Here is a 126,088-nt window from a genome sequence, read left to right as displayed (position 1 = left end):
GGTTCTGGTGGGGGAAGGTGTAATATCTTGGTCAGGTGGACGCGTGTTTCTGGTGGGGGGAAGGTGTAATATCTTGGTCAGGTGGACGCGTAGTTCTGGTGGGGGGAAGGTGTAATATCTTGGTCGGCTGGACGCGTGGTTCTGGTGGGGGAAGGTATAATATCTTGGTCGGCTGGACGGGTGGTTCTGGTGGGGGAAGTGTAATATCTTGGTCAGGTGGACGCGTGGTTCTGGTGGGGGGAGGTGTAATATCTTGGTCAGGTGGACGCGTGTTTCTGGTGGGGGGAAGGTGTAATATCTTGGTCAGGTGGACGCGTGGTTCTGGTGGGGGGAAGGTATAATATCTTGGTCGGCTGGACGCGTGGTTCTGGTGGGGGAAGGTATAATATCTTGGTCGGCTGGACGGGTGGTTCTGGTGGGGGAAAGTGTAATATCTTGGTCAGGTGGACGCGTGGTTCTGGTGGGGGGAGGTGTAATATCTTGGTCGGGTGGACGCGTGGTTCTGGTGAGGGAAGGTGTAATATCTTGGTCGGCTGGACGGGTGGTTCTGGTGGGGAAGGTGTAATATATTGGTCGACTGAATGGTGGTTCTGTTTTAAAGACCGACTGCCTTTATATTAAAAAAAACAAAACAAAAAAACAAAACAAAAAAAAACCTGCAGCTGTATTAATGCATTGATATTTTGTTCTTGTGTCGGGTTCATACGTACGGCAGGAGGGTCGAAACTCGCTGTAATTCTACCTTGGTGCCATTAGTTAGAGACCTTAAATACTCCTGATGTGTACAGGAGGCCAAACTGGCATAATTAATGTGAAAAGGATTTAGTCCCAGTTTTTTGACGTGGGGATCTTGTAGACAGTATCTTTATTTCATTTTAAAGGGTTCTAACCATAAGGTCGGTCGAGTGCTCGCTTGACTTGCTTGCGTCGCAGAATCGAACCTTGTCTTTACTACTTGTGGTGGGCGCGATTTGGCTCAGTCGGTCGAGTGCTCGCTTGACGTGCTTGCGTCGCAGAATCGAACCTTGTCTTTACTACTTGTGGTGGGCGCGATTTGGCTCAGTCGGTCGAGTGCTCGCTTGACGTGCTTGCGTCGCAGAATCGAACCTTGTCTTTACTACTTGTGGTGGGCGCGATTTGGCTCAGTCGGTCGAGTGCTCGCTTGACGTGCTTGCGTCGCAGAATCGAACCTTGTCTTTACTACTTGTGGTGGGCGCGATTTGGCTCAGTCGGTCGAGTGCTCGCTTGACGTGCTTGCGTCGCAGAATCGAACCTTGTCTTTATACTTTGTGGTGGGCGCGATTTGGCTCAGTCGGTGGAGTGCTCGCTTGACTTGCTTGCGTCGCAGAATCGAACCTTGTCTTTACTACTTGTGGTGGGCGCGATTTGGCTCAGTCGGTCGAGTGCTCGCTTGACGTGCTTGCGTCGCAGAATCGAACCTTGTCTTTACTACTTGTGGTGGGCGCGATTTGGCTCAGTCGGTCGAGTGCTCGCTTGACGTGCTTACATCGGTCTCGGTGGCGTCGCGATTAAGCCATCGGACACAAGGCTGGTAGGTACAGGGTTCGCAGCCCGGTACCGGCTCCCACCCAGAGCGAGTTTTAACGACTCAATGGGTAGGTGTAAGACCACTTCACCCTCTTCTTCCTCACTAACCACTAACAACTAATAACTAACCCACTGTCGGATAGCTGAGATGTATGCTCATGACAGCGTGTTTGAACCTTAATTGGATATAAAAAGTAAAGTAAAGTTTGTTTTATTTAACGACGCCGCTAGAGCACATTGATTTTTTATCTTATCATCGGCTATTGGACGTCAAACATATGGTCATTCTGACACTGTTTTTTAATTGGATATAAGCACGAAAATAAGTTTAAATGAATGAAATGAAAATGAGGTGCTTGTGTCGCAGAATCGAACCACCTCGGTGGATCCATTCAACTGATTGAGGTTTTTCTCTCGTTCCAACTAGTGCACCACAACTGGTCAAAGGCCGTGTTTTCCTGTGTGTGGGAAAGTGCATATAAAAAGATCCCTTGATGCATTAGGAAAAATGTAACGGGTTTCCTCTGATAACTACGAGTTGGAATTACCAAATGTTTGACATCCAGTAGTCGATGATTAATTAATTAATGTGCTCTAGTGGTGTCGTCAAACAAAACAAACTTTATAATTCCATTATATAAAACGTCATTGCTAAAATAACTTGAATTCATTTACATGTACATTTTCACGCAAACCATACCCCCCCCCCCCCCCCCACACACGCACACTTGAAACGCGCACACCAAGGTCGTACCGCATAAATTAAATAGGGCCCGTAGGAAGGATATTTCAAGTGGGGGTTAGATCTCTAGTGAGGGCACACTCCCTAGTTGGTTGGGGAGGGGGGTACAAGCGAGATTATTATATTTATTTGTATAGACTAGAACGAAACAAAGCATGCATTTTCGTCATCAAGTGGGGAACACAGCCCCGTCCTCGGTCCCTACGAGCATGGGTGGGTGGGTGGGGGGGGGGGGGCAATTAAAAGAACTGACCTTTGTACCAAAACCAGCATTGCCATTGTGTTGGTAGCGGTATACAGTTAGCTCCCTTGTGTACCCGGGCTTGTTGGTTTTGCCTCGATGGTGCAGTAAAAAGAAAGAAAGAAATGTTTTATTTAACGACGCACTCAACACAGTTTATTTACGGTTATATGGCGTCAGACATATGGTTAAGGACCACACAGATTTTGAGAGGAAACCCGCTGTCGCCACTACATGGGCTACTCTTCCGATTAGCAGCAAGGGATCTTTTATTTGCGCTTCCCACAGGCAGGATAGCACAAACCATGGCCTTTGTTGAACCAGTTATGGATCACTGGTCGGTGCAAGTGGTTTACACCTACCCATTGAGCCTTGCGGAGCACTCACTCAGGGTTTGGAGTCGGTATCTGGATTAAAAATCCCATGCCTCGACTGGGATCCGAACCCAGTACCTACCAGCCTGTAGACCGATGGCCTGCCACGACGCCACCGAGGCCGGTCGATGGTGCAGTGGTTAAGTCATCGGACTGCAGGCTGATAGGTACAGGGTTCGCAGCCCGGTACCGGCTCCAATGGGTAGGTGTAAGGCCACTACACTCTCTTCTCTCTCGCTAACCACTAACAACTAACCCACTGCCCTGACAGACATCCCAGATAGCTAAGGTGTGTGCTCAGGACAATGTGCTTGAACCTTAAATGAAAATAAATTGAAATAAATGAAAATGGTTTTGCACAGACCCATGTTTGAGGACTAATTATTTGGAATATGAAGTAACTTCTTAAGCTTAGTGATAGCCAAGGGGTTATTTTTAAAAATGACAATTGCTTTGTCACCAGCAGTGTAAATAGTTTAGCTGTAATGAGGCTCAGTATTCATGTACTGAGTTTCACTTGTGACGAAAGTGGGGCGCGATCATTTTGGGTAATTTTCAAACAAGCTGGTTTTGTGGAAAAATTGAATAGCTAAACCTTTATTCAAATGAGGGTTTTTTAAAGGTTTGATGAGAAAAGTTTCCATAAATATATGTATAATATCCACCAACTCCCGCTTGGGTGTGGTTTTTACAGGTGTGAACATTGTCAAAAATGCATTCAAAATCATATAGTTTGGACACATTATGATGAAAGTAACACAAATATTTAACTTAAAATATTTTAAATAAGTCCTCTTTATAATTATGACCCTTTTTGTAGTTTTCTTGAGACTAACAGTATCTTTCTTTATTTTTAAACCATAGGTTAGCATTTAGGATGCCATGAGCTGGTATGCATAAATCTCAGCTGAAGATTCACAAATAACTGTGGTCTGCTACCATTATTAAAGATAATGTTGGCGGCCATCTTGATTTTAAAGCAAACTAGACCATTCAGGCGGGGCACAGCCCCATGCAATGGTTATGTGGGCATTGACGTACTCTACAAATTTTATTATTTAACGGAAGAACATGTTTTTGACAAAGGAAAAGGTTTTCAGTAAGTATAAGTCACAACAACGAAACAATTGTTTTCGTAAATTCAGCACACACAAAAAAGTACCTTTAAATGAACGGATATCATTATTGTTTTCCAAATTAGGCAAAGTGACGCTTTTACTGTGTAACAGAGGATGCGCTTCCAACGGCACCAAATATAGCTTGGGTAGATTTAATTCCGAGTTGACCCCATATTTCACTTAAATCAACCACACTGTTCATGTGTTTTAAAATGTCTTTTTAGGTAGTGCATTCATCTATTATTAGTTTAAAACAGGTAGTGTGTCCTGCAACCTATGTTCGGGCATCACCAATATCCTGTGTATCTTTTGGAAATTCGGTCACTTCCATGAAAATAACTTTATCTTTGAGCAGCTGGTATGTGTGGTTGGTGTGTAATTACCTCAGTCTATTTTGTTTCTCTTCTTTTTTTTTCTTGGGGTCGGAGTGCTATCCTGTCTGGGGAAGTATATATAAAAGATCCCATGCTGCTAATGGAAAAATGTAGCAGGTTTCCTCTAAAAGAATGTGTGCCTTTTTATGAATGATTATGATCGGTCTCGGTTTAACCTACAGGTAGCTTATCTGATAACATTACACCCATGGGGAGGGTATGGAACATTATGTGGTGTTTAACATAACCCTCCCAATTTGCGGTTAGGTAAGTTCTTCCTTTTTTTAAACTTACTGCCATAATACATTTTACTAAATGAAGAGTTTCATCGCAAAACGCGATAAACGCCATTATACACACCCAATCCTAAAAACGTTTTATTCCAAACCACCATAAACACTACGCCAGTTTCTCTGCAATCTGCGATATATCCTCAAACAATCGTATCGCGTTTTGCTGAAAACTGAATTTGAACTTGTTTGTCTACGTGTGAACAGTGTCTGAGTGGTGTTCGCACAATGGTTTTTAATATGGCGTTTATCGCATTTTGTGCTGAAACTCTTCAAATTTAGTCCATTTATATAATAGGTTAATTACACCCTATTGGGGATGGAGGGTCAAAGGAGTCTGAGGACCAAACCAATCGGCTGGTTAGAACTACAGGTACCCCCAAACAACAACTCCGTGGGTGTGTGTGGGTGTGTGTGGGTGTGGGGAGGGGGTATGTTTATATATTATTTAATAAAGAATATAAATTATATAATAATTATATCACTGAGGCACCTCCATGATTGTTGTCTGGGCACCGGTACCCCCAAACAAAAAGCCTTTGAGAAATTTTATAATTTGCATTTAGAGACTATTTCTCGATTTTGAGCAGACATAACCTTTTCATCTTTTTGGTGACTCTTGTACATACTAGTATTTGTTTTCTTTTAAATATGAACCTGATATGTGTAAGCTGTTCTCATGACGGCTGCGAATGTAATTATAATTCATGTATGCAACTTTAAAAGGTAGTCACGCGCTAAAAGATACGTGTGAACGCATAACACCCCACTCTCTCTGTCTCTCTGTCTCTCTGTTTCTCTCTCTCTCTCTCTCTCTCTCTCTCTCTCTCTCTCTCTCTCTCTCTCTCTCTATCTATCTATATATATATATATATATATATATATATATATATATATTCTTTATTGCTCTTAAAGAAAGCTGTAACAACACAACAGATATACAGACAAATAAATAATTAAAGAATTAATTAAAGAAGAAGAAGATTTACATAATAACAATATAATATTAAATGTATTTTACAATTATACGTGCACACAAGGTGTACCTGTATTTTGCTGTGTACTGTATCTCAGTTATTAGTTAACGTGTTAAAATATGTTTCACTTAATAAATATAAAACATTTATGACAATCTTAATGTATGATTTGATGGTTTCTTTATCAAGATCTAAGGGCGTATTGCAAGATATTAGTTGGATAATAAATGTCTCGTCTGAAAGATAATGCAATACTGTGCAAGGGTAAGATATCACCTATTTGGTGCGCTGATATAAATATTTACGAATGTAGTTATAAGTCGTCTATGTAATTTTAAAACGTAGTCATGAGGAAAAGCTACGTATGCATGCATAACACCTTCACCTATGGGTACGGCCCCGAGCAGATATGCAAAATGAGACTGAAGTCAATCTTGTTACATGTGTGTGGATATAAAAAAGGCGCCATTGTAGCGACCAAAATAAACACATTCTTGAAGATTATCAGACCGCGCTAAATAAATTTACTAAACTCTTCAAATACGCTTCCTGCAATTATTTTTTTCACTCGTGGCGAATTTCCTTGGTATAGATATAACATCTTTTCTGCTGTTAAGACTTTCAGCAGCATGTTCTAACGGTAATGTAATCCTGGTTTTAGAGATGGGTTGCGTAGATACCATACTGTTTTTACCATTACGCAAAGTAAGTCTGCCTGGTGAACGCCAAACTAAAGTAAATTCCGTGCTCAGTTCAAGACTGCTGCTTAAAGTTTTATAAACACAATTACACACCTGGTGGTTATTCTATCAAAGATATGTCACAGAAATAACAGACCACATTTTACATACAAGTAATTAATGAACATCATAAGACGTTTCAGGGGCAAATAATTATTAGATTTTTGTTCATTTCGCACATTTGAACCGAGGAATGATATACACCGGAACGCATCTAAATGGTGCACCTTTTCTGTCTTCGATCAACTTGTGTCGAGGTAGGTAGGCTATATATAAGTAGAATATATTATTTCGCTAGAATATGTTCTAGTTTATATATTCGTAATATTTATATATCCTTAGAATATCATTATATATCAGATTCTGTGTATTTAAACGACCAAACATAAAAGTGGCTATCTTCATCTTATATTACACTGCGTATATTAGATGGGTTAATATAGTAAGTTGACCCAAGAAATATTGAAACAAACGCCTTTTCAAGGAATTTATATTATTTTAGGTATCCAATATAACATACTAACTAAACGTTTGCCAATGGAAAAGCTGTAAAAATATCAATATTATTTTAAACCTTTCGGCACCCAATAACTTTATAATGCTCATTATAGACCCTACAAATGTATTATTATGGACCATGCAGAAACCAAATCCTCTAAGATGTCAATCTGAGGTCCAACAAGAATTACGACATCACTATCCAAAATAGGAGATACAGGAACGCTACATGGGACTTTATTATATTATTAGTTGTGTGATCGAAGCAGTGGACATTTAGTTCATGAATCCACAATGACTTTCAAATACAAAGTGTGTCATAGCCAATCAAAGTTTGATCATATTGATTTCTTGATCATCAGCCATTGAAGCATTCGACAATCATGACGTATAATTTTATCTTGTACAAGTAATAAGGAACCCTTTATATTTTTCCATTAGCAACAAGGGACTTTCCCCACAGGCAGGACAGCACGTACTGCGGTCTTTGATAATACAATCGTGCGGCACTGGTTGGGAAAGGGAAACCAACCAGAGAATGGTAACATGCTCGTTTGAAATGCGATGTGTCGCAGGATCGATCGAAATTGATGGATTTGATGTTTTCAGCGAAACCATTCAACTATTAATGTTTTCAAATCTAACCGTGTGACAGGTTTATTCTTTGTACATAATCTGTTACAGATTTGTCCAGCATTTCCCGATCTACAATGTTCTAATCGTTTCTGATATGGATACGAGTACATTCTTATAATATTTGTGATCAGTCGACGAGTTTGAAACGACACAATAATCTGTCGTTTTTGTACGATGTGAAAAGAGCTTTCAGGATCACATTAAAACAAGTGACTGATTGACGGTCTACATAATCACAACTTCCACAAAAAACTATACAGTTCCGTTCATACACTATGATTTTGTACACTTACCTAAAACTGGTGTGTTGTTTCGGTGTATTTTTAAACATGTTTTTTACGAAGACAAACTTTGGTTTATCAGTACTTTGAAATTATGTAAAGTACATATACGTTCTATATTTATAATGCTAGAAAGGAATTAAAACAAAATAATATAGACCAAAAACGAGTCACTTTTAGGAAAGGTGCCGATTTAACTTATATACGTTTATAAGCGGAACTTAGCCCAATGGTAAAGCGCTCGCCTGATGTGCGGTCGGTCCAGAATCGATTTCTGTCAGTGAGCCGATTTGGGCTATTTCTCGTTCCAGCCAGTGTACCACGACTAGTATATCAAAGGCCGTTGTATGTGCTATCCTATCTGTGGGATGGTGCACATAAAAGATCCCTTGCTACTAATGGAAACATATAGCGGGTTTCCTCTCTAAGACTGTCAAAATGACAATATGTTTGACATCCAATAGACGATGATTAATAAATCAATGTGCTTTAGTAGTGTAGTTAAACAAAACAAACTAACGTTATGTACATTTATGAATACGGGCCCTGAACATCTATCCATGTACTGATAACGTTGTTTTCGATTCTTGTCAGAGTGATGGCGAACTTTTTAAAAAGTGACCCAGAGATAGATTTTTTCTCTCTCTCCAATATCCCGGTTTATATGGTAGAGTTTGGGCACGTGAGTTTCCAGATATGCAAATAAATAACCAATGTAGCCAACAAACATGTATGTTATGGGTTTTGACATGTAAACAAGCACCAGAAAATTACGTTTCTAGCTACGTTAATAACTATTTAATATCTTTTTTCTTTGTGTATACATAAAAACAAACCCCAAACCAAACATATTCATATTAATTAATTCCATAATCTGACCTGGAGGAACATTGATAGTTAGCATTTTCCCACACAATCGATTATGGATTTTTTAAAATCAATCATCACATCTGTAGAGCCAAAACGATAATTTTCCGATTATATTCGATGACCGGAACATCACTAGCTTGTTTTGTCTTCCATAATGACTTTGAGGACATAGAGGAAATCCACGTCGCATGGGAATGCGCGTGTGCCTGGGTGGGTTTGGGGTGGAAACCCTTTTACTCCAAGCGATGTTTTGTTTTTAATATATATTTTTTGGCTGAGCGTGACCCGACCCAACCACCCCTCTTTTTAAAAGTCACATTTTAAACATTATCCCTGCATTTCTTGTGCATGTTTCCAGCTAACTGTACTGCCATTTAGTAGCATATTTGTTGTATACAAAATGTATATTGTATTGGATGAAGAGTCTGGGTAATGTAGAATAAGCCTTAGTTCTCATGGTGACGTTAATTTCTTGTTCCAGCCAGTGCACCACGACTGGTATATCAAAGGCCGTGGTATGTGCTGTCCTGTCTGTGGGATGGTGCATATAAAAGATCCCTTGTTACTAACAAGTAGCGTGTTTCCTCCCTAAGACTATATGTTAAAATTACCAAATGTTTGACATCCAATAGCCGATGATTAATAAATCAATGTGCTCTAGTGGTGTCGTTAAACAAAACAAACTTTAACTTTTCATGGTGACGTTAATCATTATTTTGGTAGCAGAGCAGTTACCTTCCGTTGTTCAAATTTCTATAGCTATTGTTAATATGCTGTGAAGAAAATTCTTGCATGAAAAGTTCATCTTTCTTCAAACAATTGACATTGGAACTAGTTGTTTCTATACACCACTGTACAAGAGTCAAATGTTATTTAGAATTAATATTTCTAGTACATCAAGTTTGACTCACGTACGATGGTTACAAATTGTTTAAAATCTCCATCTTCAACACATGTTGTTTAGGGAGTCATAAGCGTAGTGACATACTTATAGCGGTTCTTTGACTCTTTTTCTTTCCATGTAAACGAGTAATATAATTCAGTATGTATGATCTCCAGCCCACGCGGGTGTTATTGAAACCAGATATGGAAGGTCCGTGTAGACCTAGGAAAGTGCATCATCTCCCAAAAGGAGAACAAAGACAAACTGAATTACTGTTCGATTGAAGGACTTAAATCATTCCTTCAGAATAAGGAACGATGCTGCCAGATGCATTCGGTATAATCATTGTTACAAATCATAGGCAATAACGAACGTTCTCTGTTTATAACACATCTGTAAGATAATGATATCTGGACTCTAAATTTTCTAATTTAGAAAGACCCATGAGGAAAAAAGCCAAAGAGAAAAATAATACCGAATTAAAAAGAGTGATGGCAACTTCAATACGCTGACTGCATCATACTCAAGATACCAAAGGCTTCTCACAGTAAATACACCAAACCAGCAAGGCAGCCTTCAGCAAGTAGTTCAGCACATGATGATGCATTCGACGAACTTACACAGAACCAGAACGTGCTAAGGGCAAAACCTTTGATACAAACTGTTTTCGCGGTTGTTGTCATGTACAGGAAGACGCTGGACGCTAAATGCGCCTGGGTCTTAATCATAAGTAAGAAACAAGGTGCAAAGAAATGTTTTATTTAACGACGCACTCAACACATTTTATTTACGGTTATATGGCGTCAGACATATGGTTAAGGAGCACAAAGATATTGAGAGGAAACCCGCTGTCGCCACTTCATGGGCTACTCTTTTAGATTCGCAGCAAGGGATCTTTTATGTGCACCATCCCATAGACAGAATAGCACATACCACGACCTTTGATGTGGTGCATTGGCTGGAGTGAGAAATAGCTCAATGGGCCCACTGACGGGGATCGATCCCAAACCGACCGCGTATCAAGCGAGCACTTTACCACTGGGCTACGTCTCGCCCCGAAACAAGGTGCAATGACATTGGGCTCCAAAACAAACCAAAATTGGTTTGAGTAAAGTCTATGGAAATACTGGTTCAAACCAATAAAGTGGCAGAAAGGAAAGAAAGTGTATACATTTCTATCTAGGAGTTTTATCCTATTGCGATTTGGACCTGTGATTGATAGAAAATCACAACACTGGCAGGATGAACGGTTAACTATGCCATTGTGACATCCAACGTGGATGCTGAAAGGATCCAATATATAGAATTCACTAACGTGGACAGGATTTTTTTTTTTTTTCTGTTTTCTTTATTTTTTTTATTTTTTTTTTTTTTTGGGGGGGGGGGATGGGAGGTTAACCCATATTGGGGCCAACCCACACTATGTATAATTTTATAAAATCTAATATAGTCAAAACAAAACAAAACGTTTGATTGGGGGGGGGGGATGAACGTCCTCTCCCCCCCCCCCCCCCCCCCCCCCCCCCGCTACGCCACTGATAGAAATGTACCCACTTCATCGTCTAACAAAATTATCTGCATTTTTAACTGAGGATTAGAAGGCTGGTGACATTTTCCACCCTATGATTTCAGAGCTGTAAGTATTATTAATGCAGCATGGATGAACCTAGTTGTTCGAAAGGTAAAGGCTTTTCCACGATTCACTTGGATACCCGTTTCAACATGTGTGGCAGTTAGCATTTGATTTATTTTTGCCACTTCATTGATTAAATCCTGTATTTCGATTGACGTCTTGTTTCGTCAGGTGCCCAAGATTTTGAATTTGTAAGATGCCACTCTACCTTGTCTCCAACATAGGTAGTTCGGTTTCATCGTGTGGCACGTATTGTTTTGGCAGTTGGTGATAACGTTTGGCCAAGCAGTTCATATCAAAGAATTTGCCCTTTGCAACTTCACGTTCTGTTAGAAACAAGTTCATCAAATGTATCATCATCTACTGAACCGATTGCTTATGGCTGCCTTGCGGCTTCATATATTTATAGTGACAAGCTTTATTGTACCTTGTGTCTAATGCAATCAGCTTAGTGAAGTTGCCACCAAGTCTTCTTTTTAATTCGATATCATTTCTCGCTGTGGCTCTTTTCTCAAGGAACTTTCTAAATTCGAAAATTCCTATCTTGACTAAAGACCCATCTCTTTTTTTTTTGCAAGATTTTAAGCCACATAACAAAAATTATGTTTTACAATCAAATGATTCTCAAGGTAATCTTTGGCTTGACGACACATATGCAGCTTCTCATTCGACAGACGGCAGGCGACTGCAAAACCATCAAATTCGTTTTCTGATATAAATAACGATTAGCAGTACTTATGCCACAGTAGATCAGGTTGTAGCTTTATAAATTCAAGTTCATTGTATAGTCTTTGACTTGTATCAAAGATTCCAATCGATTATACTTAATGCATATTCAAGAAACATGTTGCTTTATTTTGAGGACAAGGAATGATTTAAGACACGTGGCCACAAATGCATATCGCCCACTCTCGCTTGTCTGAGGGTACAAAGCACACCGGGAAAGCGTTGTTACGCCGTCGGCATGTTGCAAGCCAAGAAGATAGAAGGGAATGTCTCATCGAGAAGGAGGGTCAGACATGCTCATCCTCGACACCTTTCGTGGGGAAATGATGCTCATTGAAAATCTGACCTCTGTTTAGACAAGACCACCTGCTGAACTTATATATTACTAAGCGGCGAAAAAACCCTAACAAGGCTTTTCTCAGTACCGATTAGTGAATCTAGAAGACCTCAGCACCGAATCTCACAGATTTGTGCTGCCAGGACCCGTGGTGTTTGGGATGCTAACCATCGACTGATCATAACTTGCTCTTCTTGGGAGTCATCATCAGGTCCTCTCCCATGGCTGGTGTAAGGCCTTTATTCCGGCGCAGGACTAATTAACGCCAAGCGTCCTCAGAATCAGATTGTTTGGAAATGCAGCCTAGATAGTGGTAAACTTCAACTAAGGCTAAATAATGTCATGAGTCCGATAGCAGACGAGTATCATGAGTGGAAGTTGAAAATATCTTCATATTCAAAGTAATAAAATAAAAAATGGCGGTCATCTTTAAAATGGCAGTTATTTTTAAATTTTGGAAGTCAGTATATTTTCAATAATGTTTAATATAGTAGTAAACTGTATTTACATGCCTATATCCTTTCAAAGTGAAAGGCACATGTTTAATATATCTGTATATCAAATGGTGTGCTATTTTAATTTAACAATCACAAAATGTATCACTTTAAGTGGTGAGACATTTATCAACGAGCATCATTTCCCCATGGGACTTCCAAAATAAAGAAGACAGACTTCGAGCCAGAACTCACTTAAAATCTCTCAAAATGTGTATAAGATTCTCCACAATGTTGTAAACTTATTTCTGTTTTTATTTAAATGTATTAAATTTGCATATGTGGTACACATGTATGATAAGATAGAAAAATCTGCCAAACTGAGAAAATTGACGTTAAAGTTAAGATCTGAATACTATGCATAATCGAAATTTTAAAGCAATAGTTTAGCCATTTCAGTGTGCTGTTTATGTTTAAAGTAATCCCATTTAAAAAGTATAACTTTTGAGTTAATATTTGTGAACAAAATTAAAATTGACTGTTTTCTTCAAACCTTTAATGACCTCTGGTAACCCGCACAAACTTTTCAAAGCTAACCTCCACTGGAATATGATGCAGCACATCATCCTATATGGAATAATCATGGTGGTCGCTTTGATTCTCTCTCTCTGGTAGAACGAAATCCTATTTTAAACCACCTTTTTGGATTACAAAAAATCCGTCCAACTGAGATAATTGATATTAAAGTTAATATTGTGTGTTGAATACTATGCAAATCAAAATAATAAAACAATAGTTTTGCAAATTCCGTGTTATTTGTGTTTATCAGTAATACAATATAACAGGTATGACTGTGAAGATACTATTTATGAAGAAAATTTATTTTTGCTTCAAATTTAATTTGTACCCATGTGACCCCACAAACTTTCCAAAGCTAACATCCACTGGCACATGATGCAGCACATCATCCTACATGAAATAATCGGGATGGGTGCTTTGACTCTCTTTGGTAGAACGATATCCTATTTGACCCCCCCCCCCTCCCTTTTTTAATTGAATAATCAATGAACTAAGAAACGTGACGTTAAAGTTGAGAGTTTGTATTGAATACTATGCAAATCTAAATTTTAAAGCAACAGTTTGGCTAATTCGGTGTGTCATTTGTGTTTATAAGTAATCCCACATAAAAGATATGACTATAAAGACAATATTTATGAAAAAAAGTAAAATTTACTGTTTTCTTCAAATTTGTACTCCTTGACCTTTAATGACCTCTGGTGACACCCACACACTTCAAAATTGACCTCCACTGGAATATGATGCAGCACATCATCATACATTCAATAACCATGGTGACTGCTTTGACTCTCTCTGGTAAAACGATATCCTACACTGTGTATTTGAAATCGGTCAAACTGAAAAAATTGATGTTAAAGTTGAGATATTTTTTATTGAATACTATGCACATTAACATTTTAAAGCAATGGTTTGGCTAATTCATTGTGGTATTTGTGTTTATAAGTAATCCCACATAAAAGGTAGGGCTATGAAGATAATTAATATTTATGAAGAAAATTAAAATTTAATTTTTTCTTCCAATTTGTACCCCCTTGACCTTTAATGACCTCTGGTGACCCCCTCCCCCACTTTTCAAAGTTTACTTCCACTGGGATATGATGCAGCACATCAATCTATATGGAATAATTATAGTGGTCGTTTTGACTCTCTCGGGTAGAACGAAATCGTTTCCTAAGCCTCTTTTTGGATTCTGCCTCTAGACTATATGGCTAGGCACGGCGGAGAAGGGGGGGTTCATTAATTCTTGATCAAAAATATTACTGGCAATCAGTCTTAAGGCAGAGATGAATTTTACTTGTAGAATGCTTTTATGACATCTAGTTTTTAAAAGTTTACGGGTAGATTACCCTCCGACCCCCCCTAAAAAGTTTGCTTTGCTCCTTCGATATCAGTCAGTCCCCTACCAATGTCTACTTGCTCCCGCCGTGCCACGGCTTTCCTCTCTCATTGTCTTTATTACTGTTACTTATAATGTCCGACATCAATATAACCATAATAAATTGTGTTCAGTGGTGCGTCATCAAATAAACATTTCTTCTCCTAATCGTCGTCAGAACTAGAGCCCAAAAGATAGAACAAATGACAAAATCTCTCTCTCTCTCTCTCTCTCTCTCTCTCTCTCTCTCTCTCTTCTCTCTCTCTCTCTCTCTCTCTCTCTCTCTCTCTCTCTCTCTCTCTTCATTGGCGTATTCAGAATTTTATATTGGGACACCCACATTGGGGGCGAGGAGGGGCTGGGGGCGGGAAGGACCACACTGTCTATGAGGCGAGGCGGGGGCTGGGGGGGGGGGGAGGTGTGTGGATGGAACGGAGGGACCACACTGTCTATCAGGCGACAGGAAAATGTAAAAGGTGTGGAAATAAAGTTACACTTTAGCTAGGTTTGATTGGGAAAACCTGACATCCATGCACCCCCCCCCATTCCCGGATACGCCCCCTGCCAGAGGCGGATCTGGGGGGGGGGGACTAGGGGCCCGGCCCCACCCCTAAATTTTGCGATAGTTATAATTTTATTATATATTAATTTTCATTTTTTTACGATCCCCCTCCAAACCTCCCCAAAGTTCCTCATGTCACTCCCCCCCCCATGAATTTTCTGGATCCGCCACTGCCTGCCTCCCCCCTCTCTCTCACCCCCTCTCTCTTTCTCCCTCTCTCTCCCCCCTTTCTCTCTCTCTCTCCCCCCCTCTCTCTCTCTCTTTCTCTCTCTCTCTCTCCTTTTGCTTTCTCATTTCTCTTTCTCTCTCATCTCTCTCGTTCGCAAATAATTGGTGTTGGCGTAAACGAAAGACTTCTGCAACTCGATGTAACAATTGCCTCCCTCGTACAGCTATTCCCGAAGGCGGAAAACAGAATAGCCCGTTTTGCATGGCGGATACCACAACATGATTGTAAGTTGAGTGTTGGATTTTACGGAATGTTTTGGTATGCAACATGCAGCAGCCTCCACCACGAAAGGTATGCATACACAATTTCGATATTGTCATTAGTTAGTATTACTAATTTGCCATAATCGGTGCTGTAGACATCGTTATTTTTAATTTTGATTTTTATTATAGGTAAAAGCACCCGCTGCTTTAAAGAATATTCACACAGAGCAAGTGTCAAAACTACAAAGCAAAAACCAGCAAGAAATCGATCTCCTGGAAGATATAAGGTAAGTATGTAGTGAATTTACCATGCGGCGATTTGGCGGTGTATTTTCGAATCTCTTTGAAGTGTAGCCGCCAACAGCTGATAACGTGTGTTTATTGTGATCGTGTCAAATACGCGATTTATTTATATCATCATGATATCACGCCCCCTTTTCCACGTGGAACCAGAAAATGCTTGTTAATGATATTAAAATATGTATGCACTATGCTACTTTACAATATATAAAGTACATAACAATAGTTTAGAATGTGATTTTTCACCCCTCACCCCATAGTGTCCTCTAGCCCTGCCCTGTTTATATGTTGTCAGGGAGAGCTTGAGATGACTCTCTTTACTAGGTCTGTTGAACAGGATAACCAACTGGTCATCAGCTTCTGTGTCAAAAATACAATTTGTTTTCTAAATCTGATGCAACAGATGTCACCTTTAGTTTGATTATTCTCTTGTTAAATAATGGCATTAAACTTACATGTTGTTAGGGGTGGGATGTAGCCCAGTGGTAAAGCGCTCGCTCGATGTGCAGTTGGTGTGGGATCAATCCCCGTCGGTGGCCCATTGGGCTGTTTCTCGTTCCAGCCAGTGCACCACGACTGGCATGTCAAAGGCCATGGTATGTACTACCCTGTATGTGGGATAGTGCATATAAAAGATCCCTTGCTGCTAATCGAAAAGACTAGCCCATGAAGTGGCAACAGTGGGTTTCCTCTCAATATCTGTATGGTCCTTAACTATTTGTCTGATGCCACATAACCGTAAATAAAATGTGTTGAATGCGTCGTTAAATAAAACATTTCCTTCCTTCCTTACATGTTGTTAACCCGTACCAATGCTACATACACATATCTGTATATATATATAAATTTGGGGAAACCCCCTCCCCATCTACGACTCTGTGCCTTTGGCACTCGCGTTTGATGAGTTCCGTTTACATGAAATTTCAACCCCCCCCCCCCCCCCCCCCCCACTAATCATGCTGGCTACGGGCCTGAAATTATATACAATATTCATAAGTTAGACCAAACATCAAATCAGGATCGTATCGGATTGCATAGGTCTACCACCCTGGAAAAGTTGCTGATATTTATGTCATGTACGTTATAAAAATGCATACCATATCGATATATATAGGACTTCTCCCTATGCTTGTAAATGTGTATCAAAGTACTGATGGTATCGCTAACGATCTTGACCAATGTTCTCAGGTACAAAATACAAAATAGTAACCAAACACTATTGTACATACAGATATATGTTTACTTCAAACTGATCTTCATGTAAAGAAGAAGATGTCATCTTCTAAATTCTTCAAAACAAACAACACAAATAGCATGTCAACTTTGACTTCTGCGTTTACATGTCAATTCAAACTTTGAGCCTTGTGTACTCGGTTTCTGATGTCATGCTAATAAGTTGTAGGTTTTCGCGTGTGACGGCTCATATATATTTTAAAACTTCATAAATATCAGATATTATTTCAAGTGAAGTTGTATGTATCTGATATAAATGATAGTGAAAATAAAATAAAATAAAATAATAAATAAAATAAGATAAATAAATAAGTAAATAAATAAATACATAAATAATTTGTGGATAGACATGTAACATTGATTAGTAGTTGTACGACTGTCTTTTTTTAATGAAATGATAAGGGGAAAATAGAGCTGTGATAAAGGTCTATGTGAGTTAGGGGTTTTGTTGGGGGTTTTTAGGGGGAAGGGGAGGCATATTTTATTAAATTTTAAATACTGATACATGTGGAGAATTAAACATCACTGGAAATCTGCATGAATATTTAACTATAATTCTAATTGTTAAAAGTAGCAAACACATTCCACTAAAGTTAATTTTATTGTCTTTTAATTTTGCGTTGTAAAAATACCCTTGACAGGCGGCTCCAAAAACTTTGTCTAAGTTAATGTTTCACTGCTTTTGGTCTTAAACCATTCCGATGTAAATTTTAGTAGACTGTTTTTTGCAGCCATTTTAACATCTTATACAAAATATGTACATTAGTCACTAGAGATTCACAGCTCCTACGAAGCTACTCACGATGCTCATGACAACTGTTGATCATGCCCCCCAATTTGTATATAGCCTCGATACAGTCCAGTTCGGCAAGGGACGGTATTCTTCGTGCACATATGTGCAATGGGAATGTGAAAGAAGTCTATACATGTACCTTAGCAGTAGTCCGGGGTGTTTTGGCTACCTATTTCTCACTGGGGATAATCTAAAACTGGTAGTCTGCCAGACTACTCAACATTTTTTGCACATCCAGTTACTAAAAGAACAACCTAAAATGATGTTTAAATAAATACATAAATTCTTTTTTCTTTTTTCTTTCTTTAATTTTTTTTTAATTAACATTATAGGGCTACCATTGTTTACTGAGGGCTACCAGATTTTATAACCTGGTAGCCCAGTGGGCTACCGCTAAAAAACGTTATACGGTCATGACCTGTCTGTAATGTTGCCAAAATTCATGGAGACAACTTTGTGAAGAAATGTCACACTAAAATTGATGTTTTTTTTCAAACACAATAAATTGATCTATTATGACTAGGTACTATATAAACATAAAATCACAAATTTAAATGAAATATTTTTATTTTAAATACATTTCTGTAGGCCCAATGAAAATAAGATGTTTATGTTTTGTAGTGGTGTGGATGGGGTGTGGCTTTTTTATGTTTTCAAAGCAAAATATTTTGCAGTGCAGATAAACACACATACAAAGATAAAGTGGGAGATAATTTTTTAAATATAACTGATGGGTTTTTATACACACAACAATGATGGATTGTATTATGGTATGACATTGTCCGTCCGTCTGTAAACTTTTTCTTGTTTCAGGACCATGTCTTGTATTACAGAGCATACAGGACCATCAAACCTCACATGTAGGAACAACATGGGATGGCGGTTTGTTGCATACTATTACTAGGTCACTGTGACCTACTTTTCACAGTCTACTGCACATAACAGTAAATCCTTTTCCGGACCATATCTTGCATACAGATGCATGCAAGACCATCAAACCTCACATTTAGGAATAACTTGGGATGGCGGTTTGTCGCATACTATAACTAGGTCACTGTGACCTACTTCTCATGGTTCACTGCACATAACAGTAAATCCTTTTCCAAATCATCTCTTGCATTCAGATGCATACAGGATCATCAAACCATATGTAGGAACAACTTGGGATGGTGGTTGGTCTAAAACAAACTGTTCATCCATCCCATTGCAAAAATTTCACATAATTATAATTGAATCATACCCGTAACATATTCATTAATATAGATATAGTTTTTCATCAAACTCCTGATGGGCATATCATGTACCTCACCAGTACTCTTGTTGTTTTATGCTAGAAAATGGCACTTGATTACCATCCAAAATTTTTAATTGGCACCCACTCCCCAGATCATTAAATATGTTTCCGATCGATCTGAAACCTACACATTTAAGGCTGCTGTTATTGTCTTTTGCTAGTGAGGTACATAAAATGTGTTAAATTCTCAAAAGGTGAAACATTGTTTTTATATATAACAAATGTGGCTAGAGAAAGGCCAGATTAAAACTATTATTTTACCTGTGTGTGAATTTGATAACTGTAAAGTAAATTTGTAATATCACCCATCAAAATGAAACATGTCAGACGTCTGTATAATGAGTGGTAGAGTTACACATTCTGTAGTAAATGCAGGTTTTCTTTCCTGGTAAAAGTTCTCTCTGTCCTGGTAATTTATGGGCCTCTAGGTGTAACAGCCATGTTACTTAGTGAATAATGTAAGTGCTGTGTTTCTTTGTTAACTATAACGATTTAACACAAAATCCCAATATACTTTATATTATAGTGGTACTCTAAACTCACATATATATACATGTAAATTTTCCTGTTTAATATAACAGTGGACAGTGATGAAGATGCCTTAAGTAATATTAATTTTTCCAGTTGATATTAATACTGAGCAATTGTGTGAGCTATCATGGTGATACTATAACTGTATTATGGTGCTGGTGACCACTAGAAATAATGGTGAACTATTCAGATAGTTTATTGATCAAAGCACAGGATGAGCCTCTGATTACTCGGATGACATTGTCTATAATTTGTGGCATTACAGCTGCTAGCTTTGTGCCCTTCTCCGTGTGGGTTAGTTATCTTTATGAGGGCTTGTGTCATGGAAAGGACACGTTATTCAGGGCAAGGTTACTAACTAGTTTGATTGATACTTTTTAGGACTGTGATGCATCAGTGTTTAGTGTAGGCGCCTTGAGTCTCCCAAGTAAGCAGCATTGTATTTAACACTAATTTATTATCTTAAAAGTGACACAGATAGTAGTCTCCACTTAAAGGTATGGGCCCAATTTAACAAAACATCATAAGCCTAGTTTTGCACGTAAACGTAAATCTACGACTAAACCACAATTTTTATTACTATTATAGTGCAACAATTATAGTTACAAGTACACGTATGTAATTTTCTTATGTCCTTAAAATGCTCCATCTTCCGTACTGATGTAAATTTCTTTGTGAAATGTAAATGTATGTTTGGTATAACTGCTAGTAAACTTACGATCTTTTGTGAAATAGGTCCCTGCCAAATAAGGGAAAACATTGTTGGTAACAACTTGTTATAGCCCCTCATATTCTCTTTCTTTTAAGGGGCGGGATATAGTTCAGTGGTAAATCGCTCGCTTGATGCACAGTCAGTTTGTGATCGTTCCCAGTCAGTGGCCCATTGGGCTATTTCTCATTCTAGCCAGTACACCATGACTGTCAAAGGCCGTGGTATATGCTATCCTGTCTGTGGGATGGTGCATATAAAAGATCCCTTGCTGCTAATGGAAAAATGTAGCGAGTTTTCTATCTAAGACTATATGTCAAAATTACCAAATGTTTGACATCCAATAGCCAATAATTAATAAATCAATGTGCTCTAGTGGTGTTGTTAAACAAAACAAACTCTTTCTTTTATATCTGGTACTGTTATTAAATAAATTACTATACTATGGAACCGTCTATATTAAATAGTACCGGTACTATACTTTCATTCCACGCAATTTGCTCAAGCTAAGAGCAAATATTCTCTACTTCATAGCTTGCTATTTATTGATTTGTCAGTTTGAGAAACTATGAGTGCATTAACTGTTTAATCAATACAAAACATTAAGTGTTCAATATATCATATGACTATTCATATGAAAAGATGGACATAATGTAGACAATCAAGAGTTTCATTCCCAATATGTAGGTATAGGCTGCCTCTGCTGAAACATTAGGTACTAATTGTAGTGAAAGTCTTTAATGTTTCCCTGTTTGGGAATTTATATAGATTTTAAAATAGAAATTCTTTCATATTAAATTAATTCTTTTACCACTTAAATGCTTCTGTTCTATTTATGTTTTAAATTTTTATTTATCTATTGTTATTTTGCCACCAAGGGTTTGCCTAAATTGTCAAAAAGTTGACTTAAATTCGAATATATAATATAATACACAAGCCCATTTTAACAGCTTCCAATGCTTCTGATCGCTTCTCCCTTGTTGGTCTGCACTGCTGACTGCCATATTTGTACTTGGTCGAAACTCCACTTTGTAGGAATCTTTCAGAACCAATGTCAGCTGCCACACACGCACACGGCTAAAATTGTGATCAAACCTGACATCTGTTACACTTTTCACTGTGGGCGCTGACATGTTTGTTATGACATGACTTGAAGCACTTCCATATAAGAACAGTTTGTGTGTGACATCAAACAAACAGATGATGTCAAGTTATGTGTGTAACATCAGGGTATTCCCAAACTACTGTTTTGTTCACACATTGTTATAACAACACTGGTTACAACAGGTTGTACAAAAAGGCTTACAGCACAGGTTATAGTTATAACCAATGTCAGCTGCCACACACGCACACGGCTAAAATTGTGATCAAACCTGACATCTGTTACACTTTTCACTGTGGGCGCTGACATGTTTGTTATGACATGACTTGAAGCACTTCCTTATAAGAACAGTTTGTGTGTGACATCAAACAAACAGATGATGTCAAGTTATGTGTGTAACATCAGGGTATTCCCAAACTACTGTTTTGTTCACACATTGTTATAACAACACTGGTTACAACAGGTTGTACAAAAAGGCTTACAGCACAGGTTATAGTTATTACAGTGTAAAAATGGAATATTGTAACAATATAAAAATTGTAAATGTGCATGCATGTGGGGAAATCCCAGTCAGGGGCATCAGAGTTGGGAAATCCCAGTCAGGGGCATCAGAGTTGGGAAATCCCAATCAGGGTCATCAGAGTTGGGAAATCCCAATCAGGGTCATCAGAGCTGGGAAATCCCAATCAGGGTCATCAGAGCTGGGAAATCCCAATCAGGGTCATCAGAGTTGGGAAATCCCAATCAGGGTCATCAGAGCTGGGAAATCCCAATCAGGGTCATCAGAGTTGGGAAATCCCAATCAGGGTCATCAGAGTTGGGAAATCCCAATCAGGGTCATCAGAGCTGGGAAATCCCAATCAGGGTCATCAGAGCTGGGAAATCCCAGTCAGGGTCATCAGAGTTGGGAAATCCCAATCAGGGTCATCAGAGCTAGGAAATCCCAATCAGGATCATCAGAGCTGGAAAATCCCAATCAGGGTCATCAGAGTTGGGATTGTTTACACATTGTTCCTTGCTATCGGTACACTTGACAGTGGTATTAGAACAGGTGATTGTTTACACATTGTTAACTTGCTATCGGTACACTTGACAGTGGTATTAGAACAGGTGATTGTTTACACATTGTTAACTTGCTATCGGTACACTTGACAGTGGTATTAGAACAGGTGATTGTTTACACATTGTTAACTTGCTATTGGTACACTTGACAGTGGTATTAGAACAGGTGATTGTTTACACATTGTTACCTTGCTATTGGTACACTTGACAGTGTTATTAGAACAGGTGATTGTTTACACATTGTTACCTTGCTATCGGTACACTTGACAGTGGTATTAGTATTACTTGACAGTGGTATTAGAACAGATGATTGTTTACACATTGTTAACTTGCTATTGGTACACTTGACAGTGGTATTAGAACAGGTGATTGTTTACACATTGTTAACTTGCTATTGGTACACTTGACAGTGGTATTAGAACAGGTGATTGTTTACACATTGTTACCTTGCTATCGGTACACTTGACAGTGGTATTAGAACAGGTGATTGTTTACACATTGTTAACTTGCTATCGGTACACTTGACAGTGGTATTAGAACAGGTGATTGTTTACACATTGTTAACTTGCTATCGGTACACTTGACAGTGGTATTAGAACAGGTGATTGTTTACACATTGTTAACTTGCTATCGGTACACTTGACAGTGGTATTAGAACAGGTGATTGTTTACACATTGTTACCTTGCTATCGGTACACTTGACAGTGGTATTAGAACAGGTGATTGTTTACACATTGTTACCTTGCTATCGGTACACTTGACAGTGGTATTAGAACAGGTGATTGTTTACACATTGTTAACTTGCTATTGGTACACTTGACAGTGTTATTAGAACAGGTGATTGTTTACACATTGTTAACTTGCTATCGGTACACTTGACAGTGGTATTAGAACAGGTGATTGTTTACACATTGTTAACTTGCTATCGGTACACTTGACAGTGGTATTAGAACAGGTGATTGTTTACACATTGTTACCTTGCTATCGGTACACTTGACAGTGGTATTAGAACAGGTGATTGTTTACACATTGTTAACTTGCTATCTTGACAGTGGTACACTTGACAGTGTTATTAGAACAGGTGATTGTTTACACATTGTTAACTTGCTATCGGTACACTTGACAGTGGTATTAGAACAGGTGATTGTTTACACATTGTTAACTTGCTATTGGTACACTTGACAGTGGTATTAGAACAGGTGATTGTTTACACATTGTTAACTTGCTATCGGTACACTTGACAGTGGTATTAGAACAGGTGATTGTTTACACATTGTTAACTTGCTATCGGTACACTTGACAGTGGTATTAGAACAGGTGATTGTTTACACATTGTTCGGTACACTTGACTTGCTATACACATTGTACACTTGACAGTGGTATTAGAACAGGTGATTGTTTACACATTGTTAACTTGCTATTGGTACACTTGACAGTGTTATTAGAACAGGTGATTGTTTACACATTGTTAACTTGCTATCGGTACACTTGACAGTGGTATTAGAACAGGTGATTGTTTACACATTGTTAACTTGCTATTGGTACACTTGACAGTGGTATTAGAACAGGTGATTGTTTACACATTACTTGCTATTGGTACACTTGACAGTGGTATTAGAACAGGTGATTGTTTACACATTGTTAACTTGCTATTGGTACACTTGACAGTGGTATTAGAACAGGTGATTGTTTACACATTGTTAACTTGCTATCGGTACACTTGACAGTGGTATTAGAACAGGTGATTGTTTACACATTGTTAACTTGCTATCGGTACACTTGACAGTGGTATTAGAACAGGTGATTGTTTACACATTGTTATTGGTACACTTGACTTGCTATTAGAACAGGTGATTGTACACTTGACAGTGGTATTAGAACAGGTGATTGTTTACACATTGTTACTTGCTATCGGTACACTTGACAGTGATTGTTTACACATTGTTACACTTGCTATCGGTACACTTGACAGTGGTATTAGAACAGGTGATTGTTTACACATTGTTACCTTGCTATCCATACAGTGACAGTGGTATTAGAACAGATGATTGTTTACACATTGTTACATTGCTATTGGTACACTTGACAGTGGTATTAGAACAGGTGATTGTTTACACATTGTTACTTGCTATCGGTACACTTGACAGTGGTATTAGAACAGGTGATTGTTTACACATTGTTAACTTGCTATTGGTACACTTGACAGTGGTATTAGAACAGGTGATTGTTTACACATTGTTACCTTGCTATTGGTACACTTGACAGTGGTATTAGAACAGGTGATTGTTTACACATTGTTAACTTGCTATTGGTACACTTGACAGTGGTATTAGAACAGGTGATTGTTTACACATTGTTAACTTGCTATTGGTACTACTTGACAGTGGTATTTGATTGTTTACACATTGTTAACTTGCTATTGGTACACTTGTGGTATTAGAACAGGTGATTGTTTACACATTGTTACAGGTGATTGTTTACACATTGTTAACTTGCTATCGGTACACTTGACAGTGGTATTAGAACAGGTGATTGTTTACACATTGTTAACTTGCTATCGGTACACTTGACAGTGTTATTAGAACAGGTGATTGTTTACACATTGTTAACTTGCTATCCATACATTGACAGTGGTATTAGAACAGGTGATTGTTTACACATTGTTAACTTGCTATTGGTACACTTGACAGTGGTATTAGAACAGGTGATTGTTTACACATTTTACTTGCTACATTGTTGACAGTGGTATTGCTATTGTTAACTTGCTATCGGTACACTTGACAGTGGTATTAGAACAGGTGATTGTTTACACATTGTTAACTTGCTATTGGTACACTTGACAGTGGTATTAGAACAGGTGATTGTTTACACATTGTTAACTTGCTATTGGTACACTTGACAGTGGTATTAGAACAGGTGATTGTTTACACATTGTTAACTTGCTATTGGTACACTTGACAGTGGTATTAGAACAGGTGATTGTTTACACATTGTTAACTTGCTATTGGTACACTTGACAGTGGTATTAGAACAGGTGATTGTTTACACATTGTTAACTTGCTATTGGTACACTTGACAGTGGTATTAGAACAGGTGATTGTTTACACATTGTTAACTTGCTATCGGTACACTTGACAGTGGTATTAGAACAGGTGATTGTTTACACATTGTTAACTTGCTATCGGTACACTTGACAGTGGTATTAGAACAGGTGATTGTTTACACATTGTTAACTTGCTATCGGTACACTTGACAGTGGTATTAGAACAGGTGATTGTTTACACATTGTTAACTTGCTATTGGTACACTTGACAGTGGTATTAGAACAGGTGATTGTTTACACATTGTTACATTGCTATCGGTACACTTGACAGTGGTATTAGAACAGGTGATTGTTTACACATTGTTAACTTGCTATCGGTACACTTGACAGTGGTATTAGAACAGGTGATTGTTTACACATTGTTAACTTGCTATCGGTACACTTGACAGTGGTATTAGAACAGGTGATTGTTTACACATTGTTAACTTGCTATTGGTACACTTGACAGTGGTATTAGAACAGGTGATTGTTTACACATTGTTACCTTGCTATTGGTACACTTGACAGTGGTATTAGAACAGGTGATTGTTTACACATTGTTAACTTGCTATCGGTACACTTGACAGTGGTATTAGAACAGGTGATTGTTTACACATTGTTGGTACACTTGCTATCAGGTACACTTGACAGTGGTATTAGAACAGGTGATTGTTTACACATTGTTAACTTGCTATTGGTACACTTGACAGTGGTATTAGAACAGGTGATTGTTTACACATTGTTAACTTGCTATCGGTACACTTGACAGTGGTATTAGAACAGGTGATTGTTTACACATTGTTACCTTGCTATCGGTACACTTGACAGTGGTATTAGAACAGGTGATTGTTTACACATTGTTAACTTGCTATTGGTACACTTGACAGTGGTATTAGAACAGGTGATTGTTTACACATTGTTAACTTGCTATTGGTACACTTGACAGTGGTATTAGAACAGGTGATTGTTTACACATTGTTAACTTGCTATCGGTACACTTGACAGTGGTATTAGAACAGGTGATTGTTTACACATTGTTACCTTGCTATTGGTACACTTGACAGTGGTATTAGAACAGGTGATTGTTTACACATTGTTAACTTGCTATTGGTACACTTGACAGTGGTATTAGAACAGGTGATTGTTTACACATTGTTACCTTGCTATTGGTACACTTGACAGTGGTATTAGAACAGGTGATTGTTTACACATTGTTACCTTGCTATTGGTACACTTGACAGTGGTATTAGAACAGGTGATTGTTTACACATTGTTAACTTGCTATTGGTACACTTGACAGTGGTATTAGAACAGGTGATTGTTTACACATTGTTAACTTGCTATTGGTACACTTGACAGTGGTATTAGAACAGGTGATTGTTTACACATTGTTAACTTGCTATTGGTACACTTGACAGTGGTATTAGAACAGGTGATTGTTTACACATTGTTACCTTGCTATTGGTACACTTGACAGTGGTATTAGAACAGGTGATTGTTTACACATTGTTAACTTGCTATTGGTACACTTGACAGTGGTATTAGAACAGGTGATTGTTTACACATTGTTAACTTGCTATTGGTACACTTGACAGTGGTATTAGAACAGGTGATTGTTTACACATTGTTACCTTGCTATTGGTACACTTGACAGTGGTATTAGAACAGGTGATTGTTTACACATTGTTAACTTGCTATTGGTACACTTGACAGTGGTATTAGAACAGGTGATTGTTTACACATTGTTAACTTGCTATTGGTACACTTGACAGTGGTATTAGAACAGGTGATTGTTTACACATTGTTAACTTGCTATCGGTACACTTGACAGTGTTATTAGAACAGGTGATTGTTTACACATTGTTACCTTGCTATTGGTACACTTGACAGTGGTATTAGAACAGGTGATTGTTTACACATTGTTAACTTGCTATTGGTACACTTGACAGTGGTATTAGAACAGGTGATTGTTTACACATTGTTAACTTGCTATCGGTACACTTGACAGTGGTATTAGAACAGGTGATTGTTTACACATTGTTACCTTGCTATTGGTACACTTGACAGTGGTATTAGAACAGGTGATTGTTTACACATTGTTAACTTGCTATTGGTACACTTGACAGTGGTATTAGAACAGGTGATTGTTTACACATTGTTAACTTGCTATTGGTACACTTGACAGTGGTATTAGAACAGGTGATTGTTTACACATTGTTAACTTGCTATCGGTACACTTGACAGTGGTATTAGAACAGGTGATTGTTTACACATTGTTAACTTGCTATTGGTACACTTGACAGTGTTATTAGAACAGGTGATTGTTTACACATTGTTAACTTGCTATTGGTACACTTGACAGTGGTATTAGAACAGGTGATTGTTTACACATTGTTAACTTGCTATCGGTACACTTGACAGTGGTATTAGAACAGGTGATTGTTTACACATTGTTAACTTGCTATTGGTACACTTGACAGTGGTATTAGAACAGGTGATTGTTTACACATTGTTAACTTGCTGGAGGTACACTTGACAGTGGTTTATTAGAACAGGTGATTGTATTAGAACAGGTGATTTACACATTGTGTACACTTGACTATTAGAACAGGTGGTACACATTGACTTGCTATTATTAGAACAGTGGTGACATTGTTAACTTGCTATCGGTACACTTGACAGTGGTATTAGAACAGGTGATTGTTTACACATTGTTAACTTGCTATCGGTACACTTGACAGTGGTATTAGAACAGGTGATTGTTTACACATTGTACTACTTGCTATCGGTACACTTGACAGTGGTATTAGAACAGGTGATTGTGTTACACATTGTTAACTTTACAGTGGTATTAGAACAGGTGGTTGTTTACTTGACAGTGGTATTAGAACAGATGATTGTTTACACATTATGGATCACTGGATGGTGCAAGTGGTTTACACCTTGAGCCTTGTGGAGCACTCACTCAGGGTTTGGAGTCAGTATCTGGATTAAAAATCCCATGCCTCGACTGGGATCTGAACCCAGTACCTACCAGCCTGTAGTCCGATGACTTAACCACTACGCCACTGAGGCCAGTTGCACACAATCATGTTTGTCCACTAATAGCCAACATTTTGGTGTTCTTGACACAATATTATTATTTTTTTTGGATTAAAATTGTGGGACTACAGCGGGCCAGACAAATGTTGTTCTCTGTATGATATCTTCATTGTGTGACAGATGGCAGTTGTGGGGGAATGAGTCTCACATGTCCGCCTGGTGCAGATTTATCACACAACAGTCAATCAGACCATTGGTATCTCAGACTATTGCAACATTGGTTGTTTAATCCAATTTTATCATACGACAATATGTATATCATATGACAGAACTGCAGAGATATGTGCCTGGCTGTAAAGTAATGACAAAGAAAAGTGTTGGTGTTTTATATGCTTCTCTGCTTAGTAAGGTGTCCATGAGTACTCAAGTACTTGGGCACAGGCTGAGTCTGCCTAGACTCGAGTCTGTTCCGAGGACTTGAGTACCTGTGCAAGGAAGAGCACTCTCATTTAATTATGTTTTATTTTTACGTCAGTTTGCCATATGGTTGTCGCCGGTTACGTTAGGGCTATGAGACATGGAGGAAAAACAAAAGTCGAATGTATGGAATACAATACAATGGCATGTTTTGGCATCCATGTTCAGGGCTGGAATTAAAATGCATAATGTTATTTTACTTTATTCCTTAGTCTCATTATCATCTAGTGTAAGTGTTGGGTACTCTGGTCCAAGTTGAGTCAGACCCTTGAGTATTCGAATCCAATATTGTGGACTCGTAGAGGCTGTTAGCATGGCTGTTCCTTTACCAGGACAGTAATAAGCTAATTAAAGTGAAACCTGTCTGAACCGGATCACACTGGAAACCTGGTATTTACCTTATTTTTCTAATTGGAGTATAAATGAAAATTACATTAATTTTCCCCTCCTTCCCCCAAAACAAAAAACCCCAAATAAATAAATTAATATATATAGTTATTAACATTCAGTTCATATACATTTTTAAAACAAATTTAATAACGTTTTTTTAATTGTTTTTGGTTCATTTTACTTGGGCAAGGTTGGCCAGACTTTTTCAATGCAGGAATTTGTTGAGCCATGTTGAGACAGTATTGTTACGTGGTGGAAGTTTGTCACGTCATTCAAATTATAATACATTACATTTCTGTACTCCAAATCGTCATTAATTTTTCTGATTTATGGGACGTCACCATAATTCAGGTATTTTTTACAAATCTTTTTAATATGTGGGATATGGTGGCTACATGTATGTAGATGGTTAAATAAAGTACTTTTAGGGACAAATCAAATGTATATATTTTCAGTTACAATTCTTTTCTGAGCCATTTAATAAGTCTGTGGTCTTTGATAACATGCCTTTCAACTTAAAAGTTTTAAGTCTCTTTATATTTTTTGTTGCTGTATTGCTGGTAATCACATATAAAAATTAAGAATACATGAGGACATTTTGTTGTTAAAATTTATATGACCATGCAAACCCAGTCTTTCAGTTCTCTGTTAGTTTTGAGAGGCGTTATAGAAATTGGTAATACCATCATTGATGAACCTATTTCTGGAAATGGCTGTTTTGATATTGGATGTACACGTTGGTACGCTGCATGAAGCCAGTTACCAGATACTAACCTGACAGTGTGATGTTTTGTACCCATAGCTCCCAGGGGGTCAAGTGTGCATCACCAAGCAGATAGCTCTGTAGATAATCATATTATAGATGCGCGGCTATAGCCTTTGTATAATAGGTTTCGTTACTGGTTTGAAGCAAATTGATCGGTTCCATCTATGTGACCCATTTGAATGTATTGCTGATCCTGTCATTTGTAATCATACATGTGTGAAAGGCGTCTGCTGCAGTAATTAAGTAAATAGTGTAACATCTTTCTAACATCTTTCTAGATAGATTTTATTAGATTTCAATCATTATATTTGTTCAACAATTGCATTTCCTTTTTAATTTACTTTTAAAACAATTTGTGGTTATGTTGCTGTTCTTATTGTACACATGATCCATTTGGGTTCTCTTGTCAAGGCAGACCCTTACCAGTGTTGGAGCAGATCAGTGGCTTATAACCACTTAAGTGGTATATATTTTCCAACGTTAACTGTTTGATACACTACCGGTAATATCAGTGAACATTCTGTACTCTCCTGACATGACATCATAACAGAACACTATAGGGTGTATACCACCAAATCAATCCCATAGGTGATAACAGTAACGTATGTAGCTAAAACTCCTACCTGCAGTGTATCAATTGACATATACACCACAGATATAAAAACTACCACCCGTCACCCTTAAAGGAAATCAGAAAAAATTGGAGGTTATAATCTGCTAATTTCAGAGATAACAGGTAGCATCTATGACTACCCTAGTTTGGCACAAAATTTGAGTACTTTCTTTTTTACATGTTTCATCCGTAAACTTTAAAGTAAATCAGAAAAAATTAGGGGTTAATCTGATAATTTCAGAAATAACAGGTAGCGTCTATGACAACACTAGTTCCATACACAATTTGAGTACTTTTTTTTACAGGTGCCCCATATATGTTTGACCCAGCCAGAAGTTATTTGGTTTAGTACTACCAAAACAATTATATACACAAAACGTAATACAAGACTTTCTCTTTGCACAGATTCATGTATGTTAGAGTGATCCAATTTTCAGTGATATTTTGATTTGTTTATAATTACTAGCACCGGTAGTTTAAAAGCCTATTCATGTTGGTGTAATTTGAGCCATTTTAGCAACAATGTCTGTTGCAGGTACCCTGGTGCTTGTTAACATGAAAAGACATTATACCACAGGTTTTGGTGTAAACTTAAACTTAATTACTTCCAAACATATTATACTTTATAAATAATTTTATTTATTAATATTTTTTTAATGTTGTTAAAGAAATAAATATGAATTTGTTTTCTTTTATAAACAGGACTGAGTTCAAACAGCAGTAACATGGAGATTATTTTAGGTAGTACAAAACCAAATAACATCTGACTGGATCAAAGTTTGAGATTTCACCAAACTTTTGATAGAGCAGTTAATACCACAAGTCCTACCATTGGTAATAAATGTGACAGTGTTTGTTTTTAAAAAATTTAGTTTCATCTAAGCAATAAATGTATACAATTTTATTGTTATCTAATATCACTGTGTCAAGTAGCCTTATGTGTGAAACATGTATGGGGTACCTGCAAAACTAAGTACTATACAATTTTGTGTGAAACTAGGTTGTAAAAACATCAAGTTATATCGGAAATGAGCCATGACAGGTTCCATTTTCTTCAGTTAATACTTTGAGGGATGGTTGTAGTACTGATATTTATGGGTCATAGTTTGGTTGATATATTGCATATGGTGTTTTTAACCACAAACCATAACATTTTATTTGGTATAGTACAATGGTTTTGTTTTCACAAAAATAATTGAAATGAAATGTGGTTGTAATTCTATGGTAAAATTTTCTCATGACTGTTAAATGTTTTAAATACACACTGCTGTATTTGATAAAGAATGTATACTGATGTATTCATAACGTAGCATGGTTTAACATGGTTGAGATGGGAACCATTTCTGCCAGGCCCTTACCAAGCACTGTTTTTCATGTGGCAATCTTTCTTTGAACAAGTGTTTTCTTTCCTGTTACACTATCTCTGGTGTAGGAACCAGGAATTGTTGTGCCAGTATTTTGATTTTTATCATAAGTTGGGCTTCTGTGCTGACATTACAGGGCAGTTGGGTCTCGGGTTTCTCACAGCTCTCACAGGACTCAGTCAGTCAGTCTGTTTCTACTCACAGAATTCATTTGCAAATACACAGTTCTTGTAATCCCGTTTTATAGTTTATTCTTTATGTAAAAGAATGTAATTAAGCTGTGTCAAAATCTATGATTTTCTTAACTGAGATGCACACATCTGGTTCATGTGTTATCACATTTTAGCACTATAATTATAAGAAGCAGTTGGAGGTGTATTATTTTTGGCACAATGTATTATTTTTGGCATATAAACAAAGAACAGAAAGTATGATTCTACTAAATATCACTTTTACCACTTCCAAAACACAGGAAACCTCCTAACTGAATATCACTTTTACCACTTTCAAAATACACAACTTCTCCTAACTGAATATCACTTTTACCACTTTCAAAATACAACTTCTCCTAACTGAATATCACTTTTACCACTTCCAAAACACACGAAACCTCCTAACTGAATATCACTTTTACCACTTTCAAAATACACAACTTCTCCTAACTGAATATCACTTTTACCACTTTCAAAATACAACTTCTCCTAACTGAATATCACTTTTACCACTTTCAAAACACACAACTTCTCCTAACTGAATATCACTTTTACCACTTTCAAAATACAACTTCTCCTAACTAAATATCACTTTTACCACTTTCAAAACACAACTTCTAACTGAATATCACTTTTACCACTTTCAAAACACATGACTTCTAACTAAATATCACTTTTACCACTTTCAAAACACATGACTTCTAACTGAATATCACTTTTACCACTTTCAAAACACACAACTTCTAACTGAATATCACTTTTACCACTTTCAAAACACATTACTTCTAACTGATTATCACTTTTACCACTTTCAAAACACATGAAACCTCCTAACTGAATATCACTTTTACCACTTTCAAAACACACGAAACCTATCTTTTATACATATATGCTGATACCTATAGTATAAATGTGTATTGCATATAGATTTGTAATAAAGATTATCCAGGGTCTTCCTAAAAGAACACGAACCGATTTTTGTCTTGGACTTCTTGGCAGTATATCCCTTGAAGGACATATAGATAGAAACAAATTATACTATTTAGGACATCTTTTGCAATGCCCCGTGTGGACTCTGGCTTACAAAATAGCAATCACTCGACTACTAAGTTTTAAAAATCAGTGTGTTCATTCAAATATTGGCTTTGCAGCGGATATATACACAATTCTTCGTAAATATAATCTACTGCATCACCTCAACGATTTTTTTCTAACATCAGTATTCCCTAGTAAGCATATTTGGAATATAATTGTAAGAAAACATGTTTTAGAATTTGAGGAAACTAACTGGCAGTTACGAATTTCTTTAAACCCCGATACAACACATTTTCTAAAAATTCATGCCAATCTCGAAGTGCATAGAGCTTGGTCAGTTGCACGGTCAAATCCATCACTAAAGGAGCAAGCAAATCACTTGATAAATATATGTGCTACATGGAGGCCAAACTCAGTACACGGTATTTGTACGTTATGTACTAGTAACTATTTTGATCTTTTTATACACATCATGACTAGTTGTTCATACTTAACAACAACCAGAGATACATTCTGGACAACGCTTCTTGATATCTGTCCTATTGACCTCAGTGTAGAATGACACAACTGCCGCGATGATATTTTTATTACAAAACTCCTTTCCTGTAAACCTCCAATAAATATTGATGATGAATCATCTATGTTATATATGAAACTGTCATACACTTCATTAATAAAATAACGCAAATATATTACATTAACAATATGAAGACCAATATACTGTAGACAGTCATGACTGTTTGTTCTTGTGCAAATGTGCAGATCTTTATAGCGGTGTGTGTGTGTGTGTGTGTGAGAGAGAGAGAGAGAGAGAGAGAGAGAGAGAGAGAGAGAGAGAGAGAGAGAGAGAGAGAGAGACAGAGAGAGAGAGAGAGAGAGACAGAGAGAGAGAGAGAGAGAGAGAATGGCAGGGTGGTGAGTGAATTTATATGAGCGTGATTCTGATCAACCAATAACCTTTTTCATGTAATTCTCTCACCATGCGTTTATTCCCATGCCACTGTATATATTACCTATTATGTATTTTGTATCAAGTACTATGTATTATCCATTAATCATTGTGCATTGCCTTTTATGTATTATGTATGTATGATAATCTGTACTGTTCGAACTCTCTACAAGAGGAATAAAGAATATATATATCAGTTTTGAAATGGCTTGATAGTTTAAAAATGACTGTAGTAAAATATTATTTGAATGTACTTGCATGATGTACATCCATGTCTTCATTATGATTGCTTATAATATAGATAAAAATTATGTTAAATGTATTTCACTTTTTATTTGAACATAATAAACTCAATCAGTGATTAAAAATTTGTTGGTGCTCTTTGAAGCCAATCTAGGTTATAAAATGCCAATAATATGCCGTTTTAAATTAATGGCTTATGCTGTTTTAAAATAATGGAGTAGGCAAACTGCCAGGTAACAGCTCTGTTTATAAGCATTCTATTCGTGCGGTTTTCTTGCTACATCGTTTTGTTTTTCTGTCATTATAAGTTTATGCTATACATTTAAAAAGGTGCTTTGAGCATAGTAACACATTGCATTTAAAGAATTTTTGATGACTGATTGAAGATATAAAAATATACCTAATCATTATTATGTTGCCATTGTATAAAGGAATACAGAATATACCAATGTGTAGAGAGTGGAGTGCAGATTTGAAGCATTGCGTAATATGATGCCTGTTTAACAACATATATATCACCCCCGTTGAGATAATAACACAATTACTTATTAAGTCGATTAATCTAAATCTAAATATCACAGTGTTTGTTTTAGCAAGTTAATTTGTCACTTAATGTTATATGTCAAGTTGTCAAGATTACTAGGTCAGTTCTTGATATAATTAAGATATTAATAGTTTATTGGTTTTGTAATATTACCAACAAGTTTGTGAATTAATATTGCAGTTTTTTTTTCACAAAGCACATACATATAGTTTCATTATTTGAAATTTGAATGTTGTCTCGAACCAATCGTCCAAGTTGACTTATTTACTTCCTGATATGTGTAAGTGACATGTCCTGCTAAAGATACAAACACAAAAATAAAATTAGGATGAGAGTTTGAATGTTTGTGTTTGCAGTTAAAAGTTACTTACTTATGTTTTTACTCTCTTTCAGAGTTTTTTCAAGGCAACGATCTCTACTTGAAAAAGACTATGCGCAGGTAAGCTTTTTATTATTATTATTTTGTACATTATTATTTTCGTTCTTCTATTAATTATATCTTTTATATGCATTTTTATAAAATGTTCAAACTAAATATAACTTAGTTTGGGGGAAATCGAGGTATGAAAAAAATATATTCATCATTCATCCAATGATACTTATTGCTGTGAAGAAAATTAAGTAATTATGGCTGTTTTAAAATAATATGCGAGAACACAGAAATTGTATAATAGTATCTGAAATAGAGAATACTACATGAGTGGTCGTTGGATACCGTTTATCTTATAATGAGTTGTTTTAAAATGTATTTAATAAGTAAAAGTGAGTTGGATACATTTTTAAACGACAAGTTATTTATGATAAATGGTATCTAAAGGACATGGATTTAGTATTTTATTTCTTACATATCTTTAAAAAAAAAAATTCAAACGTCTATTCCAGCTAAAAATTATTTAAGCCCTAACACATGTAGTTAACTTTATGTGCCACAGACAAATCAGTTTCAGGTTTCTTATATGTCACAGAGTAATTGGTTTCATTTGTGCTTTGTTTTCATTGGATAATCTGGTAGTGATGACCTGGAGCAGCCAGTAGTCTGTCTTTAAATTGTTATTACACGTATATGCGTTGTTACCTTCTGTTATCAAAAATAACAAATGATGTTCTTACCAACATGTGTGTAAGAAACAAGGTTATTTACTTTTGGTGAAGAATTTTTTTAATTAAAAATCAGGTCTGTGGTTAAAATATTACCAAATGTTTTACATCCAATTAATGTACTCTACTGGTGTTGTTAAAAACAGCAAACTTTGCATGTTCTTTAGTACTAGTATTTCACTGTTAAAGTATTCCACATGACCTCAAATTATAATTATAATGTGCAATTTCCGTAAGGCCATAATAAAATAAATGCCATATTACGATCAAGTTTTTTTTAAATCAAAATTGACGGCAGTGGGTGAAATTTTAATTTTAATTTTATATTTTCAGGACATTGGATTAAATATTGTATTTTGAGCAAAACAACTTTGCCAGTAAAAAAACAAGGAGCAGGTCTTTACCCTCAGAGCATGTGGGGATAAAAATTTAGGATTTATTTTATTGTGGAATATATAATTTCCAGCTATTTAAAAATAGATTTCATCTGATCGCTGCACCAAAGGCAGTTTTTCTAGTTTCAAAGAAATCTGTTACAAAGACCATTGTATAGATTTTTGCCTGCTGGTACATCTATTGACTCTCTCTGCAAACCAAGGCAGATTGAATCCGATTCCTTATTTGTTTACATGATGGCTGATCAATATTGCTTATTGATTGTAGTAATCGTCCAGCACGGTATGCCCTCCCAAATATAGTTAATCAGTGTAGCAGCTAAAGAAAATGACCTTACAACTTTACGCTGCATTTATGGACCAAAATATAAGGATCAATATCCATGTGAATTACCTATTGAGAAAAGCAGGACAAGTGGCAGGCCGGAACACTCTACCTCTTCTTGTTGAAAAATGGTAAAATACAATCAAATTGTCAACTCCTTGTTACCATCCCAAAACTGATGGAATTGTAAGTCTAGCACTCCCTTGATGGTGAGACTGCTACCAGTAGTTCAGAAACAGACTGGAATATATATACACAGAAAGGAAGTCTTGGTGCTTTCCAGAGATTAGACAGTGTAGTATAAATGCTATTCAGTTTTCAACACAATTGAAAATTACCCATGTTAATAATTCACGAAATATACCTCAAATCAAATGCCATGTACAGACATTGTGCTTCATTGCAGATAAATTTATGTTTATAACCAGAATATCAAACATAATGTTAACAAGCAAGTACAAGTACTTGGCTGTGAATCATTGTACTTAAGAAAATATTAATGTATATTATATTTTCAATAGCTTTTGCTGAAATTGCAGATCTGTCTATGGTACTTGTTTTGTACATGTACAAAGACAAGTGGTCTATGACACTAGGAAACTAACAGTGTAATTGTACTTTAGTTTTGATCTTTTCAGTGTTCATTTAACCCACAAATTAACAAAGTTTGTCTAACAAATTTGTCGTCAACAATAGTGATAGCAGTGACATGATGACATGATTTATCTTGTGCAAAAATGGCCCAGGATCAAATGACACATGTATTCATTTGTTTTTTAATCATCGGCTATTGGATGTCAAACATGTGGTAATTTTGACATATAGTCTTGGAGAGGAAACCTGCTACATTTTTCCATCGGTAGCAAGGGATCTTTTATATGCACCATCCCACAGACAGGGTAGCACATACCACGGCCTTTGATATACCAGTCATGGTGCTCTGGCTGGAACGAGAAATAGCCCAATGGGCCTACTGATTGGGTTCGATCCCAAACCCACCACACATGAAGCAAACACTTTACTATTGTGCTACATCCTGCCACAAACGACACACGTATAAATGACAGGTGAAAAAGACACAGAAAAAATAATACAAACCAAAAATAAACAAAAACGGCACATTAATTAACAAAATATAATTCTAGTATTTTATTAATCACATTGTTCATTATTAAACATCTTCATTATTAACTGCCAGTTTTCCAATCATTTGGCATTACAGTAATATTTAATGCACTATAAAACCGTTCAGGTTAATGTCCAATAATTAGCACATATTGACACACACGTTGAAGCACTAATTAAGTTCATGGTTAACACATGCAATTTCTTCCAGCACTATGAAGGAACTCTTTATAAGGAGTAGTAGAAATAGGTACGAGGGAACAGTTTAAAACAAATTAACCGGAATAATAGAACATAAAATACCACAAATAATAATATAATATATATTTATGATTAAAATAAAATAAACATACAATTATGCCTTCCTATTTTTTTCTTCTAAATTTTCCATTTTCCATTTATTATCAGTCTGAACCATATTTGTCCATGTTTTGTTTTATATGTGCTGTGTTTACCAGTCTTTGGTTTCCGTGTGCCATTTTTATAGAGTATGATCATAATTATGAAAATGTTCTTTTGTACCTGGAACCAAAGTCTTGTTATTCATTTCAGACTGTTGTCATTGTAGTTCTAAACATAGATTACACTACCTAGAACATTGGTTGGGTTGTTTTTGAACAGTGATGATTTCTTAAAAACAAAAGAGCAAAGACCCAGTTCGGTTGATGAGGTTAATACTTAAATTATGTTAGTGTAGTTATGTGATGGCCAGGTCAGGTCAGGTAAACTTTTTACATGCTTATATGCCGCTAGAGCTTCAAGCATGTCTGCCTCGGGGCCGAGTCCTGGATAGCCAGGGGTCTGCTCCGGGCCAGAAATTTAACGGGACAATTTAGAAACTTACTCTAAAATTAAATAAATATAGGGACTAATTTAATAATAATTAATAAAAATTTGTTTGGTGTATTCCAAAATTAATAATTAATATAATATAAAAATCATAATCTTTTAAATTTCTACACCATTATTATTTAACTTTTTGAGCGGGCTATTCCGAAAAGAAAATACAGAGCATTTAATAATTAAAATTTAACATTACAAATTAAGCCCTGTCTGGGGAGAATGGGAGGATTGGAGGTTTGGTAAGGGCCACAGGAAAGTATTTATTAAATTTCTTTTTAAACAATTTAAAGAGGGGTACCGAGCATATCAGTAACTTGGGTGTGACCGAAGTGGAGGCAGGGAGGCAAGCGTGAAAAAAGGGGAGAAGGGGCAAACCCCCAGACAAACCTATCTCTCCCTATGGCCTAAACCGCCTACGCCTAAGCGTCTAAACCCTATCCTCCGGTGGTGTACCCCGTCGCCCCACCGGACACACCCCCCCCCCCCATCCGTCCAACTGTCATGCCCTCCAGTATCAGCACCCCTCATGTAGATTTCCAGTGGTGGTATCCCTAGGAGAGGAACACAAGTTACTTAACCAGCACTGGTGGCAGTAATTAGGAAACTCTAGTTATAAAATGATAGTTGAGTCTGGCAAGTTGTGGCTGTGAAACGTATTCTGCAGAATCGAAGAACCGAGGCGCCTCTCTGTAGACCAAAAGAACATAAAGGTTACATCATTCAACAGACACTGGCACCCTTTAATTTAGAAATCCAAACGACTGAGGGAAGGAAATGGGTATGTGATGGCCGTGTAATGACTAGAAAATCTAGGCTCAAGCTGTGTACTTAAGGCAACACCTTTGGTATGTAAATCCACATTCATTGATCAGTGTTCATTGTGCTGCATACAGTAAAATGCTTAAGACTTGTGTCATCTCAGAGAATATTTGGAGTGAGACATAGCCCAGTGGTAAAGCACTCACATGATGCACAGTTGGTCTGGGATCATTGGGCTATTTCTCGTTCCACGACTGATATATCAAAGGCTGTGGTATGTGTTATCCTGTCTGGAATGGTGCATATAAAAGATCCCTTGTTACTAATGGAAAAATATACATGGTTTCCTCTCTAACAATATATGTCAGAATTACCAAATGTTTGACATCCAGTGGCTGATGATTAATAAATCAATCTGCTCTAGTGATTTCATTACACAAAACAAACTGCGGGAATATTTAAACAGACTGAGTGTGCTGCCTGTGTAAGATGTTTCTGTTAAGCATGGCCTTTTCAAAGATTAAAATTACATCGAAAATTATGTTTGTACATGTATTTTGATTGTTTGTGGTCATGCTAATGTTTGTAGTGACCCAAACTGGATTTTGCCTCCAGTTAATTGCAATACAAAAGATAAAAATAAATAAATAGTGTCTATTTCATGTTGTTGTTTTTTAATATGATTTTTATGTCAACTCATGAAATATGGTTTTCACACACCATGAGTTCACATAAAAATCATACTAAAAAACCCACCATACTAGTACGAATATTAGAAGAAGAAAAAACCTCTCAAGATTAATTAATTATTTACAAGAGCCATGATACCACAAATCTTCATGCCAGAAATAAAGAGTGCAAATGTGATTACTAATGATTATTTTTATAGATAATACTACCCAAGTGGCCATTAGATACCATTTATCTTACAATGATTTGTTTTGAAATGTATCTAACAAATGAAAGTGAGTTGGATACATTTTAAACGAGTTGTAAGATAAATTTATCTAATGGACATGAATGTAGTGTTCTATTTCTTACATCTCCTCAAAAAACTGTTTTAAAATAAATTTAAAAGCCTTTTCCAACTAAAACCTATTTACGGCCCTTGTGCTTGAGTTAACTTGCATCATAGACAGGTCGGTTTCAGGTTAACTTGTTCATCACAGAGTGATCGATTTCATTTGTGCTTTTTTTCATTGGATGGTATGGCATTGGTGACCTGGTCATCACCTAGGAGCAGCCAGTCATATGTTTTTAAATTGTTATTGCATGTATATGTGTTAACAGTATCTGTTATAAAATATAACAATGATATTAATTCTCAACAAAGGGTGTGTAAGAATTTGAAATAATTATGAGAGACAGGATATTAGCCTATAGTGTTAAAGCACTCGCCTGATGTGGGTTTGGTCTAGGATCGATCCCCATCAGTGGGCTCATTGGGCTTTTTCTCATTCCCAGTGCACCATGACTGATATATCAACAGCCATGGTATGTGCAGAATTGACAAATGTTTGACATCCAGTAAATCAGTGTGCTCTAATAGTGTCATTTAAGAAAACAGACTTTAACTTTAAAAATACTTATGTATGTATTGATTTAATTTATTTTTGCGCATATTGAAATATACAGTGGGTTCCACCTAATCGCATGCCGGGTAATTGAATATATCGCCTAATTGCAATATTTGTTGAAACACCAAACCATTTCCTGTAGTTTGAATGCAAGACGTGCCATTTAATTGAATAGATTCTCTAATCAAACTCCGTGTAATTGCAAACCAAAATAGCAGAAAAGCAATTTAAGATGTGTATAATTCAACAAAATTTAATTAAGCATGTCTTTATTTCATGTCAAAACAAGTTGTAGTTTAAAATAAATTGCGAAATAATCAACAACTGCTAATCCATTACACACCTGCGAAGTCGTCCATCTTTGTTGTGTCACGTGACACCGCTGGATATCGTATGTCTGTATTACAGACTGTAGTAGTCGATAAAACTTGAGTGGTACATGCCGGTTAATTGTTTAGTCCATTCACAAATTTTCTTGTGTGGGATAACTTTTTTTATTGTTGTTTATTTTAGCTAATAGATACATAATAAAGGGATTATTGGCAAATAAAATAATTCTCTTGAAGTTTGTTGTGAGTAGCTGTTAATGTGAGATCAATTAATGTATACCGCTGGTTGCTAAAATCATTAAAAGATTACTTGAGAAGAGGTTTATTTAGCGACAGCTGTCGACGATCAAAGAGCTGGGCTGGTAATTTTGTATTACAAGTGTACTTTAAATAAAATAAAGTGACAAAAGAAAAATAGTTGTTTCTTTGAAAATGACTACAGGTATTAATGAGCAATCAACTGATTAGGACCTAATTGTAAAACAACTCATTTTCACAAGGGCCTCTTTATGGCTTTTACTTTTAAGTATGGACACATGGAATGCACAATTATTCAGTCAGAGAAATGGCTATGAAACGCAAGAGATGTGATCTTTCACTAGGAGACAAATATGAAGCAGTTAAACTTTTGGACCAAAAGATCTCCCAGACTAAAGTTGCGAAGATATTGGGTTGTTCCCAGTCCCAAATTTGCAGAATTTCCGCCAAACGAGAGGACATCAGATCAATGTTCGAGTCAAATGCCAATCCGGCGAGAAAATGACAAAAGTCCGGAAAGGCAGCTGACGTCGAGGGTGCCCTAACAGATTGGTTTGAACATGCTCGAGTAAAAGATATCCCACTGTCTGGGCCTATCTTAGCAGAGAAAGCCAAAGATCTCGCTAAACACCTTGATAAGAAGATTTCAATCCAACCACGGGGTGGTTGTCAAGATGGAAGAAAAGAAACAACATAGTATACTAGAAGTTACATGGTGAAAAGAAAGATGCCGACATCAATGCCGCTGATAACTGGACAACAACTGTGTTACCGGGATTGCTGCAGAAATACGCACCAGATGACATCTACAATGCCAATGAAACCGGTGTGTATTACAGAGCATTACCAGATGGAACATTAACAAACAAATCTGAAACGGTCAGCGGTAGTAAGAAGCAAATGGAGAGAGTTACAGTGCTGGTGGCATGCAACATGTCAGGGAATGATAAGCGTAAATTACTTGTAATAGGAAAAAGCAAGGACCCAGGGTGTTTTAGGGGAGTGAAAGGTCTACCTGTAGTGTACAGAAACAACCCTAGTGCATGGATGACTGGAGAGAATGGATGAAAGGATTCAACAGGGATATGGCAGCTCAGCAGAGAAAGGTGTTGCTGTTAGTAGACAACTGTGCTGCCCACCCAGCTGACAGCGCCGACAGACTGGACAACATTGAATTGGTTTTCCTGCCGCCTAGAACAACATCGGTACTACAGCCATGTGATCAGGAAATAATCCCAAATTTGAAGGGCCACTACAGACGGCATGTAGTAAAGAAAATCATCGACGACATCGACCGAGACACCGATATAACAGCCAATGAACTTGTAAAAAAACCTGACGATTCTTGATGCCATACACCTACTGGCAAGATCCTGGAAAGCGGTGACAGAAACTGTTACAGGAAAGGGGGATTCACCACACCCGAAACGACAACTAGTGATGAACACGATGAGGAGTTCACAGAGTATGTGAACAAAGATGAACAGCTTGAATGCTACACTATGCCGACAGATGACGAAAATATGCAGCAAGTTTCGTCCTCCACAACAGGAAACCGCTAGTGACGACAGTGACATCGACGATGACGAGTTCGTTTTACCAGTGACAGCGGGTGAAGCAAGGAGTGCTTTATCCACACTGCGAAGATACTTTGGTGAAAGTAACTGTGATCACTTTGAGTTATTGTATAAACTTGAAGACGAGTGTGAAGATACCACTGCTATTAACCACCGGCAGACCAAAATCACAGAACACATTAACTGGATTCCGTGAAGTTAATGACTACACGAAAGTGAACATTACAGATGTGAAACCTGACATTATAATTTAGTTATATTTACTGTTTGTTCTAATTTAATATTAATGAATTGGCTAAATGCAAAAGAAAATGTTTGTTTTATTTATGTTTAACCATGTGTCTGAAGTTATTAGTGCTTTATTAAATTGAACACATTTAAAATCAGTTGTTTTCGTTATTTATTTTTTGTCGTTAACTTGAATGGGACATTATATTATATTATATTTTTTATATTTATTATTATTTTTTTATTTAAAATGTCTAGCCTATACCATAATTATGACTTTAGTGTCACAAAAATTATTCGCTGGTCTTCATTTCGTTGAAACAGAAATGTTCTCGTGTAACAGTTGTCTATTTTTGCGACCGACGTTTATATCACCAAGAAGGGAAAGTATATTTATGGTTTAGTTGGGTCTTCTATGTTTCCATCGTTTATTGTAACAAATGTATGAAGGAAAAACGAAAAACAGTCATACAGATAACATATTCTTTTATTTAGGGACAAATCAAATTACTTTTGTTCAGGTAATACTTTGTTAGGCCATTAAATATGTCACTGGTCCGTGACAATATGAGCGTAATCTTGCAAAATAGCCCGGTCAAATGTACACTATTTACACTACTCGTTCCGGGGCAACGGATACCAGTTTAGTATTAAATGGAACGAAGTGGTGTAGCCAGTGTATACATACATGACCGGGCTATTTTACGAGATTGCCGTAATGTGCAACAACAAACAAATGTAACATTTAAGCAGAGTGTAATGTGCAAAGACAAAAAGAAAAAAAAGTGGAACGTTTAAGCAGAGCGTAATCTTGCAAAATAGCCCGGCCAAATGTACACTATTTACACTACTTCGTTCCGATGCAACGGATACCAGTTTAGTATTAAACGGAACGAAGATGTGTAGCCAGTGTATACATACGTGATTGGGCTATTTTACGAGATTGCCGTAATGTGCAGTATCAACTGAGGAAACCAGTTACAGCCTTTCGTGTAAATGACTAGATCGGGTAATTGACTAATAGGTTATTTGCACGGAGAATATGCAATTACGCGGAACCCACTGTATATGAAAATAAATTTAGGAAATTTTAGTTGCTGATGGGAATTTAAAGTGTCTCTTTTAAACACTAACAAAGAGAATGCTAAAGAGTTATGAGATAGTAAGATAAAGAAGAAGGAAGAAAATGTTTTATTTAACGACGCACTCAACACATTTTATTTACGGTTATATGGCGTCGGACATATGGTTAAGGACCACACAGATAATGAGGGAGGAAACTCACTGTCGCCGCTTCATGGGCTACTCTTTTTAATTAGCAGCAAGGGATCTTTTATATGCACCATCCCACAGACAGGATAACACATTACACGGCCTTTGATATACCAGTTGTGGTGCACTGGCTGGAGCAAGAAATAGCCCAATGGGCCCACCGATGGGGATCGATCTGAAGACCGACCGCGCATCAAGCAAATGCTTTACCACTGGGAAGATACAGTAACTGGGAAAACAATGGAACTAATATAAGTACCTGGTAGCTACTTATTAAAGTTTGTGAGTCTGACGGCGATCATCTACATGTAGTAGCAGTGGTTTGTCAGGTATAGATCTATTTTGGAATTGATGTTGATGGAAATAATGTTTTTGTGACCTGAAGAAATTTTGTCATTTATATTTGGTTAATATCTTTCATGTATCTGATCAAAAACATGTGCACCCATATTTATACAGTATTGGTGGACCAAGGGGAACTTTTGCCAAAAATGTACTTGATCATAGACTTTATAAAAGAAATTTCAATAATTTAATAATATTTAATAATACTGACCCGTGAGCAGGACACTGACAGGATCTTGTGTCCCCACTATTTGGCTTCATACACAATCAATTTTACACATTTCACTGTCAGTTCCCTTCAAATCCATTTCTAATAGGTACAGTTGTTTAATTTTTAAATACAATTGGATGCATAGGTAATCAGCAAAGTAAAATAACTATTGTGACACATTGACGTCAATAGATTGGATTGGATAACATTAATGTGCCTATATCCAATTAAGATTCAAACACGTCTCTCCTGGGTGCATTCTCTGACTTCGCCAGTGACTGGGTCTGGGACAAAAAGTGGAGGGTGAATTGGAAATGGGACAGAATTTTAGAATAGCAATTAGTGAAAAAGATAATATATATATTTTTTTTTATTAAAAAGTTAACTAGCCAAAAATAAAAAGGAATTGACTGCTCATCTGAATATTTATATAATTTGACCTCAATGATTATACTGTAATAATTTACAAGGGAGGTAATTGAAGCATAACCATGTTCCATTTAATAAAAATGTCAATATCATTTCTTTGTTTCCACTGTAGCTTAAATTCAGTGAAAATAAGACTTCACAGATTATCACTTTTAAATTTTCTGTAGATGTACACATTTTATGGCTATGTCTATTTAAATCAGAACATTATCTATCATCAGTAACATGTACTGATTTGACCTTTATTCAATTTCTTATCATAAATATTTAACATCTTTAATTTAACAAATCGGCTCATAAATAAATCTACTAGATGAACATGATTTGCCAATGTTTTTTGTTTGGAGAACATTGTACCAGTCATTATATAACTGTCCATTATCAGTGGCTTTGATCTGTTTCATGGATAATATAAAGCTCTTAAAAGTAGTACTAAATCAAATAACATCTGGCTGGGTCTAAGTTCGAGGTGCTCCCAACTCTTGATAGAGCAGTTAATACCACAAGTCCTGTGATTGGAGATAAATGTGAGTGTGTTGGTTGTTAAAAAAAAGTTTCATCTTGGCAAAAAATGTGTGCAATTTTGTTTCATCTAGTACCACTGTGCCAAGTAGCTTTGAGCTTGAAACGTGTATGGGGTACCTGTGAAAAAAAAGTACTCACATTTTGTGCAGAACTAGGGTAGTCATAGATGCTACACATTATCTCTGAAATGAGCAGCTTCACCCCAATGTTTTCTGATTCACTTTAAGGATGAGGTTTGGTAGTATTTATATCCATGGTGTATATATCAATTGATACGCTGCAGGTAGGCATTTTAGCTACATATGTTACTATGGTCATCTATCGGATTTGATTTGGTGCTATACACCCTATAGGTGCACGTCTCAGGTAGCACTAAACCAAATAATTTCCAGCTGGGTCAAAGTTCGAGGTGCACCAAACACTTGATAGAGCAGTTAATACCACAAGTCCTGTGACTGGAGATAAATGTGAGTGTGTTGGTTGTAAAAAAAATTAGTTTCATCTGGGCTAAAAATGTATGTAATTTTATTTGATCTAGTGAAAATTAGCCATGAAAGGTACCATTTTCTACAGTTAATACTTTGAGGTAGGGGTTGTAGTACTGATATTTATAGGTCGTAGTTTGGTTGATATATTGCATATAGTGTTTTTAAACACAAATGTTAACATGGTCGCCTATGGGATTTTAATTGGTATAGTCCAACCCTCAGACAGTGTAGTAGTGACTGATTTCCATCCACATTACTTTGGCATTTTACAGTCTGACTGCCAGAAAGTCTTGTAGGATGTTTGGATAAAATGGGCTTCCAGTACAATCTGTTTCAATTACTTCGGAGTGCTTCAGATTACTTGGTTGTAATGGTCATTAACATGTTTTTCTGGCTCCGAAAGGCCAGTGTGATGATGATTGTTGATGGCAGCGCTGGTCCTAACTGTGGTGGGGATGGTCCCAGACCCTGAGGTCTGCCAGGCTGTGTTGGGTGTCATCTCTTTATTATTAGCCAGGCCAAACAATGACAGACTGCTGTAGGTATTGTTGGGATAGTGAGTTTTAATTAAGCAGAATACCTAGCTTGTACTTCAAGGTTTGAACATCTTGTCTTGTACTTGTAGCCTGAGATTCATGGTTGGGTGTGCAGTGTTAAAGAAGTAAAATGGTGGAAAATAAACACCTTTTATTGGAAAGATGCCTATGCATCATAACTGCATGCATATGTAACAAAGTATTCATAAAAATGGTCAAAAGCTTGATTATTTCTAATTAATGAGAAACACCATTTTAAACAAACATTTTATACATGAAATCTTTTATCGCAAACTTGATTTGATATTGCACTTACAATTATTCTGACCTGCGGTTATTTACATACTAGTACCATGCATAAAAATATGTATAAATGAAAAATGCATTTGAAAATGCAATGAAGTTTGTGAGTACAGTAATTTCAGTTATTATCAGTATTTTAGGTAATAAAATATCTGTGCGAAAGGATCCTAGAATGACAACTATTGATGAAAAGAGGACATTTCAACTTCTCTTTTGATGCAGCTTCAGGAAAATCCGGAACGATTTGTAAGTCAGATTGTTGAACAAGATGAATCTTCAGTTGATCAGTATGAATACAAGAATTTAAGAGATTTAGAGCCCATCTCACTTCTACCTCTCTCTACTTGATAACCCAAGATTTGGCTTTAAGATTGGTAAATTCTATTTGCTTGACTAATATTAGGATATGCCATGACACATCAGATTGGTAACAAAATGCATCACATTACCCGTTTATGTTAAAAATACCGGCATGTATTCTTTTTGTGTCTAGATGGTGCCAACTGGGTTGTCTGGTTACCTACCAAATATACACCTGCCAATCATGTGGAGGAAACTAAAAGAAAAGACCAATTAACTAAGAAAACAGTTTGTTAATTATTTCAGTATGTAGGTTTTTTGAAATGCATGGATAAAACATGATACATCACTGGACAGTTATTTTGATTTGTTTTGTAGCCACTTTGACAATGGTGGTTTATTTTGTATTGGAAAATAATATATACTTCAAGGCTTGAAATTCAGTTGTTGATTGGGAAGCAATCTTTGCTTCTCAAATTTTAATTGGGAGGCAAATGTTTAAAATTGAAAAGCAGTTCTAGATCACAGGTATTGCTATCATTTTACAATTATTTGATTAATTCAATACAAAATAGAGAGTCCTGTCAACGTTTTTGGCCCTACAGTTTCTCAAAATGCATATTCGTCGTTTCATCAGTTTACAAATTTTGCATGAAATAATCGTCACGGAATCTTTTTCATCGCATTCAAATTATAATCACTTTGCATATGTACTTGCCCATTTCTGTACTGTAGCTTTTTTTGCCACCGCGGCTATGATTGTTAGTAGCGTGGTCGATGATATATAGTCTATAGTCTCAAAATTTTAGTGGTTTTTGAAAGTCGTGATACTCTGAACTTCTTGCCTCATTCTATCGATAAATAAGCATAAGTTCAGCCAATAGTTTTTTTGCTAACGTTTGCTAGACCAGTTGTTATGCTACATGTTAAACTGAATGACCACTCCGAGAACCAGTCTAAATAGTTCACGACGTTTGCATCACTTGCTGTCACTGAACTCCGATTGAAAAACCGTAATCAGCCTATGTGATCCAAATGAGTTTCCAGAATGTTGTTGGTAGATAATTCTTCCATTATTGGTGTGCGCACCAATGTAAAATGTCCATGTCCATGATATTGGTACAAATGTAGTAATATTTGAAAATATTTTAAGTTCTTCAATTAAAATGTGGAAAACACGTGACAAATGCAAATCAAGAATTCTGTGATATACTGGAAACAATTTTTATAAATAAGATGGAAAGCTAAAGTTTCTTGTGAAACAGATTATTGAAAAGCATTTTTGTGCTGTTTGAGTGGCGATTGCTACCTGCCATCTGCCAAATTCAAGCCTTGTATTTAATGCTGGCTTACTGAGATGGATATTATTACAGAACATTGCGATGCATGCCTGTTTTATAATCCCACAAAACTCAGCAGACCAGTACATTAGTTCTAAGACTAACACCTGACATGATGTGTTAAGTATTACATGAGCACCGGCTTGCCAGAGGGCAGATTTACTAGGATAGAGCTGAATGGCTAAATATTATATATAATAATTGTCATATTTGTACCATTTTATTAATGAAATATACCAATATACTTGTTGATATTAAGCAATAATGTACATGTATTAGATATTGTTGAATATGCATACCAGTCCAAAAGTTTAATTGTCCAAGCAACTCTTTAACATTTGAAAATTGTGTAGTGATCTCTGAAATGTACTGAGTGAATAGCGATGCGATACTTAACAAACTGTTCCACGGAGTACAAATTCAATATTCTTAAAGGACAACAAAAGGTTTCCTTAGATGTATAGCAGCTGTTACTTTGCTTAATAAACATGGTCTTGCAACATCAGCATAATACCATATATCAATATACTCTGTTAGTTTCGCATTTTCTTACTATAAGTATTGATTGACAAAATATTTACTGTACTACTGAATACTGAAAACATTTTTATATACTATTTTGAAAGATATTTTATCTCACTTATAATTAGCTCATCTTAGCCCATCTCTCTGTCTGTCTGTGTGTCCGGCAACTTTTCACATTTTTGATTTCTTCACAAATTCCTCTAGGCAGATTTCAACCAAACCTGGTCCAGATGATCTTGTCATGGCCCTGACAAAATGTTATTTTTGGTGTCGATGTGAAATCCAAGATGACCAACCTTGCCTCTGATATTGTAAGACATCTTCGACGTATTCGCTTGTTTTTTCCAGGCAGATGTCTTCCAAACTTTGACCAAATGATCCTATCATGGCTGTTTCAAATTCCAAGATGATTGTTATGGACTGCTATGATTTCAAATCCAAAATGGCCATGCTGCCCTCTACCTGGCTAAGACATTTTTAACTTGTTCTTAAGTTCCATCATGCAGTTTTAAACAAAACAATAGAGACGGTCATCTAATGGCCCTGGCCAAGTGTTGTTATTTTTTTGCTTTTATTCAAAATCTGTCCGCACTGGCAAAATTCAACCAAACCCTAATACAAATGTTTTTCTCATGACCCTGACATTTTCCGTTTACATCTTTGTTTTATTTCCTATTTATGTCACAAGTGAAATTAATGCATATGCTGTGATAACAGTGGATCATTTATAGGTTTGGATTTCAATACAAACAGAAGCAACTCTTCATTTGTACATTTGTAATGTTAATATCAAATTAGCTATGGCTAACTTTTCAGAGGTATAGTTTAATACCAAGTGAGCACATTGACGTAGCCATAATTTTATAATTGGGGGAAACAGGAAAATATATAAAGTGGTGGGAAAACATTTGTTGTAATTGGGGTGGTGGGCTACATATTTGTTAATGATCAACAGTCAGCTACACATAATGTAAAGGATCGTTGTAAGGGGTTTGCTATATTGGCAGGCTGGACTGTGTTACTCTTCATGTATAAAGGTGTGGTTAGTGTGTGTTATGGATTCATTATGCATTTCTAGATGTAGGGGTGTGGGGATTTAACTCAGTCAGTTGAGTGCTCACCTGGGGTGCTTGCATCACAGGATCGAACCCCCTCAGTGGACCCATTCAACTGATTGGGTTTATTGTCATTCCAACCAATGCACCACAACTGGTCAAAGACCATGGTATGTGCTTTCCTGTCTGTGGGAAAGTGCATATAAACGATCCCATACTGCTAATTGAAAAATGTAGCAGGTTTCCTCTGATGACTACGTGTCAGAATTACCAAATGTTTGACATCCAATAGCCGATGATTAATCAATAGGTTCTGGTAGTGTCATTAAAGCAAACAAACTTTAACTTTTCTCAGAGCATATTAAATGTTCAGTGATTGATTATGATTGAAAATAGATCAGATTAGCTCTATCCATGTGATGATCATTTATAAAAACCCATAATCAATTGTATGGGAAGATGTTAATTGTAATTGTTGATGGATTTGATGTAAATATTGTGGGGTTGGTGTTCATTTTTTTGTATGTACATAAAGAAAACAGATATTAAATAGTTATTGAATTTAAATTTGTAGGGTCTATCTTGATGAACATGATAATAAGCACATGGTCTTTATAATTCGAATCCTTGCCATGTTCATATAGTTCTAACTGACTGTAATTGAAAGTTGATTGATTGGTGTAAACGGATTATAACTGATGCTTGATGATGACATTCCATCCAATTCACAACAGTAGTGCATATATATACTAGCGGAAAAACGTAACTGTCTATGGTTATCATGTTGATAAAAACATAGTTTCAAGACATAAAACGATAAAACTATCAGATAGCATTGTTTATTAGGCAATTCTGCAAAACTTCAATTCATTTAAAAAGTCACAGCATCCGTCATTGCATTGGTATTGGGGATGAAAGACAGGGGTAAAAAACCAGTTCACAAAGTAATAGCCACGTATGGCCACCATTTGCGTCAATACAGGCCTGGCACCGTCGCCTCATAGAGCCTACCAAATTGTTGAAGAATGCCTAGGGAATGCTGTTCCAGATCTGGACTAACATCTGACCCAGCGCTGCCAACATCACTGGCTGGTTAGGTAGTGCATGTACACGACGTTGCATCTCATCCCAGACATGCTCGATTGGTGCAAGACCGGGTGAGACTGCAGGCCACTGCAACACATCGATATTCTGCAGCGCTTGAAAATCTCTTACCACCCGGGCGACGTGAAGTCTAGCGTTGTCTTGCTGAAGCGTGATGTGACGTTGCTGTCCTTGCACAGATGGGATGACGTGAGCCTGGATAATGTTGTCATGGTAGTGTACAGCGTTCAAATTGCCCTCGATGACCACAAGAGGTGTTCGTCCAGTTGACCTGATGCCACCCCAAACCATGACACTGCCTCCGCCAAATGCACGTCGCTTCGCAACACAGGTGTCACTAAAACGTTCTCCAACATGACGATAGACTCTTGAACGGCCGTCACTGCTGTCTAAGTGAAACCCATGGGCGGATCCAAGGGGGGGGGGGGGACCAGGGGGACGCGTCCCCCCCCAAAATTGTTCAAGTGCCCTCAAAATGTCCAAGTGCCCTTTTTGTTTGTAGAATTTTTTTTTTTTTAAGTAAACAATAATTATATTATAGATAAATGAAATCAAGATTTTCGTGTACATGCGCAAGCTTGCAGATATGTGTCTGTGTTATTGAGTCTCAATGGGGCCCCATTGAGGTTCTAATGCGAGTGACGCCAATTTACTTCATTATTGCTAGTATATTATGACGTAGAACTGTAGGAATTCATATTAATTGTAAATATCAAAACTTGTAGTACGGTGCCCTTTTGACGAGTCAATGTGCCCTTCTTTTTTGGTCCCCCCCTAAAAATATTTCCTGGATCCGCCCATGAAACCTGGACTTGTCTGTAAACAGAATACCAGCCCAGTCTCGGCAATTAAAGCACAAGTGTCTTCTACACCAAGCCAAACATGCTACACGATGGCATCTTAGCAAAATTGGACGGACAACCGGACGTCGCAGACGGGTATGCCGTTCACGTAATCAATTCTGTACAGTGCTGGGGCTGATGGCATGCAATCCAGGAATGGTCCGCACTGTCAGACTTGCCGTTTGGAAGTGATTCCTGAGGTGCATGAGTCGGATACGATTGTCCTGCTGTCGTGACGTCACGCATGGTCGACCTGCACGTGGTCAGTCTCTGACATTACCAAATTGTTGAAAACGTCTCCACAAAGCCTGAAAAGTGTTTATGTGGACACCAAATTGCATAGCAACAGCGCGATGGAGCATACAAGCCTGGATCATACCAATTGCGCGATGGTGGTCATTTTCATTTAGCCTGGGCATTGCTCTACGACCACTTTCAACTGAAAAAAACTGCTTTTCTGTTCCCCCAGTTGCCAAACGATGACCCGACAGTAGCAAAGTCGACAAAAGCTGAAGCAGTCAAATGTTGGGCAGAAAAAGCGTGAAAAACAGACCCATATCCAAGAAGCGAAACGGCACGTGCCAATACGGCATTGACCCAGCGATTGTGTGGCGGTGCATTCACTGGTCAACTGTGCAAAACATCAGGATAAAATATTGAGCGGTGTTAATTTTATCCGATTTTTTAAGTTTATCTGTTACTTTTTTCTGCTAGTATAGAAGGTCCTGGCTTTGTTTCTTTTCAGAAGTAATAGACTTTATGGCAACATGAGGTTTGGTTTCTCTCTAGACCAAGTGTTGAAATAATCAGTTTGTTAGACACCAAATAGCTGATGGTTTATTATCAGGTAATCTCCACATGCATTCTCAGCACACCATGCTTAATTGCTAATCAGATTACAGGCCCGTAGGAGCTGGGGGGGCTCAGCTCCCCCACTTTTTTCGCCAGTTTTTATTTCGGGACTTTAAAATGTCTTATAATTCTGCACTCACGGTTTAACACAACACATTTTATACAACCATAAAAACGAGCCCCCCCCCCCCCCCCCCCCCCACACACACACACTTTGAAAATCCGTCCTACAGGCATGGATTATGATGTGTTTCTTGTTTATTTATTTAGTATAGTATTAGACTTTATTTCCTGTTTTAAGCAGATTCAAAACTACTGAAGTACTTGTGGTATCCAAAGGTATATACCGGTAAGAACATGTTATAATATGTAAATAAACATATACGGTTTTCATCCTTTGACTATAGTAATCAGAGTCCATTTGTTATCCAGCATCTTTTAGGAATGTATTTTAATGATTAATAAGCAATTATTTTTGTAGTTCGTATAATAAGATGTATGTATATTTATAGGCTCTAGTAGAAAATTAGCAAATCGACTGATTCTTAAATGATAGTAAAATTAATTTGTAATGACTTTATTAAGAACATATATGTATCACTAATTCAACTGATTAATTTAGTTGTAATGACTTTATTAAGAACATACATGTATCATAATTCAACTGATTAATTTAGTTGTAATGACTTTATTAAGAACATATATGTATCACTAATTCAACTGATTAATTTAGTTGTAATGACTTTATTAAGAAGATACCGGTACATGTATCATAATTCAACTGATTAATTTAGTTGTAATTACTTTAACAATAACAAACATGTATCAATAATTCAACTGCTGTGTTGTAAGCTCACATCTATTGTATCCCCGATCATGTTTTATGGACACATTTTAAACTATTATTGGGAACATTGCTAAATTATGTCACAACTGAAATTGTTTTGGCAAGATAAAAAGCCCAAATCATTTATTACTGGAGTCTATAAATGTTTGACATCAGCTTTGATGTAGCACAAAGCTCCTGTGCGTACTTGTCTGACGGTCAGTTTCACTGATCGCTTTCGTCAGTGTATATTGATTATGTACAACCTGCCAACCTACTGACGCTGATGGGCTACACTTGGTTCCAGCCATAGACGCTGATACACTGGGCAGTTAACACAACTCGTTTCACCCTTGAGTTTGCCAGAGAAATAGTTTAATCAGTAATGCTTCCTCTAACAAAAAGCAAATATCATCAATATACATGTAGATTATACCCTGTTTGGTTGTTTTTCAGTGGAATTTACATGTGTCAGAATTGTCTTAGGACTACTGTTTTAGTTTTATATGCATAGGATAAGATAATTATGTTATTTAATGCAGATGGGCACACACATTATTTTCCTGGACTGTCTGTCCAACTGAAAGAGAGGTTAGTTATTAGTAAGAAAGAAGTCAGTATCAGTATAGTGACCTTATGCACATTCCAGTCGAATCATAAAACTTGGTATACAGAAAAATGTATTAAAAAAACAGTAATGGGGAAAAAAAGAAACATTGCTTGGTAGGAAAAAAATTAAATGTCGCAAAAGTAACAGAAAAATATAAAGCATTTTAATGGGGGTATAGCTATGTTGTATTTGACCAATGCCGGTTTTACAGTTGCAAATAGAGTTTTACCAGCAACGAGAAGCATCAATGACATACACCAATAGTCAAATACAATATAGTTATCTCCATTTTAATTTAATAATCCATTAAAAAGTGTTTTTTTAATTTAAATAATAAATTTCACAAAGAATGCAGCATTAACAAAAACCTAGTCACTACTGTGGTGTTACAAGTCCTCTGCCTTAAAAAAAATAATTACAGGGCAAGCAGATTAAAATATATGGGTCATTCCACAGAAAAGGGGAAAAATTCAGATTTTATATATACTACTCAAAAGAATTTAAGGGTCAGACGATATTTTCGACATTATTTTCTGAATGTCAATTATATTAGCTAGACCATAATGTCACGCATGGTATTGTTCCATTTTGACGAAAGTGGGTCTAAGCAACCCATAAATGAATTAAAATCCACTGTCATTGACACTGTCGACTAGTTCTAATGGCAAAAACATGCTTACATTTGCACGTAAATTAGGGCGAAAGCGAAAGGTCTGCTAAGTGCCCATAACTTGCTTTTTCACAAAGCGCTTCATTTGCACGCTTTGCATGTGTATTCCATGTTCCCAGTGCTGAATTTCCGTATAATTGGAGCTTGCGTTCGTGTATGGTGCACACTCCAAATTTGACAATGGTACGACGTCAACTGACTATCGAAGATCGAGGAAGGGCTATTGCTTGGCTTCAGGATGGCAATACGCAAAGAAATGTTGCTCTGAGACTTGGTGTCGGTCAGAGTGTCGTTGGCCGACTGTGGCAACGGTACCAAGCAACGAATTCTGTTTGAAATCGTCCACGTTCGGGAAGACCCCGAAGCACTACAAATAGAGAGGACCGCTACATCACCAATATGGCTCTATGTCAACGCACAACCACTGCACGCCGATTACGTGACAATCTGCCGACTGCGACTGGAACTCGAGTGTCTGATCAAACCATACGCAATCGTCTGAGAGCCAATAATCTACGCTGCCGTCGCCAGGCTGTTCGACCACCACTCCTACCACGTCACAGAACGGCCAGACGTCACTGGTGCACACTTCATCTGCGGTGGCAACGTGTTCAGCGGGGTCAAGTGATGTTCACTGATGAGTCCAGTTTTAGTCTCCAGTTCAACGACGGTCGGGTTCGTGTCTGCAGACGTCCTGGGGAGCGCTTCGCTGACGTTAACGTTAGACAACGTCACCGGTTCTGTGGTGGCAGTGTCATGGTGTGGGGCGGCATCTCTATCCACCACAGGACCCCCCTCTATGTGGTGGATGGCAATCTGAATGGAATCCGCTATCTGAATGAGATTATCCGGCCATTGGTTCTCCCAAGCCTTCAGCAGATTGGCGGCGGGGCAGTTCTGCAGGATGACAATGCCAGACCCCACCGCGCCAGGGTGGTAACGGACTTTCTCAGACAACAAGGTATCGCCAGGATGGATTGGCCAGCATATTCGCCTGACTTGGCCCCAATAGAGCATGCCTGGGACGAATTAGGCAGGAGAGTTCGGGATAGCCATGCCCCTCCGGCCAACCTTCATGATCTGGGTCAACTTCTTATGGCAGAGTGGCAGGCCATTCCCCAAGAGTTCTTCAGACGTCTGATCAACAGCATGAGGCAATGATGTGTCGAGTGTATTCGCGCCAGGGGTGGATTCACACACTATTAAACGAATGTTCTAATGTGTAAAATCCATGTTTGACAACCTTCAACTTTGACAGCATGTCATGTGACTTTCTTGTATACAGTGACGTTTATTTGTGTTTTTTTGTAAATATGGAGCAATAAATAAAAAATTTGGTGTAGTTTACATCATCAATCTAATACACTCTGAAACTTATTTGGTTATAAATTTTTGACCCTTAAATTCTTTGGAGTAGTATATTAACTAAACTTATAGTATATAGAGATTATTACACAAGCTTGTGTGTTGTACCAGGGGACAATATTTCAAAATCTTAGGTAATTGGAAGTCAGTTCATGTGAGTTTTATTTATTGATTGAAGTAACTGATTGATTTTCACTTTCATTTCTGATATATGGCACTTTTAATTTTAGAATGTAATTGTTCACCACATAACTGATTGGTGGTTCTCGTGATTTTAAAGTTGCATAACTGACATGTGAATAGAACAACGGTTCTCGTGAAATATTGTGCCCTGCCTACTGATTTTACGAAATGACTTTAAGGATTCTTGTGTAATCCAAGTGAGAGCCAGGGTTATAGATGAATCCTGACACGAGTTTCGTAAAATCAGTACGATTCACTCACAAGTGTAATAATTTATTTATTATCCACATTATTCATACTATTATTTTTATGAATAACAAGGACCACGTCGAAATGTTTCAGATGCAACCAGAAGAGACAATGTCAATGATAAACTCTCTTGTGACAGGTTCACTGTCAGAATTGGCTGTGTAACATCATTAAAGGGAGAGTAAACTCAAACATGAGCCTTATGTGTTGGAAAGATTCATACCCGGACCATCCAACACATACTGACACTTAATAACAAATGAAAAACAAGTAATTTTAGTGTGATTATTCCTGCTAAATGGGGCAGCCATTTTTTTTTCTTTTTGAGGCAACCAGTACAGCTAGCTTGGAGCGAAGTGACGTCAGCTCCTGACCAATTCCTGTATGCACAGTGTAAACAAAAGCAGTAATTTTTATGACAAGGCACTTCTCTTTGATCAACCTGACTTATAAAACAACATAAATGACATGATAATATAATAAACTATTTAACTAAATATATTTCAAGTTGCATTAACAGAATGAAATGGGGTTATAGTATTTTTCTCGGTTAAATAATCCAAAGGAAAAATATACATTATTAGGCCTATTAGTATGCTACGTTGGAGCAAAAATGACAACCCACGATACCCAAGTGATAATTTTCTTTTCTTTGGGACTACATAATTGGTCAGTTCTATGGTTTTAGATGGGAAAGTCTGCTTAATCAATAGTTTTATAGAACTATTTACAGTAATAGACCATGTCCATTACCATTTTAGGGGCGACAGGTAATATTACACAATACCGGTCTGTAATTTTTGTGTCTTAGACAACATCAATTAATTGGCTCATCTGGTTACCAGTCAAATACACACCTGCCAATCAGGAATCACAGGTAGAGGCAACTAAAAGACCAATAGACCAATTAACTAAGAAAACACTGTGTGTATCATTTCAGTACGTAGGTTAAAGCATGGACAAAAGATGGTATAATTATTTTGATTTGTTGTGTAGCTACTTTGACAATGGTGGTTTATTTTGTATTGAAAGATAATATATACTTATTACTGGCTTACTGGGATGTATATTATTACAGAACATTGCAATGCATGACTATTTTATCATCCCGCAAAAACCAGGTAGATTTGTTTCTCTAGTTAGAAGACTTATTCCTGATGTTATGTGTTAAGTATTACATAACCACCAGCTCGCCAGAGGGTGTATTCACTGGAATGGAACAAAATGGCAGCACCCGTTATATATTTAACTGTTTTTATTAATTAAATATAATAATATACTTTTGATATTAAGCAATAATGTGCATTATATATTGTTGAATATGCATACTAGTCCAAAATCCTTGCTTAAGCATTCCTTTAAAAGGCACATACTGCATGTGTCCTATTTATGAATGCAAAGTTAGGCAGTAGCGATTCTCAGTTAATGGGGATGCCCCAAATATGTGCCATTGGAGACTCTGGGGATACAGGGAACTTCGAAGTTTGTAGGTATTGGTCATAGATAGTTTATTTTGTCTACACTATGAAAATAAAAGTTGAAACTTGGACCAGTATGGCCATCATACTGTTGTTCAAATGCTGAGCATATATCCTCAGCACTGAACAGCCTTTACTGCTTGTTGTATTGTATGTGACATTTTAATCTGATCATTTCAGGGTTTGTTGAAATTAACAAGTCAGCTATTGAAGCATGAGTTCCCTGCTCAACCAGAATTAATCTCTGAAGATGAGGTAGAACAAACGTATGTAGCAACATCTTTTTGATTGTACTACTCATTTACAAAGTCAGTTTTTTGTGTGTCTTACATACATGTATGTGTAATGTCATACATTTACAATGCTGAAGCCATTAACGTGGAGAAAGTGACATCTTTGTTGTTTTAGTAGTGCTGTGAATGAATGAAAAAATGAATGTTTAATGACACCCTAGCATGAAAAAATGCAGTGAATCAAACACGTTTTGTAATAGTCCAGTGCACGCAAGTGTATTTTTGTCACTAATTTAACAGGACATATATTTCAAATTTTAGTAAGAAAGGTTTGTGTAACTCTGCATTTGTTACTTCATCACTAAGAAGTGCCATAAAGAAAATGTGGCTCCCATAAACTTGAAAAATGTAAAAAAAAATATTGTCTGTGAATTATGATGAGATTGGTTTATTTAATGATGAGGTTGGTTTCTCAGTATAATTAACTTTGTAAAGGTGTCCATGATGTTAACACATGACTGAATAACTGACAGTGTAATTAGCTTTGTAAAGACGTCCATGATGTTAACACATGACTAAATAACTGACAGTGTAATTTTCTTTGTAATGGTGTCCATGATGTTAACACATGACTGAATAACTGACAGTGTAATTTTCTTTGTAATGGTGTCCATGATGTTAACACATGACTGAATAACTGACAGTGTAATTTTCTTTGTAATGGTGTCCATGATGTTAACACATGACTGAATAACTAACAGTGTAATTAGCTTTGTAACGGTGTCCATGATGTTAACACATGACTAAATAACTGACAGTGTAATTAGCTTTGTAAAGATGTCTATGATGTTAACACATGACTGAATAACTGACAGTGTAATTAGCTTTGTAATGGTGTCCATGATGTTAACACATGACTGAATAACTGACAGTGTAATTAGCTTTGTAACGGTGTCCATGATGTTAACACATGACTGAATAACTGACATTGTAATTAGCTTTGTAAAGATGTCAAGACATCCATGATGTTAACACATGACTGAATAACTGACAGTGTAATTAGCTTTGTAAAGACGTCCATGATGTTAACACATGACTGAATAACTGACAGTGTAATTAGCTTTGTAACAGTGTCCATGATGTTAACACATGACTGAATAACTGACAGTGTAATTAGCTTTGTATATGTGTCCATGATGTTAACACATGACTGAATAACTGACAGTGTAATTAACTTTGTAGCGGTGTCCATGATGTTAACACACGACTGAATAACTGAATAACTGACAGTGTAATTAACCTTGTAAAGGTGACCATGATGTTACAAATGGCTGAAAAACTGACATTGTAACATTATAAAGGTGTCTGTGATGTCACAAATGGCTGAATAACTGACAGTGTAACATTATAAAGGTGTCTGTGATGTCACAAATGGCTGAATAACCAACATTGTAACATAAAGGTGTCTGTGATGTCACAAATGGCTGAATAACTGACAATGTAACATTGTAAAGGTGTCCATGATGTCACAAATGGCTGAATAACTGACAGTGTAACATTATAAAGATGTCCATGATGTCACAAATGGCTGAGTAACAGACAGTGTAACATTATAAAGGTGTCCATGATGTCACAAATGGCTGAATAACTGATAGTGTAACTTTGTAAAGATTTCCATGATGTCACACACTGGCTGAATAACTGACAGTGTAATATTGTAAAGGTGTCCATGATGTCACAAATGGCTGAATAACTGACAGTGTAATATTGTAAAGGTGTCCATGATGTCACAAATGGCTGAATAACTGACAGTGTAACTTTGTAAAGATTTCCATGATGTCACACAATGGCTGAATAACTGACAGTGTAACATTGTTTATTTCATGCTGCTAGCCTTGCTGATGGACGGTAAGTTAATGTTGTCTGGCTTACAATTGCAGGTTCATTAACCTTTAGTTAATTCCTTTTATAATTTCAGATGTGTTCAGTTTCTTGATCCCAGTTGCAGTTCTAAGGAATTATTTCCATATTAAGTTGTAAATACTGGGATATTTTGTACATGGTTTCTTACATTCATAAAAAGGAAAAGGAAAGTAAAAAAAGTAAAGTTTGTTTTATTTAACGACGCCGCTAGAGCACATTGATTTTTTATCTTATCATCGGCTATTGGACGTCAAACATATGGTCATTCTGACACTGTTTTTAGAGGAAACCCGCTGTCGCCACATAGGCTACTCTTTTTACGACAGGCAGCAAGGGATCTTTTATTTGCGCTTCCCACAGGCAGGATAGCACAAACCATGGCCTTTGTTGAACCAGTTATGGATCACTGGTCGGTGCAAGTGGTTTACACCTACCCATTGAGCCTTGCGGAGCACTCACTCAGGGTTTGGAGTCGGTATCTCGATTAAAAATCCCATGCCTCGACTGGGATCCGAACCCAGTACCTACCAGCCTGTAGACCGATGGCTTGCCACGACGCCACCGAGGCCGGTGAAAAGGAAAGTGGTAAAAAGAATAACATTTAAATTTTAAAAATGTGTAATGTCTGCATTAATTGGCCACTCAAAACAGCTTTTGTTTCCTACGGAATTATATGTCAAAACTTAATTTTATTTGTAAAGTTTTTAACATGATTATTATGGCATGGTCATGTAATATTAATCTTTAGAACTCACGATAGAGTGAGAGCTTTGTTTGCACAAACCGTTTTTAGTTTGAGTATCTTGGTGCTACTTGTTATGGGTCCCCAATATAGGGGACATGTCATGTCATAGGGTTTTACATGCACATTCAGAACAAGCTGTTGTAGTGCACGCCTGTCGTGGGCACAAGAGCTGGCCTTGGCCGGCTCCTCCGTCCATGACAGGAAAGGTGGGGGGAGGGGAGAGGAGGAACCGCCTGCACTGGCAGGTGCAAGGGAGCACCAGCAGCCCGATCAAATCGGTAGCAGGCGGGTGGGGGTGGTGGTGGTGCTATGGAATTTGAATGGAGCAGTTAAATGCCAAAGAGAAAAGGGTGTGCAATTTTGATTGAGGGAATTTGACGCAATTTTGAACGGTCGGTCAAAAGATAAATGGCCGAGCTAATATAGGTTTTGATATTAGTGAATCGAGAGTAGCTCGTTAATTTTAGACCTTTACGATGCTGTGGTGTCTCCCTAGGTTGCCCATAGGGCCCTTATAAAGGGCCTGACCGCTTCTGGTCGAGGCATCACCAAGTACCAAGTTATTACCAGCAGCAAGTATTGGGGGTTTGGGTGGGGAAGGCCGATATTCTTTTGTTCAGCTTCCCCCGGGTGCATTGCAGTTGTGTACTCGGAACAGTATTCCTTTGTCCGGTTCCTTATTAGAGTACGTGCTCGGCCATTAAATGAGGGCGGGTGCATTGTTATCATTAGTCAGTGCACCCTGTGTACTGATGCAGTGAGCGTGTAGTCTGTGTGTGAATCCTAGTTTTGTGTTAAGGTTGTACCTAATTGTCTTAAGTCCCTATTCTAGTGAGTTCAACAGTCATTCATGACCCGTCCTTGTATATCATTGAATACAATGACGGAGGGGAGTTAAACTAGCCTAGCTATCTAATTTGAAGGGTTAAACCCTTATAGTGTAGGTATTGGTTTAAAAAGCCTAGTGCTTGGCATACTTAACTTTATTACCAATGCAATAAACGAAACTAACGGTGGCAAGTAGCAATTGTATACATATATGCACCAATCTAGGTATTTAGTTTGAAGAATTTTGATTCCCGCCCCCTAAATATAGGATTTTAGCAGGCTTACTTGGTGTGTCTTCAGGCTATCTGGATAGTTGGGTATCGGTTTTCCTGCATGTCTTTGCTTCTGGAACCCTAGTTGACTTACCTTAGTCAGCTAGGATGGAATGCATCAGTAATAAAAAAAAAAACCCAAAAAACCCCCAAACAAACATGGTGCGGGTGCAAAGACAAATTCGTGCAGTTTATTTACAGTTAGGTGTAGTGGGGTTCTTGATCCGTGATTGGCTGGATTGGACCAATGATTGCTGCAAAAAATAGGCGATAATTAGTGGTGTCCTATCTTGGTTGATTATCTAACGATGTTGATTGGCTGGTTAATTAGCCAATTGGGTTACTGCGACTTGATCCTGTCTTAGTGAGAAAGACAGAAAGAAAAAAAAAAAGAAAAAAAAAAAAAAAAAAAATTAAACAGATTTTTTTTTTTTTTTTTTTTTTTAAAGAAAATTAATAATAATGTGTCGTTAGCGGGTGGTGTATGCCAGTTGTCAATCACGAGCTTCAGAACATGAACATATTTACAGTAGAGTTACAGTTTACGTGAAACAAATGAAAGGAATATTTATCCAGTTTTTAGTTTAGAGTAGTTTCCATTTAGAGGGTAAAAATAAGTCTATAAAGATGCATAAATTGTGGGACTGACTTGCAAAATATGTTTTGCATGGGAGCATTTCAGTTAAAAGAGGATCTGGTTTCAAGTAGTTTGACTGTACTAGCAGTTTCAGAATAAAATTAGTTCATGCCTGTGTCTTGTGTTTTAAAAGAACGAAGATCATGCCTGGAAGTATATTTAGTTCTGAGATTGAATTAAGTCAATTTAGTTTTAGATCTGTTTGCTTCATAATTACTTTTTGTCAGTTGTGTAATTTGAAAAGCATTGTAGTAAGATGAAATGATTTTTGTTTCCACGCTGGATTTTGACGCTTCATAATGCACAAGAGTTTAGCACATGGCTTGGTCCGAAAATAGCCAGTTAGCAGATCAGCTGATACATCTTGCCTATTGTTGGGTCTCCACACTTTATTGCCTGTGTCTGTTAGGTATTGATTCACACACGTGTGTATTGATCTCGGCTTGCTGTATGTACAGTAAGTCTTCAAAGTATTGGAGAAGTGCCTACTTATAGTAGCCAACGTGGTGCAAGCTTGGACCAGAGGCTTGCAGTTGGGGTCTGTTCAGTGTCTGCCACACGCTCAAATCAACTGTTATTTGGCTGGGCTGGTGGCAGTATAGTGTTAGTTTTTAATTAAAAAAGGATATTTTTAAAAGCACCTGTCTGTAATATAATCCACAAGGCATGCTATGGATTGCATGAACAAGAAGGTTTTTGCAGAGGTTTTGGCTGACATTAAGTACACTTCCCATATACTTGTAATACTTAGTGTAGCATGCAAAATACACTCAAAATGGTGTTTGGTATTACACAGGCCCACAGTAGAGTATTTTAGAGGGGAGGGCATGAATATAAATAAATATAACAGCTGAAAAGTGTTTTACAAAAGTTGTGTATGTCATAACCTCTAGTGTATATTAACATAAAAGGGATTTAATCTAGTTGTTGTGATAATCCCTTCTTGTAAGCTTGCACAGTGTATGAAAAAAGCAATTTATGTTGTCATATTGCCCAAATTTTGACAACTCTCTGAGTTGTGAAAAACTACACTCAGTATGTCTATAAAGAGAAGAGTGCAGACACTTGTCTACTACTCTCTTAGATGTTTGAACTGTAGTTGTTCTAAAGTGCATTCTAAAATAGTTCAATGTAGCTTTTTATAGTTAAATACTAAGACGAGGAAATGATGCCCCTCTCTCTACAGCTCCAACAGGCTTGTCACATACTTTAAGTTTAGATAGGTAAATGCAAATTAAATACAAAACTGCTTCCACCTGCATCCCCTGTCAAATAAACTCAAAACTCCAACTCAGTTTTATAAGAAAGTGTGTGTTTTTTTCATCTACATTGCCTACATCGCAATAACTGTCAGCAATTTATTACTGTATATGTAAGCTTATTATTTTATAGTTGTATCCTTGCTTCAGAACTAGAGTTAAAATGTTAAAATGAAATAAAAAAATACTGTTATGTTTGTTTGTACAAAGAATTGTTTATAAACAATATATTAATAAATGTTGTAAAATTCAGTCATCTATTTGCGTACAGACCTGTCAACCTTTAGTCAAGAGAAAGCAGGAGGTGTGTGTTGAAAAAGCAGGAGATTTGGTCAAAAAGCAGGAGATTTTTTAAATTCACACAATTTAACCCAAAATCGCAAGATTTAAAAAAAACATTATTACAATAAGTTATATGAATACTTTATAATGTCATATATACTTCTTAACTTTAGATCTTGGCATTAAAAAAAAAAAAAAAAAAAAATTATTATTATTATTTTTTTTTTTTTAAGTTTAAATATTATTATGATTTAATACATATTTAAAAAAAAAAAAATATTTTATCCAAAAATGTTAAGAACATGAACAAGAAATAAAAAATTTAATTAGTACATTTACGGTATTACACTTACAGCCTTACAGGTTGCGTTACATTATCATTTGTGGTTAGTGTACCTAAGTACCAAAGACAAATTTATATAAATCTTATAAATTAATATTCAGTTTTTACTATAATGAGGAACGGTGGCATGGTACTGATTTAAAATCATTATAATGATGCAATAAACATTGTATTTTCATTAATCATAAGTAAAACCTCATTACGGACATCGTGTGAAATATACCGGAATTATACCCATTTCCGTGAGTAACTTTATGTCAATGTCAAACAACATTTTTTAATTGTACAAAAATAATTTCTTGAAGTGTACCCTTATAACCAACATTTTACCGCACAAACATACAAAATTAACTGACACAAGTATGTTTATACAGCTAATTGGTCTTTTCGTTGTCTTGCTGTGACATGTGATTTTAACATGCATCGTGTGTATCGCTGTCAACTCAGATTTGTCATAGTTGCATTATGTAATCCAGTGGGAAGACATTTTACAATTCAGAGGTGTTATTAAAAGTAAAGTTTGTTTTATTTAACGACGCCACTAGAGCACATTGATTTTTAATCTTATCATCGGCTATTGGAACTAAATTGGATAGTTTTTTTTTTTTTATATGGCAACACTGAATGTCAATACACAGCCTGTTTAATTAGCGGCAACACGCTTCGTAGCCATTACGATGACAACAAACATTATAATAACACATCATTTTATAAACTCCATGTGCTTTTTTAACAATATAAATAGGCTATCCCACAATTCTCACTTCGGCAAAGGTTAAACAGTCGGGACAATTCGGCCTGTTACATTCTCGGAAACCGAAAGTAGTCGACATTTTCCGAATGAGAAAAAAAGGCAGAGTTACTTCCCTTCTGTTATTTTGACAAAAGAGGATCGATTTTTTTTTTATGCTTACAAAAATGTCATTTAACAGGAGAAACTGTCTCCCGCACAGGTGAAAGGAGATTTGATCAAATACCGGGAGACTCCCGCGGAATCCGGGAGGGTTGACAGGTCTGTTTGCGTATAACAACACACATATTACTCTTATACTACACATAGTAATAGGAATAAACTAAATTTATGTATACTACTCAAAAGAATTTAAGGGTCAAAAATTTATAACCAAATAAGTTTCAGAGTGTATTAGATTGATGATGTAAACTACACCAAAAATTTAATTTATTGTTCCATATTTACAAAAACCCACAAATAAACGTCACTGTATACAAGAAAGTCACATGACATGCTGTCAAAGTTGAAGGTTGTCAAACATGGATTTTACACATTAGAACATTCGTTTAATAGTGTGTGAATCCACCCCTGGCGTGAATACACTCGACACATCGTTGCCTCATGCTGTTGATCAGACGTCTGAAGAACTCTTGGGGAATGGCCTGCCACTCTGCCATAAGAAGTTGACCCAGATCATGAAGGTTGGCCGGAGGGGCATGGTTATCCCGAACTCTCCTGCCTAATTCGTCCCAGGCGTGCTCTATTGGGGCCAAGTCAGGCGAATATGCTGGCCAATCCATCCTGGCGATACCTTGTTTCTGAGAAAGTCTGTTACCACCCTGGCGCGGTGGGGTCTGGCATTGTCATCCTGCAGAACTGCCCCGCCGCCAATCTGCTGAAGGCCTGGGAGAACCAACAGCCGGATAATCTCATTCAGATAGCGGATTCCATTCAGATTGCCATCCACCACATAGAGGGGGGTCCTGTGGTGGATAGAGATGCCGCCCCACACCATGACGCTGCCACCACCGAACCGGTGACGTTGTCTAACGTTAACGTCAGCGAAGCGCTCCCCAGGACGTCTGTAGACACGAACCCGACCGTCGTTGAACTGGAGACTAAACCTGGACTCATCAGTGAACATCACTCGACCCCACTGAACACGTTGCCACTGCAGATGAAGTGTGCACCAGTGACGTCTGGCCATTCTGTGACGTGCTAGGAGTGGTGGTCGAACAGCCTGGCGACGGCAGCGTAGATTATTGGCTCTCAGACAATTGCGTATGGTTTGATCAGACACTCGAGTTCCAGTCGCAGTCCACAGATTGTCACGTAATCGGCGTGCAGTGGTTGTGCGTTGACGTAGAGCCATATTGGTGATGTAGCGGTCATCTCTATTTGTAGTGCTTCGGGGTCTTCCCGAACGTGGACAATTTCGAACAGAATTCGTTGCTTGGTACCGTTGCCACAGTCGGCCAACGACACTCTGACTGACACCAAGTCTCAGAGCAACATTTCTTTGCGTATTGCCATCCTGAAGCCAAGCAATAGCCCTTCCTCGATCTTCGATAGTCAGTTGACATCGTACCATTGTCGAATTTGGAGTGTGCACCGTACACGAACGCAAGCTCCAATTATACGGAAATTCAGCATTGGGAACATGGAATACACATGCAAAGCGTGCAAATGAAGCGCTTTGTGAAAAAGCAAGTTATGGGCACTTAGCAGACCTTTCGCTTTCGCCCTAATTTACGTGCAAATGTAAGCATGTTTTCGCCATTAGAACTAGTCGACAGTGTCAATGACAGTGGATTTTAATTCATTTATGGGTTGTTTAGACCCACTTTCGTCAAAATGGAACAATACCATGCGTGACATTATGGTCTAACTAATATAACTGACATTCAGAAAATAATGTCGAAAATATCGTCTGACCCTTAAATTCTTTTGAGTAGTATATAATGATACAAAATACAAAACACACTGGACTAATGGTCTCTGAGTATTATGATACAAAACCCACTTGGCTAATAATCTCTGAGTATTATGATAAAAAACACACTGGGCTAATAGTCGTTGAGTATTCTGATACAAAACACATTGGGTTAATTGTCTTAGAGTGTTATGATACAAAACACATTGGGCTAATTGTCTTTGAGTGTTATGATACAAACACACATTTGGTTAATTGTCTGAGTATTCTGATACAAAACACATTGGGCTAATTGTCTTTGAGTGTTATGATACAAAACACATTGGGCTAATTGTCTTTGAGTGTTATGATACAAACACACATTTGGTTAATTGTCTTTGAGTATTCTGATACAAAACACATTGAGCTAAGTGTCTTTGAGTGTTATGATACAAACAAACACTTGGTTAATTGTCTTTGAGTGTTATGATACAAACACACACTTGGCTAATTGTCTTTGAGTGTTATGATACAAACACACATTGGGCTAATTGTCTTTGAGTGTTATGATACAAAACACATTGGGCTAATTGTCTTTGAATGTTATGATACAAATACACATTGGGCTAATTGTCTTTGAGTGTTATGATACAAACACACATTGGGCTAATTGTCTTTGAGTGTTATGATACAAACACACATTGGGCTAACTGTCTGAGTGTGATGATACAAAACACATTGGGCTAATTGTCTTTGAGTGTTATGATATAAACACACATTGGGCTAATTGTCTTTGAGTGTTATGATACAAACACACATTGGGCTAATTGTCTTTGAGTGTTATGATACAAACACACACTGGGCTAATTGTCTTTGAGTGTTATGATACAAAACACACACTTGGCTAATTGTTTTTGAGTGTTATGATACAAAACACACTGGGCTAATAGTCTTTGAGTGTTATGATACAAAACACATTGGGCTAATTGTCTTTGAGTGTTATGATACAAAGCACACACTTGGCTAATTGTCTTTGAGTGTTATGATACAAAGCACACACTTGGCTAATTGTCGTTGAGTGTTATGATACAAAGCACACACTTGGCTAATTGTCTGTGAGTGTTATGATACAAAGCACACACTTGGTTAATTGTCTTTGAGTGTTATGATACAAACACACACTGGGCTAATTGTCTTTGAGTGTTATGATACAAACACACACTTGGCTATTGGTCTCCCTTTCTGTTGACAGTGTTGAAATAATTATATGTTTAACACCATGTACCCTTAGTTTAAATATATACTTTGTATCATAAAAGTATTTCTTTTCTGGGTACTAGTATTCTATTGCAGATGTTATATTTGATGAAAAAAAATTTGTATGTATGTATCTATATACGTATATATGTATGTACATTCGTACATACATAAAGTCTCTTTAAATCAAATTTTTTAAGAAAAAGAAGTTATATCTGCCAAGTTTCAGCCTGAAGAAGGCCACACGGCTGAAAGCTTGACAAATACATGTATAGCGTTTTCTTGTGTGTGTGTGTGTGTGTGTGTGTGTGTGTGTGTGCCTTAAAATTAAACTATTTATCTTGAATTTGCTAAAATGCATTCCAGCAGGCATGTTTTATCTTTCAGGTTTACTTTCCACATCTGTATGTATACCAGACACGAATGTCTGGTTGTGGTACTCTGTTAAAGAAGCTGGCATGCCAATGTCAGGGTGACAGTTTTGTCTTCCTATCTTGCCACCTGTTGCCTCTCATAACTGATACATGTAGTTATTTTCAGCTTAGCTAATGCAACAGGTTTTGCTATCAAGTAGATATGATAATGAAAAATAACATGTTAACAAAAGCATCAGGCAGAACCTAGAAGTAGCTTAAACTCCAGCAAATAACTGCAGGAATAGCGCATTGTTTATTCGGTTCAGTTTCAGTACTGCCAATTCTTTGAACTTACGTCACACCCAGAAAGTACACTGTAAACTTATAGTTGATTTCAAAATGTAACTTGCTTGCTTGCACTTAGTGGCTTGATACATTTCTGTTTGACTTCACCTCACTGAAGCACAAATAAAACAGTCTGATTATCCGTCTGATTATCGGTGTTGGTGCTCAGTGGTAATTTACTTTATGTCAAGCTTGTTTTCTTTGACCTGTATTCACCAGTACGGCTTCATATTCAATTGCATTAACTATAATTTAAGTAAGGATTGTCTGTTATTTATTTTGTTTTACAATACTAATTTACATTCATTGGGGTCAGAAAAAAAAAATCCGCAAATACTGTGAATCGGCCAAGCCGTTCTCACACAAGTTTGCAGATTATTTTTATGTTTAGCTCTATTTCTCACAAACTATAAGTCCTAAACATCTTAGAAATTACTGCAATGTCTGCCACTGGCATTGTTTGTTGTCACATTGTTTTTGTCTCAAAACTGAAGCACCGCCCATAACAACTTGTTGAAGATCAATGTATATTAAATAAATCCAGAGAATATTCGAGGCTTTGTCACAGGTGATTTTAATGTGGAAAATATTATAATTGTCAACCGAGTCTAACATAATCAGTATTTGCTGAAGCTCTACCAAGACAAATAACGATTACCTAGATGAGATTGATATTTTATATATTAAAAACATGAATAGCAAATTCTATTTATCCTATATGGGAGAGGGGGAGGGGGAGGGGGAGTAGACATGGCTTAAATTTGTTCAGTTCCTCGAGATATGAATGCAAAAAAGTAAGCACCTCTTGACCAATGAGAATGCCATAAAATGTATAGACACAAAGAAAATTTAATTATTTAACTTTACAGATAGTAGGTATTGCACAGTAAAGTATTAAAACTTGTTCCATGTTTGGGACAAAACAAAAGTAAATAATTACTGACGTGGAAGGATAATTGAGAAGTTTTCATATTCTTCTGTCATTGAGTAAAACTATTGGTGGTTATTTCATACTGTTTTGTCTCGCCTTTATGCAATAAAAAGGCGAGATATAGATATTAATTATTCAATGTTTGCATTAAAGTTTCACGTTTAGATCAGTTTCTCACAAACTATGAGTCCTAGGTCACTGAAACTTGGTTTACAGTTACACCTATGGATGTTCATTACAGTGCACTGAAAAATTTATAATAGTCAAGACATTTAATTCTACAGAATTCTTGTGTTACATACGTATATTCTTTGCACATATTAACATTTCACATTTATTTTAGTTTCGCACATACTATAGTATAATTTCTTTGCTGATATAAATTGGTTTATACATAAAGTCTTATCTCAGTGAATGTTAAAGTTTAGATATTTTAAGTAAAATACTTACATGTAATGTTTAGCTTATTGGCATTTATGTTTTTGTACAAGTCATTCTGATCAAAGCGAAGCACCTTGTCTTAAATTACTGTGTTTATTTACTCTGGGCATACAGCCATGACAGGAATAGTTTACAGGAGGTGACGTCACTTCCTTTTCAAGCTAGAGTACTGGATATGATGGAAAAAACCCCAAACAATGGCTGCCTCCATTTAGCAGGACTAATCATGTTTTTTTATTAATTCTAAAATTAATGTTTTTTATTTCTTAAATTGTCAGTATGTCTTGGTAGTATGGGTATGTATCTTTTCTACACATAAGGCTCATATTTGACTGGCTTGTTCCTTTAACCTTTAGACTACTGGATTAATTTTTAACAAAAACCACATTGAGTGGGTACAAGTTTGTAATTTTTACTCACATATATTCACTTAAATGTTTTATAAATACATGAAATAAAGTTCATATATGAATCGGTAAGTATTATTTTCGTGTCTTTTTTGTAATTTTTATTATTTTAGATCTGCTAATGGTGATTAAAATTAGGCAAAAAATCGAAAAAGTTGCGTTTACTTACGGGCATTTGTGGCCAGCTGTCCAGTGGTTTTCTGACCAGAATTTTTTTTTAAACCTGAACTACGATTCATATTGCAATATTTGGTAATTTTCGTTGTTGGTAAAACGATCAAATTTATTATTAAATTAGCTATTGATCCCTGAAAATGACCGCGACGTGCTGCCATTGTTGTCAAGCGAAAATACTTGCCGAAAACCACTTTTTGAACTCAAAATTTCAAGGTATTTTCAGTTGAAAAAATCGAAAACAAAAGCCACCATTTTGAGAGAAAAAATCTTTTTTCTTTAATTATATTTCCATTTCCGGTGAGTGTCGTGTACAAAATGGCGGGAAATATGAATTGGGGAATGCACTGTATACAGTGTACAGTATATCGACTGATGTGACGTCGGGCGAGATATCTCGCCTGCAGTACTCAGAAGGTTAACATGCATCGATATGCATCAAGCAACACCAAACCAGTTTATGGTAACCATAACATTTATAATTTTGCAGAATTCTTGTTATTACATACATATTTACTGTTACTGTAGTTGTAAACATGTTGTGTACACAGCTCTTTATATTTCTGATATTTTTAATTCAGGACGGCCATTGCTGTGTGGCGGCAGATCCTGGAGGAGACGGAGAAGATGGCGAGAGCTCGGCTCGCGGCGGGAGAGATCTACATGGACAAAATAGCAGAGTCGGTTAAACCACTGAAAGCTAATAAAATACAATCCATGAAAAAGGTATACCGCAATTAACAGTTCACAGATGGAAACACAAACATTGGAATAAACCATCTGGAAAACTTGGCCCTAAAAAGTGATGCGTGTGTGTGTGTGTGTGTGTGTGTGTGTGTGTGTTTGTTTGTGAGTGTGTTTGTGTGTGTGTGTATGTTCATGTGCATGCATGCATACATGTCATAATACAATAGTTACCATTATATGACAGATGGTCTAATACTATGACAACATGGCAAGTGTAATCCAAGATAAAGCAGCATAACTATACTGTATTTGCACACAAAAAGGCTGTTACAAATATCTGCTGTACAAAATTAGCAACTTTTGATTTTTCTTTGAAAAGTGTTAACTTACCGGTAGTCCATTTATCTGCATTGCTGGAAAGATAAAAACAGTCTCTGAACTGAGGAACAGAACTAGGTTGATGGTTTCTTAGGTAATTTCTGTATTAACAGTCTACAGCAAACAGACACTTCTAAGTTATACAACACAGGTTCATGGTGTTGAACTAGGTTTATTATAACTTTATCAGTGAGGTTTTCTGTGACATCCATTGAGTTGATTCCAATCTAACAAAGTACATGTTAACATGTAGCAGGTGGACCTGTGTCGGAGCATGATCTATATCAGGAATATTGTCTAGTATCATGGTGTTGGAGCATGATCTATATCAGGAATATTGTCTAATATCATAGTGTCTGAGCATGATCTATATCAGGAATATTTTGTCTAGTATCATGGTGTCTGAGCATGATCTATATCAGGAATATTCTGTCTAGTATCATGGTGTTGGAGCATGATCTATATCAGGAATATTGTCTAATATCATAGTGTCTGAGCATGATCTATATCAGGGATATTTTGTCTAGTATCATGGTGTCAGAGCATGATCTATATCAGGAATATTGTCTAGTATCATGGTCTAGTATCATGGTGTCAGAGCATGATCTATATCAGGAATATTGTCTAGTATCATGGTCTAGTATCATGGTGTCAGAGCATGATCTATATCAGGAATATTGTCTAGTATCATGGTCTAGTATCATGGTGTCAGAGCATGATCTATATCAGGAATATTGTCTAGTATCATGGTCTAGTATCATGGTGTCAGAGCATGATCTATATCAGGAATATTGTCTAGTATCATGGTCTAGTATCATGGTGTCAGAGCATGATCTATATCAGGAATATTGTCTAGTATCATGGTGTCAGAGCATGATCTATATCAGGAATATTTTGTCTAGTATCATGGTGTCAGAGCATGATCTATATCAGGAATATTGTCTAGTATCATGGTCTAGTATCATGGTGTCAGAGCATGATCTATATCAGGAATATTGTCTAGTATCATGGTGTCAGAGCATGATCTATATCAGGAATATTTTGTCCAGTATCATGGTGTCTGAGCATGATCTATATCAGGAATATTTTGTCCAGTATCATGGTGTCAGAGCATGATCTATATCAGGAATATTCTGTCCAGTATCATGGTGTCAGAGCGAGATCTATATCAGGAATATTTTGTCCACTATCATGGTATCGGAGCATGATCAATATCAGGAATATTTTTTCCAGTATCATGGTGTCAGAGCATGATCTATATCAGATATATTTTGTCCAGCATCATTGTATCGGAGCATGATCTATATCAGGAATATTCTGTCTAGTATCATGGTGTCAGAGCATGATCTATATCAGGAATATTCTGTCTAGTATCATGGTGTCAGAGCATGATCTATATCAGGAATATTCTGTCTAGTATCATGGTGTCAGAGCATGATCTATATCAGGAATATTCTGTCTAGTATCATGATGTCAGAGCATGATCTTAATCTTATTCAACTTTCCATACTAGCACAACAACAATGCTATATGACCCTGAGTCATAACCTAAGGGTCGTATAGCATTGTTGTTGTGCTAGTACTATGTAAGTGTGAATAATAATGAAAATTAGAAACAAATTGTCCAAATATCAGGAATATTTGTCCAGTATCATGTTGCAATACATTACACGAGTTTCACAAACATTAAATAATAGCTGCTAATGAAAATTTGATTAACTAAAATATTGCTAATAAAACATTTGACAACAAAGTGTTCCTGTATGAGATCAAGTTGTTTACAAGTAATTGAGCATAACACCAGATATAACGAGGATGTACAAAGTGTACATGTTAGTGTTGGAGATACATCACTCTATAACTAAGTCAGTAATATACTGAAATGATACATTGGTCAGACTGGTCTACAGTTCAGTTATTGTGTACACCTTCAGTTTAGAGTCTATACATAGACCAACCATAGAGTTGTTTCAATTATCATAACAAACACCAGTCTTATAACCACTTTTTCATCGCCCAGATTATTTTCCTCTGTAGACTTCAGATGATTACACTTCACCAAACTGTTTATCTGTCATATGTTAACAGACTATATCTGACATGTTGTTGTGGTATCAGACTAGATCTACCATGGTAATGTGGTATCAGACTATATACTATCAGACTGATAGAATTTATCACTGTTGTAAGGAATAGATAAGGCAATTCTAACCAAAGAGAAATAAATTTTTTGTGAAGGCCGAGATTTACCAAGAATCAAACCGAAACTGTCTTATATAGGCTCTGCATGTTGTGCAATCCTTTTGATTCTTTTTTTATCTATAAAATATCTCGAAACAAAGAAACTTTCTCCAGTTTGAATTGTCTTATCTATTTTTCGCAAAGGTGATTAACTATTTTTCTTGCTCACTTTATTATAAAACCAAAGGATTTGTAAACTAAAACCAGTCTATCATTCTTGACCCACTGTAACACTGTAATAAACAACTTCACCACAGTGTTCAAAACTTTTATTCATTCATATATTTTTTCTTCGAAAAATATAAATAATAGAATATGAATCAACAACTCCGTGAATAATTAAAGTTACCTCCACTGAAAATAGTTCCATAATGACATATGTAGGCAATGTCTATCGCTAGGGTCAGACAGATCTATCTAGTCCCATGCAAAAGCTGGCTAAGTCAGTCCAGTGGGCAAGAAATAGTGTTATGGTATTAAACTATCGATCTATCATCATGTCTTTTATCGTATCAGGGCGAGATTTAGCTCAGTCGGTTGAGTGCTCACTTGAGGTGCTTGCGTCGCAGGATCGAACCACCTCAATGGATCCATTCAGCTGACTGGGTTTTTTCTTGTTCCAACCAGTGTACCACAACTGGTCAAAGGCTGTAGTATGTTCTTTCCTGTTTGTGGGAAAGTGCATATAAAACATCCCTTGCTGCATTAAGAAAAATGTAGCAGGTTTCCTTTGATGACTACGAGTCAGAAATATCAAATGTTTCACATCCAATAGCCGATGATTAATTGATCAATGTGCTCTAGTGGTGTCATTAAGCAGAAAAAAATCGTATCATGCATGGCTTCTAGATTATGGTAGCCCCACTGCCATGGCTAGTGATATTCAGTGTTGGGCTAGTAAATAACTACTATAACTAGCCCGATGGCTAGTGGGGAAAAAAAAAACCTTGTCAAAAATGCTGCATTTAAGCCTTATTTTGTAAATATGAATATCCTGCTCCCTCTTCCCACCCCCAATCTAAATGTTTTTAAGCTCTATCTCCGTCTTCAGGTGACATATATTGTATTTATTTAAGGTAGGGTTAGTGAATGTTTAATCATGGCTAGTATTTTGTTTTAATCACAGGTCACATGGCTGTTGAATTTGTATAAAATTCTAGAAGCTCTGGTATCATGCCATTACAGAGTTACACTACATCTTACTGTAACTTATCACAGAAAGTGTCACATGTGTGAATTAATGGGGCCTTTCAACAATAACATAATGCAATTTATTTATTTTTTATACCCCCTTCCCCACGTAACATTTAGTAATGTGAAGGCCTTTTCCCCTCAAAACTTATGTAATGCTCATTAACAATGGTGAAATTTAACCATTATTATTAGATTTCCTGTTTATATTTATGTTTGTTTGGTTTGGTAATTAATACTATAGTCTGTCCCACAGGGAATGCCTTATTTTCATCCTATGAAATTTACTACAAGTTATTTATTTCTGATCTGATTGATTTGTCAATTGTACACAATTTTTTTTTTGGGGGGGTTATTTCTAAAACACTTTAACTTTTCTTCGTACGTCAAACCAAACTGAAATTATTTATAAAAAACAGTTTTACAGAATGATGGGATGGACTATACATGTAGATAAAAAAAATCATCTGTTAAACTTAAAGAACAAAATAGCATTGACTGCATGGCTTCATTTTACTTGATGAACAAAATTGAGACAATTATTTTGAAAACATTGAGTAACTCTTGACTAACACACTCCTCCCCCCATAACATTTGGTAAAACATGATACCCTCTCCCCCTGGAGTATTATGTAATTGTAAAATGTCCTCCTTGGTGTTTCAGTTAATCCCTCAAATAACGACAATTCAGGCAGAAGTGGCTCAGGCTGTGATGGAAATGACTAAAACTCACAAGGCTTACTGTGTGGAGGAAACTGTCGCATTTGAAGCTAGACAAAAGCTTTCTGAGGCCGAGGAAAAGTAAGCTATAAGTTTGCTTGGAATCTAATTCAAATAAAATTAACTGTCCCTTTTCATGTTTTTTAGTCAAGTTGTCAACTAAGTTGGGGGAGATTTTTATGTTAGTAGCAATTCTATTACGGCTTTGATAATGCTTATGAATGAGATATGCAAAACTGTGTTAGTAAAATATTTAGGTTCAAAGTATCTTTGGGTGTGACATATACTTTTTTAACATTTATTTATTTGTTACTGTAATACTGAAAAGTATTTTTAAATTCACTTTGCAAAAATCTGTTCTGCTTTATAAATATTTGAAAATGCAGTGGAAAGTACAACCTATTAAAAATCACCATTATGCAAATTGATTCTGGTGTTACTAGTTAATTTTTTCAACAGTTATTTGGTGGCTGGGATTTATACTTCAATGTAATGTCAGAGTAAATAAAAAAGTGACAATAAAGTGACACAACAAATGGCACAGATGTGTTATTTTTAAAGTAAAAAAGAATGTAACATTTTTGCACACATTTTGGTGACACTTGTTTTACAATCAAGTATTTTAGTGGTAAAAATTGAATAGTAAACCATAAACATATACTCGTGTATCTTGTTCTATCTGTTTATTGCAAGTTCACAGATCAAATTTGACCTAGATTTGAATTTACCAATCAAACATCGAGACTGTGTCGACAACTTTTACCACTTATTAAGAATTCACATATTGGAAACATAATCTGTTATGAATTATTTTTGTTAATGTTTTTAAACTCTAAAATGACTGTAGTAGGATAAAATTATGGGTAATGGAGTTTGATTTATGATTTTCCGACATGCTACTGACACTGCTGAAAATAATTGCTTCTGTCAAAATCTAAAGACCTTTGAATTGGCTGTATACAGTAACATTACATACTAAAACACAATATACCATAATCAACCTTTCTTAAAAGTATAAAATATTATATTTCAAAGTTTTATTAACACGAGTATAGTAGTGACCATAGTATATATGTAACTTAGAGACCATAGTATATATGTAACTTAAAGTAATTTAAAAGATTAAAAATACCTACTGAAGATAACTGATAAAGAAATACTTACTAATTTCCAGTATAAAAGTTGAACTTGCCTATATATGTCTAGGTGGCATAAAGAACAATTGATCTTTCTATTCAAGTAGAAAGATGTTACTATGTTTCAAACAATAGTTAGTAACACTTTCAGAAGATTTTAGTGTGCAAGACATACTCCTAAAAGCATATGCCCAAAATGTTGAGTTTGCAAGAGCTAATTTATCAACATTTTGATAGTATCTGTCTGTTTATGTCGTGAATATTGATTTATTTATTAATATATCCAAGCTACGTGATTATATGACATTGTCAAAAATTAGGAATACTAAAATTTAATTAAAAATGTAGAAAACCAAACCAAACATTTTTGTTTTGTTTTGAATGTGATTTGTACACTCATTAAAATGTTGATAATTGTAAATGAACCCTTACATTCAGGAAGAAAAAAAAAAAAATTCTATTATGGACAGGTTTTCACTACAATAATTAAAACCCCCAACTATTGACTACAACTTAAATCTAACCATACATGTAACAGTCCTCGTAATAATCTCAGCCACAAGATATTCTAAAACAAAATCACTCATTTTATATCAATTTAATTTAGTTTAGAATGTTAGTTTTAAGAGTAAAATATTAATAGTGTGTTGTTAAGTTTTATAGTCGATGAATGTATATACTGTTGCTATTTCAGGTTAAAGCGCAAGTCTACAGGCCTGTTCCAATCAAAAACAAGCTTACAGAAAAATTGTTCTAAGGTATGTTGATTAATAAGTAACTTTTTGTATATCTTAGCCTAGTCAGTTAAATTGACTAGTTTTAGATGTTTGAAATTCTTCAGGAAGGAGAGATAAAACATTACACCAAAAGGCTGGACCTAGAGGTGGGGGGTGGGGGGAGGAGAACGCCCATACAAATATGAAAAAGTGCTGATTTGGATCAATCTTGAGAAGACAGATTGTTTTATTTTAGACTAGGTATAACTCCATATTTGCTAAGGTCAAAATTGACACTGGCAGGCATCAAATGGACAACACGACCCTCGGATCTAAAAACACGGTATGGTTATTTCTTAATTCCATTATATGAGCATTACAATTATTATAATTATCAAATTATAAGTTTTGTCAACACTTGCCAGTGTAAATGAGACAAACTTAAATTGTTTTGATAGTCAACCTAAGGGAGATAACACTTATTATTCCATACCCATTTAATCTAACAATAGTAATAAAGACAATTCTGTCCGTACAATAAAACAATATTTTATTGAATAAATCTGTGATATAAAATTTCACATGTGTAGTACGTGTTCACCTGAATGCTGTCATGACCCTAGTCTGGAATGACATTATGTTCCTAGCCTGGATATTCTATGTTCCATCAATTCCATAAGATGCAACCAACTTTGAAAACGAAGTAAGTTGTGTTATTTAATTAAAGTTTTTTAAATCATAATGTAGAAAAGGGCTATGTAATAAATAGACAGAACCACATACCAGTTGTTTTGCCATATTATTTATTGCACTCGTTTATAGTGCGCAAGATTTATACCACTCTACTGCTATGTGGTCTCATGGTATAATATTCTTGGACACTATAAACTTGTGCAATAAACATTATAGGAAAACAACTGGTATGTGGTTCTGTCTATTTATTTATTGGTTTGGAAGTTTGACAAACTCTTGGGAGTCTGATTTGTCCCAGTATTCACCAGCTAAAACATTGATAAATGCTGGTATTTCAATATAAAACCTATAGTTGAAGTATTGAATCAAATGTAGATGCAATTACACCATTAAAAGTCAAAGTAGTGTCACTAAGAAATGGGATCTGCACATTTATTGTCCCCAAAGTTAAAGCTAAAGTTTGTTTTGTTTAACAACACCACTAGAGCACATTGATTAATTAATCATTGGCTTTTGGATGTCAAACATTTGGTATTTCTGACTCATCATCAGAGGCAACACCCTTCATTTTTCTTAATGCAGCAAGCAATCTTTTATTTGCAATCTTTTATTTGCACTTCCCCACAGACAGAAAAACACATACCCTTGACCAGTTGTGGTGCACTGGTTGGAACAAGAAAAGACCCAATGGATCCATTGAGGTGGTTCGATCCTGCGATGCAAGCACCTCAAGAGAGCACTCAAATGACTGAGCTAAATCCCATATTGTCCCCAAAATAATGTTATTATAGTCCTGTTGAATTGTTTAGACCCTAAGTTTTTTGCAAATGTTACGTTTAATTCCTATTCAATCCTTGTTTTCTTTACATTTGCATGAAAACAAACCCAAACCCCGACAGGTTTTATATACAATTCATCGTCTAAAATGCATGAAGTTGACTTATTTCCATTTTACAAATATCTCTGTATGCTTTGAATGCAGGTTCTTTATCCTATAAATAACTATGGCTATGTAGTTCCTTTCTGGTTACAATGCTGTTAGTTTTTGTGTTTAGCTTTACATTATCCCTTTATGTTTAGCTTCATTTCACACAAGCTATATCTCATAGATTGATGACACATTATAGTTGCATCTGTGGATGTTTACTTAATGCAGGCATAAATTATTACATTAAAACAAAAATATTAGTACTGTATAATATCATTTTTTATGTGCTATTTGGCTTACACAAACTGGATTATAGTAGAAAAAATACTTAATTCCATGGGATTGATGTTTCAGCTAAAAAGTCGGAAGGATCACATCGAGGTTCGTGCGACCGCCTCAAGAAACGAATATCTCCTCAGTTTGGCAGCAGCTAATGCACATCACATTCGATACTACAGCACCGACCTGCCAGATCTCATAAAAGTAAGTGCTTTTCTTTAGAGTCTGCATTTATTACCCTGCTCTGAATCCCTGTTTAAAACACGCTGAAGTAAACCACATCTTGACAGAACAGTCTAACAGTTATGATTCACAGACCTGTGATGAAAAAAGCCATGTTTGATGACATTAACCAGTTATACTGTAAATGTTAAAAGAGACCAGACACCAAAACACATGTAATACATAATGGTTTTATTTGCTGTCATATACCGCATTAGTAAAATCCCTAGGAAGCATGGATAAAATGTACCCGATATGGGTGGATCTGAACTAAAATGTTGTTTGTCTTCAATTCATGTGTTCTTTTAAATTATTAAAGGGACATACCCTAGTTTTTAAACACTAAGCCATATTTTTTACTATTAGAGCCGTTTTTGATAACTGAAATCATACTTTACTTAGATGTTATTGTTTAGATGATCGATTTCCATACATTCTAAGTGTTTTTGGTCATCCTGGTGTTTTTAATATCACAAAATGCATTTCTCATATTTTTAAAAACGCACGTGCGTCTGAGAAGTAACAGTCATGGAGTAGAGTTTTAGTCTATTTTTAGAGAGTATTTCACCATTTCAAAGTCACAGCCTCGTGTTTTATTCAGTTGTAACTGTATCCAAATGTGTTACAGGTTTATAGATTAACGAAACTTAGTATTAATTTTCACGTGTTAAAACTAGGGTGTGTCCCTTTAATATATTTATTTTTGAAATGTTTTTTTTTCTTTCTTTTTTCTTCTCTTTTTTTTGAAACAAAAATGCAGTAGCCCATATTTTTATATTGTAATTAGGAGAAGGCCAAACAAGTGTGAGAAAATAGCCTTATTTAATAAACAAAAATGCAGTAGCCCATATTTTTATATTGTAATTAGGAGAAGGCCAAAAAAGTGTGAGAAAATAGCCTTATTTAATAAACCAATAATAAAAGCTTTCTGTTTTTTCACAATTCTTTTCGGTTTCCTCTGCTACCAGCATTGATTAATGCAGCAGTCTAGAAAGTGATAACTTAACGAAATGAGCACATTTCAGACATTGGGAGACTCTTAAGGTCAGGTAGAATCCTGAAGGTCATAGGACTTAACATGCATGTTCAGAGCAAGCTAATGTAGCGCACTCCTGTCAGGACAGGAAAGGGTTTGGGGTGGGTGGGAGGAGGGACCAGCAGCTCAACTGGGGTCAGTAAGGGGGAGGGGGCATTTGTGGTGTTATTGAATTTTGAATGTGCCATAGGATTAAATCTAAAACATAAAGTTTGTGCAGTTTTCATGAGGTAATTTGGCACATAATTTGGAACAGTTCATCAAAAAAAAATGGAGCTATTTGAATAATTTCGACTTAGTTTGCCGAATTGTAGCTCATAGGGAGACTCATAACTGGAGGTGTCTTAAATCTAAGTGTGATGCATTGGGTAAGTAGTATATTGAATACCACTTGTTCATGATACCTCACCTAAGTAGGTAGATAAGTAACATACTTTGACTTAAGTATGTTTCTGAATACAGATCCCGATGAATAAAGACAATTCTCAACAGTGACATAATGAGCTGGCTCATCAGTTGTCAACAACTACTGTCATTGGTAAATAGGCATGGCGGTTGCAAGTAGACATTGAGAAGGCTGACTGAGATCGAGAGTGCAAAGCGAAGTTTCTAGAAGGTTCGGGGGTATGCTCCCCTGTAATTTTGAAAACTAGATGTCATCAAATGCAATTTCCTGCATTCTGCAAGTAAAATTCATCTATGCCTTAAGATTTGCTACCAATAATATTTTTGATTCAGAATTATTGGAGGGGCTAGAGTCCCTCCCCACTTGTGCTTGGTCATTCCTAGTAAACATCAAGGATAAGCCCCAGTGAAGGCCGACACACTTCACATAGCCTATAGTGGTGGCACAGTAGTCAGTAGTTTGCCTCTTGTGATTTATGACGGCAAACAAATTCATTACGTTTTACATGTATGCATGTTTGGTGTCCTGTTCCTTTTAAATGATATTTGTTAAAATATTATGCTTGTGCATAAGTAACACTGTCACTAAAATACAATAAAATAATCTTATGTCACTTTCATTAGTACATTGTATATGTAAAGCATGGTAATTAAATAGAGAATAATACATGAGTGACCGTTGGATACCATTTATCTCACAACGAGTTGTTTTAAAATGTATCTAATGAGCGAAAGCGAGTTTGATACGTTTTTAAACAACGAGTTGTGAGATAAATGGTATCTAACGGACATGAATGTATTATTCTATTTCTTACATATCCGCAAATACCAGGTTTTAACATCTTTTTGGACTAAAAGTTATTTACAGCCGTTGCATTTGTAGGGAACATGATTGTCAGGTTAACTATACGTCACAATGTAATCTATTTCCACCGTGTTGTTTTTCGTATGTCATGAAATTGTTAATACACATTCGTGTGTTAACAACCCATGTGTTATCAAAAATAATGCATGGTGTTCTCACCAACGGGTGTGTACGAAAATGTTATAACTTGTGATAAATCTCATCAGCTAATACTACCTCGTAGTTGGTCCATTGTTAGGAAAAAAGAAAGAAATGTTTTATTTAATGACGCACTCAACACATTTTATTTACTGTTATATGGCGTCAGACATATGGTTAAGGACCACACAGATTTTGAGAGGAAACCCGCTGTCGCCACTACATGGGCTACTCTTTCTGATTTAGCAGCATGGGATCTTTTATTTGCGCTTCACACAGGCAGGATAGCACAAACCATGGCCTTTGTTGAACCAGTTATGGATCACTGGTCGGTATCTGGATTAAAAATCCCATGCCTCCACTGGAATCCGAACCCAGTACCTACCAGCCTGTAGATCAATGGCCTAACCACGACGCCACCGAGGCTGATACCATTGTTAGGAATTAAGGCATGCTGTTCAGTGTTGTTGGGATGTGTTATGTGTGTTCATTTCAGTAGTGTAACAAACATTGTCTTCCTCTCTTCACTTGATGTTTTTTACTTTTCTGCTTGGACAGACAAGACTATATCCATGAGTGTGAATTTCTAAAATCCCATTTCACACGGTACATCATCTTATGTAACATCTTATTGAACGTTCAATTTATGTTTAAAAAAGTGTTTCCACATTACCTATTTGAAACATAACCCTAACATATAGATATTCTCAACTGTGCCAGTACGGGTTCGGGTAAATTGCCACTAGAGCTTCAAGCATGTCTGCCCTGGGGCCGAGTCCTGGATAGCCAGGGGTCTGCTCCGGGCCAGAAATTTAAAGGGACAATTTTGAAAATTACTCTAAAAAAATAAAAATAAATAAGGGGACAAATTTAATCTATAATAACAAAAACAACTTTGTTTGGTGTAATTCCAAAAATATAATTAACTACCGCCATTTAAATTTATACACCTATTTTTGAATGGGCTATTCCAAAAAAATAAAATATTAATTACAATTAAAAAAGGGGTAGGGGAGTGTGAAAGTAAGGGGGAGGGGGCAAGCCCCCAGACTGTGCCAGTATTGTTTTCTCAATGTCATTGGCTTAAAACACAAAGTGGTCAGAGCACAGATGTATGTTTCCTTTTGTTAAGTTGTTTTTCTGATGTATTATATTATTAATATTGGTCTTTTGTTAAAGTCATGTATATTATTGTGTTCTGAGTTTTCACTATTTAAAGCATGTTTTATTTTGCAAATATTTTAATTCAGGAAGTAAGTAAGAATTGCTTATGTGAGTATTAAAATGCCAGTTAATACATTTTTCAGCTTTTATTCTTAATTTTTAAAAGGCTCTGAATTTTCACATTATCTTGATTACCACATATTTGATGTGAATACTTTATATTCAGTTACTATGAGCATAAAGCATGATAATAACAAAGAGTTGTTACATTATGCATGCCAGTAAAGTGTACTCCACTATAAATCAGTAATTCATAACATTTCCCCCTCATCATAATAGAACTTCTAATCACCTGTTAATTTAATCATGTGTTTTTAAACTTACTATTAAATCTTTTTTGTCTGCTTACTTAGCAGATCATAATAACCTAACATGCAAAGTTGACGCGAAGTCAGTGATGATATTAAACATAGCTATGGTGAGGGTTTTTCCGCCATTTTTGGATCTGAATCGAAAATACTTTCATTGCGGTCATTTGATATTAATTTCATTAACAATATGGTTGTTATACCGTTCTTGAAGTGTAGCTGATGGCGTGTCATCATCATCATTGTTTGAACTGTGATTTTCACAGTAAACGGTACTTTTGAAACCACCCTTTGCAAAACATTTCACAATACATGAAGAGATCATGTGAGATGGGCCATATTAATTGTTGCCAGAATGGAAATCAGTGTTATTTTTTTCAATTGTTTGCCTTGATAATGTCGCTTATCACCTCGCACCTATAGTGATGTTTAACATTGAAATAATTCCCTAATCCATTGTTATACACAGTTGTTTTTTTCTTCTTTTTTTTCTTTTTTTAAATATTTTATTGTCCCCAGAATATAGAATGGCATGGTTGGGGTGCCCTGATCTCACTGTATCACAATATTTTTTTTATATTACATATGGTATACATATTGTTTTATACATACATATAAATGACAAAATATATACACACAAATATACACAGTTTGTTTTATACATTAAAATTTATTGATAATATATAGGTGAAAAACTGGAATTCACGATCAGTTCATTCTATGCAGTAGTTCATTCTATTTTACTGTATATATAGACAAACAAAACAAAAGATGTTTGTTGTTTGGATTGTCCTATGGTTATGCCTTAGTTTGCCATGACTCTGAGCATACATGGATTGTCCCATGGTCATGCCCTAGTTTGCCATGACTCTGAGCATACATGGATTGTCCTATGGTTATGCCTTAGTTTGCCATCACTCTGAGCATACATCGCTTGTCCCATGGTTATACCTTAGTTTGCCATGACTCTGAGCATACATGGATTGTCCCATGGTTATACCTTAGTTTATCATGACTCTGAGCATACATAGATTGTCCTATGGTTATGCCTTAGTTTGCCATGGCTCTGAGCATACATGGATTGTCCTATGGTTATGCCTTAGTTTGCCATGACTCTGAGCATACATGGATTGTCCCATGGTTATCCCTTAGTTTGCCATCACTCTGAGCATACATGGATTGTCCCATGGTTATGCCTTAGTTTGCCATGACTCGGAACATACATGGATTGTCCCATGGTTATAACTTAGTTTGCCATGACTCTGAGCATACATGGATTGTCCCATGGTTATCCCTTAGTTTGCCATCACTCTGAGCATACATGGATTGTCCCATGGTTATGCCTTAGTTTGCCATGATTCGGAGCATACATGGATTGTCCCATGATTATCCCTTAGTTTGCCATGACTCTGAGCATACATGGATTGTCCCATGGTTATGCCTTAGTTTGTCATGACTGGGCATACATGGATTGTCCCATGGTTATACCTTAGTTTGCCATGACTCTGAACATACATAGATTGTCCCATGGTTATACCTTAGTTTGCAATCACTCTGAACATGTACATAAATTGTCCCATGGTTATACCTTAGTTTGCTATGACTCTGATCATACATAGATTGTCCCATGGTTATACCTTAGTTTGCCATGACTGAGCATATATGGATTGTCCCATGGTTATACCTTAGTTTGCCATGACTCTGAGCATACATAGATTGTCCCATGGTTATGCCTTAGTTTGCCATGACTCGGAACATACATAGATTGTCCCATGGTTATACCTTAGTTTGCCATCACTCTGAACATGTACATAGATTGTCCCATGGTTATGCCTTAGTTTGCCATGACTCTGAGCATACATGGATTGTCCCATGATTATCCCTTAGTTTGCCATGACTCTAAGCATACATGGATTGTCCTATGGTTATGCCTTAATTTGCCATGACTCTAAGCATACATGGATTGTCCTATGGTTATGCCTTAGTTTGCCATGACTCTGAGCATGCATGGATTGTCCCATGGTTATCCCTTAGTTTGCCATCACTCTGAGCATACATGGATTGTCCCATGGTTATGCCTTAGTTTGCCATGACTCGGAACATACATGGATTGTCCCATGGTCATGCCCTAGTTTGCCACTACTTGGAACATACATGGATTGTCCCATGGTTATACCCTAGTTTGCCATAACTCTGAGGTTTACTCCTGGCATTCATAAGATGGCTGAACATTACTCTTTGACCCTTGTTTTTATGATGTCATGTAGCGATTGTTGTCAAAGAGCAGAATGTTCAGCTTCTCTTCATAACACAAGTTGCATTGCCCAGAGTCACACTTGAATGTGTTGGACTCCTTTATGATTTCCCAGCTTATTTTGTATTTTGGTACCCTTTTGTTTTAATAATGTGCATTAAATATGCACACCAGTCCAAAAGCCTTGGAGAATCATTCCTTTGAGAAGTTTTTTTAAAACTGGTTTGTTGTTTTTAATTGACTTGTTTATTGCTTGTAGATGACAAGGCATTCAACATGTGTGGACCTACATTTAGTACCATGGAAAACAGTAAAGATGAGACATAAAATGGTGCATTTCATAATTGTTTTCCTAATATGTAGGATTGCAGGATAAATAAAATAACCAGTTACTGCCTCGCTTTGTTCGTCATTGTAACCATTACAGGATAAAGCCTATATCTTAAGAGAAGTAATATACGGTTATTCTCTATATACAAATCTACGAAATCCTGCATATGCTATATAATATATATTATTATTATATACACTCATGTCACCTTAGTCTGCGCGGCACAAAATTCTGCGCACGTTAATTACGTTACATTACGCCTTGAAACAAGTGTTGGGGTATGTTTGTAAACACACAAACAACGTTAATTTAATTCATAAAACAATGGTTAAAACAACACATCTTGATTGTGAATATATGTATAAAACTGATAGATAACAATTTGATTGACAAAACCCCTCTGAATTGATGCACTAAAAGTATACTTTTGCCAACCTCGATCAACGTGTTTTTGTATCACCTGTCAACACATCACATGTCTGTCAACCTTGTATATCAACTTACACAAGTTTACACAGAAGCTTCAGTGCATACCTTATTGTAATTTATGAATCCATAAATGAAATAAATGTTTTATTTTATCTGTTAACTTAAACATCCAAGCATACTTTGAATTTCCCTCCAAGTGACATAATGCAAAATGGCTGCACCTAGATTTTGAAGCCTGCACTTACAGCATGGCCTATTTTAGCTATAGTCTGTTTCAAAATTATCATTGATTGTCCTATATGTCTAATGAACACTATTTGTGCTCATTTACACTGTTAATAACAGACAACTTTTGTTGAATAATGATCAAAATTTTCGACATCAGCTTTTTATATATTGTCATTTTGTGTTGTCCAAACTAAGAATCATGGAACACCATTTATATTTAAACTATTTGCATAATCTAAATTTTTCTGAAACAAACTATAACAGGAAGTGTTTGTTGTTTAGACCTTACAAAAACTCGGATTCATTATTTATTTGCTATTTCTGTAAATATTAGCGACAGAAGTGTTGTTTTAATGTTTGCTGCGCAGACTTATGTGCCGCAATGCAGGCCAGTAAATACAGGGGGGTCTCAATAAAAAATGCACTCATTACTTGAGTTTAAAAAACATTAAAATTAAAATAACTTTCAGTAGTAACACGTTTATTGTTCCATTGTACTGTGACGGTGAAACAAATATTTTTAAAGAAAGATTTTAACTTAAAAATATAACACAAATGCTTAGGTGCGCAGACTTAGATGCCACCAGTGTATATATATTAGGCATTCCTTTTTGTGTCAACAACAGCACGAGAAGACCGTTTCATGATGATAACGGCTTTGCGACAGCATTTAGTGACCGCACGGCATCTTCGTGATCAACTCAGAGCTGCTACAGGCAACAATGTGTCTGACCCAGACCATTAGGAATCGTTTGCGAGGCCAAGGTTTGTGATGTCGGCATCCTGTAAGTCTGACCACAGCTACTTGCCCGTCACAGAAGGGCTCGCCTTGATTGGTGCAGACGTCATATCCGGTGGAACCGTGGGCAATGGGCAGAGACATTATTCACAGATGAGTCACGGTACTTGATCCAGTTCAATGATGGCCGGGCTCGTGTTTACCGTCGTCAAGGAGAAAGATTTGCTGATGTTAACATTGTTCAACATCTACCATTTGGAGGAGGAAGTGTAATGGTATGGGCGGGCATATCCATGAATCACAGAACCCCTCTGTATATCATTAATGGAAATTTGACTGGTCAGCGTTATCTCAACGAGATTGTTCAACCTTTTGTAATTCCACTTCTGCAGCGGATTGGACCAGGAGCTTGGTTCCAGGACGACAACACAAGACCTCATCGTGCCAGGGTGGTGACCGACTTCCTGCAGCAGCAGAACGTTCAGCACATGGATTGGCCTGCATATTCACCAGACTTGTCACCCATTGAGTATGCGTGGGATGAACTAGGGCGGCGAGTTCGATCACGTCACGTCCCTGCCGTCAACCTCCAGCAACTGGCTCAGCAATTAGTTGCAGAATGGCAAGCGATTCCTTAACGTTATTTCCAATGCCTAGTTAACAGTATGCGCCAACGTTGTCAAGAATGTGTGAATGCTAATGGTGGCTACACCAGTTACTGACGCTTCTACTACATGTGTGAACATCATTTTTGGGGGTGCATGACTTTCTCCATCTGGGTAGTAAACTTGTTTCCAAGCAAAGGTTTTTTGTTTTGTGTTTTCTGTTCTTGAGACATCAAATAAATAATTTGTCATTAGTTGTCACAATTTTAGCATATTAGCTTATTTTTATTTGCACAAATATTTTTGATCCTTAACTTCTTTTGAGTAGTATATATTAAAAACTTATATTTATACTTGTACTCTCCCCACTACACACCACCCCTTCCCCACCCTGCTGACTGCTGTTTGTATCACTTCTCATGGAATGTGTCTTCATGTGTGTATATATATATATAATCTCTGACATACAAACCGTGGTGGACCGGCCTCGGTGGCGTCGTTGTTAGGCCATCGGTCTACAGGCTGGTAGGTACTGGGTTCGGATCCCAGTCGAGGCATGGGATTTTTAATCTAGATACCGACTCCAAACCCTGAGTGAGTGCTCCGCAAGGCTCAATGGGTAGGTGTAAACCACTTGCACTGACCAGTGATCCATAACTGGTTCAACAAAGGCCATGGTTTGTGCTATCCTGCCTGTGGGAAGCGCAAATAAAAGATCCCTTGCTGCCTGTCGTAAAAGAGTAGCCTATTGGCGACAGCGGGTTTCCTCGAAAAAAACCCAGTGTCAGAATGACCATATGTTTGACGTCCAATAGCCGATGATAAGATAAAAAATTAATGTGCTCTAGTGGCGTCGTTAAATCAAACTAACTACTTTTTTACAAACCATGGTTTAAAATTCATTAATTTTTTTTACATTTCTTGAATCATAATATTCCTTGTTTTTTATAGTCTGGCTAATTTTCTCTACATTATTAATACCCAATGTTTACCATGAAGTTGACAGGTACTCTTAGTTTCCAATGTGGTTATTAGCTCGTATACAATGCAATGTACAATGTGACAGTTTCCATTTGTATGTGCATGGTGTGTGTGTATGTGTGTGCGAGCTCGTGTGTGTGTGTGTGTGTGTGTGTGTGCATGGTGTCTGTGTGTCTTGTGTGTTTTTGTGTGTGTATGAAGTTTTCTGCCTTGAAGATTTCTTTACAATCTTGTTTTGAAATTATATTACTAAATATATAATTGTTTCATGTTTGCATGTTTAGTTTGTGCTTAATTAACAATGCATAGTAACTTTTATTATTACGCATATGGTTAAAAATATCTTGGTACATATTAAAGTTATACGTCCCACTAGAACGCCAAGTGAGATATAACACTTCGACATCACTCTATGATGTCATCAATTGGTGCACTACAACCATTAGGAACATCAACCAAAGCTTGTGACAATCGAAAATTATGTCACTTGGGACATAAACATAATACGAAATGGAAGCTCGTCTAATATCCTATAATTATTTGTTTTTGTCCTATCTAGTATCCGATTGCTTGTACCGTATATAATTTGTGTAATTATTTTTTAAATTAAATTGATTGAAGTAATCAAACAGTTATGTCACTATGGTGAGACCATTATGATGTTTTATGAAGCAAAAATAGTAAACATCGACCTCGGCCTCTGGGTTCTGTCAGTGTTATTTGTTTGGTTCTATAAATAGGGAATAACTGGTTACTGTCTTAAGCTATCTTCTTTATTCTCCGAAGGTTAGAATAGTGAATGCAACGAGGCTCTGCCGAGCTGCATTTGCCATTCGACCTAAGCTGATATTTCAAGACAGTAACCAGTTATTTCTTTTATCCTGCAATCCTACAGGAATATTCGATAAATCATTATTTATTCCAGTTTTGTGTACACAAATCGAGTATTGTCAAACTAGCAAGACTTTTGCCATATGACATCATACAAAATACATGACGTCATTATTTGTAAGACACTAGCTACATTCTGTCACATTAAAAAAGCATTTCTAAACTCTAATTCATAAATAAATATACAAGTTTCGTGTTGTTATCACAAAACTAAAAGTTATTTGTATTTACTGTACTTCAACAAATGATGTAAAGAGTATGTTTATTGAAAATCTACTCTGAAATACTCGAGTCGAGTCGGGCTTATGTCACGTGACCTATATTTTTGGTCAGTGACCGAAAATATAGAGATTTATCTAGTCATCATATCTTGCCAATGTATACAGTGATTGCTGGATAAAACATTAATTCTGTGTCATCACACTTGTGAGAATGCCACCATCTTTAGGTCACTAACCATGCCAATCTGTTAGGCTAGTTAAACGATCAGTACTGTTACCGAATTACATTAATGGGACAATTTACTAAGCCTGGTTTTCTTAAGCACAGGTGTTTAAAAATGGTAAAGTTTAAAGTTTGTTTTGTTTAACAACACCACTAGAGCACTGTTACACATCGGCTGTTAATCATCAGCTATTGGATGTCAAACATTTGGTCATTCTGAGTTGTAGTCATCAGAGGAAACCCGCTACATTTTTCCTAACACAGCAAGGGATCTTTTATATGCACTTTCCCACAGACAGGAAAGCACATACCATGACCCATGACCAGTTGTGATGCACTGGTAGAAAGGAGAAAGAATTGTAAATGTATGTAGTTACACATGTGTAACAGAGCTGCGAAATTGTACTCGCCCGATCGCCCGAAACGGTAAAAAAACCTACTGGGCGAATCAATATCAAAACCCACTAGCCCATCGGGTGATTCACAATTTTGAGTAAAACTGTGCTGACAAATGGTTTGTTTTATATATGGCAAATGAAAGTGATTTGAGAAAAAATCTCAGGCTAGTGATAATATCTGCGGGCTAGTGGATTTTATTATTTACTAGCCCAGCTGGCTATTAAATAAAATTCTAATTCCACAGGCCTGGTGTAAGACATAAATCAGGCTTTGTAAATTTGGTAACATGTTTTCCAATGTAGGCAATCTGGCCCGTGTTCAGTCAGCATTTTGTTTTTGCCAGACGTTTACAAATTATTTTGACGGATTCCCAAAGTGGTCATTCGGTTTAATGTATAGCGTAAAAACCAGTGTACTGAGCATGCTTTACCGACAAAAGTTTGGCTTGACTTACCCCAGTTGAATCCAGCTCTACGTTCAGGGGAAAGTTCAGCCAGCCGTTTGTGTGTGCACATGCATGTTAATCTTGTATTTTTTTGCCAAAGAAACAAATTAACAAAATAATGATAATCATGTTGATGAAATTGGGGCGTGGTGTTGTGTTGTGTGAGTGTGTGTAACAATAACATTACGTACACTTAAAGAGAGACCCGGGAGTGGTCTTAGCATTACTGGTTGCAACAACAAAAATGTTCTTTGAGTTTTATTGCCTTTTAAAATTTTGTGCATTTGAAATAGGACTACATACAGGAAAATAACCTTTCAGTTATGTTTATTTTCTGCAAATTTCACTTTTTAACAACTTAAAATAGGCAGGCTCAAAATTGTCATCGGTGAACAATTCTGAAGTTTGAGGCCTGCTGTTAGTTTAGGTACTGTCTGTAGCTTGTGCATGTGTATTTTTTGTTTCAGATATTAAATATATCTCAGCAGCTGTTACATTTTGTCAAGTACTGTCCAGGCAATATGTACACAAAAGGATCAGCTAGCATCACATTCAAATACTTATTTACTGCCATGTCTGTCTGTCCGTCCACTGTCCAACATATAGTTTTCCGGATATTTTTTAGAATGCCTTGAGATATTGAGTTGAACTTTCATAGCAGTTTACCCATTTTTGACAGAGTTATGGCCCTTGAACTTAAGAGATATGAATATTTGTTTTCCAGACTTATTTTTCAGAAGGCCTTGAAATATTGACCTAAAATTTTGTGTATAGGTTTATCGTGTACTGTGACAGATCAATTTTGACTTTCATGGTGATTTACCCATTTTTGACGGAGTTATGGGCCTTGAACTTAGCCGATGTGGAAATTTGTTTTGTGGACTTTTTCAGAAGGCCTTGAGATATTGACCTAACATTTTGTGTATAGCTTTATCATGTACTAATACAGATCAAGTTTAACTTTCATGGCAATTTACCCATTTTTGTCAGAGAGTTATGTCCCTTGAACTTAGGAGATATGAAAAAAAAAATTCCAGACTTGTTTTACAATGCCTGAAGATATTGAGGTGAAATTAAAACGTTTTGTATATAGCTTTATCATGTACTGTAACTGTTCAAGTTTAATTTTCATGGTGATTTACCCATTTTTCACAGAGGTTTGGCTCTTGAATTTAAGAGATACGAAAATTGTTGGGTCAGGTAGGGGACATGTATTGCTTTAGCAGTACTCTCAAAATGCTTGTTTTGTTTTATCTTTATAAAAATGTTTAAAATGTTCATTAAGTAATGTTATTTATTTGTTTTTTGTCAAGGTATTAGATGGAGAAACTGACAGTAAGATCAAGGAGTATTTCTGCTTGCTGGGGAGGACAGCTGTCGATATAAGTAGTGCAGAAGTTAGTAGCTTTGAGAAAATAGTGCAGGAGGCACAAAAGGTAAATAATATGTTAGCCACAAATGGTATCTGCTTATTTTCAAATAATTACTGAATTCATGTATTAGGTCAAGAATTAAATTGAAAGAATACGTGCTAGTTACAAATTTAATTTGAATTCATTTCAGTATTGTAAATAGAGCATGACCCATTCTTGCTTACAGTTGAATTCTAAAACACACTGGATAAATATAACAGAGATTTATTAATTATATTTACCACAGTTCAAAGTCCAAAATAAGCTGTTGATTTGTACCTGATTTCCTTTATCTTGTTATCATTAATAGATTTTTATTATTAATTATTTTGTATTAATCATTAATAGAGTTTTTATTAATTATGCTCAACAAACATGTAATGCTGTATATAGGTTATATGGTGAAAAAAAGTTAATGTTTTCTTATGATTGTAGTTGTTTTCTGTGATTTGTCGTTGTGGTCTATTTTAATTTTTCTTTCCACAGATCAGCAGGGAATATAGTCTGCAGTGTTTTCTGTCCAGTAATCGTGTGTTTACTGACTTGGTGCAATACCAGATGGATCCTTGTCATAATGACCCGGTAAAAGACATTTCGTATCTTATGTTATCATGAAAAAATCTTCAGTTTATACAAGTTTTGTTTGTAATTATTCCTTCATAATTTTTATCAAATAGGGTGACCAGTTTTGGTGGGAATATGGTGTTATTTAAAAAACAACATGCATTTGTTATGCACATGACTTAAGTTTAAAAAATTGTTACTGTGCCTGTTCTTCAAATGAATATTTAACTGGCTGCTATATATCACAAAGTTAGCAGTACAGTCATAAGCAAATGTATCAAGCTCCAGCTGTGAGTATTGTTAACTATATATTGCTTTCTTTTATTGCTACAGTCTTATCTGCACAATACGTCACCTGTTGTAGTGAGTTAAACATTTGATGGTACAACCTGCTACCAGAAACTGTTCAGTCCTTTAGCAAAACATATGCACATTGTAATTTTTTCACATGCTTTTAAATTATTTTAATGCAAATTAGAAAAGAAGGTTCTGAACTACCAATATTGACTGATATGTTGGAACACAAACAGCAAAAAAACAAGAGATAGTTAATATAACAAATATAAATGTTATCATGCATTACGGAAATTTGGGTCAGTAATTATAATAGACATATTTTGTGTCAATTTTATATGCGAATACAAATGTTAATAAACTGAGTACTAATGCTTTAATGTTACATATTTTTAGTGCAATACTGTGTCTGCTGATAATAATGCTGGACCTAACTTAGAAAAGGAGGCTAAAAAGTGGGCATCGAAGGTTGTCAAGGAAACCAAAGCAATCCGAGACTACAGCAGAACATTAAAATCACTTCAGGGATTGGACCAGGTGTGCATAATATTGTTATTCAGAATTAGTCTTATTCAACTTACTGTGCTAGCACAACCAAATGCTATACAACCTAAGTCATAACCTTCACTGCAGAATTGTCTTCCCTTGTCAGATGTATATTAGTACACCGTGCATGGGTCGACTATCAGTCTTCTTATTTTTGCTTTCGTGATAAATTTGTAACTTGTGTTTATTTTTATCTCTTGTAATTAAAGATTGTCTGTTATTTCTTTTATGTTCATCGGATGAAGCCATTCTCACATGAGTTTGCAGATGATTTTTTGTTCATACCCAGTTGAATGTAAAAGAAATAACAGACAATACTTATAATTAAATTTGAACCATACTTGCTAATAATAACACTAAAAGTTCATATTTTGAATTATTTTTGGTCCATAAACAATAATGCTCAATAAGACAACATGCCCATATAAAATGACATCAGCTATTATGTTCCCCGACAATGTAATTATTTTCCTGTTGCTACATCTGGACCAATGGGATGATGTTATATTGTAATGAATGTGGTGGAAATTTAATTATTCTCTTGTATTAACTGCTTTATTTGAGGTTGTTTGGGTTGGTTAGTGTTGTGCCAGGATGTCGGACATGGATTTGTCTAGCTTGACTTGGCTGGTGAGGTACGGTGCACCAAGAAGTTACTGAACTTTGACACAGACTTGTCGGTCATGTTCTTTCATCTGTTCCTTGTGGTCTGTCATTGCCTGGACAAGTTCAGGAAGCAGACCAGAGATGCTGCGTGGAAAAGAGATTTGGGGAGAGAGCATGCGGAGAGGAGTGTGGAGGAGACTTTAGTGTCATCCTCCAGTCTGACTTGCTGGTGGTTGGTAAGTCGGGGAACACTTCCAAGGGTATGAGGAATGGTGGTAGGGGCAAGAGCGCTTCTTCTTCCTCCTACTAAACCCAGTAAACCTGTTGCACTGGGCGGCGCTGTGGTGATGCTGATGCTCTCTAATTCTTCAGAAGCAGACAAGTCATTTCCTGGGTCAGAGTCTGCTTCGACTGTGGAGGTTGGTTTGCTTCCATCCGTGGAGGTGGTGACTGTTGCAGCTGTAACTGTGACACCAGTGTTGGTGGAGGGAGGTTCTGTTGTATCGGCAATGGCAGTTCCTCCCAGTTTGGATTCTCATCGTGGCGATGAATGCCGGGTTGTCGGTCTCTCTGAAGAGGGTCATGGTGGATTGAGGGCTCTGTTGGCTTCGGGGTGTGGTTCTACCTGCCAGGTGTGGTGGAGGGTCACGTTTAGCTGGCGTGCCAGGGTTGCGCCTCCAGCAAGTTTTCCGCCCCTTTGTGGGTGAAGTGTTTGGGGTTTTGTCACGGGCGTTAACGGATCCCAATTTGGTGCACTGGGTTCAGGACTTGGCGCAGTGATCCGGTTCATATTTATATGAGTATCCAGAAGGCCAGTTGAGTCGGCACCAGCAGTCCCGTTGTCTGCTTCTACAGGAATATGAAATACTTTTGTGTTCCTAGGGTCTCCCCAATGGTACATCCTGACTGCATGATTGGGGTAGAGGTTAGAGTAGGTATCTGTTGACTGTGTGGTCTGAGATTTGTTCTCAAGACCTGATGGCTACAGGCCAAGCTCAAGAGCTGCCTGGGGTGCCATTGAAGTACATTTTGAGAGTTTATTAGCATAGTTAACGGAATCACCCCAGTTGGGGTTGATGTCCCAGGTGCTGACTTCAGGAGTGGCACCGCCAATCCTCCCCCCACTCCACTGCCTGGTTTTCTGGCAAGACCTGTGGTGGAGCAGTTTGTGGATTCATGTTCGAGGCATTGATCTACCTATGCAGGGTCATTTCCTGGCATGACCTTTGTGAGAAATTAACTTTCTTGAGAGTTTCTCCCCCAATCCCAAAAAGACTTCGGGGTTGGTTGCATGGAGTCGATAATCAATGATGTTTTTTCTTTGGCTGGTATTTAGCTGTAGGAGGGAAATGATTACTAGGGGGTCCTTGGCTTTTTATTGTCTGAGGAGGTTGACAACAAGTCAATTGTTGCATACCTCAGTCAGTGTGGAGGCACCAAATTCTAATCTCTGAGTTGCAAAGCCTTGGAGATCCTGGAGTTGTATGACATTTGGGGAGTTGTGTTGTTAGCCAAACACATTCCATCCTCAGTTAACATCTTGACGGATGCCTTGAGTCATTGTTCACCAGTATGATAGCAACTGTGTTGCGTAATATTCATAGCCCTAAGTTGGGCGGCTCAAACTTGCTTTCTTCGGCTTCTGTCGCTTTTAAGGCTTTTCTCAGTGGATTGCTGAGCATGTCTGTCACTGGCACGCATGGGTTCGTTGGGTGACTGAGAGGGATGTGGATCCTGTGTCGCCAACTGTTAATGGCCTAGTAGAGTACTTTCTGTCTCTTGTTCAGGAAAGAGGATGGGACGTAGCCCAGTGGTAAAGCGCTTGCTTGATGTGCAGTTGGTCTGAGATCAATCCTTGGTCGGTGGGCCCATTGGGCTATTTCTCATTCTAGCCAGTGCACCACATATGGATGGTCCCTTGCTACTAATAGAAAAATGTAGTGGGTTTCCTCTCTAAGACTATATGTCAAAATTACCAAATGTTTGACATGCAATAGCTGATGATTAGCAAATCAGTGTGCTCTAGTGGTATCATTAAACAAACTTTGTCCAGGAAAGGAAGTTAAGGTCCAGACAGTAGAGGTCATCATTCGTCCATTTTCACTACTCTCCGGCAGTGTGGACGTAAAGACTTTTTTTTTAATCTCATGTTTCATGACTTGCTTAAGTCATTGAGCAGTTGAGAGGCTTAACATTTTGCCAAAATGGAATGTTTTCTTAGTTCTTCATGTACTCAAAGGTAAGAAACCTTACAAGCCTTTGAAATTTACCATTTGACCTTGAAGACTTTGTTTCATGTGTCACACTGGTGGCTTTCTTCCAAATGAGATTCGCATGATTTCTGCTTCCTTTAATTTCCCTGACTCGTTGGCAATCTTCAAGGTGAATTCAGAGGTTTGGAAGGGTTGACACATATTCAACTGCTTCTGTTTCCGAGATACTGCCAGTTGGTCTGAACAATACCTGTTGAATTCAGACAGTCATTGCAGGGCAGCAAGTTATGTCAGTGTGCAGGGCCATGAGAGGGGAGAAAAATCTATTCCAGCCAGTCACTAGTAGACTTTAAATCGAAATAAGGGATATGGTCTACCCATGCCCAGATGTAGTGCAATCATCTGGTAAGGGAAGACATTTCTGCAGTGTATGATTCGGGTTGTATAGCATATTATTTGTGCTACCATTAGGTAAGTATGAATAATAATCAAAATCGGAAACAAATTTTCTACATTTAACATGAAACCACACAAACTAATATTGTATGTCTGAGTAATGAATTCTTAAGTTACTTACCTGTGAAGTACACCATACAAAACCCAGCAACTGTTATTGTAGGTATCAGACTCTGGTACCGACGACCGTGCCCCAGCTACCCAGACTCAGGATCCAGAAGTCAGTGTGGAGGAACTCAGACAGCATATCAGGAAGGCGGAGGTAAGTTTTTAATACGTGGCTACAATTATTAGAACTCCCATCTGATTTACATTGTGGTATGGCTCAGTTGTCACTCTTTTTAGACTGCCTTCAAACTATATATTACTAACTACATCTGTCTACATGTAACTTTCAAGAATATGTTTTTACCACACAAGAAAAGCCTTTTATATATTTGAAGATGGAGGTGCAGACTAAATGGGCCCTGTGGTTGGGTGTAACTGTATAGAAGCAGAAGCAGCAGGTCTATTTGTGTCGGCTAACTTTAATACAATCGAATGTGTCAGATGACTGATAGCATTTCCACAGGGAAAAACCCCAGATAAATCTGATTGCAAGTTAAGACTGAAGTACTGGGAAATCACTTTTGTTCCTGGTGGTCTAAGGTTCGTGTAGTCAACAAACTTAACCTATTGACTACTGGGTTAAGTTTTGACAAAAAACAACGTTGAGGGGAGTACAAATTTATAACTTTTACTCACATATTTTCACTTAAATTTGTTGTAAATACATAAAATAAAGTTTATATTTGAATCGGTAAGTATTATGTTTGTGGGTTTTTCTAATTTTTTATGATGTTTTAGATCAGTTAATTAGAAAAAAAATCTAAAAAGTCGCATTTACTTACAGGCATTTGTGGCCAGCTGTACTGTATTTATGTCCATTATTCCAAAAAACTTTTTCTGACCAGAATGTGTTTTGGAAACAAACTACGATTCATATCCTAATATTTCTTGATTTTCATGGTTGGTAAACAGTCAAATTTATTATCAAATTAGCTGTCACAATCAGCTATCAATTCCTAAACATGACCGCGATGTTCTGCCATTGTTGTTAAATGAAAATACTTGAAAAAACCCACTATCAATTAATCTGTTTTGTATTATTATTTCCAGTGACTGCTGTGTGCAAAACGGCAGGAAATATGAATTGGGGAATGCACTGTATACAGTATGTCAATTGTCATGATGTTGGGCAAGATATCTTGCCTGCAGTATCCAGAAGGTTAAGAACACAATGAACATAAAATACATGTATACATTAATTATAATATGAATTTATAAAACTACCCTTTCAATTCATGAAATTAAGTACCATATGAAATACGGGTTTTTGTTTTGTTTTTTGTTTTTTTTAGCAAATTTAAGCCAATAAAAAGAAAGGATTTCACATTACATTGTAATCACTGTTAGTCCTGGTACAGAAATTATTTTTGTTTGGCTTTGTTAAATAATGCAGGATGATAATATTTTTTCTTGTTTGGTATGAAGCTTTTTGTTAGTTAGGTCATATCAGGATTTATTTATTTTTTAGACAGCCAAGTTTAAAGCTGAGGCCAGACTGGAGGCGCTGCGTGCAGCAGGCAGTAAGTAATAAACTGACTTGTTGCTGGCCATTTTGAACTAATTATAGATTTCATAAAAACTAGGATTTAAACCGGAATAAGCAGTTAACATAGAGGAAATAGAAAATTATGTCACTTCTTCCACAGATAATTTATCCTTTGGTCAGTTTGACTTTCTTTTATTATGTTTAATTGTAAATTGTATAATTTCAATATATGTTAAAGGTATAGACCATAATGATAAAAAGTGGTTAATCTGAGTGATATAATCATAATCTATTTAATTGTACATGTTGTGTATTATATTATAATAGCAAAATTGAAAACATTAAGAATGTTATATATAAATGTTAAAACAGAACTATACATTTTAAATTTATTTTAATTTAAGTACTTCTTATGACTTGAATTTAGTACTTTATTGATTTTGTCAAGTATCATTGTTTTTCAGTTAATGTTGAAGAATACATAAACAATGCACAGGAGACTCTTGGAACAGACGACTTCGATATTCCACGCACATCAAGTGAACTGTCATTCCAAGCAGAGTCTTCTGGAGTGGTAATGCTGACATCACTTAACATACAGTATCAGTAACTAGATACACAGGAGCTTGTTGCCATTAAATTTGTCAAGGCCGTAACTAACCGAAAATAATTGGGTGCACAGTAATTCGAGCACTATAATTGTTCTTTTCTATATTTCAACTGCCACTGTGCTACTCCAATAGGTATGACCTTGAAAATTGTCTTAGACCATTTACTGCACAATAAAATTAAATTTAGAAAAATATGTTCTACTGTTATAAATGAAAATTAATTTCAAAAGTTTGTTTTGTTTAATGACACCACTAGAGCACATTGATTTATTAATCATCAGCTATTGGATGTTAAACATTTGGCAATTCTGACACATAGTCATCAGAGGAAACCTGCTACATTATTCCATTAATAGCAAGTGATCTTTTATATGCACCATCCCACAGACAGAATAACACATACCATGGCCGTAAAGGCCGTGGTATGTGTTATTCTGCTATTCTGGCTGGAACGAGAATAAAAATTACATTTACTGCATTTTGCCAAGTCAATTCAAGAATGTATAACCTACAATTGTATGTTTATATGAAAATAGTTTGACATGTTACGGGGGTCAATAAACATTACCAATAAATTTTCTGAAATATAATTCTATTATTTAATCATAATATAGCATGACATGTATACAGAATCTGATTCTGATTTATGTTTTAAACTTTACTTATTTAATGATTGCTTTTTTTGGATACAAAATTGTAAAAAATACAAATTTCTTGCACTGACTTAGTGGTTTGTATGCGAGGCCAGACTTTTTTTAATCTTTTATTTTATGGATGAATTTTTAAACTACATAGTTTTGGGAATTGATTGAAATAAAAATAAAATCCATGAAAATCAGTGTCACCTTTAAATAATATATGCTGCCAATATAGTGCCATAAAGATAATTATTAAAAATAAATATATATTACATTTACCTAGCAGAAATGGTGATGTTTCTATTTTTTTGATTACAATTGGCATAAAAACTTTCTAAAATGATTAAAATTTACACAGATTCAATACATGTATATGTTAAAAATATAAAAGGCTCTCTTTTAAATTTTATTTTTTATTCTGAATTGAGAAAATTAATTGTGTTTCTCTGGTGAAAAAAACCCCCAAAAAAACAATTGTTAGTACATTGTTTCACAAAATATTTTGTTAACACATTTTTAGTACCGGTATACTCTTCTAACCACTATAACACATACTGATAATTTAGTAAAATATCATGTTTTTTATTATTTAGCAAAGCAGTAAGCCCACGTATACCAACTACGATGACGATGATGACTTCGATGACGCGTTTGAAACAGCAGCAGACTACAGTGAGAACAAGGCTTCAGATCGCATTTTCCCCATCAAGTGTCAAGCACTGTATGATTTCCAGGTACCCCACCAGTAGACACCTCTATACTCTTTTAACTAGCTATAAACACATATTGTAATCAATAATAATGGATGTTTCTTTTATTCAAATACATGTCTATACGAGGCAGTCACAGGAAAATATATACCAAGAAGTGCATGACTAGAAAATCAAATGTACATCCCTCAACTTGATATACAACACAGTGGGTAGAATTAAAACAGTTTTTATCACAGGCACTTGACACAGATTAGGATACAGAAATGAAATTGTTGTATATTGGTAAATGTTCTATATTTTCACAATATTTTATTTATATTTTCTTCATATATGTCAATCTTATAGCCATTTAATGTGTATGTATTTGTAAAAAAAAATACGGATCAAAATTCAAGCAGAATGATTTCATTGGTAGATGACGTAGCAAACTTTTACAAAACAAAGACAAATATACACATGGCCATCATATTAGCTTATATTTGTCTTTGTTTTGTAAAAGTTTGTTACGTTATTGACCAATGAGATGAGCTGGAACATTCTGCCCGAATTTTGACCCATAACTTCCACAACTTCTACGCTTGACAAAATGTTTTTGGGTTTCATGACCATTATTTAATCCGATTGCAAAAAAAAATAAAGTGAACGAAAAATGTGTAAATGCAACATGATCTATTTTGATATTTTGCGTCTTTCGCTATATAGGGTTTCAACAGATAATCGAGTATTTCTTTAAAAATAGATAATCGAGAAATGGGGAAAATAGCAACAAAATGCCATATATAGTCAGACCTGTCAACCTTTAGTCAAGAGAAAGCAGGAGGTGTGTGTTGAAAAAGCAGGAGATTTGGTCAAAAAGCAGGAGATTTTTTAAATTCACACAATTTAACCCAAAATCGCAAGATTTAAAAAAAACATTATTACAATAAGTTATATGAATACTTTATAATGTCATATATACTTCTTAACTTTAGATCTTGGCATTAAAAAAAAAAAAAAAAATTATTATTATTTTTTTTTTTTTTTTTAAGTTTAAATATTATTATGATTTAATACATATTTAAAAAAAAAAAAATATTTTATCCAAAAATGTTAAGAACATGAACAAGAAATAAAAAATTTAATTAGTACATTTACGGTATTACACTTACAGCCTTACAGGTTGCATTACATTATCATTTGTGGTTAGTGTACCTAAGTACCAAAGACAAATTTATATAAATCTTATAAATTAATATTCAGTTTTTACTATAATGAGGAACGGTGGCGTGGTACTGATTTAAAATCATTATAATGATGCAATAAACATTGTATTTTCATTAATCATAAGTAAAACCTCATTACGGACATCGTGTGAAATATACCGGAATTATACCCATTTCCGTGAGTAACTTTATGTCAATGTCAAACAACATTTTTTAATTGTACAAAAATAATTTCTTGAAGTGTACCCTTATAACCAACATTTTACCGCACAAACATACAAAATTAACTGACACAAGTATGTTTATACAGCTAATTGGTCTTTTCGTTGTCTTGCTGTGACATGTGATTTTAACATGCATCGTGTGTATCGCTGTCAACTCAGATTTGTCATAGTTGCATTATGTAATCCAGTGGAAGACATTTTACAATTCAGAGGTGTTATTAAAAGTAAAGTTTGTTTTATTTAACGACGCCACTAGAGCACATTGATTTTTAATCTTATCATCGGCTATTGGAACTAAATTGGATAGTTTTTTTTTTTTTATATGGCGACACTGAATGTCAATACACAGCCTGTTTAATTAGCGGCAACACGCTTCGTAGCCATTACGATGACAACAAACATTATAATAACACATCATTTTATAAACTCCATGTGCTTTTTTAACAATATAAATAGGCTATCCCACAATTCTCACTTCGGCAAACAGTCGGGACAATTCGGCCTGTTACATTCTCGGAAACCGAAAGTAGTCGACATTTTCCGAATGAGAAAAAAAGGCAGAGTTACTTCCCTTCTGTTATTTTGACAAAAGAGGATCGATTTTTTTTTTATGCTTACAAAAATGTCATTTAACAGGAGAAACTGTCTCCCGCACAGGTAAAAGGAGATTTGATCAAATACCGGGAGACTCCCGCGGAATCCGGGAGGGTTGACAGGTCTGTATATAGTAGGAATCGAAATTGTTTTTACAAATGCATACATTACAAATACATACATGTTCAATGGCTATAAGATTGTCATGTATGAAGAGAGTACATGTATAAGCAAAATCTTGTGAAAATGTATAAAATTTACCAATATACAACTTTTGTGTATACTAATCTGTGTCAAGTGCCGGTGTTTTTTATATACTTGAGTTAAAGACAGTCTGTTAGCTTTCTTTTTTGAACTGATGTTACTGTCATGAAAATGGAGTTCTCTAGTATCTGTTTATCCACGTTCCACCACTTTTTGTTTTATAGGCCAGTAACTTTGATGAGTTAACGATCGTAGCCAATGAGGAGTTGGAGCTTGTGGGTGAAAGTGATGGACCAGGCTGGATCAGGGTTTGTGTATAGCTAACTTTATTTGTCAGTGTTAACCACTGAAGATCAGGGTCTGTGTACAGCTAACTTTGTTTGTCAGTGTTAACTTTTGAAGATCAGGGTCTGTGTATAGTTAACTTTGTTTGTCAGTGTTAACTACTGAAGATCAGGGTCTGTATAGCTAACTTAGTTTTACAATGTTAACTACTGAAGATCAGGGTCTGTGTATGTATAGCTAACTTTGTTTTGCAATGTTAACTACAGACTTCAGGGTCTGTGTATAGCTAACTTTGTTTTATAATGTTAACTACTGATGATCAGGGTCTGTGTACAGCTAACTTTGTTTTACAGTGTTAACTACCCATGATCAGGGTCTGTGTATAGCTAACATTGTTTTATAATGTTAACTACTGAAAATCAAAACTGGATAACCTTTTTTTACAAGTTGTAACTTAGTTATGAAGACTAATCACTTGAATATTACTTCTAAATATGAATATACTCTTGATCATAATATCTTTTTAACTATATAGATACATTTGAATAGGGGAGATAATCTTTTAGGCACTAAACTCAGCAAGAAGCCAGTTTTATATAATCATCAGTGCACCAGGCTTGTTAAACAGCCAATATTATTAAAAAGTGAAACTAAATCACATAGCGTCTGTAGTGTACTTCTGGAACATTTAACATGACTTCATTGCCACTGTGGCGAGACATAGCCCAGTGGTAAAGTGCTTGCTTGATGCACGGTTGGTTTAAGATCGATCCCCGTCAGTGGGCCATTGGACTATTTGTTGCTCCAGCCAGTGCAGCACGACTGATACATCAATGGCCATGGTGTGTGCTATCCTGTCTATAGGATGATGCATATAAAAGATCCCTTGCTGCTAATCGAATAGAGTAGCCCATGAAGTGGCGACAACGGGTTTCCTCCCTCAATATCTGTATGGTCCTTAACCATATGCCCAACGCCATATAACTGTAAATAAAATGTGTTGAGTGCGTTGTTAAATAAACATTTCCACTGGAACACTTGACAGAACTTCATTCACTGGAACATTTAACATAACTTCACTGCCACTGGAACACTTAACATAACTTCACTGTCACTGGAACACTTAACATAACTTCCCTGTCACTGGAATACTTAACACACCTTCACTGTCACTGGAATACTTAAGATTACTTCACTGTCACTGGAACCACTTAACATAACTTCACTGTCACTTGAATACTTAACTTCACTATCACTGGAATACTTAACATGACTTCACTGTCACTGGTATACTTAACATAACTTCACTGTCACTGGAATACTTAACATAACTTTACTGTCACTTGAATACTTAACTTCACTATCACTGGAATACTTAACATGACTTCACTGTCACTGGTATACTTAACATAACTTCACTGTCACTGGAATACTTAAGATAACTTCACTGTCACTGGAATACTTAACATAACTTCACTGTCACTGGAACACTTAACATAACTTTACTGCCACTGGAATACTTAACATAACTTCAAATCGCTACTGGGACACTTAACATAATTTCGCATTGGCACAGGCATACTTAATATAATTTCAATGGAATACTTCAAGTAACTCATTGCCAATCGAACACTTAAAGTTTGATGTGTTTTCTTAAACTGATGCCTTTGGGTTAAAAATATTTCAAGTTTGGAAAAACACATGTGTCATCTATTACTTATTCTTCTATATTTTCAGGCACGGAATTCATCGGGGAAAATGGGAAACATTCCAGAATCTTACGTAAATTACTCGAACAACGTTTCAACACCTGTTGTGAATGGACCTGTATCAGTGGTCGTATCCCAGACAACCCCGCCTGCCACACCCACCACCCCTCCACTGCCACCCCAGTCACAGACCTCTGAGCCGATGTCACCATCGTCGGTGACGGAGAACCAGCCCGACAAGTCATCGTCGTACTCGTCGTGTGACCTCGAGGTGCAGGAGGCAACCAAAGGCATGATACCAACACCAACAACTGAAGGTGATCTCACGTTAGCTTACTGACTTAACGCCTGTCCCAACACCAACAGCTGAAGGTGATCTTAGGTTAGCTTACTGACTTAACACCTGTCCCAACACCAACAGCTGAAGGTGATCTCATGTTAGCTTACTGACTTAACGCCTGTCCCAACACCAACAGCTGAAGGTGGTCTCACGTTAGCTTACTGACTTAACACCTGTCCCAACACCAACAGCTGAAGGTGATCTCACGTTAGCTTACTGACTTAACACCTGCTCCAACACGAACAGCTGAAGGTGATCTCGCGTTAGCTTACTGACTTAACACCTGTCCCAACACCAACAGCTGAAGGTGATCTCACGTTAGCTTAACACCTGTCCCAACACCAACAGCTGAAGATGATCTAACGTTATTAGCTTACTGACTTAACACCTGTCCCAACACCAACAGCTTACGGTGATCTCATATTAGCTTACTGACTTAACACCTGTTCCAACACCAACAGCTGAAGGTGATCTCACGTTAGCTTACTGACTTAACACCTGTCCCAACACCAACAGCTGAAGGTGATCTCACGTTAGCTTAACACCTGTCCCAACACCAACAGCTGAAGATGATCTTACGTTATTAGCTTACTGACTTAACACCTGTCCCAACACCAACAGCTTACGGTGATCTCATATTAGCTTACTGATTTAACACCTGTGCCAGCACCAAGAGCTGAAGGTGAGCTCACGTTAGCTTACTGACTTAACACTGGTGCCAACACCAACAGCTGAAGGTGATCTCATGTTAGCTTACTGATTTAACACCTGTCCTGACACCAACAGCTGACAGTGATCTCATGTTAGCATACTGTGCCACCACCAACTGTTGAAGGTGATCTCATGTTAGCATACTGTGCCACCACCAACTGTTTAAGGTGAGCCCATGTTAGCATACTGTGCCACCACCAACTGTTGAAGGTGATCTCATGTTGGCATACTGTGCCACCACCAACTGTTGAAGGCGATCTCATGTTGGCGCACTGTGCCACCACCAACTGTTGAAGGTGATCTCATGTTAGCGTGCTGTGCCACCACCAACTGTTGAAGGTGAGACCACGTTAGCGTACTGTGCCACCACCAACTGTTGAAGGTGAGCCCATGTTAGCATACTGTGCCACCACCAACTGTTGAAGGTGAGTTCATGTTAGCATACTGTGCCACCACCACCAACTGTTGAAGGTGAGTTCATGTTAGCGTACTGTGCCACCACCAACTGATGAAGGTGAGCCCATGTTATCGTACTGTGCCACCACCAACTGTTGAAGGTGATCTCGTGTTAGCGTACTGTGCCACCACCAACTGTTGAAGGTGAGCTCGTGTTAGCGTACTGTGCCACCACCAACTGTTGAAGGTGAGTTCATGTTAGCGTACTGTGCCACCACCAACTGGTGAAGGTGAGCCCATGTTAGCGTACTGTGCCACCACCAACTGGTGAAGGTGAGTTCATGTTAGCGTACTGTGCCACCACCAACTGTTGAAGGTGAGCCTGTGTTAGCGTACTGTGCCACCACCAACTGTTGAAGGTGAGCCCGTGTTAGCGTACTGTGCCACCACCAACTGTTGAAGGTGAGCCCGTGTTAGCGTACTGTGCCACCACCAACTGTTGAAGGTGAGCCCGTGTTAGCGTACTGTGCCACCACCAACTGTTGAAGGTGAGCCCGTGTTAGCGTACTGTGCCACCACCAACTGTTGAAGGTGAGCCCGTGTTAGCGTACTGTGCCACCACCAACTGTTGAAGGTGAGCTCATGTTAGCGCACTGTGCCACCACCAACTGTTGAAGGTGAGCCCATGTTATTGTACTGTGCCACCACCAACTGGTGAAGGTGAGTTCATGTTAGTGCACTGTGCCACCACCAACTGGTGAAGGTGAGCCCATGTTAGCGCACTGTTCCACCACCAACTGGTGAAGGTGAGTTCATGTTAGCGCACTGTTCCACCACCAACTGGTGAAGGTGAGCCCGCGTTAGCGCACTGTGCCACCACCAACTGATGAAGGTGAGCCCGCGTTAGCGCACTGTGCCACCACCAACTGATGAAGGTGAGCCCGCGTTAGCGTACTGTGCCACCACCAACTGTTGAAGGTGAGCCCGCGTTAGCGTACTGTGCCACCACCAACTGTTGAAGGTGAGCCCACGTTAGCGTACTGTGCCACCACCAACTGGTGAAGGTGAGCCCACATTAGCGCACTGTTCCACCACCAACTGTTGAAGGTGAGTTCACGTTAGCGTACTGTGCCACCACCAACTGTTGAAGGTGAGCCCACGTTAGCGTACTGTGCCACCACCAACTGTTGAAGGTGAGTTCACGTTAGCGCACTGTGCCACCACCAACTGATGAAGGTGAGCCCGCGTTAGCGCACTGTGCCACCACCAACTGATGAAGGTGAGCCCGCGTTAGCGCACTGTGCCACCACCAACTGTTGAAGGTGAGCCCGCGTTAGCGTACTGTGCCACCACCAACTGTTGAAGGTGAGCCCACGTTAGCGTACTGTGCCACCACCAACTGTTGAAGGTGAGCCCACGTTAGCGTACTGTGCCACCACCAACTGTTGAAGGTGAGTTCACGTTAGCGTACTGTGCCACCACCAACTGGTGAAGGTGAGCCCACGTTAGCGTACTGTGCCACCACCAACTGTTGAAGGTGAGCCCACGTTAGCGTACTGTGCCACCACCAACTGTGCCACCACCAACTGTTGAAGGTGAGCCCACGTTAGCGTACTGTGCCACCACCAACTGTTGAAGGTGAGCCCACGTTAGCGTACTGTGCCACCACCAACTGTTGAAGATGAGCTCACATTAGCGTACTGTGCCACCACCAACTGTTGAAGGTGAGCTCACGTTAGCGTACTGTGCCACCACCAACTGTTGAAGGTGAGTTCACGTTAGCGTACTGTGCCACCACCAACTGATGAAGGTGAGTCCACATTAGCGTACTGTGCCACCACCATACTGTCCTCGAACTAGTACTTAACATGCAGGAAAGAGCGTTATGTATGTTTAGTTGTTTTTATACACTCAACACATTTTATTTACGGTTATATGGCATCAGACATATGGTTAAGAACCACACAGATTTTGAGAGGAAACCCGCTGTCGCCACTTCATGGGCTACTCTTTCTGATTAGCAGCAAGGGATCTTTTATTTGCTCTTCCCATAGGCAAATTAGCACAAACCATGGCCTTTGTTGAACCAGTTATGGATCACTGGTCGGTGCAAGTGGTTTACACCTACCCATTGAGCCTTGCAGAGCACTCACTCAGGGTTTGGAGTCGGTATCTGGATTAAAAATCCCATGCCATGACTAGGATCCAAACCCAGTACCTACCAGCCTGTTGACCGATGGCCTAACCACGATGCCACCTAGGCCGGTCAGTGTGAAAGAGTCTGACTAATTTAAATTGACATCGCCAGTAAACTGTAAAGATACAGTAATACTGTAATACCAGATTTCACACTTTTTATACATGTATTTTTATATATATATTTGTGTGATCCCTCACCTGTTTTTGCACTTTCCAACCCCCATGCAATTTCACTCTTTAAACTTTAATGCCATCAATAATTTAAAAAGTCATACAACTGTATCCTTTCTAGCCAATGGGAACTGCCTAGCTTTCAGGAAGATCTAAAATATTCATTACTGAAGTGACCAAGAAAATATAATTTTTGTTGGAAAGTAGGCGTCAGTTATTTCAGATGTAAGATAGAAAAATTATTGATGTACTTTGTAACTACATGTTTCTAAACGTTTGCAGCTGAGTGGGTTCAAGCGCTCTACGATTATGCCGCTCAGTCCGATGAAGAACTTTCTTTTCCGGAAGGGGCTCTCATCAAAATAGTGAGCAAAAGTGTCAGTGATGTCGATGATGGCTTCTGGAAGGGTGAACTGAATGAGAAAATTGGTGTATTCCCATCGATTTTGGTAGCAGAGATTACTACTAATGAGGTACATTCATATTATAGATTATACTTTAAACCAATTGGCATTTGTATATATATGTGTGTGTGTGTGTGTGTGTGTATGTGTGTGTATGTATATATGTGTGTGTGTGTTGTGTATATGTGTGTATGTGTGTATATGTGTGTGTATGTATGTGTGTATATATATATGTGTGTGTGTGTGTATATATGTGTGTGTGTATATATATATATATGTGTGTGTGTGTGTGTGTGTGTGTGTGTGTAATGTTTTAGGTTTTATCTAGTCACTATGTTCATATTTTAATTTTTCCTAATTATTTTCAGCTACAATAACACACTACAATAAAAGATACGTGTGTATGTGTGAGTTTTAAAGAGTGATAAGTTAATAGTACTGTATTGTGTTGATATTCAATCCCAAAATATTAGTTGAAGTATTTATAACTATGTTGTAGGACTGTATACCTCCCCCGCCAGTGATGGTCACGCTCCCCTCGCCTGATGAGGAGCTGCCCCCTCCTCCAGTCATAGACTGGGATGGTAAGTCTTGATGAGAACTAGTATGGTCTTAATTTAACAAAGGCATGTCCAGCCCTTCATATCATTATGCAGTCATGTAAGAAGGTGTCAAAAAGGGGAGGGGGCAAATGCCCCCCTTGCTCCCTCCCCTCCCCACTTCCTACGCCAGTGGTTGTATATTGTTTGGTGAAAGCTGTTGATGTTGCATCCATGCGTGGATGTTATTTCTCACGTAGATAGTATGACGTACAGAATTGGGGATGCTTTTAACATTTCACAATGTAATGAAACCTGAGAGTGGAGATAATGTAAAAATAAGCTTAGATTGATGATCATGCAAAAAGTTGAGGTGATGCTTCGATGTGTTTTTTTCTTGCATGTTGATACATGTGTGTTATATAGGATACTTCACACTTGTAGCATGAGCCTGGTCTGATGTGTGTTATTTTTCACACTTGTCAGATTGAAAGTATGTGTGCTGTACGAGCGTGATCGCACCCACACACCTAAAAAACTAAGATCTGACAAACAGAATTTTTCCTTTTAAAAAGTATTGATCAAAGTGTTTGTCCACTCTGCATATTTCAGAAACATATATTTGACTATGTAGTGGCTTTAAAAGTTGAAAATGATGATCTGTGCATGCGCAGAAAGGTTATTTTTCCAAGGGCATGTGGCTGAATGCAGTTAGAAACTACCACACTTTACTGTTTACTAGAATCGATTCGTTTTATGTCCATGTTGTTGATTTTTATTTATTAACTGATTGAAATATATGGGGGGTTTTATGTACCATGACTGGAAAAATATAGAATATTCTTTCCATAAGTATTGTATTTGTGGTTTTTTCATTAGCTGAATGCAGTTTTAATTGCTATACATTGTTAGTTCACAGAGCTGATTTAAAATTTCATTAAACTGAAATAGATGACATACCTAAATTATTTGTTTGTCAAAGAGTCTACTTTATATGTTGAAACCCACACACTTTTATTTTCGTGTTATAGTCCATACATGTAGCTTTTCTTGAGTAATCTTTCTGCTTTCTTATTTCTCTTCCTGCTATGTTGCAGTATACTAAGTACTGTAGTGTTTCCGTTATTTACAGCAGGGTAAGGTTTATTCAGATTCACAGTTATCTACTTCATCATTGTTTTACACATTCCGAACATTACTGCTATAGTTAAAAAAAAAAAAAAAAAAATTATTTGCATGAAGTTGGCATCTTTCCCGAGTGTCTTGATTTTTTGTTTTCAGCTATTAATAATTCGCAATTGCTGAGATTAGGACGTTTTAGCAACCGCTTAAGATGAGTCTGCTATCTAGGTATATCCCAGCATGCATTATGTTCTGTTCTGTTATCTAATCCTTTTAGTTGGAACCATATTTGACTAACTCTTCTTGCCTCAATTATATGTTTTACATGTCGTGTACACTAATTGTCATGTGCTCAACAATATTCATTAACAGCCCTTAGATGTTTTCAGAATTATTTTTAATATGGTAGAAAGAAAAGCAGCTTCTTTCTTTGTAAGGTGTAAGCATTGTGGTATGTTATTCAACTTTATGATTTAAGCAGCAATTTAGAAAAAAAAAAATCTAAGTTTGTTTTATTTAATGCCACCACTAGAGCACTTTAATTTATTAATAATCGGCTATTGGATGTCAAACATTTGGTAATTTTGACATATAGTCTTATAGAGAAAATCTGCTACATTTTTCCATTAGTAGCAAGGGATCTTTTATATGCATGTTTTTCATCACAATCAGTACCTCATGACTGGTGTATCAAAGTACATATAAAAGACCCCTGAATGTATGGGGTTTTTTCTGTAGTAGGTATGGTGGAAACAGGTTTCCTCTTTTATTATCCTTGTGGCTTCTAACCATAATGTCCGATGTCAATATAACCACAATAAATTGTGTTGAGTGGTGCGTCATCAAATAAACAAATTCTTCTCCTCCTAACCATCAGAACTACCGCAACAAAATACAGAACTGCAATGCTTAACAAACAAATGACACTCTTAATCTGATGTTCTTAGTGCCAAGAAACAGTGTCTATTCTGTTTCATTTTGGTTGCTATTGTTTGGGTTTTGGGTTTTTTGTTTGTTTTTTGTTTGTTTGTTGTTGTTTGTTTTTACGAAACCAATAAGATATGTTGCTGTATTTAAAGCCTCTGAGTGTTTAATTCGACCAAGTACACTATCCCTGTTGAAAAATGACCATTTGCCTAGATATAGTTGATGACACGAGGTTTGTTCGATAACTTCACTGGATAATACACAATAATATATAAGTATTTCAATGAGCTGAGTTACAGCTGTCCAGGTGCATGTGCAGAATTTTAGCAGTAAGTGGGGTGGTCTAGACTGGTGAGCGAAGTTTATGGGGAGGGGTTCACAGTGAGATCTGGCCATATAAATAAAAATATTCTTGGGTTATATTACTATGCAAAATAATCCTCAAAATAGTTTACATTTGTTTTCTTTAAATGGCTAATATTGTGATTCAGATGTTAAGAAATTATGTTTAAAGCCATTCAGTTCTAAAATGTTCATGAGGAAGCATAACCCTGGACCCCCTAGATGTTTCGGACCCAGATCACTGCCCCTCTCCCCTCCCCCCAACTTAATCGTGAGATCTGGTGCGTTTAAGGTCACCTAATTGAAAACATTCTTGGGTTAATATACTGCAGTTAATAACAATCCTTAAAATAGTTTTAAATTGTTGTTTAAAAATGGCTAATTTTGCTATTCAGATGCCAAGAAAAGGCATTCAAAGCCATCCAATTTTAAAAATGTTCAGGGCAGCACACCCCAGACCCCCACCCCCACCTCCAATGACATCTCAGGCACTCTGCACCCTTGGTCAAGGCACAGTGTGCCTTGCTTAATAATGACCATGATCATTGACCCCCCCCCCCCCCACACACACACACACACACACCCACACCCACCCACACTTAAAAAAACACTCCGCCGGGCCTGAGTGTTATATTGAACATAAAGCAATTGTTGATGAGAAATTGGAAATTGTCTTGTTATTTCTTCTATGTTCATCAGGGTATAATTAAAAGCTTTCCATCGTTATACAATTTACTCTATTCTGATTGGATGACATCACTTAAAAACCTTAGAAGATGATGTTGTTACATCAAATGGGATGTCATTTTGTAAAACAGGTCATGGGAAAGGATGTTAGAAACAATTTTGTTTTTAACTAAATAGAAGTGTAATTATTAAAATTGTTTGTCATTTTTTTTATGAATTTATAGATTCTATGCAATTTTATACAATTTGTGACTGTTATACTTAATACATTTACAAAAAATGACAAATGATTCTTATAGGAACAAAACAAATCCTTTGCAAACAGTTTGCTAATGATTTGTTCATACCCTGATGAATGTAAAAGAAATAACAGACAATCCTTAAATAAATTGTTTTATTAATAAAATACTGACATACTTGATTAATAACAGCAGACTTTACCAGTGAGAGAGTTTCGAGAGTTTCGAGAGTTTTACAATTTACAGCAACTTCTTGAGTTAACCGATACTACATCTCAAGTCTAAAAAAGTTACTCTTTGTGTTCATTGATGTAACTTTTATTTTATTATCCAAGTTACAGGTTTTCATTTTATTAGTTCACACCACTGAACATTCACAGTGTAATTAAATGTAGCTGAAGTGGCCTCACAGTTGGGTTGTTAATGATTTCATAATTGTTTTACTTATTATAACATGTTTTTGTTTCAGAGAACTCAGATGATATAGCCAAGCAACCTGTGGACCTGGGTTCAGCTGAGCAGGTGGGTGTATTATATTGTTTATTTTTTAATTCAATATAAACATTTTCCCTATACACACAAATAAGCCAGTTATCTAAAACTCATATTTCGTTTTGATCATTTGAGTTTAAAGGAAATCAAGAAAGAAATATTTGTCAATAGCTTATTGTTTTATTAAAAATAAAAATTGAATATCAATTGCAGTGCAGTGAACAATGCTAAATTCATACAAAAATATAATTTTTTAAACTACACCAATTGCCAACTTGCATTAAAAAAAAAAACCTGTAAACCTCCCCCCCCCCCACATCTGTTCGGAAATATTTCTGGAGGCCAACTTCAAAACCATTCAAGGTAACTTTACGAAACTTTTTATACATAGTAATCTAATGGTCTAGTAGTACCTTTTGCTATGAGGGAGATGTCATATCAATGTGTCTAGTAGTGTGTTTTCATTGTCAATATTTTTCTGTTACCATGGAAACATAATTAAAATGACCAACTTCTTAGTTTCTGAAGCACAACTCCAAAACCGTTCAAGATAACTTCATGAAACTTTGAACACATATCAATGTGGTGGTTTAGAAGTAATTGTTGCTATCAGTGAGTTTTCATTGTCCATATGTTTTCTGTTACCATGCAAAACAAATAGTCAGAATGACCAAATTCACGGTTTCTGAAACACTACTCCAAAACTGTTCAAAATAACTTCCCAGTGTTTTGTACATGTTTCAGTCGAGTGGTCTAATAATACCTTTTGCTATGAGGGAGTTTTTATTTCAATAGTTTTTTTGTTACCAGTTCAATAAGTCTCTAATATCCATTTTACTGCCTTCGCCTATACATCGCTGGTAAAACTCAATTTGCGACAGTAAATCCAGTATTAACATCAGCAAATTATCAAATACAATATAGTTATCCCCTAATTTAAACTATGCAAATTGATGCAAATTTATTATACCAATCTTTTTATTTATATATAATTACAAACTTCCTGCCACTATACGATGTACTCAATTCTGATTGGATGTCACTAAAACCTGAATATTATCATTTGAATAATCTCAGAAAATTACATCATCAAGTTCATTTTGGAATGTTCTAATGTAAAACAAGTTGTGGAAAGAACAGTAGAAACTGATTTAGTATTTGTATTTTGAACAAAAATAAGTCATGTTTGTAATATAAGAGTTGTTAGAAATTTGGTGTGAATTTATCAATGTATAACAGTCATAAATTTAGGATAAAATCATTTTGCTATGCTATGCAATGTTATACAATTTGTGATTTTTATACATTGATAAATTCACAAAAAAAGGAGAAACGATTCTTATTGAAATTAACCCAAACATTTTTTAGCACTATAGGTGTGAGTTTCAAACTTATCATCTTTTTGGACACATTTATCATTTTTCATGCCATTGCAAATGGACTATATAGGCAAAAACAAACAGATGCTTTCATAACTCATATGCTCATTCTATATTGGTTTATGTTCAAAAAAGGAATATTTAATACCGGTACTGTATTTATTTAAAATTCTCATTTTCTCATTTAAAACTTGTGCCTATATTTCTTTCTTAATGCTCCCAGACACTGTGTTGAAGGTAAGTAAAACAATAATTTGTATAAATACATTGGTTTAGGGGTATCTTATAAACTGTTGTCTCTATTTTAAGCACTTTTTATTTTAAGCACTTTTTATCTTTTAGACTAACATATATTAACAGACAAACAGATATGTGCTGTCAGATTGTATGTTAGCAAAAAAGAGTCTTTTTGAACATCAAATGAATTGACAATTTTATACACTTTTTGTTTTTACTAATGGTAACATTCCTTCTTAATTATTCAGTATGTATGTATGTATGCCCACAAATGACTGTCAGGTCAGATGTCGGGAATTAACGTGCTTATATCAATTTAATGTTCAAGCACATTATTCAGTAGTGCAATGAAATGTTAATCAGTAAAATAGCAGTAAATCAAGTGACAAGTGTTAACATAAACACCAACCTGTCTGCATTCTCACCTGGCACACATTATTCAGTAGTGCAATGAAATGTTAATCAGTAAAATAGCAGTAAATCAAGTGACAAGTGTTAACATATACACCAACCTGTCTGCATTCTCACCTGGCACACATTATTCAGTAGTGCAATGAAATGTTAATCAGTAAAATAGCAGTAAATCAAGTGACAAGTGTTAACATAAACACCAACCTGTCTGCATTCTCACCTGGCACACATTATTCAGTAGTGCAATGAAATGTTAATCAGTAAAATAGCAGTAAATCAAGTGACAAGTGTTAACATATACACCAACCTGTCTGCATTCTCACCTGGCACACATTATTCAGTAGTGCAATGAAATGTTAATCAGTAAAATAGCAGTAAATCAAGTGACAAGTGTTAACATATACACCAACCTGTCTGCATTCTCACCTGGCACACATTATTCAGTAGTGCAATGAAATGTTAATCAGTAAAATAGCAGTAAAATCAAGTGACAAGTGTTAACATATACACCAACCTGTCTGCATTCTCACCTGGCACACATTATTCAGTAGTACAATGAAATGTTAATCAGTAAAATAGCAGTAAATCAAGTGACAAGTGTTAACATAAACACCAACCTGTCTGCATTCTCACCTGGCACATATTATTCAGTAGTACAATGAAATGTTAATCAGTAAAATAGCAGTAAATCAAGTGACAAGTGTTAACATAAACACCAACCTGTCTGCATTCTCACCTGGCACACATTATTCAGTAGTGCAATGAAATGTTAATCAGTAAAATAGCAGTAAATCAAGTGACAAGTGTTAACATATACACCAACCTGTCTGCATTCTCACCTGGCACACATTATTCAGTAGTGCAATGAAATGTTAATCAGTAAAATAGCAGTAAATCAAGTGACAAGTGTTAACATAAACACCAACCTGTCTGCATTCTCACCTGGCACACATTATTCAGTAGTGCAATGAAATGTTAATCAGTAAAATAGCAGTAAATCAAGTGACAAGTGTTAACATATACACCAACCTGTCTGCATTCTCACCTGGCACATATTATTCAGTAGTACAATGAAATGTTAATCAGTAAAATAGTGTAAAATCAATGACAAGTGTTAAATCACCTGTCTGCATTCTCAATTATTCAGTAGTGCAATGAAATGTATCAGTAAAATAGCAGTAAATCAAGTGACAAGTGTTAACATATACACCAACCTGTCTGCATTCTCACCTGGCACACATTATTCAGTAGTGCAATGAAATGTTAATCAGTAAAATAGCAGTAAAATCAAGTGACAAGTGTTAACATATACACCAACCTGTCTGCATTCTCACCTGGCACACATTATTCAGTAGTACAATGAAATGTTAATCAGTAAAATAGCAGTAAAATCAAGTGACAAGTGTTAACATATACACCAACCTGTCTGCATTCTCACCTGGCACACATTATTCAGTAGTGCAATGAAATGTTAATCAGTAAAATAGCAGTAAAATCAAGTGACAAGTGTTAACATATACGCCAACCTGTCTGCATTATCACCTGGCACATATTATTCAGTAAAATAGCAGTAAATCAAGTGACAAGTGTTAACATATACACCAACCTGTCTGCATTCTCACCTGGCTAACTCTGATTGACACAAGTTATTATTTTTTTACCTTTCACATCACATACTTAAATATGAGTAGATGTAAATTTGACCTGTGAGCCAGTTACCAGGAGATTGAGAAGTGAGAAGTGTTAAATATGAGTAGATGTAAATTTGACCTGTGAGCCAGTTACCAGGAGATTGAGAAGTGAGGAGTGTTAAATATGAGTAGATGTAAATTTGACCTGTGAGCCAGTTACCAGGAGATTGAGAAGTGATGAGTGTTAAATATGAGTAGATGTAAAGTTGATCTGTGAGCCAGTTACCAGCAGATTGAGAAGTGATGAGTGTTAAATACAAGTAGATGTAAAGTTGATCAGTTACCAGTTGATTAAAAAGTGATAGTGTTAAATATGAGTAGATGCAGATTGAGAAGTGATGAGTGTTTTTTTGTTAGGGAGGATCATTTGACCCTCAAATTAGTAACAGTGGCTGCTACTTTATTAGGAAATCAATCTCAGCTAAAAAACAACCCTATCTCATATTCCAATTTCACATGCACATGTTAGCGGCAACTCATTCTATCAGTAGGGAACCCAAAATCACGAAATAAAAATGATATCTGGAGGGTTTTTTTTTGGGGGGGGGGGGGCACACAATCTCTAGTGGAGGGACAGAGTCTAGTGGTTTACATTTTAAACCGTATTTATATATGTTACCAGCATGAGGATGAGGATGGCCAGACATGTAATTGTATTGCATATACAGATATTTATTTTCGAAGCAAGAATATGTAGCCTAAGAAACATGTAAGTTTTATTTTTAAGAGATTAGACTAGCTGACAACTTGATAAAAACTCAGGATGGTCCCTTTATTATAAATTCATGAGGGTTTATTATACGCAGTCATAAGGTACTTTGTTTGAATGTTAGAAGCAAACATATTAAGTACTATGCCTCGGATGATGGACAATCAACAAAACTAAAAAGGCTAAAAATATTAAAGGAGAAATAATTAAAACAGTGAAGGAAAAAGAAAAGTAAGGGCATAATAAATAAATAAATATTTTTTAAATCTTCATGTATATCAGATGTTTTAAATAACGTATGTGACTGCTATAAATAATAGTGAAAAGAAAAACAAAGAAAGAAAGAAAGAAATATTTGTTAAACTTTGTAATATCAGATATTTTAAATGAAGTTGTATGTATCTGATATAAATGATAGTGAAGAGTAAATAAAGAAAGAAAGAAAGAAAAAAGAAAGAAGCAAACAAACAAACAGACAGACATAAAAAGAAAATAAATTAAATAATAAAGAAATAAATATTTTTTAAACTTCGTAAGTATTTTATTGTATGAATCTTTTAATTTTGCCTTGTTAAAGATGTTGACTTAGTCTAAGTTGTTTCACTGCTTTTGGTCTTACACCATTCCGATGTAAACTTTCACAGCCATTATTCTATCTGATACAAAACGTACATGTTAGTCGCCAGTTTCACATCTTGTACGAAGCTACTCACAACACTCATAACAACTGTTGGTCATGCCCCTCAAGCTGTTAAATAGCCTCGATACAGTGTAATTTAGCAAGGGACGTTACTTTTCACGTGCATGCACAGTTGGAATGTGAAATAGGTCTATTAACAGCACTTTTAACACTTTCTGAACAACTTTTCTATATATAAATATATATATTAAGTACACAATTATTAAAGTCTGTTGTGTATATACTTGAAAATATAAAATTATATATAAATTGAGGAGAAAAATATGTAATATTGCAATTCATCAATGTTTTAATATCTGTTTTTGCAGCTTTTTAAAAAGGTTCGATTCAGCAATAACCACATGACCCCAACGGATGTATTAGAGCCTAAGTATATCATTAACAACCAATTGGAGGACTCACAAGATGAAGGGGAGGAGTCTTTAGTTTAATATTTAAATATTGTAATATGACCTGTGGCCAGTTCAGAGAGTAGTAGTTTAAATGAGGAATTTCTGCTAGGATAGGTAGATCCAGCAATAGTTGTGTTGTGAAAACATTATATAGCAAGCTGTTGTTCAGGTGTTAACAATAGATCTGAAAATATAATGGGATTAAAATCTCATGTAATGAAAACATTATATAGCAAGCTGTTGTTCAGGTATTAACAATAGATCTGAAAATTTAATGGGATTAAAATCTCATGTAATGAAAACTGACGGTGTTTGCCTGATGTATATGGGTTTGTTGTAGAATCACACCTGATGGCAACCCAATGCTTGAGCTGTGAATCTTAATGTTAATGGGTTTAGACAGCACAACTGCACTACTTAATCTACCAGCATAATTATATATCTCATCATTTTAAACTGCACTACATAGTCTATCAACATAATTATATATCTCATCATTTTAAACTGCACTACATAATCTACCAACATAATTATATATCTCATTTTAAACTGCACTACATAATCTACCAACATAATTATATATATCAGCAATTCAAACTGCACTACATGATCTACCAACATAATTATTTATGTCATCATGTTTTGTTTAGGATGTATATGGGGTTGTTGTAGAATCGCTTTGAAACACACTGATCTGATGTACCGGGTACTGACATACAGACATACTGTGTTTTAACCAGAGAGGTGCTCAACAGGTTTCTCTTGCTGTACATGTCGCTATTGGAAACGTGCAATACTTTGAATGTGATGAATATTTATCAACACCAGTAGAATTAATTTTACTCGAGTGTCATTAACGTACATCTAGCTGTAGGTATCGGCTATATTTCCTGCAATGTTGCCTGTCGGGCATCTTTGCATAAGGGGTTTGTTTTTTCTTCTTCTTAACAGAGGTTACAGGTGAAGCTGTTTGGTGATGGTTTTACACCACTTTTTAAGTAGAACTTTGTGGTAAAGGATTGTAAATAAACAACTGAAGCATATGTCATTGTCAGATTCACCATAATAGTAATGTAGATGCAGCTAGTAATCTTAATGATCATTTGTATTGGCAGATTAATATCACTTCTAAAGTTGGGTATCTTTATATATATATATATATATAATATTATACAAAAATGTGTGTTGAGTTTGTGTATATATATTTGTTTTATTTCCATTAAGATTTACATTTAATTCTTTTGTTTTTAATAAGAACTTTATTATGGTAGTATGCATGGTCATAATAATAATATTTACATCAGGTGAAAAAAGAAGCATAGGTTTTTCTAGTATTTGTTTAAAATGTAATTTTCGATTATTTTAGACTTTGTAATAGAAAACTTTAAATAGTTTGTATTATTCATTACTGGACCATTTTCCAGAAATGTGTTAGTATGGTGTTTTCACTACGAACATAGCAATAATATGGTATTTCTGAATAAAATTGTGTTCACATTTGAATAGTAACCAGTTGTGGGGAGGAGTGTAGTCACAATTCCACATATTTTCCCATGGATCCTATATTTAAAGATATTCTACTACATTTGTTACAACTTTTATTTTGTGATGCGTTTGCAGATTTTTAGGTCACCTGGGCCATTTTTGTCCCATTACCATGCATTTGTCAACCTTCATGTGTAAACTTTTCACATTTTTTACTTCTCCAAAACCTATTGACAAATTCAAACCTACTTTTGAAAGAAGCTTCCTTGGCATATTTACAAGCAATTTGGTAAATCAGATTCCGCAAGAGGTCTTAAGGACAGGGCCAAACGGGGGTGAGGGAACTCAGCCACTTACAAATACTTAAATCAAGTCTTGGCACGTAGAAAAATAAATATGTTATATCTATATGTTATTCTAACATAATTGGTTAAAGTTTAGCTAAAATTTCTCTAATTGCCACTAACTCTCGAATTCTTTAATGTATGGCTTTCATGTTTAGTACAGGACATGGTTATGGTCACTTAGAATTTATTAACATTTCTAGAATTTCTGTTAACTCTGAATCCTTTCATGGATGGTTTTCATAGTTAGTATAAGTTTTCATTTCACCTGCACAGGCCTACTAATACCAAAACAAGTTTAAAAACAAAGTTAATTAAGTATTTTGCTAGATTGTTACATGTATGTTCTTTTCCCTATCTAACAAAACAGTCTATTGTATACTGTTAGTAATATGCAAACTTCAATTTGTTTCAAATAACCATATAATACAAATTTGATTTCTTTTGTTTTGATGAAAAAGTGCTATTGTTTAGAGATAAACAATATTTTAAAATACTACTCAATAAACCATAATATGTACTCTGTCATAATAATAAACCACACTTAACTTTTGAAACCCTATGCATTTTAATCAAGAACAACTTGGTATCTATAGTAAAAACTCTCTTAATGTGATTTTGGATGTCAGTACTGAAATTATTATTTTTTTAAAGTTGAAATATTTATATCCATGGCATGTGCATAATTTTAGTTGCACCCCCTTCTAAATAGAATCCTGAATCCACCCATGCCAGGCATTATCATACTGATAATGGGGGGGGGGGGGGGTGTCGTTGATTGCCTTTGCAAACCTTTGTGCACCCATCTAACTGATAGTGTGAAGATCACTGTTTATGGGGACCATGTCTAATGCTATAATTGTCTAATAAACATTTCAAGTTGTCCATCTGTGTTGTTTCCAGATGATAGTTTATTACCAAATGACATACTTATAGCAGAATACAGAATAACAAAATTGTTGCCAAAATATTATTACATGAAGAAGAACAAAGTTAATGGAATATATTTAGCAAACATTGCGTTCGTGTATTAAATGAGCTGTTTGTAAGATGGTCAGTTTGTTTGCTCAAATTTGAGGTTATAAATAATTGGTTTATAGCAATATAATTTGCAACAACATTGTTATTTTTAAAGCAATAAATGTATATATGTCGGCTTAAATATGATTGCTATATTGCACTGCTGCCCAGTTATCAACTCTGGTCCTAGACGTTGTATTTGGTGAATGTACTAGTTGGAGAAAAATGAAAACAAGATGAATAAGTTGATGAAAATAGATGACTTTCTTTTCTTTTAGCATTCAATAATGAACATATGAGATTATAAAATAATATACTTATTCTATAATGACATGTATTTAAGTAACCATGTAAGTGGATTACTATTTATGGTACTAAGTTTGCTAATGAATTACATGAGTTTTTATTTAAAAGTGACAAACTGCCAAATAATATAAAATGAACAGTCAGTTCATATTAAAATTCCTTATTAATTTGTGGTTTTGATATTTCATAATAACAGCAATATTATTTGGAACAGTATTTTAATGTTACATCAATCTCAGGAAAAGTTTGTTTTGTTTTCAACTTCTACTTCTATATATTGTTCATTAAGTTTGTGGGATTATAAATTTAAAGAAATAAAATATGTACTTAAATTTATAAAATAAATGTAATTATATACATATACATTTTTGCATGATCAATCATGCCCTACCCCACCAAAATAAAATAATTAATAATACTATAATATATATATATATATATATATATATATATATATATATATATATATATATATATATATATATAAAAATAAAAATGATAAAAGAAAACAAGTGTACAGTATATATGTATTTTAAAAAACAATTTAAAGAAATAATGATCATTTTACATGTTTCAGTCTGTACTTATCTTCAGAAAGGAACTAAATAACTGCTAAATATACATATACATATACATATACATATACACACATACACATATACATATATACATATACATATACATATACACACATACACATACACATATACATACATACAGATATATATATATATATATATATATATATATATATATTATTATAGTATTATTAATTATTTAATTTTGGTGGGGTAGGGCATGTATATAATGGAAAACATTTGCATCAGAAAGAATAGAATGCAGAATGTTCATATATTGTGATATGTACTGCATAGCTGGCAGCAAGTAAGAACTCGAAATATTTTTTGTTTTTTCTTGGGGCCCCCAAAAAATATGTAGTCGGTCTCTGGTCAGACCAAAGTTCCATAACTGAAGTGCCCATGCATTGTTTTTTTGTTGTGTTTTTTTAATAGCATGGATTTCCCAGAAAAGAAGAGTATCATATTTGATTTTGTATTTTTTATGTCCTCTTCATCTGCATTGGTCCTCCCCATTGATCATAGTTCCCCCTCATTTGTCTTGGTATACATTGTATATCCTTCACATTTTCCATACAGCCATAGCAAATGTTATGACTTCTACTTTGCCCTCAAAAGCTTTAAAAACAAGCAGAATAACAGAACTTATTTTTAGACAGAAATTAAAGATCCAAAATGTCATGGTGCATCACAATATAATTATTTGAAGAAGCATGGAATTATTTCTGGTAAAAATTGTGTTGTAGCTATCGTGGGAAATTTGAAAAAAAAAATGTTGATGTGCAAAATCATTGAGCACACTGACCAGAGACCAGTACATGTATATATTGTTTGGCCAGATATATGTTTAATTTTTACAATAACCTGTTGCTGTGGCTTGACTATAGTCAGTAAATTATAACAATAAAGCAGTCAAAGGCAAGTGGTTAGTCAATGTTGTTTATTGTGTTTACTCTAAGTTATGTGGTAGAATGATCAGCTGTGTTCTTATATCCAGT

At 36.3% G+C, this 126,088-nt stretch overlaps 1 protein-coding gene across 4 annotated transcripts; it reads left to right on the top strand.

The window, feature by feature from the left end:
- Positions 1-15,618: 15,618 nt before the first annotated feature.
- On the top strand, positions 15,619-124,913 carry LOC121374300 (protein nervous wreck-like). Of its 4 annotated transcripts, XM_041501348.1 has the most exons (23): positions 15,619-15,738; positions 15,840-15,937; positions 35,785-35,830; positions 59,594-59,679; positions 61,540-61,554; positions 73,073-73,217; positions 77,653-77,789; positions 79,539-79,602; positions 81,536-81,664; positions 94,718-94,840; positions 95,303-95,398; positions 96,071-96,211; positions 99,659-99,757; positions 101,072-101,123; positions 101,554-101,663; positions 102,932-103,072; positions 105,500-105,583; positions 107,298-107,586; positions 111,369-111,559; positions 111,990-112,074; positions 115,816-115,868; positions 117,441-117,454; positions 121,274-121,406. In XM_041501348.1, the coding sequence occupies exons 1-22, from the start codon at positions 15,715-15,717 to the stop codon at positions 117,450-117,452; spliced, it is 2,220 nt and encodes a 739-aa protein (XP_041357282.1). In that variant the 5' UTR covers positions 15,619-15,714; the 3' UTR covers positions 117,453-117,454; positions 121,274-121,406. The 4 variants fall into 4 exon arrangements, with proteins under 4 accessions (XP_041357282.1, XP_041357280.1, XP_041357281.1 ...); XM_041501346.1 differs by lacking the exon at positions 117,441-117,454 and having other exon boundaries at positions 121,274-124,913; XM_041501347.1 differs by lacking the exons at positions 61,540-61,554; positions 117,441-117,454 and having other exon boundaries at positions 121,274-124,913.
- Positions 124,914-126,088: the final 1,175 nt, after the last annotated feature.

This window comes from Gigantopelta aegis, chromosome 6 (assembly GCF_016097555.1).
Source record: "Gigantopelta aegis isolate Gae_Host chromosome 6, Gae_host_genome, whole genome shotgun sequence".
NCBI lineage: Eukaryota > Metazoa > Mollusca > Gastropoda > Neomphalida > Peltospiridae > Gigantopelta > Gigantopelta aegis.
This window is presented reverse-complemented; position numbering and strand designations above follow the sequence as displayed.

Excerpts from the sequence above, each read along its gene's own strand:
- LOC121374300 (XM_041501346.1), top strand. The coding sequence starts at position 15,715 with ATGCAGCAGCCTCCACCACGAAAG. Across the intron at positions 15,739-15,839 it reads AGCAGCCTCCACCACGAAAG|GTAAAAGCACCCGCTGCTTT; the intron begins GTATGCATACAC and ends TTTTTATTATAG. Across the intron at positions 35,831-59,593 it reads TTGAAAAAGACTATGCGCAG|GGTTTGTTGAAATTAACAAG; the intron begins GTAAGCTTTTTA and ends TGATCATTTCAG.